This window comes from Ornithorhynchus anatinus, chromosome 7 (genome assembly GCF_004115215.2).
Source record: "Ornithorhynchus anatinus isolate Pmale09 chromosome 7, mOrnAna1.pri.v4, whole genome shotgun sequence".
NCBI classification, from domain to species: Eukaryota; Metazoa; Chordata; class Mammalia; order Monotremata; family Ornithorhynchidae; genus Ornithorhynchus; species Ornithorhynchus anatinus.
The window spans coordinates 54,849,882-54,994,060 of record NC_041734.1 but is presented as its reverse complement, the minus strand read 5'-3'; the positions used below and the strand labels follow the sequence as shown (position 1 = coordinate 54,994,060).

Below are 144,179 nucleotides of genomic sequence, written 5' to 3'. Positions count from 1 at the left end.
AAGTCTCATGTTTACTGGGACTATAGCAGGGAGAAAGTGTGAGTTGAGTGTTTTCCTAGTGACCTTCTTCCTATTCACAAAACAATCATCAGACACTGCTGGTCTTAAGCACATCACTGTCATGGTTTAGGATGACACAGGAAGTTGGGGAAAACTCTAAAATGCCCATTTCAATTCATTCCCTTTTCAGACAAACTGCAGCTTAAGTGTCTGTGTGCCTCCTCGATATTGTACAACTTGTTTAGAAGATTCATAATTTTTTTCTTGTCTCTGTTCTGTTTCATATGACAATTAATTTGTGTAATTATCTCTGTTCTTAATCATTCTATTAAGTATTTACTGTATTCAGAGCACTATAGTAAAGACTTGAGAGAGTACAATACAAGAGAGTTGGTAGACATGTCCCTGCCCGCAATTAACTAGTCTAATATGGGATTTGAAGTCCTTTGGTTGACACTTAATTTTAACTCTAAAACTTTTCAAAAATTGGCATCCTTCTCCAGAATTTCTCATCTTTTTTCTTTTCCTTAGCCATTATTCTACAAAGAAATCAACTGCAAATAGCTGTAAAGAAAATGTGTTCTCTCTCTCTCTCTCTCTCTCTTTCTCCGCCCCATCACCCCCATTTCCACAGTGGTTGGGACCATTTTATTTAGTGTTGAATATGTGTTCAAAAATTCTAACACTCATCCCTACAAAACCTACACCTATCAGCATGGGTGTAGAGTGGTATTTGCCAGTAGTAGCTTTAAACAAGCTGTGGGAATACGGGACTGGAGTCCTGCATAGAAAGTGCTGTGTTTTTTCTCTCTCTCTCTCATTATTCAAGGGTCAAGCTGGGCTAAAGCAAAGGGGTAGTATAGCCACAGGACCCAACGGTTGGCAACCCAAAATGCCCTGAAACAAAACACCACAAAAAGAAAGAAAATACACTGGGATGTCTGCTCCGGTCTGACCAATATCAACATCTGGGGTGTTCCAAAATGCAACTAAGAGCTAAATAAACATTCAAATTGCATATAGCAAGTCACCATAAGCTACAATATCAGATGTGCTTATGGATCTTTAGCTTGAAGAAATGAAAAGGACAAAGAAGCACTTACATGTGAACCAAAAAGGCAGAGAACAAGAGCATCAAACCCAGTGGTCTTAGATTTATTACGAAAAAGGGCCTAATGCCTTGAGCAGAAAGGTTTGCTATATCACTCTGAGAGCACCAGCCCCAATCCTAGGCATTAGATGTCAGACACTGAAAATAGTACAAACATATATAGCTGTCCTTGGCGTTTGAAGATGGCACTACTGCTGGTGAGATTTTTTATCTGCGTGTGGGAGTGTGACTTCCACGTTGTGTGCATATAAAGACAGCTCACTCCTTCATTGTTATATTTAGGTTGTGAGCCCCCAGTGGACAAGGACCATGCCTAATTCCCACCTGTGTGTTCTCTCTCAGTGTTTAGTACAGTGCTCTGGTTAAAGTAACCGCTTAATAAATACTATTACCACTACTAATGTGTTCGCTGCTCTCTGTCCTTGGAGTCATTTTCATTCTTCCCTCTGGTTGGTGATCCTCCCGAGCCTTCTCTTTTATGTGCAGAGCACTATTGTAAGTGCTTGAGAGAGTACGATCTAACAGTTAGCAGATGCATTTCCTGTCCACAATGAGCTCGATAGATCATTGTCTTTAAATAATTTTTCCGTTCACCCTGTTGGCCAAATTTCAACTCATCAGAGCACAGCTGTTTGGCGAGCCATCAATTTTACATCTCCCTCCAACAAAGGTGTAATGGGATAAGTTTTGATGCAAATGGGTTGACTAAAATATAACCCAAGTCAGTAAGCAGTGGAATGATAAATTGAAGTCCTCTAGGAGAAAGTTTCATCGAGAGATATGGAAAAGGACAGCAAAGTGAGGAACCTATGGAAAAATGATAATTATGGCTGTTAAGTGTTGGGACAGAGTGTTGAAAGGGCAGAGTTCCTGTCTGACACCAGGCACACTTTTTTTTTAAGATGGTATTTAAGTGCTTATGTGCCAGTCTCTAAGTGCTGGGGTAGATCCAAGCTAATCAGGTTGGACACAGTCCCTGTCCCAAATGGGGCTCACAGTCTTAATCCCCATTTTATAGATGAGGTAACAGGCACAGAGACGTTAAATGACTTGCCCACAGTCACCCAGAAAATAAGTGGTGGAGCCAGGTTTCAAGCCCAGGTCCACAACAAAATCCACAATTGATCTTATCCTCACTTTCCAGATGGAAACAAAGCCCAGAGAGATTAAATGACTTTCCCAAGGTTACATAGTAGGGTAATGGTAGAGGTAGGATTAGAACCTCGGCCTCCTGATTCCCAGCTCCGTGCTCTTTCTCCCAGGCCACACTGCTTTCCAATTAGCTCCAAATTTAATGGATGCATTAGAACAATGTCAGAGGAACAGGGAAAGTCCCTTAGGGTCACTCAGAACCAGGTTAATTACAGAGGTTTTCCCTTTGTCTAGACCCTATATGAAGGTATTGCTTATACTAGTTCAAACAACCAGATGCACTGATCAGAGTAAAAAATCATCACTACCTGAGAAGATTAAATTTTTCAAGTTTAGCTATTAGAGCAAAAGTACCAGTTTTACAAAGAAGTATTTTCACAAAGTTTGAATAAAGGGCCTCAAATTTTATTCTTCCAATTATTTTGTGTATTATACTACATACTTTATATCATACTTTAATATATGTATCATACTCTATCAGCGAGTTAGTGAAAATGTCAAGAAAGAAATGGAAATTCAAAGTAGAAACCCTGAAAATTATGGTAAAGGAATTCATGGGAGCAAAGGAGATGACTAAATTCAAGATGCCTTTCCCTTTGCCAAAACATACAGAGGATGATTTTAAAGGCTTTATGAAACCAGAAAGGAGGTGATAGTCATAACCAAAATGAGATTTTGAAGGGAGTCAAGAGATAAAAAACTGAAGCAGAATATCCTAGTGACACTGAAAGATGAAAATGGAACGAGGCAACAAATAGAATCAAGATGAATGAAATATGTACAGAAACTGTATAATAACTCCTACTCCTCTGGAGTCACAGTAAGTCACATTCTGCCATTAGCAAACCTGTAACTCATTCCAGAAGTAATTGGGGAAGAAGTTAAAATAGGACATTCACTATGAACTTCTGACAATGCCCAGGCAGGGATAACATATGGTCAGAATATCTCAAAGCAGGAGGTATACATACCTCCATTTAAGAGACTGGACCAACAGATGAAATTTTACATCATGTACAACTGCAGTCTATGTGTAAGAGAACAAAGTACTACTGATGAAGAAATTAAATTCTGAAAATAACTCTTTCCTCACAAATACATAAAATCTTCCCCAGAGTTACACCACATAGAACTGTTTGTAGCAGAAAAACTGCCATATTCCATTCAAGATACACATATATCGACCTCATTTGTATCGCCTAGCAGATAACAAAAACATCAAGACTATCAAATTTTCATTGCTCCTCTAAACTACAAGAAAGTGTTCAGAAATGAAATTCAGTACTGTTTTCCAAGTACCCAATGAAACTAGAATCAGATCCACATATAGAGATTCTTCTGGAGGAGATGAGTAGCAACTGCATAATGGAAACCAAGGATTTTCACAGTGCATGCGCTATAAACCCAAGCAGAGGTTCATAAATCATCTTGCTGAAGGGGGACTAGCTGGGCTAGAGGGGAGAAAGGGGTGAATTAAGGGTTGGGGTAAGCCTTGGACATGGTGTGAAATAACATTACTGTATATATGAGTGCCAGCCATCTATGAGAAACTATGTCAATCAATTATATTTATTGAGAGTTTACTGTGTGCTAATGACTGAGGATCACTGTACTCATCACCTGAGAAAGTACAATGCAACAGAGTTGGCAGACACATTTGCTGCCTACCAGGAGCTTACAGTCTAGAGAGGGGAGAACGGACATCAAAATAAATTATGGATATGTACACCAACTCTTTGTGGGCAGGGATTGCTTCAACGATTCTATTGTATTGTACTTTCTTGAGTACTTACTACAGTGATCTGCAAGCAGTAGGCACTCAATAATACTGTTGGTTGCAAATAAAGATGCCAGCATGTTGAAAGCCTGGAGCAACATATGTGTGAGAAGCAACATAGATTTAGCAGGTTACATTGCTCAGAGCAGGTCGATAGCTGGGCCCCTAAGCCACTGGAAACAAGCAGAAAACATTTGTGCCAAACACTAAGTGCATATGGGGCAGACCAGTGATCAATCTATTGAGAAGATATGAGTGTAGAGTGCTGGAGAGAGAATAGAATGGACTTTGGTTGAATTACTCATCCTCAGCTGTCATGAATGTAAGAACAAGGCACTGAGAAGATCTACTGAAAACCAAGAAATGTTCCCTCTGAATATCATTTTCTCCTCGGCGGGTGAAAGGAACATAGACATGAATGTTCCTATCAGAGAAGGAGTTGTTCTCTCTCTCTCTCTCTCTCTCTCTCTCTCTCTCTCTCTCTCTCTCCCTCCCAAGCAAGTTGGCAAGGAACAGTAAGCATGGTACAAAGCAAGGGAAGTGATTTAAGAGTGGAAGTAAGTGCTTCTGGGAAGTATAGTTTCCCTCCAAGATTCACAGGTGGATGGCCTAGTATTTCTGGGACAGAGCACAGGCAGGATGAGTGCATGGCCACACAATTAGGCAATTTATAACCATGGGACAGAGTGCCTAGACTGGAAGGTACTCCCTCGGTGAACTCATTCGCTCTCACGGCTTTGACTACCATCTCTACGCAGATGACACACAGATCTACATCTCCGCCCCGTCCTCTCCCCCTCCCTTCAGGCTCGCATCTCCTCCTGCCTCCGGGACGTCTCCACCTGGATGTCAGCCCGCCACCTAAAACTCAACATGAGCGAGACTGAGCTCCTCATCTTCCCTCCCAAACCCGGTCCTCTCCCAGACTTCTCTATCACCGCGGATGGCACGACAATCCTTCCCGTCTCTCGGGCCCGCCATCTCGGTGTCATCCTTGACTCGTCTCTCTCGTTCACCCCACACATCCTATCCGTTACCGAGACCTGCCGGTTTCACCTCTACAATATCGCCAAGATCCACCCTTTCCTCTCCACCCAAACGGCTACCTTACTGTTACGGGCTCTCGTTATATCCCGGCTAGACTACTGTGTCAGCCTTCTCTCTGACCTCCCTTCCTCCTCTCTCGCCCCGCTCCAGTCTATTCTTCACTCCGCTGCCCGGCTCATCTTCCTGCAGAAACGATCTGGGCGTGTCACTCCCCTTCTTAAACAACTCCAGTGGTTGCCTATCGACCTCCGCTCCAAACAAAAACTCCTCACTCTAGGCTTCAAGGCTCTCCATCACCTTGCCCCTTCCTACCTCTCCTCCCTTCTCTCTTTCTACCGCCCACCCCGCACGCTCCGCTCCTCTGCCGCCCACCTCCTCACCATCCCTCGGTCTCACCCATCCCGCCGTCGACCCCCGGGTCACGTCCTCCCGCGGTCCTGGAACGCCCTCCCTCCTCACCTCCACCAAACTGATTCTCTTTCCCTCTTCAAAACCCTACTTAAAACTCACCTCCTCCAAGAGGCGTTCCCAGACTGAGCTCCTCTTCTCCCTCTACTCCCTCTGCCATCCCCCCTTTACCTCTCCGCAGCTTAACCCTCTTTTTCCCCTTTTCCCTCTGCTCCTCCACCTCTCCCTTCCCATCCCCACAGCACTGTACTCGTCCGCTCAAATGTATATATTTTCGTTACCCTATTTATTTTGTTAATGAATTGTACATCGCCTTGATTCTATTTAGTTGCCATTGTTTTTCGAGATGTTCTTCCCCTTGACTCTATTTATTGCCATTGTTCTTGTCTGTCCGTCTCCCCCGATTAGACCGTAAGCCCGTCAAACGGCAGGGACTGTCTCTATCTGTTGCTGACTTGTTCATCCCAAGCGCTTAGTACAGTGCTCTGCACATAGTAAGCGCTCAATAAATACTATTGAATGAATGAATGAAGGTAGGTCTCTGGATCCTTGGACACTGCTGCTGATCAACCTGGAGTTGTGACTGATGGGCTGAGCGTCAGATTATCTTTTGTTGCAACTCCTGAGGATTCCTCTGTTGTCATCATCCCTCCAAGAGGGATTAACTCTAGACATGGCAGCCCAGGCAGGCACCAGATTGACATAGATAGCCCAAATTCTGTTTGCTTTTGCATTTGTTATTGAGTCACGTGCTGATGGCTTGCCTTTACTTGTTCTAGAAACCACCCCAGTTTAGAACTATGTTGACATGTACCAATTTCCGGTCCAATTATTTTATGTACATATAGGGTTGGGTGTGGAAAATATGCCCTCAAATGTGGAGGGAGATTGGGTTGATCACCACATTGCTGATTCATATTCATCTTATGGCTCTATATAATCCCTTCTGATTTCTTTCCCCTCTTATACTTGGACAGTCATTCCCCATCTTTGTCTCTCACTGTATCTCTTTGCACTTACAATAATAATAATAATGACAATAGTATTTATAAAACTCTTATTATACCCCAAGCACTGAACTGGGGTGGGTATAAATTAAGATCAGATCATCGCTTTTTCACTCTGAGAGATGAAGAAGATATCTTTAATTTCCATTTTACAGGTAAGTAGAGTCAAAGAGAAGTTTAGTGATTTACCCAAAGTTACAGAACCAGCAAATGGCAGAGCTGGGTTTAGAACCCAGGACAATGGAAATCAATGTGGCCTAGTGGATAGAGCATGGGCCTGGGAGTCAGAAAGACCTGGTGTAATCCTGGCCTCACCACTTTGCTGTGTATTGTTGAGAAGTCACTTCACTTCTCTGTGCCTCAGTTCCCTCATCTGTAAAATAGGGATTAAGACTGTAAACCCCATGTGGGATATGGACTGTGTCCAACCGGATTAGCCTGTATCTACCCAGCGCTTAGTACAGGACCTGACACACAGTAAGCACTTAACAAATACCATAAAAAAGGGAGATAAAATCTTCAGATCCTAGAAATAGGTAAAATATTAGTATTAGTTTAATTGGTCTTTGGTATGTGTAGTAATTCAGCTAATTCTGTTATATTGTACTCTCCCAAGGGTTTAGTACAGTCATCTATACATAGTGTACATTCAATAAATATCATTGATTGATTGGTGGGTTCTTTTGTTTTTCTTCTCTTCATAAACTGTTACTTCTCCTTCCTAACTCCCTCTTACCTCCCCACTCCTTTTTCCCTCTCCCCTCCTCTTTCCCTCTCCCCTCCTCTTTCCCTCCACTCCTTTCCCTCCCCTTTCCTGTTTTCCTCCCCCCTTTCGCCCCCAATCCTGATCAGAGCAGCACCCTTTTAGGTGCCTCTTGGACTCCGCCAAATGACTGAAGCTGGACTTGGAGCTTCTAACCAAGAGTTGAAAACAGATGGAAACAAAATGCCAGAAGTAATACGAAAAGCATGTTGTAGAAAGATCAAATGGGTGAGAAGGATGAACATGTTTTAAGTTGAGTAGACTGTTCTTTCAGGATCAGATTTACAAGAAATAGCCTACCCTGGTCTGTGCCTTGGTTTTGCCTACTGGGATCACAGGTGAAAGCCAGTGTGGAGAATTTTCCTCCAAGCACTCTAGCTTGGTAAACTGGGGCCTGGTCATTCCATTCCAAAATATAGTAATAATAATGTTGGTATTTGTTAAGCACTTACTATGTGCAGAGCACTGTTCTAAGCGCTGGGGTAGATACAGGGTAATCAGGTTGTCCCACGTGAGGCTCACAGTTAATCCCCATTTTACAGATGTGACAACTGAGGCACAGAGAAGTGAAGTGACTTGCCCACAGTCACACAGCTGACAAGTGGCAGAGCCGGGAGTCGAACCCATGACCTCTGACTCCGAAGCCCAGGCTCTTTCCACTGAGCCATGCTGGTTTTTTCTCAAATGAAAGTGAGCTTTTTTTTTCAATGATGTTTAAATGCTTCCTATGTGGCAAGCATTGTACTAGTACAATGGATGAGATTGAGAAAAACACAGGGATTTTAGGTGATTTTAAAAACAAAGTGATCATAGTTATTACAGGGGGTTTTTGCCTCGATTTACGCTTCATGGGTGTTTGTTTTTATGGCATCCATTAAGTGCTTACTATGTGCCTGGTACCCCAGCGTACTAAGTGCTGGGGTAGATACAAGCTAATCAGGTTGGACATAGTCCATGTCCTACATGGGGCTCACTGTCTTAATCCCCATTTTACAGTTGAGGGAATTGAGGCACAGAGAAGTTAAGTGACTTGATCAGGGTCACACAGCAGACAAGTAGCAGAGCAGACATTGAAACCCAGATCCTTCTGACTCCCAGGTCCATGCTCTATTTACTAAACCATGTTGCTTCTCTGAGTTTAGAGATTAAGATAGCACCAGAATTTGCTATTTTAGGGTATCCTGAAAGATTTGAGTTGTTTTACAAGCCAAATGGGTTTTTGTATTTTTTTTTTGATATAGCTACTAGGTGATTTTAAAAACAAAGTGATCAGATCACTCATCCTGGCAGAAGTAAGGAGAATATTGTGGAAGCTGAAGCATTTACTAGTAATCCTTTGTTCCCCACCCCCTCACCCCGCCCCTTGACATTTTCTGGGCTTGGGAGTCAGAGGTCATGGGTTCGACTCCCGGCTCTGCCACTTGTCAGCTGTGTGACTGTGGGCAAGTCATTTCACTTCTCTGTGCCTCAGTTACCTCATCTGTAAAATGGGGATTAACTGTGAGCCACACGTGGGACAACCTGATTACCCTGTATCTACCCCAGCGCTTAGAACAGTACTTGGCACATAGTAAGCGCTTAAATGCCAACATTATTATTATTATTATTTTCCCTTGCTCTTAACCCCTAAATGATCTGAGCATCCATGGGCTCTTTGCCCAATTGTATACATTCTGAGGAAGTGATGGGTGTGAAGATAGAGCAGGAAAGAAAAGGCAAAGATGTGAAGACACGCAAACTTTCTCTGCTAGTCAAATAAGGGTTCTCAAATCGAAGCCAAGAAAACAATGAAAATAACCACTTTCTATTTTCTTGGGAAATTTATGAGTGAATTATTCTACAGACTAAAACTCAACAGGGTGTAGTCAGAGTATTTAAGGAAAACTGGAGGCTTATGCCCGTGCCAAAGGAAATTGTTGGGCTCTTTGTCAAGAACTTTTTAAGGCCATCTTCCTAATTATATTAATATGACACAGAGTTACCCTTCAGCTCTGCTGCTGTTCATTGTGGGATCCTCTGAGTAAAAGCCACATGGATTATCAGATATTTTTGGAGTTAAATATCAAGAAAGTCTTTTGAAATAGAATTTTTGAAAAATCACTTAGCTCTCAGAGTAAAGAACAATAAATACTCCTTATTCTTGGCATTTTGCCATTTGCATCTGAGGATCTCCCAGCTCTGTGCAGGTAGTAAAGGAAGGCTTACAATCAAGATCATGTTCTTCTTAGCTTGCAGATGGCTAAATCAGGCTCTCCCCTTGCAATCTGGGTATTTGCAACACACGCCACTCTGTTCCCTGGGAAACAGTCTTCTGACTGCTTTGAGGGGCGGTTTCAACAATCGGTCATGGAAAGGGGAATTTTATAGTCACATTTGTTTATGGAGTTATTTCTTAGATTTTTTTTTTAAAGTGTATCCTCAGATCCCAGGAGTGAAATATGGTAATAGCATTTAATTACAACTGAGAGACCAGATTAACTTCCCAGGTTAATACTGTTGCAACAGAGCCTTTGACAGTATTTAAAGCATCGTGGAGATTGGAAACGGAACTCCTGCTTGCGGTGTCACAGATGCCACATCTCTGTTGGGCTGCTACCAGCAGCGGTCTCAGAAAAGCCAGCTTATCTTCAAATAAGCTTCTCCATTTATCATGGTGAGAATCATGACTGGTTTTGAACCATTTCCCTGGTGCACCAGTATCGCCAAAGAGCTTCTTTGCAAACTCTCTTCTTTTCAGCCTTCATTCTGTGATTCTCCCCTTGCAGCTTCATTACAGAATCTGGCCATTGTAGCTCTTTTGGCTGTAATAAGAAGCAGCATGGAGAAGCAGCATGGCCAACTGGAAAAAGCATGGGTCTAGGAGTCAGAGGACCTGAGTCTGAATTCCAGCTCTGCCAATTGGTGACTATGTGACCTTGGATAAGTCACTTAACTTGTGCCTCAGTTTCCTCAACTGAAATGAGGATACAATACACATTTTCCCTCCTGCTTAGACTGTGAGCCCATGTGGGACTGGGACTGTGTCCAACCTGATTTACTTGAATCTTTCCAAGTACTTAGAACAAGGCTTCACATTTAGCAAATATAATCATGATAGTAATGATAAAGTAAAATTCATAGCATTCATCTATTAAAAAGGATATTTCTTCATTTTAAACAGCATATTAGTTGGCAGTTTCCTAGAGGGCTTACCTTTCTTTCCATGAACCTTAGAAGGTACCCGATTTTTTTTTTAAATGGAATCTGTTAAGTACTTACTATATGTCAAGCAGTCTTCTAAACCCTGGGGTAGTTGTAAATTAATCAGGCTGGACACGGTCCCTGTCCCACATGAGGCTCACAGTCAAGTATAACAGGTATTGAACCCCCACTGAAGCACAGAGAAGTTAAGTGACTTTGGAAAGAACACTGACCTAAGAGTCAGAGGACATGGATTTTAATCCTGGCTCTGCTATTTGCCTGATGTGTGCCCTTTGGCAAGTCACTTAACTTCTCTGTACCCCAGTTTTTTCACCAGTAAAAGGGGATTCAGTCCCTCTTTGCCCACCTACTAAGACTATGAGCCCCAAGTAGGACAGGCACTGTATCCAACCTGATTAACCTGTATCTTCCCCAGCATTTAGAACAGTGTTTGACACATAGTGAGTGCTAAACAAATCCCACAGTTATTATTTTTATTATTTTTACTTGTCCAAGGTCACATAGTGGGCAAGTGGCAGAGCCAGGATTAAAATTCAGGTCCTCTGGCTCCCAGGCCCAGGCTTAGATGGATAGAAGTTGTGGTTTTTGCCATTCTCATTCTACTTAGAAAATGTGACTGCACTGAGGTTAGAAAAATGTTTTGTTATTGTGATTCTTCTAAAGGGGCTGATGTCTCGTGGCTCGTGGTGGTGTCTGTTTATTTAATGTGGGGTCATGCACTGAACTGCCCAGAAAACCTGGAATGGAAGGAAGCACAAGCAACTCCAAGATCTCAGAGAGGCTGTTCACACTGCACAAAACATAAACCGGGCAAACTTGATGAATTGAGAAAATGTTACAGCGAGAAGACAGAAAAATAAATGACTTCTCCAGATGCTGTGGTTCATGACCACTTACCTCTGACCCCTCTGACTGACACAGGCATTGGAGTCAACAAATAGCTTGGACTGAACAAGTGGCTGGATCTAGCTGAGGGAGAGGGGAGGAGGAAGGCAGAAGTAGGGGAGACAGTGGGTTTTTTATTTTTTATTTTTTTGTTTAGCCGAAAAGAATCCGGAATGGGCCGATCACTCAGATTGCAGTCAGAATCAGTAGCCGGTTAGAATGACCGCCAAGACTTGGCATCATCCATGGGCTTGGTCTTTCAAAGCTGATGCCCAAAGCGAATGCAGTTCTGTGGGGTTCCCGGTTTCGTTTGTGGTTTCCTGTGCACTGAGGACAGAAACTGCTGGAGTTCTTCCCACTGTTTCCCCAAGGAAAGATTCTGAAAATGCATGTGCAGTTTCCCAGACCAACCATTCAGAAACCAGAGGAGATTGTCTGACACTAACAGACTAGAGTAGCTGCGACCTCTTGCCAGAATAGGGCTAATAGATGGGGGTTTCTTTTAGCAATCTAAAGTTGTTTGTAATGTAAGTTAATGCAAAAAGTCTGAAAGATGTTGATTACACCATAGCACCACGGAAATAAATAATAAAATGTAAAATGATCCGTTACCTAAAAATAAGAGCGTAGACCCAGAAAGTCATACATTTTAAGTAACAAAGATATTTCCTTACTCTTTTTCTGTTTATGTAGATGAAATAGATCTGACTTAAGAATGTTTAGGCAGGACTTTTTGAAGCATGTGACGAGGATAAAGATTGATGTAATTATTGTTCACTGATGCCAGTGGCATAGCACTGACTGATGTAGTTTAATTTTACATTCTTAGTGATCTGATATGGAACAATTAAGAGAATCCTTTTAAAGCTGCTTCCTTTTTTCACAGAGAGGGAGAATTGCTAACAGGGAGGGGAGAAGTGTTCATGGGGCACCCACAACACACCTTTTCAGGGAGGGGAAGATGGGTGGGGGAAAAGGGAGGAGACACTAATAAATGGAGATGTAATTTGATAATTGACTTACCCCTACCTTTCGGGTGAAAAGCTGAGATCCAATGAAGCTAAATTCTTGCTCAAGGGCGCCTTGGGAAGGAAGGAAGAGAAGAATGCTGTGGAATTCTGGTTCCTAGTCAATCACTCAGTGGTATTACCTGAGTACTTATTATGTGCAGAACATTGCACTAAGTGCTTAGTACTGTACTAACTCTGGGGATAAATTAAGGATTAATTTAGCTAGCCTAAGAATATGATACTGATCTATCTCTTGACTATTTCTTGAAGTACAATTTTTAGCTTTTTCTTTTAGTCATTTCGCATTGGTGTTGCCAAGTGGAAGAATTCTGATTTAAGAGTCAAGAAAGCTGGGTACCAGTCTTGGTTCTAGTGCTTATTAGGGAAGCAGCATGGCATAGTGGATAGAGCATGGGCCTGGGAGTCAGAAGGTCATGGATTCTAATGCTGGCTCCACCACTTGTCTACTGTGTGACCTTAGGCAAGTCACTTCACTTCTCTGGGCCTCAGTTACCTCATCTGTAAAATGGGGAATAAGACTGTGAGCCCTATGTGGGACAGGGACTGTGTCCAACGTGATTTGCTTGTATCCACCCCAGCACTTAGTACAGTGTCTGGCGCATAGTAAGTGCTTAGCAAATACTATAATTATTATTATAATTAGCTGAGAGACACTGCGACTTCAGTCCTGGTTCTGCTCCTGCTTGAATGAGAGACCCATGAGGTTTTGGTTCTGTTCTCCTACTATTTGACTGAGAGACACCGGAAACTTTATTCCTGGTTCTACAACTGATTGACTGAGAGACCCTGGAGACTTTAGTCCTGCTTCTACTATTGAGTGATGAAGAGGCACTGGAGACTTCACTTCACACTTCTGGAGTTGTATATTCTATATCCCCTGCCTTCCTCACTGGGATGTGGAGGGAGAAATGAAAAACATGCAAACTGTTTTCAGTTCTTTGGAATAAAGGGCAGCTTTGTTTCTGATCCTTATCACTAAGGTGGTTGTGGATCGAAAGCCCTTTATTGCTTTCAAGATTCATTTTTCTTATCCTCAAGGTTCTTTTTTGAAAATCATAATAATAAATGGGTTAATAAGCACTCTGTGCCAAGAACTATACTAAGCACTGGAGTAGATACAAGAAAATTATGCTGGACCTAGTCCCTGACATTCATGGGGTTCACCATCTAAGTAGGAGGGAGAACAGGTATGGATCCCTATTTCCCAGATGAAGAAACTGAGGCCCAGGTAAGTTAAGTGACTTGCCCAAGGTCATATAGTTGGCAAGTGTCATTTCCACAGTCATTTTCTTACAGAGTGGGAAAAGCCTAAGGCCTAAGCGACCCTCTGCCACTCAATTCCCCACTGAGTTCCTGGGACACCCAAGAGAATATTTGGCCGAAACCCAAACCCTGAATCCGCATTAGTAGGGGAGATGGGGAGGTTCAGTCCCCCTGGAAGAGGCTCAATAACATTTAACATTCTGCAACCATTTGCACTTCAGACTCTTCTGTCCACAGAATGTTTGTATCAGGCCCCTCACCCCCAGGAGGTTCATGATGAAATGAATGAAATCGCCATCTCTTAGTGGTTTCAGACCCTGGGAATAGCGATGGGGAGATATTTGCAATACTGACAGTGTGAGAACTGGAGAACAGTCAGTCTGTGCCCCAACAAAGCTACAAATAAGAGTGTGATTCCTTTGTTTTTTTGTGGGGGTGGTGGCCATGGAGATTTCTACATCCTCATTGTCTCCTAACGTAGCATTGACCAAGCTTCTCTTTCTATCCTAATTTCCTAGGCCGGGTAGAAATTGACACATTTTTGGCAATTACTATCACTCCAGGAGCAATCTGAGTTTTCTGAATCTGACTCTCAGGCAATGCAGCCCCAGAGAGTTCGCTGCCTTAGGAGAGATTCTGGAGGGCACAGGACCATTCTCCTAAGAATATGGAGTTTATCTGTACTTCTCTGGGAGAAGCTACAACTCTCTTTGCTTGGCCAGAATTCCTATTGTTCACCCAGGGAAATGTCCTCTAGCTTCTTTGGTTTGGTGGAGCAGCCACATGTACCAAGGCAACACACTAGTGGGAAAAACTCTCCCCTGAAGTCTTCAGGGGAGAGAGTGCTTTATTGCAATTCAGAGAAGGGTTTGTTTTTATGGTATTAAGTACTTACTATGTGTGCCAGACACTGTTCTAAGGACTAGGATAGATACAAGCTAATCAGGTTGATAGGAGCTAATCAGGTTGGACTCTATCCAGGTCCCACATGGGGCTCACAGTTTTAATCCCCATTTTACAGATGAGGTAACTGAGGCACAGGGAAGTCAAGTGACCTGCCCAAGGTCACAGAGCGGGCAAGTGGTGGAGCTGGGACTGGAACCAAGGTCTTTCTGACTGCCATGCCCGTGGTCTATCCACTAGGCCATGTTGGCTTCAAAAAATGGCCTCCTCTATCCACTAAGCCATGGTGGCTTTGAAAAATGGCCTCCTTTTAAGACATTTTTGATAGTAAATAGAATTCCAATGTTGCCAAGAATAGAAAAGAGTAAGGTAATTTTAATCATTCAGTGGTATTTATTGTCAGCAGTGTGACTGTGGGCAAGTCACTTAACTTCTCTGTGCCTCAGTTCCCTCATCTGTAAAATGGGGATGAAGACTGTGAGCCTCACGTGGGACAACCTGATTACTCTGTATCTACCCCAGCACTTAGAACAGTGCTTTGCACATAGTAAGCACTTAACAAATACCAACATTATTATTTATTAAGCTCTTGCTGTGTACACAGCATAAGGTTATAAGTTTTAATGAGGATGGGTCTGCCTTGTTTACGGGCTGGGTCAGAGAAAGCGTTTGCTCCCAAAAATCTAGAGTCTGAGGAGATGAGCCTGTAACTGAAGCCTAGAGGCAGGCCAGTTTGATGCGTAACTGAAATTCTGCCCTGGAGAAATTCTCAGCGAAGAATTGTTTTTCCTTCCTGTGTGGGACTGGGTCAGGGCCCCTGTCATTCCCAGGACCAGCTAGGCAGTAAGTCTCCGTCTCTTGACAGGACACTAGTAAAAGCAGAGAGAACAGGAAAGGAACTTACTTTATCAGGATGAAGCTCATATGACTTTTGGCTTTGCTGTGCAGCTCCTGGACTCTTGCCTGTCCCACAGATTCCTCTTAGTACATCCATGAGACTTTGTAACTCCTGGCCTAACCTGACCTATACATACTTACCCTCAAATCTCTAGAGGAAAACTTTCCCCACTCAGATGGAAGGTCTGTCATCCAGGGTTTCGGGCCATCAAACCCTCAGAAGTGGGGATAACGGGACTTTGGGTGGGCAAAGTCATAGTATCTTACAAGGGGAGAGTGATAAAGGCTTCATCCACTTCTACTGAATTAAGAGCATGCTTCAAGATGACAAATCAGTGCAGTGAAGGCTTGAGTAGAGAATGGCCATTGACTGCTCTTTTTTCAACCCTTTCAAAAGCTCAGTCCTCAGTGTCAGGCTAAACACCTCCCTAGTTTTCTGAGAGAAGAGCTTGGCTTTTCTACCTTGGGAGTGTTCACAACAGGCTGTGCCCTCTCTGTGACATGACATATTGGGTTTGTGTCTTCCCTGGAAGTTTGTTGTAGCGTAAATAGCCCTTTTATTACAGAAACACCACAAGAACATTCCCCAAGAGTGCTGTTTGCTGCGGTAGTTTGTCTACAGATTTTCCCACCATGATCCTGGAGCAGCTCCAATTGGGAATTGCCACTGTCATGAGAATAGAACAAACCACTCTGAAGTTAAATAATATTATCTCCTTCTCCCTGAACTTGAGGAATCTGTGCACAACCCGAGTGGTCAGAAATATTGCACCCCTTTTTGGGAACAAACAAAACAAGAGAATGAGAGGGCTACTTTGGGTTTATATAGAGCAACACAAAACCTCAAAACCACTATCTGTAACTTGAGCAACCCCTAGTATGAACCTCTCTGGAGGATAGCCAGAAAATCAACTGGAGCCAGCCCCCAAAATAGGCATTTTTGATTCTCTTAGGCCCTTTCTTTTGGAAAAAAAGCAAGCAAAAAAACCCAACAAAACTTTCACCCAGAAGCATCAATCTATTTTTTTGGGAAATGTACTATGACTGTTACTTTATTTTATATCATGAACGGCATCCTCTGCAAGGAAATAGCTATCCAGTGCCCTATTATTAAGTGCCGTCAAGTCGTTTCGATTGATAGCGACTCCATGGATATGCTTTCTCCATACTGTCCTGTCCTCTGCCATGATCCGCAACCTTTCTAACGGTTCTTCCGTTATCGTTATCGTCTCTATCCATGTAGCTGCTTGTCTGCCTCTTCCTTGTTTTCCCTGGACTTTTCCTAGCATTCGTGTCTTCTCCAGAGAATTAGTCCTCCTGATAATGTGTCCAAAATGTGCTAATCTAAGTCGAGTCATTTGGCCATCGAAGGACCACTTTGGTTTAATTTGCTCCCAAAATCCATTTGTTAGTTTTTTGGGCAGTCTGTGGTATTCGCAAAAACCTTCTCCAACACCACATTTTAAAAGAATTGATGTTCTTTCTATCCCGTTTTTTCACTGTCCAGCTTTCAGACCCATACATTGTCACTGGAAACATCATAGAGTTGACAATTTGTATTTTTGTGGCGATTGCTACATCAGCACATTTTAAGACTTTTGCCAGCCTCTGCACAGCAAGTCTTCCAAACATTAATCCAGTGCCTAATCAATGTTATTTTTTGGACACCTACTGAATGCTAAGCACTATTCTAAGGGTTTAGTAGAGTAGATTAGAAGAAGGATGCACATTTTCTTCCTTCAAAGTGTTTATTATCTAATGGGGAAAACAAACAATTTAAATACTAATAGTGGGAGCAGGAGGAAGAACAATGAGATAGTAGGAAGTAGTACAAATGTAACTGACAGTAGTAGTAATTGTATTTATTAAATGCTTATTGGGTGTAGAGCACCATATTAAGTGTTGGAAAAGACTACAGAGTTGGGAATTAGACACAGTTCTTGTCCCCTGGTGGGCTCATAATGTAAAAATAAAACGGGGAAGGGAACTAGTGATGGATATATACATCTGTTGAAATGGATTCTCACAGTCCCGTGGCCTGCCTCCTCAGTCCCCAATGCAGTTGTGTTCATTTTGTCACACTCTATTGCTTCGTCTTACCTGTAACTTATTTTAGTCCTACCTCTCTTGCTAGATTGTAAGCTTCCTGAGGGCAGGGATTGTATCTATTACCTTTATTGAATTATACTCTCCCAGGCATTTAGTACTGTGCTCTGAAAAGAGTAAGCACTCAGTAAATATTATTGATCGATAAATGAAAGGCCTGTCACAAAATTCAACAGCAGATTCAACAAGTGATTTCATGCTCAGAGGAGGACTAAGAACAGTATTTGTCTTCTGTCCCATTTTGGTTCCATCAGTAATGACCTATATCCACCCTTCCCTCAGCCCCACAGCACTTATGTAAATAACTAATTTATTTATTCATATTAATGTCTGTCTTCCCTTTTAAGCTCGCTGTGGGCAGGGAATGGGTCTACCATGGGTCTGTTATATTGTTACACTGAACTCTCTCAAGTGCTTAGTACAGCGCTCTGCACACAGTAAGGGATCAGTAAATATGACTGATTAATCAACAAGCATTGATTGATGCCCAGAGGGGCATAGGCAGTTCGGTTTCAAATTGACAAGGGTGACAGTTTTTCTAAGTGATCGATTGACATCCGCACTATCAACAAGCGTTAGTCATGTGCCTGCTGTATGATTGGCACAGCCTAGCAGCCAGATGAATAACTGAGCTATTTTTGGCATGCTGTTAGGAGAATGAGGCTAATTCTGGGTTTGTAGCTTTAGCCCCGTAAGCATCAAGCTGCAACAATTTGGGTATTTCTGTACTCATGGTACTCTTTTTAAGGACTCCTGGCTCTTCCAGCTCAGGTGGATCAGCTACTTGATTCTATTCAGGAGTTTTTGAATGGGTGATTAAGGGCAGTTGTGGAGAGCCTTAATCAATCAATCAAGTAATCATATTTATTCATTCATTCAATTGTATTTATTGAATGCTTACTGTATGCAGAGTACTGTATTAAGCACTTGGGAGAGTACAATACAACAAACCAAACTGACACATTCCCTGCCCCCAGTGATCTTATAGTCTAGAGTGGGGAAGAGAGACATTAATATAAAAGAAATTACAGATATGTGCATAAGAGCTGTGACGGAGAGGGGGAAAAGAAGAGAGGGAGCGAGTCAGGGCAACACAGAAGGGAGCAAGAGAAGAGGAAAGGGGGAGTTGAGTCAGGGAAGGCCTCCACAGAGCAGAGCAGAGACTGGTAGCCATGACCTCCCCTCACATACATACGCAAATAGACCAGTTCCATGTCACAGCTGGCTTGGTTGATTTATCTCTCCCCATTAGACTAGAATTTCTGAGATAGGTAGGGACCACGTTTAGCCCACAAGTGTCTGATCTGATTCTCTCGTATCTACCCCAACGCTTAAGTACAGTGCTTGGCTCAGAATAGGGGTTGAACAAATTTCCCAATTATTACCCAAACCTCACTAGCCCCATATGGCAAATACAGCATTGTGGCCCTCAATGGAAGCAGCTTGGCTTCATAGAAAGAGCAGGGATGAGTGCTTACTGAGTGCAGAACACTCTACTAAGTGCTTGGGAGAATACAATAAAATGGAGTTGGTGGAGCTGTTTCATGCCCCAAATAAGCTTACATCCTAGGTGCAATACAGATACTAATTTAAATAAATACATTACAGATATGTACATAAGTGCTGAGAAGTGAATAAAGGGTACAAATCCAAGTGCAGAGGGGAAACAGAAGAGAGTGGAAGAAGAGGAAATGAGGGCTCAGTGGGGGAAGGCCTCTTGGAGGAGTTATGTTTTTAATAAGGCTTTGAAGGTGAAGAGAGTGATTGTCTGTTAGATATGAAGAGGGAAGGAGTTCCAGGCCAGAGGACAGGAAAGGCACCCACCTACCTGGAGGGGATAGAACTGGCTTGCTTGGCTGGGAGGTAAGAGGCCAGATGACTGTTATTGAGCTCCTACTGTAGGCAGAGCACTACACTAATCACTTGGGAGAGCACAGTAAAATAGATTTAGTAGAGACATGATTCCTGCCCTCAAACATCTCACAGTCTAGAAATTGGAGGATTCTAAAAGACCTGTGCCGGACAGTCTTCAAAGCATGAGCAGTTGCTTCTTGAGGATCCAAGGAGCCAGAGAAGAGCAAAACTGATAAGGGGGATAAATGGGATCTACTACTAAACTGTCACATGGAACACGTAAATTATTTTAGTCATTGGCATTGCTATGAAGCTCAGTTCATAATCTAGACAGAAAATTCTTTAAGAGGATTATTGCAGAAAAGTAAAATGAAGCAAGAAGAATGTTTGAGGAACCATCTAAATAAAAAACTCCATAGAGACAGCTTGACTATGTTAAAATAAAACTCTTAAACCTAAGTGCATGGTGGCATCTGCAAACTCAGGAAACACATCTTAGGGATGGAATTTAGGCAAACAAAGGGGGTATCTCCCATTTGGGGTATTTTGGCCTATTAATTAAAGGGCTATAGAGAAGTGGATCTGTCTTCCATAGGAAGTACTGGTTAGGACCAGGCCATTTGAGGATATTTTCTAGAGAAGCAGCTGAAAGAAGCCCAATTCAGTGGGCTTCCTTTCTACCCTCCACTTCAGCCTCATTTTAATGTCTTTCTTTCCCAACTTGAACCTGGATATTTAGGGGTCAGAGGAAGAAAAATAGACACAAAGCTATAACCCAATGTGCAGGTTGATGCTACTGGTAAGAGGAGGGGTAGAAACATCAATCTGAATTTATCAATTTTTAATAATGATTATAGTTGCTTTTCAAATGCAATAATGTGCTTGGGGTGGGCTCTGTTTCCTTTTTGGTCTGAGGGGCTAATGAGCTTTCTGAATGAGGAACCCAGAAGTGAAAGAAAATGGTTTTAAACTTCACTTTTCAGGCAGATATTATCCAGGAAGGAGATGATATGAAACCAGGAGCCCTCCACAAAATAGACTTTAACTTGATATGTAAAATATAAACAATTTGTTCAAAGTCCAAGAAGGCTCATCTCCTTCCATATAGTCTAAGCTCACTCTTCCAGGGTAAGAGCTGTTCCAGGTAGCTACACGTTCTCCAAACCAGTTAAAGACACAAATTTTTTGGAAGTCAGAGAACGTGGCTGTTGTGGGGCAAATTCCAAGATTGGCAAGGCCGACGATCGTGTTTCCATGGTTGTGTAGATTTTTCAACCTGGAAACAGTGAATTCTTAAACACTATAACTGCATCATCTCTGGTAATAAGGGAAAAAAGAGAACAGGAAACAATGTGTAAACAAGCAGAAGTCCACATTTTACAGGGCCAGGAAGAAAACTTCTCCAAAGAAGAAAAACATGAATACCTTCCACTTTGCTTCATTTTGTGATGGACTCTGAAACACTCCACACGTATTAATAACTTTCTAAACAAATGACGTACCACATTTTGGAATGTCATCATGGGTCACTGAGTAGTACCCACCCCTTGAAAGAGAAACAGAAAACGTTGACATATCATAGAATTGGTAGAGCAGGAAAATTTCCTGTTGGGTGGGATTGAAACTTCATTAGTAACTTAGAAAAATAGAAATGCAATGAACCAATATGGAATATACTGGCCTGGGGACTAGAGCAACTCAGCTGTTTTGAATATACTTAAGAATCATTAATAGTTCCAGGAAGGCAGGTCCTGGTGGTGGTGGAGGTGAAGGTGAAGATGAAGGTGGTTTTGCACTTTATGGATCTTGGAAGAGCAGCTCACAATGAAGTCCATAAAACGTTTGCACTTCAAGAAAGGCAAGTGTGATATAAATATGAAATGCCTTATTTATAGCACCAACTAATGGTTCCCAGATTTATACTTCAGAACCAGGGAGGTGACAGGGTGTTTTCTGTGAGAAGCCTAAAAGGGCAGGATAATAATCATAATTATGGTATTTTTAAGCACTTACTATGTGCCCAGCACTGTACTAAGCGCTGGAGTGGATACAAGCAAATCGGGTTAGACACAGTCCCTGTTCCACACAGGGCTTGTAGCCTTAATCTCCATTTTACAGACAAGGTTTTACTGAGGGTCAGATAAGTGAAGTGACTTGCCCAAGGTCACACAGCAGGCAAGTAGCAGAGCTGGGATTAGAACCCATGACCTTCTGACTTCCAAGTCCATGCTCCTCCCCCTTCTTAATAGGATGTCAATCCTGTCCTTTTTCAACCGACATAAATAGCAGTGCTTTTTTTTGTGGGTGTGTGTGTGTTTCTTTTAAATCACTTCTTTTTCACAGCAACATTAGGAGTTGGTTGGAATGGCTTTTCTTTCTTTCTCCTGGGTGAGGAAATGGAGGTATGTGGTAAAATAACGACTTGCCCAAAATGATATATCCGCTCAGTGGAAGAGGAAGAGTTAGAACAAGAAACCCTGAAAGCTACTTACTCCATGACAAAGGAAAGAGACAATTAAAAAAACCCCTCTAAATCAGCATTCTTAATCAATGCTATCTTCAGTGCCGGTCTGGGGAGGGAATTCAACCTTGCTGTAGAGAAAAGAGCACTGACTATTATTTTCTTACAGGGAGCATGGCGTCTAACAGTTGACTTGTGTGATATAGCTCAAATGACATCCAGGGCAGGTAAAGAAGCAGACAGCTGTGAACCTACTCCCCAGTCCCAACTAGCATGCCTTAGCCACAGCAAGCTCATTTTCCCTGTATTGTCCTGGAGACAGTTAATAAATCACGTATTTGCCTAAAGGAGCATTTAAGGCTCAAATTTGGGGTCATTAAGAAGATAAATTGCTGGATACAAGTGTGGATGGAGTGTAGTTCTTAGTTCTAGAGAGAATGGATAATGCGTGGGAAGGTTTTAGTTGCCTTTTTGATCCTCACAAGATGGTATTAATAATTCTTGGATTTAAACTTTTTCTTGGGAGGAATTCCAATCATTTCTAATCTTTTATCTGATTTATCATCACTGTTTTCATATTAATCAATCAATTTTCAATCAATCAATTAACTGCATTTATTGAGTACTTACTGGGTCCCAGGCACTGTATTAAGTGCTTGGGAGAGTACAACAGTCGATACCGAGACAGAGTTTTCCTGCCCTAAGGAATCCTACCATCTAAAGGAGGAGACAGACAAAAGTCGTTGACAGATAGGAAAGCCAAAGAGTTGGATAACGTAACTCCCATTTTATGGCTTACAAAACTGAGGCCTAGGAGGGTTGTAGCTCTTTGATGACAGAGCAAAAGCCGTAATCCAGGTCTTCTGAGCTGTCTTGGAGTCACAGAACAATTGTTAGTCATAAAAAAGACTGGCAGGGATCATTTTGGCAGGAATGTTTCCTTTCCTGCCATTCCCAGTCTTCAGGAGTGGACTTTCTCTTGTGATTTAGTGATCACATAATCTAACTCTAGTAAGCCTTTGCAAAATGGCTCTCCCATCATGGGACGTTTACACTAAATGGAGCTGCATGCAATCACTTGTGATTGGCCTTGGTCTCAGGTACCACTGAACAATAACTTTTAATTCTTCTCTAAAAATAAAGTTCCTCTCAGGAGATGTTTAGCCTGTGGCTAATGTGTTTGGAAACAAGTTTTCTGTAAAACTCAAGCTCATTAATCCACTTGCAAATCCAGATAGACGGCTTTAAGCGAACAGATCGAGGCTTGTGCAGAACTTTCCTAGTTCCTAGTGAGAGATCCAGAGGAATTAACCACAGACCAGAAATGACACCTGCCTGGTTTTTACCTGAAAAGTCCAGAGATTAAGGGTCTCCGACCTAGGTCAGTCACTTGTACACTGACCCAAAGCTGGTGGTGGGGGGGGACTTGGAACGCTTTCATCTCTTACATCTGACAAAACCTGGGGTCCAAGATGGTAGCCTCACCCCAGACCTGAGGGACCCAGTTCTTTGCAGAAGGGGACTCCTGCTTAGCTTTGGACATTGTTTTACTTTCCCTCTATCAGTTGTTGGGGGCTAGCAGCATGCCTTGCTTATCAAACACTATCCCAAAACATGCAGATCTAGGACCCACAGTAAAATTCATGTACAACTTCTTGCTCAACACCCAAGAGTGGCATTTGCAGTGCTTTACTGCAATTGAAGTTTTTTCACAAAACTGGTGTAAAATATTTTTTCCGGGTAAAATTTTTGCAACAAGTTACTAATAATATGTACTCTAAAATCTGCTCTTGCAGACCTGCATATTTGACCTGAATGCCAGGCAGCTTGTTTTGGGAACAGGAGATTTATGTTGGAAAATTCAGACCTTTCATTTTTATATGGTGCTATGTGTCACATTTTAATTTGTCTCTATTTTATTTTAATATGACAGGATGCATTGGATTTAGATACCTTTGTGCTCTGGTTCTGTCATGTTTTTAAGGCAGATGTTTTGCTGTGAATCCTTTGCAGAAGATTATAGGAGAGTAGAACATTTTTCAAGGACAAGCCTAATTAAACTGAGCATGCTAAAGAAAAAATAAGCTAAACATTTTCTCTAGGGCTTGTCTCTGTTTAGCCAGGTAAATAATTCATCTCTCAGAACAACCCTATTCCTTGTCCTTAAAGCACTATCTTCCATTTGTTCTCCTAATGGTTTATTCTTTTCATTTCATTCTTATCATTACCTCTGCCTCTCATCTTTAGATGTTATTATATGCTCCTTTCCAAGCCCCCTGTCATTTCCCCCTAAACTTTAGTGATCAATCATGCAATCAATTGTATATGAGTGCTTACCGAATGCCGAGTACTAATGCTATGTACGAAGTACTATGCTTACTATTGTATTAAGCGCTTGGGAGAGTACAGTATAACTGAGTTGGTAGACACATTCTCTGCCCACAAGGAGTTTACAGTTCAAAGGATATTGATGCAGCTTCTCTTCTATTGTTCAGGTCCTTTCCTTTAAATTTCTTCCCAGGACCCTTTCCTGAAAGCTCATAATTCCCTGAAAAGGAGCTGATGTTGGCCTGGCAACCCTCCACCCTCTGATCTCAAGGAGATCATTTCTGGAAGTCCTCTGCATTCCCTCTTTTAGGCTGCCTGTGCTCGAGCTGTGTGGAAGCATTGTGGCCTTGTGGAGGATGGGCCTGGGAGTCAGAGGACTTGGGTTCTAACTTCTGTTCCATCACTTATCTGCTGGACCATAGGTAAGTCCCATCACTTCTCTGTACCTCAGTTACCTCATCTGTAAAATGGTGATGAAATCCTACTCTCTCTTATTTTGACTGTGAACCCCAGGTGGGACAGAGACGGTGTCCAACCTTTTTATCTTATTTCTACCCAAAGCTTAGTACCGTGCAGGGGCACCATTAAAAATAAAGGTCCATTTTGTGTGGCTTCTAATTCATCTTGGGAACTCTTTGGAGAGGGGCATTTTGGAGAAGCAGCATGACTTAGTGGATAGAGTATGGGCCTGGGAGTCAGCAGGTCATGGGTTCCAACCCCAACTGTGCCACTTGTCTGCTGTGTAACCTTGGGCAAATCACTTCATTTCAGTTCTCTGAGGCTCATTTACCTCATCTGTGAGCCCCTTGTATCCACTCGAGTGCATGGCATAAAGTAGGCACTTAACAAATACCCCAGTTGTATTATTAGTCCTTGGATGTGTCCATGCTGGCCCAGTTGGTGTTTCTCAAGAAAGAATTAGGAGAAATTCCAAGTTGAGGAATTTGGTTGTGTCAAAACCACGGGAAGAAAGGGCTGACTGAGGTTTGGACATTGCATTTTCAGGGGTTAGGATGGGAGCTGTCCCTATCCTTCAACAGGGAACTTATATATACCCCGCTTAGCTCTCTTGTATAAATGTCTGCTCAGTTTGTTTTTAGCACTCTGGTTACAAATATTCTTCTGCTTGTCTCTCCCATTAGACTTTAGGCTCCTTGAAGGCAGGGACCGTGTCACTGTACTTCTCAAGCACCGACTATAGAACACCACACCCGGTGAGCCCTCAACAAGTGCTGCTGCTCCAATATTACCACTAACAATGGTTCTGCTCATCTGTAATCCAAATTCTGGCATTGGGGGTGGCAGTTGGAGAGTGCAATGGGAAGAGTGTTGAGACCTGAGGGGCAAAAGGAGGGAGGAGGCCTCGGGAATGGGCAAAGAGGCGTTGGCCTGTGTTAGGAAATGGCTTATATGCAAGTATGACACTAGTGAGTAGCTGGTTGCACCACTGGGATCCCTGGAGTAAAAGGTTGTGGTTTTTGAGATCGCGACCTCTAATGGGTTTGGAAATTGCTGCTCCTTTTAATAGCGAAAATGAGGGTGTATTCAAGGCCGATGCTCCCAAGGGGACACGGACACGAGTGCACTCAGGGCACAATGGCCACATTGAGAGCCGACAGGACTAAAAAGATTATGACTGCTCACATTACGCAAAACACCAGAGAAACAAGAGCTGAGCATTTGCCACGAAGGTGCAGAGAGCTGTGGTCTCAGCCCTTGGAAACATCATCAAAAGACACTGTTCAGAGCAAAATGCATTCCATGTGTTTGGCCCTGCCCATATGTTTCTTGTCAGCTAAGCTCTTCTTCCTGGGTTCGGAAGGTTTTCTGTTTGAAATTTTATGAGCCTTGGATGGGAAGCCGTATTTACCCCTGGGTCTGTGGGAGTTAATGGCCTTTTCTGGTGGGGTTGATCTGGAGTCCCGGGGAGTTCCAAGATGCCAGGCAGACCTAGAGCAAATAACCTTGAATAATTCAACCTATAATTGTGTGCTATTTAGGGGCAGAAGAGAAAAGTAACCTCTCTTGGACCTTTTCTTGGATTTATGTTTGGGTCCCAGTTGACCTGAAGCCCTCAGAACAGTTTCGGCAAGTGACACTGCTGCTTTTAGCTTGCCAGGCCCATGGTGAGCCAGGTGTTGGCACTGGGCAAAAAGGACAAAGATTTGATCCTGCCCTCAGGAGGGTGTGAGATCAGGCAGCCAGGAACCTCAGTCATATCAGTATTCTCAGTTTTAACTCCTAGAGAAGTCTTCATTTTCTCTTCTCCCACCCGCTCTGCATCACCCTGATTACTCCCTTTATTCATCCCCCCTCCCAGCCCCAAAGCACTTATGCATATATCTGTAATTCATTTATTCATGTTACTGTCTATTGCCACCTCTAGACTGTAAGCTGCGTGGCTCAGTGGAAAAGAGCCTGGGCTTCGGAGTCAGAGGTCATGAGTTCGACTCCCGGCTCTGCCACTTGTCAGCTGTGTGACTGTGGGCAAGTCACTTCACTTCTCTGTGCCTCAGTTACCTCATCTGTAAAATGGGGATTAACTGTGAGCCCCACGTGGGACAACCTGATTCCCCTATGTCTACCCCAGCGCTTAGAACAGTGCTCTGCACATAGTAAGCGCTTAACAAATACCAACATTATTATTATTATCGTTATTAAGCTTGTTGGGGGCAGGCAATGTATCTGTTTATTGTTATATTATACTCTCCAAAGCATTTAGTACAGTATTCTTGACACAGTAAGTTCTCAATAAATACAACTGAATGAATCTTAGATTGTTATTGTTATTTTAATTATTATTATCATCTTTATTATCTCTCACCCTTGACATCCAGACTCAGGAGGCTCAGGAACTTTCACCATTTCTGGAAATGAAGCAAATATTCTTGAGAAGCAGTGTGGTCTACTGGAACGAGCACAGGCCTGGGAGTCAGAGGATGTGGGTTCTAATCCCAGCCCTGTCACTCATCTGCTGTGCCACCTTGGGCAAGTCACTTAACTTCTCTGTGCTTCAGTTACCTCATTTGTAAAATGGTGATTAAGACTGTGAGCTCTATGTGGGACATGGACTCTGTCCAACTTGATTAGTTTGTATCCGCCTCAGCAATTAGAGAGAGCCTGGCACATAGTAAGTGCTTAACAGATACCATGAAAAATGTATCTGAAATATATAAATTCTCAGGGCTATCTAGAAATGAGAAATCTGAACTATCCTGAGGTGAAGGATTCTTGCATGGAGATTGCAAGCCTCTTAATTTGCTTCTTGCTGGGCTACCATCTTGGATTTCATCAAAATAGCGTGTCACTGATACTTTATTATTACTGAACTGCTCTGAATAAGGTCAGAGGGACAGGCCTCTCTGCCTGGGAGATGTGTCTTCCACCAGGTAGAGTATGAAAATTCTAGCATGAGAATATCAAAAGTTTGGAGTTGGTATGTGGCCAACCATGACTATTATTTTATTTAAAACTTGCCTCTGGTGGGGTGAAATTAGCTCATGTTATTTGAGTGAGCCAATTACATGGAACAAAACACATTTCTGTATTTGTTGGACACTCAGCGGAGCAAGGAGTGACTGTTGGGGTCTGTTACAGGGTCCAGATGGTTCAATTGGGTCTTTCATTTTGAGGCTTTAATAGTGGACTTTTAGTTGTTCAAGACAAAACACTACCTGCTTTTAGCCTTCCTCTAAGAGGATCAAATGGTAATCCAGTTTTTTCTCCCAAGAAACATAGCACATCATGGGCCTCTTATGCTGGTTCTTCTGAAAAGCTGGCTGGAACTACTAATTTATTTATTTTTTTAGGGTTATTTGCTGCAGCCAATATTTTTAGCCTCTGGGAGTAATTGAAAATAACTTAGGAAGGAAGATAACCCCTGTCAGTTTGGTTTCCATTAAGTAAAATCAAGTCCTATAAGAGCTCGGAGTAAAGAAAGCTAAAATGTTGTGGATCGTTAGTACACACAGTGGGTGAAATGAAAAAATCAAATCATTCAATCAGTCATATTTATTGAGTGCTTGCAGTGTGCAAGCACTCTGTATTAGGCTCTTGGGAGATTCACTATAACAGAGTTGATAGACATGTTTCCTGTCCACAATGAACTTACAGTCTAGAGTTGGAGTCAGACATTAACATAATTAAATTGCAGACATGTATAAAAGTGCGGTGGTGTTGAGGGAGAGGTGAATAAAGGGAACAAATACAAGACGAAAGAGAAAGAAGCTGGTCTGGAAGGCAAGAGGTCCAAGAAGCAAACAAGACCTAATTAGGCATTGAAATATGGCTCAGAAAAGAATGGAAGGGAGGAAAGGGGATGTTCTGTAATGCCAAAAATAATGCAGTAGAAGCAGGTAATAGCAGTTTTCACTGGGCAGCCCCTTGAAGCAAAACACAATACTACGCACTTAGAAAGTCCACTTAGAGAGTCCACAATGAAAAGTAACGTTTCCCGCCCACAAGACACTATGGATAGAAAGAAGTAGAAAAGATGAATCAAGACAACCCCAAGGCACAGAGGAAATACAGAAAGGAGATCTGATAAACACCATAGTGAGTCAAGAGAGTAATCAGTTACTGAAAACAGTGGGTCAGATTTCTGTTTCTTCAATCATCAAACTCTCCCTGTTAGCAAAGTTGTTAATGTGGTAACCCTATGACTTGTGTAGTGTGCAATGGGTGAATTTCTGGGATTTTGCTAGTATTTCCCCATATTCAGATATAATTTGCATATAATTTGTTTATTGTTTGAGTGTACCCTCATTAACAGGGTGGTCTATTTTCTGGTTATTTTCCATTGAAATGTTGCTGTCCTCTAAAGTTCTCTCTTCCCTAATTTCCCCTTCTCTCACCCAATAATTGACCTATATCTCTTGCCTTAGAAGTACATAGCGGGAAGTGGGGAAGATAGAAGCAGGAGAGGGTTGAAAGGGCACGGAGAAAGCTACTAGAAGCCTTGACGGAACCGCTCTTGAGAAGGAATGGTGTTAGAGTCCTTGTCCCAAAATAGAGATGTCCCCCATCATTTCTTCGTCTTCCCGCTGGCAAAGAGGACTCAAGAGTGAAGAGCAATGGGGCAATGGGGAGAAGGCAGAGGAGATAGGAGGCAGGGAGGAATGTTCTTGGGCCCTGAGATCCTCAGACTGGGATAGTGTTGGCTAGGCAGTGGACACTTCAGGCCACTTTCCCAGCAGATGTTTCTCCCTTTCCTGGCAAGAGTTGGGGAGTACTTTGATTTAAATCTGGGCCTGGAATGACTTGGCTGCTGACCCTGTTTGAAACCTAGTTTTTAAAGTCCCAGATTTGTCCTGAACTGCTTTGAGCAAAGGCCTGGTTGAGGGGCTGAGGAAAGTGACAGAAGGGGCTCACAAAGATCTTCAAGTGGGGTGCGTGGTCTTTTTCTAAGCTCTAGAGAAATGGTGGCTCAGATAGGGCAGGGCTCAGAGATCGAAGCAGGGTAAGAGAAGCAGTCTGAAATGCCAGCCTGGGTCTGGGCACAGGGAGTGCCACACTGAAATGCTTTTCTATAGGTGGAACTGGTACCCAAGTACCCCAGGTCCTTGTGGAGAGCATCCCTCCCACCTCCATCAATCAATCAATCAAGTAGTAATAGTATTTATTAACTGCCTATTGTGCCTATTGTTTGCAGAGTTTTAATGAAGTGCTGCCTAGTGGATAGAGCCCAGGCCTGGGAGTCAGAGGTCCTAGGTTCTAATCCCAGCTCTGCCACATGTCTGCTGTGTGACTTGGGGCAAATCACTTCACTTTTCTCTAACTCTGGTATCTCATCAGTGAAAACTTTTCTTCCTCCTACTTAGACTGTGAGCCCTATGTGAAACATGGACCGTGTTCAACCTGATTAACTCGTATCTACCCTAGTGCTTAAAGCCATGCTTGGCACATAGTAACAGGTACCATAATTGTTATTGCAATAAGAATAAGTAGACTTAATCCTTGACTACAAGGAGTTTATAATCTAGCAGAGAGACAGGCATTAAAATATATTACATGTAGGTGGAAGTGATAGAGCATGTAGTAATAGACTATATAAGATTGTGAGTAAGGAGGTTGTGAGTCAAATGCTTAGGTGGCATAGAAAGGCTGATCTGGGAGATAGTGGAAATATAAAATGTGGATATTAAATATTAATTGGAGAAGGTCTCTGGAAGGAGATTTGACCTCTCTGTATCATCTGTGAACTTGGGTGTGTACCCTTTAAACCCTTTGATACTCACCCCACCCCTCACCCTTCAGCATGTATATGTGTGTATATATACTTATACCCTGCCATTTTACCTACCTGTATCTTATTTTACTGTCTGTTTCTTCCTGTAGGCTCTAAACTCCTTATACACAGGGATTGTGTCTACTGACTAAATTGACTTGTTTTTCCCAAGCCCTCAGTATAGTCCTCTGTGCAAAGTAAGTGTTCAGTAAATGCTATTGATTGAGAAAAATAAAGAGTGTGAACTGGAGTGTAGTAGAAGAAGAGATTGGATAAATAGGAGGGAAAGAGTTGATTGAGTGCTTTAAAACCACTTGGCAGGAGATTCTGCTTGATGCAGAACAGAATGGGTAGCTATTTGGAGGTTTTGGAAAACTTGAGAAGTGAGTATAGAATGATATTTTAAAAAATGATTTGAGCAGCAGAGTGTAGTGTGGCCTGGAGAAAGAATAATTGGAGAAAGGGAAATTAATGAGGTGGATGATGCAATAAGCAGCTCAGGATACGACATGTGCCTGGACCAGTGTGGTGGCCGTGAGGGTGGAGAGGAAGGGGTGAATCTTGGAAATGTGGTGAAAGAGTGATTAGACTCTGGCATGAGACTGAAGTTGAAGGAGCAGGAAGCATCAAGGGTAATGCCAAAATTGTGGGTTTGAGAGAGAGGGGTAGAGGAATGGTGGTGTTAACAGTGATGGGAAAATTAAGTAGAGGAGAGGATTTGGGAGGGAAGATGACCTCAGCTTTGGGCATAATGAGCATGCAGTGCTGGTAGGATGTCCACGCGGAGCTTCAAGGCAGAATAATGATGGCATTTGTTAAGTGCTTACTATGTGCCAAGCACTGTTCTAAGCACTGAGGTTGCCGTAGCAAGGACCAAGAAGGAGAGAAGAGGACGCAGGGACTATGCCCTTGGGGTTATGCAGTATCCAAGTATGGAAAGTAGCATGACCTAGTGGAGAGAGCTTAGGCCTGGCAGTCATAAGGACCTGGGCCTTAAGACTGTGAGCCTGATGTGGGATATGGGCTGTGCCAACCTGATTATCTTGTATCTACCCCAGCTCTTAGTGCAGTGCCTGGCATAGAACACGTGCTTAAAAAATACCATAAAAATGTCCCATGGGTATCACATCTTTGCTCTTCTTTCAGTGTTTTAAAGTGAAAGGACCCAAAAGTTGCTCTTTCTGCCCCAGGCCAGAGACATCTTTGGGATTGGGTACAATTTAAACCATTTTTTCATTAAGATAAATTTTATTTTCTCTCACCAAAAATTTTCTGAGGTACATTTTCCACCCTCCATCCATTTCCTTATTTCTGCTCACCAGCTCCATTCTTTCCCTTCCTGTTTCCACAGATTGGGGTGAAGTTAGAAAATGAAATGGAAGGAAGGATTTGATTGGGGGTCAGAAGAAGGTTTATGTGGTTGGGGGAGTAGGATAAAGGATCAGATTGCCAAAGTCAGCCTTTCAGAGTTTCTCTCTTTAGGTCTTTGCCAAAATGACTATCTCTCAGTATGGTATTTGGTCCCTTTAGATTCTCCCTTTGATACTGTTGTCACAGGCTTGGGTGTCAGTTGAAATTATTGCTGTGGATAGTCATCTCTAGACGTCATAGCACTCTCACCACCTTAGTCATCTCCCAAATAGAACTCACTCAAAGACTCATTGCAATAGAGAGCCAGAGACTCTACTCACCCTGTGAGTCACTGTGTGCAAAGCAGGCCTGGAGCCATTAACCCAAGAAAGGTTCAACTCTTCGGAGGCCCAGCATGACCCTGGTTTAGATACGGTATACCAAGTCCGCTTCATGTTCAGAAAAGATCCAGCACAATAATTAATTGGATCCATGGTCTAATTCATCAAGGGAAGGTTCTGACCCTCCAGAGTGAAGGGACTGAGAAATGTAAGACTAGTTGTGCTGAGGATACCAGGAAGCTAATCTGACTATATGGGCAGAGATGCTCCTATTTGGCAAATTCCCCAGGACTGATTATTGTTGAGTTGGCTTTACAAGGCAATTATTCCCTTTATCAACTCTATTAAGGCTCAGTTTCAGCATTCCTAGAAAAAAAATCCTGCTCCCTAGGCCACAGCTCCCCTGCCCCAGCCCCCCGACCGCCCATTTACCCCTACTTTTCATGGGAACAGGATTATTCCCACTTTGTCACAGGGCCGCCCCTCCTCGCTTCCCTGGAAACCACCCTTTTACTTCCTGGGTCCTGAGCTCTGTTGCCACTAAAGCAAGATACAGTGGGTACTGAGTTGGATAGAGGGCAGACTGAGAATAAGGTCCTGGAATGTGTGTTTGACGGAAGGAACTTTGGTGGCAATTTGGGAGAACACACTGTGAGTGGACATGAGAGAAGCTGTTGAGGGACCCTGAATAAGCAGCCCCATCTGCTCCTCCCCGCCGGCAACCCTCCTAACCCCTCCACCTCTCAACCTGAAGAGGTTGCATTAATGGCCAGGATAAGCAACGGGAGATGTTCCCACCAATTATCCAGCCTGGGTCTGGTGACCGCTCGGCAAGCAGAGTTGGCCACTAATCAGGTCCTGTCTGGAGTGACCCATCAGGAGAGGGGCAGTTCTTAGACTAATGTTTTAATTGGAGGAATCCAAAATACAACATGTACCCATGCTGAGCACCTCAAGTCAACATGCACTAATGGCTGGGGCATTGGGTGCTTTCAAAGTAGTACTGACCCAGTACAGTAAATATCGTGCCCGTTGAGAGCTGAGTGCAAAGTTTCTTTACCCTGCACAAGAACACAATCATGGACACAGAGGACTTGAGCATCAAGGAGTTGATTGCACTGAATTCCTCCAGGATTGGTTCATCAAATCCTTGGCCCTCAAGGACATGGGGAAATTAATATTGAAACCTATATAGTATTGAGGCATTGGGTGAGGAACAAAGAGCTAATAAACCTGATGCTCTTATAATAATTGTAATAGTGGTGTTTGTTAAGCGCTTACTATGTGCCGAGTACTGTTCTAAAGCGCTGGGGTAGATTCAAGGTTATCACGTTGTTCCAGGTGGGGCTCACAGTCTTAATCCCCCTTTACAGATGAGGTAACTGAAGCACAGAGAAGTTAAGTGACTTGGCCAAAGTCACAGAGCTGTCAAGTGATGGAGCCGGTATTAGAACCCATGACCTCTGACTCCCAAGCCTATGCTCTTTCCACCAAGCCACGTTGCTTCTCTAGGTCAGTGTTGTCCAACTGGTTTAGGGTGATGACTATGTTCACGAAAGTCAGCATGCTTATGTGCAGACCTTCCTCTGAAGGGAGATTCAATCAATGAATGGTATTTATTGAGTGTTTATTATGGGCAGAACACTGTACTAAGCGATTGGGAGTACAATTCAACAGATTCACTGCAGTTTCTTAAAACCAAACAAAACATTAGCCTCAGAATATGTCATTTAATGAGAAAGTGATGATTAAAATGAAGGTATTCGTAAAAGATAAGAATGGCTCAGGCATTTGTGTCACAAAACTGTTTTATTAATGGCATTTGTTAAATGCTTACTATGTTTCAAAAATTGTTCTAACTACAGGCCTAGTCCCTGTCTCACATGGGGCTCACAGTTTAAGACTGTAAGCTCATTGTAGGCAGTGAATGTATCTACTGTTGTGTTGTACTCTCCCAAGTGCTTAGTACGGTACTCTGCACACAGTAAGTGCTCAATAAAAACTAAAGGGGGGAAAACAGGAAACTAAGGGTAGGGGAGGTTAAATGACTTGTCCAAGATCACACAGAAAGCATTTAGCCGAGTTGGGATTGTAGTGTAGTGGATAGAGGAAGGGTCTGGGAGTTAGAAGATCATGGATTCTAACTTTGGCTCCACCACTTGTCTGTGTGACCTTGGGCTAGTCACTTCACTTCTTTGGGCCTCAGTTACCTCATCTGTGAAATGGAGATTGAAACTGTGAGCCCCACCTGGGACAAGGGACCGTGTCCAACCCGATTTACTTGTATCTACCCCAGCACTTAGTACAGTACCTTGCACATAGTAAGCCCTTAACAAATACCACAGTTATTAGTATTATTATTAGAACCAGATCTTGTGATCATCAGGCCCATGCTCTTTCCAATAGGCCACTTCAGACTATAAACTGTGACTAGGCAGTAAGCGCCTTGTGGGCTCTTTGTACTATACTCCCCCAACAGCTCAGTACAGTGCTCTGCACAAGATAAGTACTAATTAATTACCACTGATTGATTAACATTTTCATTTAATGAGAATCCTGAGGATGTTGTTGCTGTGGCTTAAATGTGCATTGAAACTCCTTCCTGGATAGGATAAAGGCTCGGGTGCCTTCAGCTGGGTAGCTCTGGGTTTAAAGAGGAAAAAACATATACAATAGCAGAACAATCCTAAAAACTGACTTGTTATGATTTGCTTTTCTTTTAACTTGGTATTTTGTAAGATCCTTGAGGAGAATGATAATGTCTACCAATTAGATTGTATACTCCCAAGTGCTTAGTGCATGTGATGCACAGAGTATGCTCTCCCAAAACAGTTCTGATGGACTGAAGTCTCGTTTAAAGGAGCTTTATTTCTTTATCTACATCTCTGCCTTTTTGCTAACCTCTCTCCTCAAATATTCTGAAATAATGAGGAAATCCTACTTTATGTTAAAGACCAATAAAAAAGAACATAGGTCCTTCTGATTTCCAGGCCTTTGCTCTATCCGCTAGGCAATGCTGCTTCTCTGAGAGAACTTGGGTTCAGGCTGGGCCTTCCTGGTGTGCTCAGAACTGGAGTAGATCTTTAAGTCAGGGATAATAGCCCCAAACCTGGACCAGAACCAGGCAAGTAGGGGAATTTAGTGAGGATCTTGTTTTGCCAAATTCCCTTCCTTGTCCTACCCCACAACTTAAGCTGCTATAGTGAATGAGGGTTGTAGTGACTGATCTTCCTTTCCCCAGATCGTTCAGTGATAAAGCAGTTATGGACACACCCTAGATTCTTGCCCAGGGTGGTACCAGTTTCACTTGAATTAGAGTATAAGACCTGATGCTAACATTCCTGACCAGTGGGGCACATTTCCCCAGGTTTGTGCCAGTGGGTCCATCGGATAGTATCTGAATTAGTTTAAAGGCTCATCCCTGCACTCCTGAGAGAGTTAGGAGGAGTCATGGACTTGGTAGCTAGGCAGCTGGGCCCCCTATAAAGACAGTCTGGCATTCATCATTACTTCTGGAGAAATGTGGGTTCTTAGCTGTAAACCAAGTCCTTTGAGGATGGGGATTGATTATCTGTACCCTATGATCACTAGCCACTATTTCCCTGGCAAGGGGACACAGGTCACACACTCAACTCTGCTGTCATTTCACCACATACTCTGGATCGAATACTTTTAGGAAGTTAGGATACTTTCTTCTGACTATACGAGCTTGTTTGGACCTGATATGCCACATTATCTATCCTTCAATCATGTTATTTATTGAACACCTGCTGCATAGACAGCACTGTACTAAGCACTTGGAAGACTACAGTACAACAAACTTGGTAGACCTGTTCCCTGGAAGTCATTGCTTGTGGACATGCACTGGTGTGGGAACAGGTAAGTACTACAGAGCAAGTTTTCCTTAACACTAAGTTTTGACAAAAAAACCCAACAACGCTTATGCTACAGAACTGTGTGTTCTGAAGTGAATTGATCATTTTGATCTTAGAGAAGGAGTATTTCCTGTTTCTGTCTTGTTTCATTCTCAGTGCAATTTTCACGCATCGTAAGCCAAACTTGAAAACATTTTGCAGAGAGACCAATAAGGGGCAGTCTGGTTTATATTTATTTTTATGTGAATCCGAATAATGTTAATGTGCAGATCCCTAGGACAGGTGCAGTGTAAGTCAGGAATGTTTTATTGATTTACAGCCTGTCTCTAGGACAAGGCTTTCATTGAAAAAAGCCTCAACACATAAAATAATTCATGAATTCATGGGACCATCTCTCTTCTGTTCCTCCTACTCTGACCTGATTCTCATGTTTTCCTTCCTGGGCATCACAGTGCCTGCCAGACAGCTGAGTTTCCCTAACATTTTAAAGTTCAGGTGAAGATCCTACATCCCCCTGTACATTAAGCTCTGGCTTGGCCTACCAATAACACTGTTATTTAGCTGTTTGTTGAGACTGCTGAGCTGGCTCTGGAGTCTACAGGAAGTAAGAGGACTTGGGTTCTGATTCTGACTCTGCCACTTGCCTGCTGTGTGATTTTGGATGTTACTTAACTTCTATGTTCCTCATTTTTCTCATTTGTAAAATGGAGATTAAATACATTTCTCTCCTTTAACCTGGGAGCCCTATATGGGACAAAGACAAAGTAATAATAATAATGTTGGTATTTGTTAAGTGCTTACTATGTGCCGAGCACTGTTCTAAGTGCTGGGGTAGACATAGGGGAATCAGGTTGTCCCACGTGGGGCTCACAGTCTTAACCCCCATTTTACAGATGAGGGAACTGAGGCACAGAGAAGTTAAGTGACTTGCCCACAGTCACACAGCTGACAAGTGGCAGAGCTGGGATTCAAACTCATGAGCCCTGACTCCAAAGCCCGTGCTCTTTCCACTGAGCCACGCTGCTTCTCCAATCCAACCTGATTATCTTGTGTCTACTCCATGCTTAGTACAATACTGGAAACAAGCTCTTTGTGAGCAGGAAACGTGTCTACCAACTCCATTATACTGTACCCTCCCAAGTGCCTAGTACAGTGTTCTGTTCATAAGTAGTGCTCAGTAAATATGATTGATTAAAAAATGCCATAGTTATTAAGGAGTGACCTATGAGTCAGGAAGGTTTCCCTTCCTCTCCCCCGTCCCCCCCAACACATGCAACTCCCCCGTCTTTCTTCTGACACCACAGGCCAAAGATGCCCTATGCCCTTCTGGAGTTAGGGTCAGACAGAAGCCCTTTCTTTTGTCCCATATGTTGTGGCGACTGGAGCTGAGCTGGTCCTGGCTGGAGAGGTGATGTTCCTGATTTCTGAGGCCTATCCCCACCCCCTCCAGGTAATCTTGTCTTGTCTTATGCTGTCAAGTTGTCTCCAACCCATGATGACTCCATGGATACATCTCTCCCAGAACGCCACACTTCCATCTGCAATTGTTTTGGTAGTGTAGCCATATCATTTTCTCGGTGAAAATATGAAAGAGGTTTACCATTGTCTCCTTCCATGCAGTAAAGTTGAGTCTCTACCCTCGACTCTCTCCCATGCCACTGCTGCCTAGCACAGGGGGGTTTTGACTTGTAGCAGATTGCCTTCCACTTGCAAGCTACTGGTCAAGCTAGGAATGGAATGGGTATGCCTCTGCTTGACTCTACCTCCCTTAATCGAGACTGGTAGAGTACTGGAAACTCGCCAGGTGTGACCCTGAGGGATGCTCCAAGTAATTGTAAATTGCTATTGTTTGGGAATTTAGCCTGTTACTAACTAAATCTGGTAGTCTTTTGCCTATAATGTTTCCCTTTCCCTTTTAGATAATGTGCCCTTTGTGGATCAGGTGGTACATCTTAGTCCATGTCCAGGCATTCTCCCCTGGTTTTAGTTCAGGACTTTGCACATTGCAAGTGTCTAATAGAAAAGGGAGTAATTGATTGACTGATTGGTTGCTAGTTCACTCAGCTGTGAGGTCTTTAAAGATTAATAATAATAATGTTGATATTTGTTAAGTGCTTATTATGTGCAGAGCACTGTTCTAAGCGCTGGGGTAGATCCAGGGTAATCAGATTGTCCCACAAGAGGATCACAGTCTTAATCCTCATTTTACAGAGGAGGGAACTGAGGCACAGAGAAGTGAAGTGACTTGCCCACAGTCACACAGCTGACAAGGGGCAGAGCCGGGATTCGAACCCATGACGTATAACTTCCAAGCCCGTGCTCTTTCCACTGAGCCACTCTGCTTACAACTCCCTCACGATACAACCACCCTGGGAAGACGATGTGTGTTTTTTGGTGCCTTCTTTGCCCTGGGTTACAGACACCTTAATGATGCGACTTGTATAAATTGCTCCCGCCACTTTGGGCTGAGATTAAGTAATTGATAATGAATGGATTTGGGGTGTAAACTCAACTCTCAATTTGTGCCAGATTCTAGTTTTTGAAGAGATCTTTGAACACTTAACTGAATAAACTGTTGAACTAATGGGGCAACAATTTAAGAATAATGATAATAATAATAACCGTGATATTTGTAAAGTGCTTTCTTTGTGCCAAGCATTATACTAAGCACTGGGGCAGATAAAGTATAAGGGGCCAGACACAGTCCCTGTTCCAAATGGGTCTTACAGTCCAAGTAGGAGGAAGAACAGGAACTGTATCCCTATTTTACAGATGAGGAAACTGAGGCCCAGAGAAATTAAGTGACTTGTCCAAGGTCACACAGAAGGCAAGCGTCAGAGTCAGAATTAGAACCCAGGTCCTCTGACTCCCAAGCCCATGCTCTTTCTGCTAGGCCATGTTGTAATTCTAGAAATAATGATGCAGATATAGATGAGTTCACTTTATCTCCATGTCGAACCGGGGCCTCATTAAACTTTGACAATGAAAGGCATCACTGTAAGACCCCGAAGTAAGAGAGAAAGAAGTGTGTGCAGTGATGGTAATCACCTTAGGCAGGTCTCCTCCAGTCCTGTGCAGTGTAGCTGCCACTGGAAACCGTTGCAGCTTGGAACAATTGTTCCCAAGAGGAAGCAGCCTTCCCTGAGGCTGGTGGGGACCCTATAGTGAGCCCCCTCCGGATAGACCACTTTGGCTCAAGCCGGGGTTTCCAAACGTCTTCTCTGTTCCACTTCCTTCGGCTCCTGCACTGCTTCTTGCTGGAAGCCGGATCCTTGCTGATCCAGATAGTTTCCTGATGGCTGGACTCATTCCAGTTAAGCGTGTATGTGACACTGGGATGCTTCCCCACCACCTCACTCCCGGCAGCTTCTCACATGATCGCTATTACGTCCTGATTCTCCCTAAAGAATCTTAAGAAACAAGGGTTGTGGGAGAGAGGTGGAAAGAATGGGGAAAAAGGGATACTGAACATAACCCTTTTGGCCTTGTTATTTCCAAGGGCCCGCAAACTTCTCGGTGCACGTCCTCCTGGGTGATTTGGGACTAAAATGAAAAACGCTCGTGGGCCATGCTGTATACCTGGGGAGAACCCAGCTCCAGTTGAGGAATTTAATCTCTCAGGAGCTCTGTCACCCCTTTGCCTAGCCACCTTGGACTTTACATGGAGGGAATATTGCCAAATTGCTACCACCTCCCTATTTAAAATAATTGTGGTATTTGCTAAGCATTCATTATGTGCCAAGCACAGTACTAAGTGCTGGGGAAGAGTCAAGATAATGGGTAAGAGTTTTCTAAGCCTAGGTTCTTCTGGAGTTCGAATCCTAAGATGAGGTTCAGTGCTCGGCCCAAGAAGATGCTCCCTTTATTCCCCAAGAATGTAGAATGCCAGGCTTCAGAGGGTCAGATGGCAAGAAAAACCTTTCAAATTGCCTCCACCACTCCAAATTATTGCCTCAACCCTTTTAGCCTCAGTATTGAAGTCATAAAAAGGAAGGCTGCAATTTCCTTTCTTTTCTTGTGTTATAAGAGCATAAGGAATTGATGGAGGGCAGAAGATGCTTGAGTTTCTTGTGCTGGATTTGAATTCCTCCCCATCAGAGAGAACTGCACTGAAACTTTTCACTGGCAGGGTTAAAGTCATTTCAGCCTGTGTTTACAGGATCATAAACTTCTCCTAAGCCTAATGTGCTGAAATTCCACATACTTTGTCCAGATCCACAAAGGTGATAATGAATATAAATGATGAAGAGGATCCAAAGATCTCTCCTCAGATTTCTTTGGTCAAGGAAGGAAAATAAATTTTCTTACATTTTAAGATGATTCTTAATTGGTTTCAAGGTCTTGGAGAATGCAAAAAACAACTCACTTCAAGAATTGAATTTTTAGGAGTGGGGGGATAGGATGAGTGACTTCCTACTACAACCCAGCTCATTCACTTCACTCTAACATCAACCTAGTCACTGTACTTCCATCTCATCTATCTCACTGCTGACCCCTCGCCCACATCCTCTGTCAGATCTGGAACTTCCTCCTCCTTCATATCTGACAGACCACCACTCTCTCGACTTTCAAAGCCTCATTAAAATCACATCTCCTCGAAGAGGCCTTCCCCTACTAATTCCTCATTTCCCCTACTCCCTCTTCTTTCTGTGTTGCCTTTGCAAGTGAATTTGCACCCTTTATTCACCCCATCCTCAGCACCACAACACTTATGTACATATCTGCAATTTATTTTAATTCTTGTCTCCCTCTCTAGACTGTAAGCTCGTCATGGGCAAGAAATATTTCTATCAATTCTGTTATATTGTATTCAACCAAATGCTTAGTACAGTGTTCTGCACACAGTAAATGTTCAGTAAATACCCTTTATTGAATGAGCTTTGGTCAGGATGGCAAAAGTTGAGTCATGCAACTCCTTCAGTGACCAATCCAGCTCACATCTCTACTTGTCTTTACCACTAGACACCAGGGTAGTGGTTTCAGGAGGTAGTTCCCACCTTGTTGATCAGAGAATTTGTCCAGCTAGTTCTTTCCTCCTTTCCCTGTTGGTTAATCTCCTTGGGGGTTCATTCATTCATTTAATTGTATTTATTGAGCCCCTACTGTGTGCAGATCACTCTTCTAAGCACTTGGAAAGTACAATTTGGCAACAAATAGAGTCGATCCCTACCCAACAACGGGCTCACAGTCTAGAAAGGGGGAGACAGAAACAAAACAAAACAGACAGACATTTAGAACTAGATCTCTAGTTGCCTTGATTGAGGGACACACTGTGATGCTCTCTAAGTCCACACAACCCACTGCGTTTGGACCGCAAGGGAGTGAGGGAAATTGGAAAAAGATGGGGTGTTAATTTTCATAATTGTTGTTTCTCTTTCTTCACTCTGAGTGAACTAACCCGACTGTGTGAGGGTTGCCTCAGTACTGATTCAGCAGGTAGGCAGATGGCCACAGACATGGTGGTGGGTCCCATTTCTGGGGGAGACAGGGCTGGTTCTTGAGCAACTTGTGGGAGGGCATGGTGGAGAGAAGGCACTGAGCATCTACAGGCTTTACTTGTGAGTTAGTTCTATGTTGCTCTTTTTCTGCCATGACATTGTGATACATCCTGATTGCCAAAAGGAAACTTCAATGTCTTCCACACTCCAACAGAGAGAGTGCTGGGAATTAAATGGAATCCAGATGAGGGAAAAGGAATCAACTGTACTGATTGAAATCTTATTCTCTACAGAGCACTAAATGCTTGTGAGAGTATAATAGAGTTAGAGAAGCAGCATGGCAGAGTGGATAGAGCACCAGCTTGGGGGACAGAGGGTCTTGGGTTCTAATCCCAGCTCCACCATTGTCTGTGTGACCTTGGCAAGTCACTTCACTTCTCTGTGTCTCAGTTACCTCATCTGTAAAATGGAGATTGAATCTGAGAGCCCCATGTAGCATAGGGACAGTGTCTAACCTAATTTGCTTCTATCCACTCCAGCATTTAGTTCAGTCCCTGACACGTAGTAATCACTTAACAAATACCTCAATTATTATTATTATGATTATCATTAATAATGTACATGATCCTGCCCTCAGTGAATTTACAATCTAGTTGGGGAGATAGAATTTCATTTAAGCTATGGATAAGGGAGAGCAACATAGTTAAATGATATTTACATACATGCAACAGTGGGTGGGTGGAGAGCACCCCAAATATTTAGGTGATAAGCAGGGAAAATAGGGTGGAGAGTTGAGGGATTAATTAGGGAAAGCTTCCCGAAGGAGATGTGATTTCAGAATGGCTTTGAAAATGGGGAGAGCAGCAGTTTACTGGATGTGAAGAGGGGAGGGAGTTATGGCCAGGGATTGTGTCTACCAACTCTGTTGTACTGTACTCTTCCAAGCATTTAGTAAAAAGCTCTGAATACAGTAAGCGCTCAGTAAATACCATTGATGATGATGATGATGAGGGAGTTCCAGGCAGGAGGGAGGGTGTGAGCAAAAGGTCACGTGAGGAAGCGGAAGAGACAGGAATGAGGCAGAGAGAGTAGGTTTGGCTTGATGCGAGCAAAGCCTGCAAGCTGGGATGTAGTGGGAGAGGGGCGAGGAGAAGAAGGGGCAAGAGAGAACTGATGGAATGTCAGGAGTTTCTGCTTGATACAGAGGCAAATGGGCAACCAAAGGAGGTTTTTGAAGAGTGGGGAGATGTGCACAAAACTATGTTTAGAAAAATGATCATGTCAGGAGAATGAAGTATGGAATGCAGAGGGGACAGACTAGAGGGAGGGAGGGAGGTCAGTGAGGCGACTGATGCAGGGGAATGAGTCCAATCCTCCCTTTTAAGAGCCTTCTTTGAAGCACCCTTGGGTAATGGGGGATACACAGATCGAGGAAGAAAAGGGTAAGTCTTTCTTCACTCAATCAGTCTTATTTATTGAGTGCCTACTGGGTTGTCCACAAGGAGCTTACAGACTAGAGGTCTTCAAGTTCTTTCCCTCTGTTAGTAACTTTGTTATGTCTGATACTGGTGGTAGGAACAGATAACTGGCAGAAACATACACAGCAAAAATCTGGCTCTTAAGAGGGCAGTCTCTCAATCTGGGGGCAGGAGGTGGTGGTCTTGCTTCGGGATTTTTCCTCTGATAGTTCTTTGGGGATTGATACCTATGGAACTGTAGCTCCATGCATGGTCTGGTAGGAGGTAAAGGGGAAATTTCTGGCCACACAGCCCTATCCTGCTCTTACCACAGTGATAGGTAGGCAGGCTGGCAGAGCCCACTCTCTAATCCTATTATTATGTGGCACCCTAATGCTTGTGGGAGATGAAAAAATGGAACTCGGGAAGTTAAAGGCAGAGATGGAATTTTTTATGATAGGGACTGGGAAAATAGTTTATATTCAACTTTCTGGATCTGGTTTTGGGAATAATTTTTTTTTCTCTGAAGTTACAGAGGGCAAAAGGTATGGCTATTCAGTCAGAGACCTCTCAGAGTCCCATCTGGAGAGTTTCCAGTGCTCTACCAGTCTCGACTGTGGGAGGGAGAGTCAAGCAGAGGCATATCCATCCAATTCCTAGCTTGGCCAGTGGCTAGCGAGTGGAAGGCAATCTGCTACAAGTCAAAACTCACGTGTGCTGGGCAGCAGCGGCATGAGAGAGAGTAGAGCTCAGGGACTCAGGTTTACTGCGCAGAAGGAGGGAGTGGTAAACTGCTTCCATATTTTCACCAAAAGAACTCTATGGATCCACTTCCAGAATAATTGCAGATGGAAGTGGGCCTTCTGGGAGAGATGTATCCATGGGGTCGTTATGGGTCGGAGATGACTCGACAGGATAAGACAGCAACAATTCAGTCAGAAGATGCTCCCTGCATTGGCTACTCCAGAAAATCTTCACCTATTCTAACTTATTTTCAAAAGCAGCAAGAATACAGAATGAGATGGAGGGGAAAAAGAAACAAGTGGATATAATTCCATGAAAATGCAACACTTGTTTTATGAGGATTTTTTTATTTTGTTTTATTTTATTTTATTTTTTTTCCAGTTTGCCACTTGGCAGTTTTTCGACAGCCTAACCTAAGGTTGCTTCTAGCTCTGGAGTAAAAGTTTTCCAAGTATTACAGGCACAGCTGTCTTGGAAATCAAAACAGGCTGTCTATAGCTGATTTTTGGAAGGGAAGAACTGTTTTCAACTGACGTGGTAATCTCATTTAATTCGGTTAAAAAAATTCTAAATTTGCATGAGGAGCCAATTTAATTTAACTCTTTGGACCAACTTTGCTGATCCTTTTTGAATACTGTTTCAGGGGCTGGAGGGAGACTGGGGTTAGAAGCTGGATTCAAAAACTGCAGTTATAAGTCTCCAAGAGAGACAAAACACAGAACTCCCTCTCTCCGGTAGTGGCTCCAACTCTGTGAAAAGAGAAGATAAAATATTCAAAATTAAGTATCAGCCTCAAAAAATTGAGTTAAGTAAAGGCAAGGAAATTCTCAGTGGAGTTAGCCAATAGGAACATAATCCTTATAGTAGCTGGAGTCCACAGTTGAGAGAAATATGAATTGAGACGAAGCTGGGATTGGGAGTTGAGGGAAAGGATGCTGGGGTTATGCCTCTCGGGACAGAATAAAGGCACTACGTAGTGCATATCCAATAACGCAGTTTGACTGTATTTGCCATTCACTTTCCAGATCTGTCCAACCTCTGCCATGAAAACTAACTAAAATTAAAAATACAATACCGAATAAATACTATTTAAATGGTAGGACCCTGTGCTTGGTCCTTAGGAAGCAGCTTGCAGAGGGTATTCCCGCCAAAACAATTTGCATTAACTCATTACTGACTGAGGGCTGTGCCTCTTGACAGTAATGGAAAGCAAATGCCGGGAGGGCAGGTTAGAATAGGAACAGGTAGGTATGTTCCTCTCAGGCTAGTAACCTGACCCTAATTGTGACTTTATTGAACTTCCTGCACACTGTGATAAAAGAGCAAAATCTACTGGGTCTGGACTGGTAAAATTATATTTAATTCAGGGCTGGAAATATTAGAGAGATTTTTCTTGTGGTCTTGCTCTGGTAGTAATTACCTATCCAGGAGGATTTCATCTGTTATTTTCCAAGAGATTCCAGAAATCCACTAACAAGAGCACTATTCACAAGGTGAGGTTTGTATAAGAAAGAAAGAATTGATTATAATGCTCCCCCTTTTAGCTTGTCTGAAGAATGAGCCCTAGACATCCTGGTGAAGTCCATGGTGTACCTGGTTCTTAAGGAAGTGTGGCTCTGGGGTTAAAACATGACTGGCACGCCAGCCTATCTCAATCTGGCCAGTGGTTGCCATAATGATGGTACTCCTTAGATAAAATCATTTCCATTCTTCCCCTAGAGTGGATTTGTCTTGACTTTATCTTTGTTTCATTGAGATTCATCGGTGTTTTGAAAAGTGAAAGTTGTCACTCTAAGACTTTCCCTGAGGCTTCCCTGTCAGTCATATCCTGCTCCTCTGCCTCAATCCTAAAGGAAATGTTCCATGGTCTCTTGGGCAGAGCTCCTCAATCTGGCTAGGGATGGGTCAATGATCTGGTGAGTGAAATGCGACCAACCAAGCCTTGAAATGATGATGAGAATAGTAATAATGCCATTTGTTAATTAGTCAATCTGTGGTATTTACTGAGCCACTTTCTATGTGCAGAGCACTTTGGAAAGTACCATGGCCTAGTGGCAAGAACATGGGTTTGGGAGTCAGAGGACATGGGTTTTAATCCCGGCTCCCCAACTTGTCTGCTGTGTGACCTTGGATGAATCACTTAACTTCTCTGTGCTTCATTTCCCTCATCTGTAAAATAGGGATTAAGACTGTGAGCTCCACGTGGGACAGCCTGATTACTTTGTATCTACCCAGTGCTTAGAACAGTGCTTGGCACATAGTAAGCGCTTAATAAATACCATTATTATTATTATCACAAAGCAACAGAATTAGCAGACATGTTCCCTGCCCATAATTAGTTTAAGCACTTCCTATGTGTCAGACACTGTACTAAGCACTGGGATAGATAGATACAAGCTAATCAGGTTAGACACAAGCGATGTCCCACAGGGACTCACAGTCTTAATCCCTGTTTTCAAACGAGATAACTGAGGCCCAGAGAAGTTAAATGACATGCCCAAGCTCACCCAACAGACAAATGTCAGAACTGGGATCAGAGCCCAGTTCCTCTGACTCCCAGGCTCACACTCTTTCTACTGTGTGCCAAGCACTGGGATAGATACAGTACAGTCAGGTACGGCCATGTCTTGCACGGGGCCGCAGTCTAAGGGAAAATCCCCATTTTTATTTCGTTCATTCATTCAATCATATTTATTGAGCACTTACTGTGTTCAGAGCACTGTACTTTGAGTGCTTTGAAGCAAATGGTGAGGAGTTTTTGTTTGATGCAGAGGTAGATGGGCAACCACTGGAATTTCTTGAGAAGAGAGGGAACATGTCCTGAACATTTCTGTAGAAAAATGATCTGGGCAGCAGAGTGAAGTATTGCCTGGAGTTGGGAGCGACAGGCGGAAGGGAGGTCAGCAAGGCGGCTGATACAATAATCAAACAAGGATTGGATAAGTGATTGTATTAACATGGTAGCAGTTTGGATGTAGAGGAAAGGGAGGATTTTAGCGATGTTGTGAAGGTGGAATTGACAAGATTTTTGATGGATTGACTATATGGGTTGAATGAGAGAGAGGATCAAGGATAATGCCAAGGTTAAAGTCTTGTGAGGTAAGGAGCCTGAAGGACCAAGAAGTTAAGTGACTTGCCCAAGGTCAGCAGGTAAGTGGCAGAACTGGGATTAGAACCCAGTTTCCTTGATTCCTAGTATTGGGCTCTTTCCACTAGGCCACACAGCTTCTCTTTTCATTTCCTGTGTCGGAGAGTGACTGGGCCAAAATTCAGGTGGGAAGATTATTCCTGGAAGCATAAAGAGCCTGGAAAGTTCCTACCCAGAGTTGTCAGAGGAAGAAACCAGCACTACTTCTCCCTTATCCCCCACCCCAGGTCCTGGCCCCTCAAGTTCCAGAGAGTAAAGGACCCTTACCTCACTGAGCACATCCAGATCCTATGCCGGAAGAAGGTTGGAAGGGGAGGGGCTTGAAGAAAGGATGCCTCCTGTCCTTCTAGGAAGGGGGAGGGACAGGAGACATCTCACTCCTCCCCATTCCCTCCACCTCTAGTACCCTAGAGTTCAGATCCCAGGATGATTGATGAGGAACTCCTTTGACCTCCTCAGAACAGAGGGAAGGGTCAGCCCGTCTGTCCCCACATTTCAGTAAAGGCTTAATCCCCATGTTAAAGGAGAATGGCAAAGGTGAGCGGGTCGTCTGAAATTGCCTCTGGTACCAATTAATCTTTGACCTGCAGACCCCAGCAAAATCTCCGCAGCTGGCCGGTCAGCCCTCACTGACCCATCTGAGTCATTAACAAACCAGAACCAGCAGAGATGAAATTCTGGGCGACAGTGAACTTGAAATGTTATGGCTGAGGAATTGGTAGGCTCTTCTTTGGCTGTGGTCTTTCTCTTTGGCTGGGACTTGAGGCCTGGCCCTTTCAAAAGAACATTTCATGGAGCAATTCTGGCTGTAAAAGGGGGAGCCATTCGGAGACAGTCAATGATTCTCTTGTTCTTGGAAATGCCAAAGGGTTTCTGGATCCTGGCTATCTCAGGTCAGACTGGGTTGGGAAGGGTGGGCCCAGGCCTGTTGGATTTACAGTCATGCTTCTCATTCGGGTCTGTTTTTCTTGCTGACCATGTGACCCAGTGGGAAAGAGCTTGAGCCCGGGCATGAGGAGGTCCAGATTCTAGTCTCCATTCTTTTACTAGCCTGCTGTGTGATCTTGGGCAAGTTGCTCAAACTTTGTGGACCAGAGTTTCCTCATGTGTAAAATGGGAATAAAATAGATTGTGAGCCCCGTGCAGGAGAGGGACAGTGTCAGATCCGTTAGCCTCGTATTTACCCCAGCACATAGTAAGTATTTAATAATGCCATCACAATTATTATTATTTCAGGGGGCTACCTTCTGCCCTTTGGGTAGAAACAGTTATTTCCCTCACAGAAGCTCCATCAGGCTGCTTCGAAATTGTAGTTCAAAAGCAGTGTCATGGGAAAGGTGGTTAAAATCAAGCCGAATTCAGCAGGGATAAGAGAAGACATGGCCACGTTATCTCAGCCTTAGACTAAATGCGAGGGACTTGACTTGGAAACTACTTTTTGCTTAGGAGCAAGAGTTAGGATTTTCTCAAGGAAATAGACACTGGCAAGCCTCTCCTCAATCCCAAGCAGGTCTCCCTACAAATCCTCTGGTGTTTCCCTCCCACTGTGGGCCCTACTGCCTCCAGATACAGTGAACTGAATGGAAAATTCAGGTAAGTGACAGCAATCAATGAACAGTATTTATTGAGCGTGTATTATGTACAGAGCACTGAACTGAGTGTTTGGGGGACTACAATACATTAGAATTAGCTGAAACATCCCCTGCCCAAAGCAAGCTCACAGTCTGGAGAGCAGAGAAAGAGCTACGCTTTATTCTGATTTAGAGAGCATTAGAAATGAGGAGTTTCCCAGAGCTTCAAATTGTCAGTCCCTGAGTTTCTTTTCATTTTCCTTCAGACACGATTAAGCAATATTAAATATCTGAATTGGTAAACAATATAGACGTCTCAGCCTCACCATTCCTAACCTCAAAGATGCATTGGTAAGCACCGTCTTTGTACTCTCACCAAAGGAAAAGGTAGTGGTGATTAATGAAGCCCAGGCATGTGTTTACTTGCATACACAATGCTGACATTGATCTGAACGTGAGCCCACAAGGAACAATGTTTTATTTATCTAGAGTGCATTTCAGGGATACCCAGAAATGGCGGATTTCGCAAAAGAAGGACTTGTTAAACATTATAGAGCATTTTATGCCTCTAAGCTATTACAGTCACAATGGAGTTTAAAAAGTTGAAAGCACAGCAGAGGAAATAATATCACAAATTAAATGGTTTTGAGCCATAACAAAATGAGTTTTCCTTGGAAACTGTTTTTGTTGCTCTTAATCAAAAACAAACATTTCAAGCTGCAGAAAACCATAGCCTAGAGACTCAGGCAGTATGGGGAGGCAGCTTGCTCAGCCATGTCTCCTTCCTCCTCTCCATCGCCTATGTGTGTGTGTGTGAGAGAGATCAGACAGGATCAAAAGAGATTAGCAGTTATAGAAATAACGTTTCTTCTCTGTAGCAGCTCTCAGCTGGCCAGCCACTTACAGAATCAGAAAGTGACTTTGTGAGGCAAATATTCACCTCTAGGGGAGAAGAGAACAAAAATTCAGTTACTGGAGCAACTTAGGCATGATGAATATATTGATTTACCTGCACAAACCAAGCCACCCGTAAACATTATAGGAAATCTCGGTTTCTGCACAAAAGAGAATCTGCCGTCATAAGGGAGTGAGAGAAAAAGGCCCAACGTACTTCTGTGGCCTTAAAATTCCCATAGTTTGACTCTTCACTCCTCGTTTGGGATGTTGTCGTGAAACTTGTTCTTTCCCTAGGAGAAGCTAATGTGATACTTGGTGTTGAATCAGTCCTACTACTGGACTCTTTAGAACCTTGACCTCACACAGGTTTTTCCTCTCTAAATTAATAAAAACATATTCTGAATGAATTCTAATTTCCTTTTCTTTTTGTAGTTTCAATGGGTGTGACAGTTTCTGGATTTGAATTGTTAGGAAAATTACCTGACTGCTCCTTTCAGACGGCACTATGTAAAAAAATCACATCCAACAGCATCATTCTAGTGTTCTAGCGAGAAGCAGTGTGGCCTTGTGGAAAAAGTACGGGCCTGGGAGTCAGAAGGATTCTGGCTCCGCCACTTATCTGCTGTGTGAACTTGGGCAAATCACTTCACTTCTCTGAGCCTCAGTTCCCTCATCTGTAAAAAGGGGATTAAGACTAGGAACTTTATGTGGGACAGTGACTGTGTCTAACCCAATTATCTTGTATCTACCCCAGAGCTTAGAACAGTGCCTAACGCATAGTAAGTGCTTAACAAATACCATAATAATTACTATTTATTATTATTACTCGGAGAAAATAGTCCCCCTAAGGTGACAAGGGCGAGGCTGGGCTCCCCTGGAACCATCTATGGCTGGTCCCTGGTCCCAGAAATGGAGACAAGTGCTCTTGCCCAGCTGCCAAACTTGTTGGGTCCTTCTAGGGCTGGGGAGGAGCAGAGCTGGGCCGAGATAATGTTATCTGAGGCAACTTTCCCCTGTTTTTGAGAGCCAAGAACTTTTAGCCCAGGATATTGATCAAGGAGGCAGTTCACCATCACGTATGAAACTTGTGGACCAACGGCACGGCTCTTAATGATCCTTGGACTGGGACCCCAGCTCCCCTGGACTGAGCAGAGGAGATGAGAGCTGAGTTACTGTCCATGAACAGAATGAGCAGATCTCATGAGCTGATAAAGGGCAAATCTAATGATGCTAAAAAGAGGCAAAGGAGATAATAAAACTTCATTTGCATTTAGGGTTGCAGCTCTTTTGGTCCCTACAATGGAGGTAGCAAGATTGGGTACTGAATGGTGCTGCCATATGAAGCCACAGAACTTTGGCAAGTCCAGTCTTGTGAATTTCTCAACTGAATCTCCATGGTTGTCAGTGTTTCATGTTTCCTAACATCACCTGTCACTTGTTTGTCTAAACGAATTACTGTTCTTCATCCAAAAGCTCAGAATATACCCATAAATGCAAGAGTGAGACAGCTCACACTAAGGCTAGGCCAAGGAGAGCTGAACTGGAAAATTTTTGATGGTGAAGCTACATGGAGCTTCAACATCCAACATCTTGAGAGCCCTGGGTTGGGTTTGCTGTCCTCGGGATACCTAACACTTAGGAGAAGTAGCGTGGCCTAGTGGATAGAGCACAGTTCCTGGAGTCAGAAGGACCTGCGTTCTAACCCTGGCCCCGCAACTTGTCTGCTGTCTTACCTTGGGGAAGTCACTTCACTCAACTGTGCCTCAGTTCCCTCTTCTGTTAAACAGGGATTAATACTGCGAGCCCTATGTGGGACAGAGGCTGTGTCCAAACTGACTAGCTTGTATCCACCCCAACTCTTAGTACTGTGCTTGGCCCAGTGCTTAAATTCCATAAGAAAAAAAAATGTGCCACAATTGCAACTGTTCCAGGGTTTAGTCACCATTCCCAGTGGGTAGTATATGCTAATAGATTTTCTAGGTACTGGCACCACCAGCTATTTTTCTAGAAGGATTACAAACCTCCTATGCCATGGCCTTGGTACTCCTGGGCAAAGATACAGAAAGTGAAGAGGAGGTATTGATCATTAACTCTCCTTATAAGCTTTGGGAAGAACCATCTTTGACTTCGGTTGTCTTCTGGAAGCAACACAAGCGTGGGCAGTCATGCCTGGCCCTGATATTTGAGATACAGGACTAATTTGTGCTACTTTTCAGCTTTGGGTCTAGATATGGAGCTTAAGTAGCAAAACGTAATAGGAAATGTTCTCAGGTGTATGTTTATTGTTGTATTGAACTCTCCCAAGCGCATAGTAGAATGGTCCACACACAATAAGCACTAAGTATATACCACTGAATGATCGACAAAGGGCCTCTCCACAGCTCCATACAGAGCTTCTAAGATGCTGCTCAAAATGTCATTTTTATGGAAAATAATTTAGTTTGAAGATATAATAGCCTTTTCCAGAAAATTTTGCTTTTTGCCATCTTTTTGAAGTTGTGTAATGAAGGAAGGCTAGAGAAAGCCTGGAATCAAATTCTCAAAATAATAGATGTTTTCAGCAGGCCAACCAATAGGAAGCTAGAAGATGAGTTAAAAATTTTCAACCCTTTTGATGACAAGAGATTGTCCATAAGACCAAAAAAAGTTCCTAATAATAATAATGATGATGATGGCATTTGTTAAGTGCTTACTGTGTGCAAAGCATGCTGTAAGATCTGGGGAGGATACAAGGTGATCAGGTTGTCCCACGTGGGGCTCACAGTCTTAATCCCTATTTTACAGTTGAGGTAACTGAGGACCAGAGAAGTTAAGTGAGTTGCCCAAAGTCACACAGCTGATAAATGGCAGAGCTGGGATTTGAACCCATGCCTCTGACTCCCAAACCCATGCCCTTTCCACTGAGCCAAACTGCTTCCTACTTTAGTGTAAGCAGTATTCAGTGGACCAATCACTGAGAAGCAGCATGGCTTAGTGGCTAGAGCACAGACTTGGGATTCAGAGGTCGTGGGTTCTAATCCCGGCTCCCCCACTTAGCTGTGTGACTTTGGGCCAGTCACTTAACTTCTGTGGGCCTCAGTTACCTCATCTGTAAGATGGGGATTAAGACTGTGAGTCCCACGTGGGACAACCTGATTACCTTGTATCTACCCCAGCACTTAGAACAGTGCTCAGCACATAGTAAGGGCTTAACAAATACCACCATTATCATTATTATTACCAATCACCAGAGGAAACAGGTTATGCCCCAATAACTAGGTCTGCACAGCCCAAGCAAAGAGGACGATTGAGCAATTATCTAATTGTTTTGCTTCATGTAGATAACCCAAATGCAGTTACTGGGCTGTCTACATGAAGCCCGGAAGCTGATTAAATTGCTCTCCGGGTTCCCTTGAGATCCAGCCATTTTTGGAAGCCTGCAGTTTTTCACCTGCTCAGGACTTCTTATAGTGTTTAGTGGGAGGCAAGTCCTGAGCAGGTGAAAAAGCTGATGGACTGATCTCTGTGAAACATCAATCAATCATACTTACTGAACACTTACTGTGTGCAGAGCACTATACTAAGCACTTGGGAGAGTGCAATACAACAAAATAATAGACATATTCCCTGCCCACAATGAACTTACAGTCTAGAGGGGGAGACAGACATTTGTATAAATAAATGTATTACGGATATATACATAAATGCTGTGGGGCTGGGTCGGGGGGATGAATAAAGGGAGCAAGTCAGGACAGTTCAGAAGGGAGTGGGCAAAAAAGGAAAAGAGGGCTTAGTCAGGGAAGACCTGTTGGAGGAGATGTGCTTTCAGTAAGTCTTTAAATTGGAAGAGAGTAGTTGCCAGATTTGAAGAGTGCGGGCACTCCAGGCGAGAGGCAGGGTGTGAGTGAAAGGTAGGCAGCAAGATAGATGAGACTGAGGTACGCTGAGAAAGTTGGCATTAGAAGAGCAAAGTGTGTGGGCTGGGTTGTAGTAGGAGAGTAGCTAGGCGAAATAGGAGGGGGCAAGGTGATTGAGTGCTTTAAAGCCATTGTACTGTATTTTCCCAAGCACTTAGTTCAGTGTTCCGCACACAGTAAGTGCTCAATAAATACGATTGAATGGTAAAGAGTTTCTGTTTGAATGGTGGATGGGCAACCACTGGAGGTTCTTGAGGAGTGGGAAACATAGCCTGAACGTTTTTGTAGAAAAGTGATCTGGGCAGCAGAGTGAAGTATGAACTGGAGTGGGGAGAGACAGTGGAGAGGCAGGGAGGTCAGCAAGAATACAATAATCAAGGCAGGATAGAGTAAGTACTTGGATTAATGTGTTTGTAGCTTGGATAGAGAGGAAAGGATGGATTTTAGTGATGTTATGGAGATTGAACTGACAGGATTTAGTGATAGATTGAATATGGAACATAGAACATTATTTAATAAACCACTCCATTTATCAATTAATGGTATTTATTGAGCACTGACCATGTACAGAGCATTGTACTAAGTGCTTGGGAGAGTACAAAAAAAACAGAGCTGGTAGACATTTACCCTCCCCACAAGGAGCTTACAGTCTGGAGGGGGAGAGAGACAGTAATATAAATAAATAAATTATGGATATGAACATATGTGCTATGGGGCTGAGGGTGGGGTGAATATCAAGTGTTCAAAGGGTATAAATCCAAATTCCTAGGTGATGCAGAAGGGAGAGGGAGTCCAGGGAAAGGAGGGCTTAATTTATGGTGGTTTTATCTGACTCTGTGATAGTAATTGCAACTTCAAGTCAGAGAACACAATTTTCAGGGGAAGAAGGACTGGGGTAATCTTTGGCTTTTTTACATCTAAACTGCATAAATAGTGCTTTACTCTCAGATGTGGAGGATACAATATCTGGGGTCGTATCACTAAAAATTGGGGTTTACTGTGTTTAATCTGACCATCCTGGTACCCTATTTTCTGTAGACACCTCCTCTTCCCTTCATTCTCCTTTATTTTTTTATGGTATTTGTTAAGTGCTTACTATGTGCTAGTAGATACAAGCTATTCAGGTTGGACACAGTCCCTGTCCGACATGGGGCTCACAGTCAATCCTCATTTTACAGATGCGCCTCTTCTCTGTGCCTTAGTTAAGCGACTTGTCCAAGGGCATACAGAAGACAAGTGGCGGAGCTGGAATTAGAACTCAGGTCTTTCTGACTCCCAGTCTCGTGCACTGTCTACTAGGCCAAGGTGCTTCCCCCAGTCCTCTCAACCTCCCTGATCCTTTTCTGTTTCCACTCAGAATCCCAGTGAGAGGAATGTCATGGGAGGGGAAACCACCAGAAAGTACAGTCTCCTCCTCAAACCCTCTCTAGTGCCACCGTGGATGCAGGAGGAGAGGAAGAGCAGGGGAGGAAAAAGGAAGCAGTCCTTGCCCACTCCTTAGGCCAGGGCTCAAGGGAAGGTATCCATAGATTTGATTCCGTTACTCGTTCTCAAATGCTCTGCATACAACGGGAGCTCAATAAAAACTGTTTAAAATGATGATTAATTATTAGGTGGCATGAGCCATCAGTCTTGAACAGAGTCTTCTGGTTGCGTTGAAATAACAGCAGTTGCTGTAGGATAACTCGAGTCGGTTCATAATGGTAATGGCTAAGGTCTCAGCGTAGTGTAGGCCTGGATCTTTTCCCTGAGCCTCAGCAGGCAGGAGGTGGGCCTAGAATCAATCAATCAGTGGTATTTATTGAGCGCTTACTATGTCCACAGCGCTGTACTAAGCACTTAGGAGAGTACAAACCAGCTTCTTTTTCCTCCTATTCTATATCAGATTGGGGGCTGGAGTTTAGTGGGAACTCCAAGGGGGCTCCAGGAGTAGAAGTTAAAGTGGATATGGAGTTAAAAGAAGAGGTGCACTAGGGCTTTTTTGGGGTCTCTTCCTGTCCTGTGCCTAGAGCTCACCTGAGCATCCCCAAGCATTTGCTAGGAGTAGAGAAGGGAGGCTGTCTGCTGGGTCAAATCTGGGGATTCCTTCAGTCTGATGGGTGGGATTTGTTACTGGTTAATCTTGGCACCCAGAACAGGGGATGACAGATCCCTCTATCAATCTGCCTTGTGATCTCTGAGTTCTTGGGCAAAACACCCAAAGGGTGCATTTGAGTTCTGAGGGTTAAAGAGGAAACAGGAACAGTGTTATTTACCAGGCGGTTTCTGCTGGGTTCCAGCCTATTGTCCCAGATGGTCTCCACTTGCTAAATGGCTAATCCCTTTCTGTTCAGTGGTATATATGTACATTTTCAGATGCAGGTTTTCATTGTCCTATGCTTCCTTGATGTTTATCACTTACTTCATCCGGGACACATATGTTGTATATTAATTATATTTTTATTGCTTGACGTTTGATGCAATCTTTTAAATGAAACATTGAAACGCATTTTCTTTTAAAAAAGTGTGTGACTCACCAAATACAAACCACAACCCAATAAAACTGTGATTAATGATCTATACAGAGTAAATCTCAGCCATGAGTAGAGCTTCGCTTTGTGTTTCCACAAAGTCATTAGAATGCTTTGATGTGTGTAAAAGCATCTTGCTCATAGAACTCTGTAGCATCATCACTTTCTCTGGCTATGACTCTTCATCCTCATTTGTATACTCTGGAAATAGGTGTGTCAAAAATGAGATACAGAAAAGTATGTTCATGGGTCCATGGAGAAAAATAGGAAACATGACAAGTGAAAGTAGCCAAACCAGAAGAAAGTAAGAAAAACCAGCAGTGAAAGTGAAATCTTTCCCATCTGGAGTCCCTGCTCAGTTCTGAGTTCCCAAGGAAGTATCTTTAGGCGAGATCATTACCACTGTTAAGCCTGAAAGTCAGAAAAATTGAATACAACTGACATAATGGGAGTTTTGTCCACACTTTCATCTTTTGGTTCTTCAGCCCTAACCCCACCTGTGGAAAAAGTTCCCCATCAGTAGCATCACTTTTAAATCCACAGGACGGCTATGAGTGTATGAAGGGATATTGTACAAAGTCAAAAAAAAATCCAAACCAGCAAATGAAACGGCATGTTTTTCAGAAGCAAAATGGCATCCAGAGGGCAAAATTTATTTTGATTTGGTGGCACACAGTGATATAAATCAAAGGGAAACTTACTCCCCAGCTGTTCTGAAGTATTTTACTGTGCTATGGCGGTTTGCATTCACTGTGTTGTGGGCAAATGTTATCGAGTGAAGTTTCTCCCATGGTAACTGTCTAATTTTTCATGGTTTTCATATGTTCTGGCCAAAATTGGTTAATTTTTTAACAGATGAAAGAGATTATAATGATAGCAGAAACACTAACAGCTCTAGAACAGAACCAACTAAAAAGCAAAGAATTAAAAATGGTTTTACTTTCTAGGAGCAAGTCTGTTAAAGTATAATTAGACTGACTTGGGCCTCCAGAGAGGGTGTTAAATGCTTGAAGTGCTGCTTATGGATATTGAAGAAATCCAGTTTTAGTTATGTCAGTGCTTTGTAGCATTCTAAACATGATTATTCCTAAAGAAGTGAGGAATTCTAAGTGGTTCAGCCCTAAACCCTGAGAAGCAGCGTGACTCAGTGGAAAGAGCATGGGCTTGGGACTCAGAGGTCATGAGTTTGAATCCCGGCTCTGCCGCTTGTCAGCTGTGTGACTGTGGGCAAGTAACTTAACTCTCTGTGCCTCAGTTACCTCATCTGTAAAATGGGGATTAACTGTGAGCCTCACGGGGGACAACCTGATTACCCTGTATCTATCCCAGTGCTTAGAACAGTGCTTTGCACTTAGTAAGCACTTAACAAATACCAACATTATTTAAACATTAGTTTGGATATGAACGTGGCCTAGTGGATAGAGCATGGGCCTAGAGTCAGACCTGGGTTCTAGTCCTGGCTCTGCGACTTGTCTGCTGTGTGACCTTGGGCAAGTCATGTAACTTCTCTATGCCTCAGTTCCCTCAACTGTAAAATGGGGATTCAGACTGTGAGCCCCATGAAGGACTTGGACTATGGTCCAAACTGATTGCCTTGTATCTACTTCAGCACTTCAAACAGTACCTGGCACATAGTAAGTGCTTAACAAATACTATAAAAAAGAGGTAGGCAGGCATCACATTACTTCTCAAGCATCAGTGGCCACTCTCAGAGATAGAATTTGAGGCTGGAATGGACCACTGGACTTACCCGTTCATAGCATTTCTTGTGTCTCGCTGGTCCAGAAGCCATCTGCTTAACAATGAAGAAAGACAAAGGGTGATTCATTCAGTAGTATTTATTGAGCTCTTACTATGTGCAGAACACTGCACTAAGCACTTGGAATGTACAATTCAGCAACAGATAGAGACAATCCCTGCCCAATGATGGGCTTACAGTCTAATGATCGGGTACCATGAGAACACTGCCAATCTAGAGCCCCATTATGTGTCTTGCGGTATTGCTACTGGTTACAACAGCCCTCAACACTTCCCATTACGCTAACCGGGAGCACTATCCAGGTGGCCATTTGTATAAATATATATTTATTAATAAATATAGTAAAAATAAATATTTGTCTATTCATTTATTTATATTAATGTCTCTCTCCCCTTCTAGACTGTGAGCTCGTTATGGGAAGGAATGGGTCTGTTGTTATAGTGTACACTCCCAAGTGCTTAGTTTAGTGCTTTGCACGCAGTAAGCGCTCAACAAATACCACTGAATGAATGAATTCTGACATTTCTTAGAACTCATAAGAAGCAGACACTGCAGTCAACTCTCAGCCTCGGTTCTGCAGGTAGTGGCAAGGAAATGGAAGCTAAGAAGAGCTCAGCAGAGCTGAAGCCAGAGATATTTCCACGGCTTGGAATGGGTTTTGGAACTCAGGCAACTCTGTTAGGTTACAGTGGGAGAAATCTATCTATTTGACACGACCTCTATCTCCCTTCAGAAGTTTCCTGTTGAGGAGGATGAAATCTGGCATTGTCTTCAGAGGAGGGTTATGCTGCTATGCAGAGAAGGATAAAACTACATCCTGTCTGCATTCTGGAAAAAGAGCCAAACTACCAGACTGATAACTGGTTGTCAATACAACAAAACACTTTTTTGTAAATAAAACAAAGAAAGCCACTGGATTTTTTTTTAAAGAAAGATTATGGCAAAAATACAGTTAGAACTTTTCAAATTAAATTCACTAGCCCATTCTTCTAGGTCCTTTAACATGAGCTGGGCTTGCAGTGAACATCTCCTGGCAATAGTTGAGTTTAAGGTGTAACTGAAATAATTTAAAATTGGTTGGATCAGACAGGAATACCAGCTCAGTGAATTGCTGTTGCAATCAGAAGACAGCCCAAGCCAGAGTTCCAAAGCTCTTTGAAGGACTGCCAGATCTTACACGTGTTTCAGATTATCAGAAACAATCTTGAGACTTGCAGTTTCATTATATCATCAACCTTAAAGTAATAGCAAGGACTAGAGAATGAAGAAAGAGAATGGTCAATCCGGAGAGTTTATTTTTTACCAACCCCAGAATACTTAGGTCCGGAGCAGGATGTCAGTCAAGGGTCAGATGGTCTGCAGCATCACACACTACCCTGAAGCTCCAAGCCTTAGTGGCGGAACCTGAGAAGTGCTTTTTCTAAGAGCCTTGTATTTTTTTCCTAGCCATTTAGGACTTTAACCTAGGGATGTGTCAGGCTTGAGGATCCCTTTCCCGGGCAGAAATTTGGGTTTAGAATTTCACCTCAATGAAATCAGTTGAGTGAAAATTTTGTAGACTTTCCAATCGCCAAGAGACTTTAAAATCTGTGTTCAGAGTGTTTCATGGTGTTGACTCACAGATTTCTGTACAGAGGAGGTGTTTTCCCTTCCCAGGCACTGAATCTTCAGAGGAAACGCTGCCTCCACAGCCTGCCTAGCCCAGTCTGACCCAGATCGGTATTATTACTGAGACCTGAGCCAAAAGATACCACTGCCTCTCACCCTCCCCTTGGCCCCAGCTTCTCCCTCCTGCTTGACAGCTAGTCTGACATATGCTGTCACCCTTTTCATGGTCCCTGTAAAGGCCCACATCTCCTTTTAGTGAGAAATTGAAAACCTCCTCCAGATCCAGTAGTGCAAAACCCAGGGTCCCTGCTGCCTGGTGGATCATCAATTCCAAAACTAGGAAAGCTGCTCTCTCAGAGCTATAGAAGCCTCGGTCAGGGTTGGTCCAAACTGGGGCCTGGTAGTATGGGGATCTTGACTCAATCAATCAGTGGTATTTATTGAGCACTTAATGTGTGCAGAGCACTTTACTCTTGGGAAAATACACTATAACAGCGTTGGTAGACACATTCCCCGCCCACAATGAGCTTATAGTCTAGAGGGGGAGACACACATTAATATAAATAAATTAATTAACTTACAGATATGTACATAAATGTTACGGGGCTGAAGGAGGGGTAAATAAAAGGTACAAATCCTAGTGCAAGGGTGATGCAGAAGGGGATGGGAGAAGACAAAATGAGAAGATGTGTTTTTAATAAGGCCTTGAAGGTGGGGAGAATGAAGGTCGGTCAGATATGAACAGGGAGGGAGTTCCAGGCCAGAGGCAGAGCGTGGGTGAGGGGTCAGCGGCAAGAATCTGGAGTCGGGTTGACTCACAGTCCCAAGGAAGTAGGACTCCAGTCACATCGTAATAACTGTGGTATTTGTTAAGTGCTTACTATGGGTCAAACACTGTGCTAAGCACTGGGGTAGATACAAGATCATCAGGTCCCAAAAGGGAATCACAGTCTAAATCTGAGGGATAGTGGGTATGGAATCCACATTTTTCAGATGAGGGAATTGAGTTAAGAAGTTAAGTGACTTGCCCAAGATCACCTAGCAGATAAGTGGTGGAGCCAGAATTAGAACCCAGGTCCACTTATTCCAGCAGGCAACAATGCTTATCTCATATCAGCTGTCTTTGTCTGAGAAGACTAAGGGTCAGGAATGACTCGGGCCTAACCTGTAGTGCTCAATGTGACACGAAAGTAGAGGCAGCCATGCTGACCTCGCTTGTTGCTCCCAATTCACTTTCCCCTTAGGCTGGGACACTGTCTGCTGATGAGGATTCTCTCAAGTTTGTTTCTTCTTCCTCTCATTATTTGAGATGGGCCATTTAATCTGCACCTGCCCTGGGGAGGAGATACTTCTTTGGATCCATCTCCTTGAGCTTGACTGAAGTTTGAGAAGTTAAGAGTTTGTCAAGTGTAACTGTAGTATTTTGGAGCAAAGCCCATTCCACGGGCTTGTCGTGTGGTGACTCTATGAGCCGGTGATTTATAAGTTTGCCAAGTGGCCAGGAAAGGGGAGTGAATGCTTCTAAAAGATGTTCCTTGGTGGTTCCCTGGCAGCAATACAATGAACAGAAAACAAACTTTTACAACCACTTGACCTATGTTAATGCTTTTAAAGAAGCAAACACACTTGCTACTCCTAAATAGTGTGGGATTGGGGTTTAAAGGGGAATCTTTCTGAGACACTCTAATACAAAAGCCCCTTGATCCTAGTGTTGTCTGCTGTTCTGTCTATGGACTTGTTCAGCTATAGACTTATTCAGTGATAACAGTGCCCACCAGCATCTGACTTCCACTCCCACAGCCCTTCTCTGGTTGTAGAAACCCAGTGTCATAAAGCAGAATCCGTGAACTAGAAATTGTTTTCAAAGGTGATACTCCTGGGACAGAGTTTGCAAGCCCTGTCCATTCTGGTAAGTGGCTCTTTGCTCTTTTCCTTCCTGCTATGTTATGCTGTTTCCTTTGTACTCTCTTTATGAACTTGGCTATTCTAGATGCCAAAAGACTTGATGCACTTATGACACTCCAACTCCTTCACCCTCCAACTCCTAAAGAAGGTTGTGGTAGGTGAGGAACCTGAGCTACACGCAACACATTTTCACAGTCATCGATAGAGACAGGAAGTGAAACTTCCTGGTGGCCTTCCTTCCTCTTCAGAAAGGACTTAATGCTTCATGGCTGGATCACCCATGGCGATCAGGCACTCTCCAACCACAGATATGCAGGGACACACATTTTGGCAGACAGACCAGCAGGAGGCTATAGGCAAGACTTTAAGAGATGAAATTTCAAGTCCTAATGCTGGGAAAACTGCACACAGGAAGCACTCGCTAAATACCAGTGATGGAGATAATGTGAACAGTCTCTCAATGGAAGTTTCAGAAACAATCGGGTTTTGACCAACCTTATATTTTTGTTAACTGTGTGGTGCATTCTGCCCTCTCTCCACCCAAAATGACTTCTGAGTTTACAGAGAGTACACTGTGGTTGAGATCGGACATCTTGCAGTGAAAGTCAGATCGGTTTCACAGGAAGAGTCGTTCCCCGGAGTCTGACCTCACACTCCCCTCCCGGAACAGTGCTTAAAGGTGAAGAATTGAAGATGTGGGTTGGGCTGTTTAATTCAAGGGGACTTGGAAGGGTCTGCACATGTTTATTTTGGCATCATGGGGGATGCCTCCAGGGGAGGAATAGGAGTGGAGGGGATTGGGATGGGCCCCTAGCCCTCCCCGGAGTTTGAGGAGAAACTGGACTGAAAAACGCTTATGGCATTTGCGATGGAAAGGTTCCCTGGCTATGCAGCTGCTGCTCCTCTTCTGCAGGAAATAATGTGAGGTTTTGGGGTGTTTTCCCATCGTGTGCGATGGTGAGCCCACACGGTGCTGGCCCCTGGCCGGAGGCAGGGCTTCATAGGTCTGCAAACCTCAGCTCCCTCCAGTGTGTGGGAGCAGAGAACTAGCAGCTGAAACCACCGAGCTGAGGGTTGTTTTTGGAACGCAGTGGCTTAAATGCAGCCAAACTGATAACTTTTCATATTGTGCGAAAACATTCGCTCCCATGCCGGTACCCTGTCGCCAAGTTTCAGCCTGAGGCAAATTTGGGGCCTGAGTTTAAATCCCTGAAAAAGGGTATTTTGGTACCAGAGGCCAAGACCTCTTACTCTCATCGGTGCTGGCAGAACTGGAGGGAGGCTTTCACTGGATACCCATTAGTGAACATCTGTGAATAGACCAGCCTGGGGTTTAAGGCACGGTTACATTCTTTTCCTATCCTTCCCTCCGGCCACTCCAAGGAACGGGCTATTTTCATAGGGAAACTGCATTGGAAACTTTTCTCCGGGGCCCTAACTGACTCTCGGACCAAGAGGTCTCTTTCCCTAAACAATATGTAATCAGAATCACAACTACCATGAGCTGAGAGCTTTTAGAGAGGCACATTTCTGCCAACCCCACTAACCTTCTAGAGAGCCCATTGCTGTGCTGTTTCCAGAAAAGTACACGAGGCTCTTTCTGGGAGGGCGGCAAGGGTTTTGGAAGTTTTGATCTCCGATGCCGAATGTCCTAATGGGAAGAGGAGAAGCTACGTGTCTACCAATCTTTTATGCTGTACTTTCCTGATCGCTTAGTATATTGCTCTGCACACAGTAAGTGCTCAATAGATACGATTGATTGATTGATTGATTGAAGAAAACCATCCCACCAGTGGGAAATCCCCGATTAATCCCCGTACATTTGCCTCAGCCACCTGTAGCACCGTTGCTCAATCGATCAATGGTATTTATTTGTTTAAAGGTATTTGTTGAGCGTTTACTAAGTGCCTAGCACCGTATTAAGATACTCGGGATGAACTCAGTCCCCATCCCACTGGGTGCTCACAGTCTAAGTCGGAGAGAGTAAGACTTGGAGAAGCAGCTTGGTATAGTTATGGGTGGAGTCTGGGCCTGGGGAGTCAGAAGGTCATGGGTTCTAAATCTGGCTCCACCACTTGCCTGCTGTGGGCCCTGGGCAAGTCATTTCACTTCTCTGTGCCTCAGTTACCTTATCTGTAAAATGGGGATTGAGACCGTGAGCCCCACATGGGACAGGGACTGTGTCTAACTTGATTTGCTAGTATTCACCCCAGTGCTTAATACAGTGCCCGGCACATAGTAAGCACTTAACAAATGCCATCATTAATCCTCATTTTGCAGATGAGGAAACTGAAGCCCAGAGAAGTCAAGTGACTTGCCGAAGCTCACGAGACGTGGAAGAGCCAGGATTAGAACTCAGGTCTTCTGACTCCCAGATTCATGCTCTTGGATGAGCCAGGATTAGAACTCAGGTCTTCTGACTCCCAGGTTCATGCTCTTTCTAGTAATCCATGCTGCTTCTCATTATGGAGCACTTATTGGGTGCAGTGCGCTATTTTAGCACTTGGGAGAGTATAATACAACAGAAGTGGTAGACACATTCCCTGCCCTCAGTGGGTTTAAAGAATAGAGGATTTCTCCATTTACCTATTAATTTTTCCTATACTTTTGTTGAGGTAGCAGTCTAGTTAAAACAGAATGGGAATAGAAGTCAGAAGAGCCTTGGGCAAGTCACATTTAACCTCTTTGGACCTCAGATCCCTCATCTGCCTTACACTGTGAGCCTCATTTTGGACAGGAGCTGTGTCTGATTTGATTATCTCAGTGCTTAGCCCTAGTGAAAGCTTAATGAGTACTATTATCAATCAATATTATAAGTTTTTTTAAGGTATACGTTAAGCACTTACTATGTGCCAGGCAAATTAAGCCCTGAGGTAGATACAAGCTAATCAGTTCGGACACGGTCAATGTCCCACATGGGGCTCACATTAGTAACCCCCATTTTACAGATGAGGTAACAGGCACAGAGAAGTTAGGGGACTTGCCCAAGGTCAAACAGCAGGCCAGTGGAGGAGCTGGGCTTAGAATCCTAGGGCAACTCCTAGGCCTGTGCCCTATCCACTAGGTCATGCTGCTCTTCATAACTGCTTCTCCATTGTGGTTGTTTTCCTCTTGTTCACACTGAATGATTACAACCCCATTAAACTCTCCTATTAGAACGCAAGTTCCTTGTGGACAGGGGCCTTGCAGTCTACTTTTACCATACTCTTCCGAGAGCCAGAATAGTATACCTTACACAAAAAAATGCTAAGTTGGTGATCATGAGCGGGGGGATGGAAGAATGGGTGGAGATTGAAAGAGGAAGAGTAATAGCTCCTACATGTGCATTCTCGCTCTTTGTCTCTTTCCTCACAAATTCAATCGACAAATAGCTCAGCACAGAATGTTCTTGTTGATGTTTCTTGATTTGAACATAAATCTTTATTCCAGTTTCAGTAGCTTTGATAGAAAAAGCAGGGTACATTTTCGTTATATTTTTATCTGTGAACAAATGTCTCTTTCATCTCATAGCTCCAAATGTTGAATCCAACCTCTTTCAAGGGGAAAATGGTGCAGCAAAGGTGAAAAAAAGGGAAAAAAATGCTTGTGAAAAAAATTGATTTTTTTTTTCTTTTGGCAAGTTTGCATGAGCATCGGGAAAGAAATTTCACTTTGGAAAAAATGACAAGATTTGAAAGTAAAATGCCAGTTCTTTGCCTGTGAAAATGATTTATGTTCTTATGGAAAATACACAAGAAAGCTGCGTAGGCAGGCAGCACAGTCTGGTTAGGTAGAGAGAGCCTTGGGCCCCTTGTAGATGCTGCATCCAGCTCTACCACAGATTAGCTCTGTGTCCATAGGCATGGATTTAATGTGTCTGTACATTTACTTCACAGAGAAAAGGGGTAAATGCTCCTGCACCCTGCCCAAGATTCCTTCCCTGAGATGTTGTGGGGATTAGTTTGATCCAGAACATGACATCTGCCAAGTTATTTGGATTTTCATGAGAAAGAATTATATCAGTAACGATGTAAAGGTGGTTTTCATATCAGAGATTGAATCAGGGGTCTGTGAGAGTGGTTCAAGGCCATTATTCTCATGTCTGCCGTCTAACCTCTTCCTCAGTTTCTCCTTTTGATTTGCTTCATTCCTCAATTTCTCCTCTCCTTAACTCCCAGACTTTCTCAACAGGACAGAAGACACCAGCCACCGTGGTCACCTTTGGCATTTACACCGATGGAAACAAAATCAAATTTTCATTTTTGTTGTTTAATTTTTATACTCAGTGGCTTGCTGAGTATACCAACCTACTGGATGGTTGTGAGGACTGATGGCTCTTCTGCAGCATAGAGCCCCGGGAGGAAACCTTTAGATACGCTGAAGATGAACAATGCCAACAAACCACTAGATGATATCAGGTATGTAAATGACAGTGTTTCACTGGATCTCTTTTGAACAACCTTTCAGGGGAGAATCAATCAATCAGTGGCTTTTCTTGAGCACTTACTGGGTGCAGAAGCAAATCGCCCCCCAGGGAGAGTTGGGTTAGTTCATCGGTCGTGTCTCAACCAGACTGTAAACTCCTCAGAGTCAAGAACTGTACCAGCTCCATGTGCTCTAACCGGTTGCTCCCCAACCCTTTACCTCACTGAGATTGTCTTACCTGCAGAGACTCCTTAACCATCAACGATTAAATAATTGATGTACCAAACACCCAGAGTTTCCAAAAGAGTTTAATAAATAATCAAGGTTTTTTTTAACTGTATAAACTATAAATATGCCATACAGTTCTTATAATTTAAAATAATTTATAGGCTGAGGTAGGGAGGGGCCTAGTCAGGTATGGGAAATAAGGACTTCTGGCCAGGTCATGGTTTCCCAGATTTCCTACTGAGTACACACACGCAGGCCGTGTCAATGCGGATGAAGCGCCAAGACGCCTGCTTCTCTTCCATGGTCAGAGCTTTCACAAAGGTGTGCGTCGTGGTGCAGTAGGAGTTCCAGTGCTTGGAGTCAATCCCCCTACACCCGCTGGCCACGGGCTTCGGGTCTCTGCACTTGGTCTCGAAAAAGTACTGCTTGAACACACTGTTGTTGATGTTGACCTCCTTCAGCACGGTCACCTCTTTCCCTTTGATGTCAGTGGCCGTGTTTTTGTCCCCCACCCAGATGCTGACACTGTCGCACACTGAGAACTCCCCCTGGTGGAACACGGGGTGGGTCGACCTCTTCGCCCGGTTAGTCCGGTTGAGGGAGACGTCGTCGTCCAGGTACTCCGGGGTCTGGGCGTCCGCGGTGACCGGGGGGGGGCTGTGTGCTGAACAGAACCCGAGGAGACCGTAGCCGCCTCTTTCTAAAAAGCTTGGGGTCCACAGTGATGTTGAACATTTGCCCCGATGCCCGCCCATTTATCTTCCTAGCTGGGGGGCTGGGGGCCGGGTAGGGAGCTGCGTCAGGCGTGTGGCGAGGGTTAGCCTGGTGGGTATTGGAAATAGTGGATCCTGCTGGGAGCCCCAGTGTAGCATTGTCCTCTGTCTGTGGTGCTGCCTGTGTGCCGATCATAAAAGCTATAATCAGAGTGTAGTACAACATGGACATTACGCTACGCACCTAGAATGAAACAGAAATTGGGATTATTACAGAGATCCTGAGTGGTAAAGTCACATTTTCAGTGTTCATTATGGACTTCAGGGTCTGGGGTCCGATCGAGCCCCCAGAGTAAGATGGGAGTGCACTGGTCACCATGGACAATGGTGAGGGGGCCTATGGGCATTTAAGCAGGCTTAGGCAGAACCCCACCCCCAATGAATTGATGGGTTTAGTGGGCAGTGGGGACACCTAGAAAGGGAACTGCAGGCTCACTGATCCTGGAGAGGCAGGGGCAAATGTGGAAAGGAAGCTTTTAGAGTGAGTGATTTCCAAGGTATTTTCCTCAGCTTCTTGTAAAATGCTAGAGGCCACTCTCTCTCCACACCATGGTCACAATCTGCCCCCCATTTGCAACCCTGAAGGGATTCTGTCACCTCTGCATCCCGATGAGGGGAGCAGTTCACATATATGATTTTAACCCGAAGTAGAAGAGGCCTCAGTCTCCTTCCCACCACTCTCATAGAACCAGAATCTCTAGACACATTTGCAGCAAGAAAACCCTGAAACTAAATTCCCCTAAGCTCCAGTGGCAAGGTTCTCTCTCTAGTTTGTAGAGAGAACTAGACACCCAGCATTTGAAGGCCTTAGCAATTTCCTGACTCCAGACCTGGAGTTAAAAGTCAGAATTTCAGTGTTCTCTGTGCAGTGTTAGTTTGTGGCGAATAGTGCACAAACAGGAAGGAAAGTTATCAAACCTGGCATGATCCCCTCTAATTCCTGGCTCGGCCTGACACACTTCAGCTGTCTGCCAGCTGCACTAGAGCCTAAGACAGAGCCAGGCATCCTGTGAGTATTCAATAAATACTTGACGATAATGATCAGGACAATGATAAGGATTAGGTTGTCCAGCCTGACCACTGTCTGCTCATGATTTTAAGGTCTAACCTGGGAAAATTCAGGGTCTTTCCTCTAGCTCTGATCTTACACCTGGTTCTAATACTGTTCGTCTCTTCTCAAATTACCCCCACCAATCAGTCCTTTCTCCCTTTCTGTTCAGGGGCTCACATTCCCGTGGGTGTTTTTGAACTGTTTAATATGATGCTTCATATATCTGAAATATGGGGAGTGGTAATTTTTTTATGACCATCACAATCTCAGGGATTTTTCTCCTTAAAAGATGAGACTTGGGCAGAGGCAGAACTTTCCTTGTAGATGGCAATGTTGACAACAAGAGAGTGAGAGCATAGCTGGGAATTTACTCAATTGCCCATGCAACTGATTACCTCTATTGTTACTTGAGTAGACATCAGAATCATGTTAAATCAACCTGGTAGATAGGTTCAGGCCTGCAAAAATTGTCACTAGTCCTCACTGTACTGGCCTTGCCCACAATTAGCAATTCTGCTTGCTACTTGTTTCTCCCAGACCCATAAAGCTCTGCCTGCAGCTGGTCCTTTGGCTCATTAAACTGAGAAGACCCAAGCATCTGCTACCGGCAAATACTCTAAAGGATCTCCCATGGACCTAGAGTCTCAAGAGAACCCGACAAATGGTTTGGAATGGAGAAGCTGGAATTATTGACTTGGGCTCAATTCTAGGAAGCTGCTTGAGCTAGTTCCATTTCCTTGATATCCCAGTCACAAGAATACATATTCATTTACATGGCTGCAATACGGTTATGAATTCTCTCTTCCCTTTATAAACTCATCCGGGCTGGACCCGAGTAGTTACTGTTTGTTATTCTAAGAAGGAAGCTACTTCCCATCATATCCACTTGCTCTTTCATAACTTTGATAGGAGTTTGTGAGCAGATGTTTTCCCTTTTCCCTGCTGGCCGCGGGTATTCTTGTGGTTCTCTGACTCATCTACATGGAACAGATAGGAGTGCACCATCTCGCCAGTCTGTTTTCCCTCCCTACACACACTGGTGTCAAGAGAAGCAGTGTGGCTCAGTGGAAAGCTCACGGGCTTGGGAGTCACAGGTCATGGGTTCTAATCCTGGCTCCTCCACCTGTCAGCTGTGTAACTTTGGGCAAGTCACTTCACTTCTCTGTGCCTGTTACCTCGTCTGGAAAATGGGGATTAAGACTATGAGCCCCACGTGAGACAACCTGATTACCTAGTATCTCCTCCTGTGCTTAGAACAATGCTTGGCACATAGTAAGTGCTTAACAAACACCATCATCAAGCTGTCAATGCTTTAGATTCTTATTATCAGGCAGTGGATAAAACCTTGCTACAGCTCCTTCCCCGTCCACACTAAGATTCTGCAGAGTGCTAACCCAGGAGTATTTCTACCATTCCCATGAGAGAAATTTTCTGATTTGTCTTTGGGTGCAATCCACAACCCTCCTACCTCCAGTATGGCATCTCCTAAACCAATTCCAGACTAATGTAACAACAGACAACAGTGAACAGATGAATAGAAACCCAGCTTACATATTAAACACTAGTAAAAATAGATATGTTCTTGATCAACATAATGAGGGTAAATTAAATTGACAAATGTTCTGACCATTCAAGACAAGTCAGTGTTTTGTTGAAGACTCTGACTCATTTTGGCAACACAAGTATTTTATCTATTTGATAAAAGTAAATTTTTACATCAATATGACAGAAAACTTGGGAGAACAGACTCTAGGACAAAATTTAAGCTTCTGGGGCCAGCCAGTCTGAAAGAAATGGAGAGCATCCCATTAGACCTTTCCAATGCGATTCCTGGAACCCTAAAGAGGTCTTCCTCTTTTCCACTCCAATAAACAAGTCTTCGACATTGAGTTTCTGTCCAGGAAGCCGTGAAAGGCCTAGGAAGATCACTCTCATTTTGGATCTTGGAGGGGGGAAAAGGTATCATTCCCCATTAGAGATACAGTAATGATATTGTCTTTTTATGGTATCTGTTAAGCATTTACTATATGCCAGGCATGTAGTAAAAGCTAATCGGGTTAGACACAGTCCATGTCCCTCATGGGGTTCACAGCATTAATCCCCATTTTACAGATGAGGTGACAGGCACAGAGAAGTTAAAGAACTTGCCCAAGGTCCCAGAGCAGACAAGTGGCAGAGCTGGGATTAGAACCCATGTCCTTCTGACTCCCAAGCCTGTGCTCTATCCACTAAACCACACCACTTGCCATCCAATGACATCTCTCTTCCCCTGAACCCACCACCCCTTGTAAATGAAAGACTTTGGGACACCTTTGGCTCTCTGGTTTTTTGTTATTCACTTTGTAAAGCTACTTGTGAAATGATCAAGTGCCAGTCAATTCGGCCCACATCAACATCACTTTTGAGAAAGTCGGCTCACCTGTCACGATACCTCCCCATGTTCTGTTATTATTATTAAGTTCCGTCGAGTCGTTTCTGATTCACGGCGACACCATGGATATAGTGTCTCTAGAATGTCCTATCCTCTGCCATAATACACAACCTTTGTAATGGGTCTTCCAAGTGTTCTAAGAACTATAAAATTGTGCCTTGAAAGAGCCCGAAAGTGAAACTCTAAGATGGCACTGGCAGTTGCCCGACAGTTATTCATCCCAGGGTGGGCATCTGCATTGGTACCACCCTTTAAAAGCAGTGCTGGCTCAGGTAGGGAACCCACCTTACTAGTCAGGAAGGTAGCTGGGAATGGTCAATGGTTAGCAGGGAATAAAGAAGTCTGGCAAGATGCTGATACAATTACACCAACACCAAGCCCTTCCCGAGTCACAGAAAATGCCGAACCTCTGCCATGGGACAGTCCTGCAAAGAGCCTCAATCTCATGGTGACAATAAAGCACAAGTTAACGACCACCATTCCAGAGAGGAGGTAAGTAGCAGAAAGTACTTCTCATGCAACCATTCTCCTCCAGATGCTGTTTCTCTCCTAAGGCTGTGACTCCACTGATGACTAGTAAAACTCACCTGGTCACTTTATCTGAGAGGGTAATTTGTGCTTTTCCATTGGATTTGTATTGGATTTACCTTTGGATTACCATTGCACAACTTAATGGTAAGCTCCCCAACTAGATGGCGAGCTCCTTGACTAGATGGCAAACCCCCTGACTAGATATATGCTTCCCCTCTAGATGTATGTTCTCCTACTAGTATGCTCCCCGACTAGATTATAAGTTCCCCCACTGGAGTGTGAGATCTTGGAAGGCAGAGATGATTTCTACCAACTCTATTGCAGTCTCCCAAGTGATCGGTACAGTGCTCTGCGCATAGTCAGTGCTCAAATACCATTGATTGATTTGGACCTGGATGTGCCACTGACGAAGCAAGACAGTTGGGAGAGTGCTCTACTAGGCATCCCTTTGCTACAGAGATAAGACAACCAAGCCTGGCTTCACTGCTTCCCAGCCAGGAGAGCCTCTGACCGCAAACCCGCTGGAACCTCTTTGAGTCCATTTGCAATTGGAAAATGCTTTTTGAGGTTAACCTCCAAACCCCTTGTTAAGCAGGAGCAAACAGTGTGGATATTTGCCAATACTAATGAATGCATGTTAGAGGAGATCTAGCCTGAATGGACTAGAGACGCTCTCTCTAGATTGAAAAGCAAATAGAACCCTTTGAGGAGGCCCCGGTTTTCAGCCTGCCATCATGCTCATTGCTAATTAAGAACTATGGATAGTAATGTGTGAATGACCTGATACTTTTCATTGCCCGGCACAATGAATAAGCTTGGGGCCTTTCAGCCTGAAGCCAGTGCCAGCTGGCACCGCTATACTGTTGGGGCAGCCTCATCTATTCTTGTGGGCTGAGTCAACTTTAAAGCTTGGGGAAGGGGGCGTCCTCTCTGGAAATGGCACATTCTTGACTCATCCTGGGGGGATGTTGGGCTACCCCATCTGTCCAAGGTCTTCTGGAATTTATCTGGGCTTGGCATTGATCTGTGAAGTAGCAAGTTCCCTTCCCTCTCTCTTGCACCCTCCCGTTTCTTCCCCACCCAAATCTACATCTAGACCTTTGGGAGTTCAGACTTGCCCCACCCTCCCTCCCCCACCACCAACGACCAACAGTGCAAACTGAAGTGAATGAATGCCTTTCAGCTCACTGAGATCTCAGTATTCTGGTGCCCCCTAAAGGTGTTCCTGAATTAAAGCACTAATGCCGGCTTCCATTCTTCCTTCCGTTCCACCCACCTCAATCAATCGTTGGTATTTATTGAGTACTTACTATGGGCAGACCACTGTGCTAAGTGATTGGGAAATTAGAATAGAATAAGTAGTCATAATCCCGGACCTCAGAGATCTTACAGATTACTGGGGGAAACTGATGGATGCACAGCGAACTGAACTGAAGAAGAACTTGACGTGAACCAGTCACTGATATTTATATATCAATCACTGATATAAACAACCGCTTACTGTTGTGCAGAGCCCTGCAGAAAGTACTTGGGAGAGTACATACACTAAATAGACACGATCTCTATTCTCAAAGATCAGACAACCTGGCAATGTTAATGGTATTTCCTCTCTCTTCCCAACTAAATTTGGGGGCCTTAAAATCAAATTTAAATGCCATGAACTTCCAATGTAAGATTACCTTGGTCTCAGCTAAGCATCTGATTCTATAAAAGTGAGACGGTTGATGCAGACACTTTAAAAAACAGTAAGGGATCAGATAAGTTAGTAAGGTCCTTGAGGACAGCTGTCAGGTCTACCCACTCTAATGTACTCTCCCAAGTCCTTAGTATAGTACTCTGCCCACAGTAAGCAGTCAGTGAACACCATTGATTGACTGAGTGCAGTAACTTGGAGGACTTGCACCTTGCCAAGTTCTCGGAAACAGACTTCAGGCTAACATTTGGCTGGATCAGCAGTCTTCACACCTGCCCCTCGGTAACAAAACTCCTCATATGACCTTCAGTCCGAGCCTTGGCTCAATTTTTTCCCCGAAAGGAGAAGTCCCTTTGCCCTGGCTGGGACTGTGCATCTCAGCAATCTATAGAGCCAACTGCATATGTTAAACACAATGGCTACACCTAGCCCTCTTCTCCCTGAAGATGAGATCAGGCCTGCCTGGGTGTTGGGCTGAGTAGTGACGCCATTCCCCAGGGGCTTGGCTTAGTTCAGGCCAGACAAGGCCCGGGCCTGGGCTGGGCCCTAGTTTTTCTTTCCTGGTTTGCTTCCCTCAGGTTGAAGATGACGTATATTCATCACACTTTCCAACAGCCGCTCAACCTAAGGGTGAGCCATTTGGCCTAGGGGAGGTCTCCATCTGCAGACCGTGAGGCGTTCAGCTCACTTTGTCCTAATGAATTCCATTGAGGACAAAACGTTTCACTCTTGAGACTTCTTGCTGTTTGTTTGTAAAGTCCAGCCAGTAGAACAAGCCAGCAAAACAAAATGCAAAGCCCAACGGTCATAAGTTTCCATCCCCACCAAGATGGATGTGATGGGAAATAAAGGGGAATCTGTGTCATCGTCCTTCTGTTGGCTGCTTGGAAACTAAGGTAGAGAGCTGAAGCTGATCTCCTGGACCCTCACCCGTTAGTTACAGCACCTTTTAGGGCCTTGTCTTGGAAGCATCTATCAAAGCCAATCACTATACAAACCTGACAGAGATGGGTTGTGTCTGTTTTCCGTGCTCAGGAAATGCTTGTTTTACTCAGGGAAAAGCCAGAGAGATTTCTGCCCCCAGATGACACCGCTGACTTCTTTAGCTCTGAATATTTTCTTGGCTTCTCCCTGTAATCAAATTTATCACCTCCTCCTCTAGTTTTTTTTTTCTCTTTGGAATTGTTGTTTATGAGAACTTTGACGATGTGGGGATCCACTTTGGAATACTGCACAGGATTTCCGAGACAGAAAGATTTCCCTCTTCTTAAATTTTTAAAGAGGAACACTTAGAAGTTGCAGACAGCTCAAGTACTGGCTTTTATTATGACAAAGCTGTAAGAACATCTGTTAATCTCTAAATTGGCACCATTGTAAGTCATTGATCATCAAACAACCGAGTTCTGTAAAGTTGTGAATCTGGCATTTTACTGGCCAGCTAGAGACCTGCAATTCTGATATTCCTCAATTCTATCCAGGAAGAGGATTATCTAATGACTACGAGTTGATTGACCTGCTTCCTGGGAAATCCAAGGTAAAAATCCTAGGTATATGATCTCCCCGGGATGTTTGATTTTAGCTTTCCCACAGAGACCTAATAGGGTGATCTTGCACAGCAGAGAAGAGACAGATAGCAATGTGCTCTGCTAATTTGTCACTTTGGAGTTTAAAAAAAAATATTTGTTAAGTGTTTATTATGTGCCAGACACTATACTAAGTGCTGGGGTAGATACAAAGTGATCTGGTTGGAAACGGTCCATGTCCCACATGAGGCTCACAGTCTTAATCCCCATTTTATAGATGAGGTATCTGAGGCACAGATAAGTGACTTGCCCAAGGTCCCCTAGCAGATACGGTGGTGGTGCTGGGATTAGAACGCAGGTCCTGCGGACTCCCAGTTCTGTTCTCTATCTACTAGACCACGCTACTTCTCCTTGTTAGTCTGTACTTCCCAAGGACCTAACACAATACAGCGCAGCAAGTGAGTGCTCAACCCTCTTAGTGGAAAGAGACGGGCTTGGGAGTTAGAGGTCGTGGGTTCTAATCCTGGCTCCACCACTTGTGTCAGCTGTGTGACTTCGGCCAAGTCACTTCTCTGTGACTCAGTTTCCTCATCTGTAAAATGGGGATTAAGACTGTGAGCCCCACGTGGGACAACCTGATTACCTTGTATCTACCCCAGCGCTTAGCACAGTGCTTGGCACATAGCGCTTAACAAAAACCATCCTCATTTTAAATAAGTGAGGGGAACACCTAATTCCCCGATACTCCTACTTAGCCTGTCTATTCATTGAATGTTAGCTAGCCATGGTGTTTATTAAGCACTTATTTACTATGTGATAAACACTGTGCTGGAGTAGCTAAAAGAAAATTAGATTCAAATACAGTCCCTGTCCCATGTGGAACCTCTTGCCCTAGTCTCAAAGACATGGAGAGCAGGTATCTTATCCCCATTTTACAGATGAGGAAACTGAGACACAGAGAGGGATCTGTCCAAGATCACAGGGCAGACCACCGAGCTGGGATTTGAATTCAGCACTTGAGTTCTGCTGAGTTCTGCTGAGAGCTGACCAAACCAGTCATCGGAATCATAACATTCTAGTGTGTGTGCCGAATGAACTTTAGTTTTTAATACAGCCAATGAAAGGCACATGTGCCTTACCCAGGAGTTTGATTTTTTTGATACTTTGTCATCTGATATCAAGAAGAATTGTCCGTTGAAGTTTTAACAACAGCACTTTCCCGTTGCTCATTGTTTAACTTATTTTTGCAAAAAGTATTTTGTTTCTCTTTTACTCCCATCCTTCCTCCAACAGTCCCCATTCTGAGCCCATATTAGGGGAATGAAGCTTGAGTTGTTGTTCTTGGGAGGGCTGATGTCTCTTCCAGTACAGACCGCTGTTTTCAGAGTTTCTAGACTAATCAGGAGTTCTCTATGATGAAATGTGTGCTGAAGGTATGAAATGTGTGCTGGAGGTTTGTAGACCTGGAACAATTCAGTATTGAGGAATTAGGAAAATTCACTCTGGCTAGTTTTGAGCTATATTATTGGAATTTAGAGAAATCTGGCCCATTTAACTATCTAGTGGTTTTGGCAGGTCCAGAAGGAAAATAGCCCAGCTGGCACTACTAGATTCCAGAAAATCACTCTGTTTTTCAGCTGAAATTTGCACAAGTGATAACTCCTGGGGTCCTCCATCTAGTCGAGCCTAATGGCTCCTCGGGAAATTCCACTGGCACTTCCAAGTCACCTTGATGTACCCCCAGAGGGGCCCAAACGACTTGAGGAAGAAGCCACTGTGGTAACTTGACCTTGATCTGTGAACTTAAAGGGCTTTTAGGGCAGCTTTGATGTAAGTGGCCTGCCTTGTTAGGCTCTGTCCACAGCCGGCATACTATTTACCTGACCTGGTTCATGGCATGTGTAGTGGACAACCCTACAGAGGAGTTTTCATGGTAGAGGGTAATTATGATGACATTAATGTGGTAAAAACTAAGACAGACAGACTAAGACTAAACGGACAGAAGCCTGACATTACGGTATATTTTGGTAAGAATTATACTGCTGAAATAATAGCTCTCGTAGTCCAGCTCATCAACCTTAGTAATACTAATGATATATCTATAATCTACAGTTGAGTGCCAAAAACAATCCAACAGCTTTTCAGACTTTTCTGCGACCCTAAGAAAACATTTCCTTGGTTCCAACTGGCTGTTCCTTCAACCACAAGAAAAAGATCTATTTCAGCAAATTTTTAGCATTTCCCTGATCTGTACTTCCCGGATTCATGACTGAGGGTAAGTCCAGTAAATGGGATGGGGCACCAGAAAAGGGCGTTCATGTAAGGAGGCATAAAGGGTTTCCATCAGAAGTTCCATTTTTAGAGTTGAAGGTGGAAGCGAAATTTCATCTGTAGGAACCGTCAGCCCACGTGCAAGTTCTTTATTCTATTACTTTTGGACTTGAAAGCTTTCAGCTCTTCCTGAGCTGGGCTTTCAAAGCTTGCCTTTTCCTCTTAGGTATGTTTCCAAGCCATAGATCAAGAATTATGAATATTAATAAATATTTATTTCATGGCATTTGTTAAATGCTTACTATGTGCCAGGTACTGTACTAAGCAATGGAGTAGATTCAAGATAACTGGTAGGACACAGTCCTGGTCCCACACAGAGCTCGCAGTCTTAATCCCTATTTTACGGATGAGGTAACTCAGACACAGAGAAGTTAAGTGACTTGCCCAAGGTCAAACAGCAGAAAAGTACCAGAGCTAGGATTAGAACCCAGGTCCTCTGACTCTCAGGACTGTGCCCCTTCTCCTAGGCCACATTACTTCTCACATCATAATGTTTTTCAGATGTGCAAAAGAACGTTAAGTCAAACTAAATTGAAAAGGCAAATGTATTGAAAAGATTCAGAAGATTAAAACTCAAAGACCCAGAGAGTATAGAAATCTTTAAAAGGAAAAGCCAAAAGATTTTCAATTGAAGAGCCCAAAAGGAAGAGGCTGAAAACTTTAATGTGAATGGCCCAGCAAAGAGCAGTTTTGCCTGGAGAACAAAGCAAGACATGTGGACTTCGCGCTAGAACTGTAAGTCCTGTTTTCCCACTGCAAAATCACAGCATCTTCTGCCTATATAAACTGCTTTATGTCCAAGTGAAACATCTTGAGCCCATGCAAAGAGTCTTGTGGGCCTCATATAGAAGAGTTGCTCCAAAAAACAGGCAAGAGGATTTGGCTGAGCCAATCTCCTCAAACTGCAAGAGACAGTTGGGCATCAAAATTGACACCCAGTCTCTTCTGGGATACAGTTGGATCTTTAAACCTCCAAAATTTTTCCCAGAAATACATGGTGGCATATTCCAACTGCAAAGGATTTTTTATGGTATTTGTTAAACACTTACTGTGTAGCAAACACTCTTCTAAACGGTGGGGTAGACACAAGTTAGTTTGAACACAGCCCTTGTCCCACATGGCTTCGCTGTGTAAGTGGGTGGGAGGACAGGAGAACTGAGGCACAGAGAAGTGATGTGACTTGCCCAAGGTCACCAATAAGTAATTGGCAAAACTGGGATTAGAACCCAGCTTCTCTGACTCTCAGTTCCAGGCCTATGCTTTTTCTACTAGGCCCAGTTGCTTCTTTTCCCCCTCTTCACCTGCTGGAGCAGCACTATCTACCTGCTCCCTTTGGACATTTGAGGGAGTAATAACATTGGGACACCTGAGCCAGCATCAGAGTGGTCCTTCCAGGTTGGTGACAGTAAGTGGAGTGCCAGGCCGGGGCCCCAAATCAATCAATAAATCAATGATTGTGTTCAGAGCACTATATTAAGTTCTTGGGTGAGTACAATACAACGGAGTTGGTAGACACATTCCCTGCCCACAGTGAGTTTACGATCTAGAGTGGGAGACAGACATTAATATAAATAAATAATTTACAGATACGTACATAAGTTTTGTGGGGCAGATGATGGGGTGAATAGCAAATGCCCAAAGGGTAAAGATCCAATGCATTGACGACGCAGAAGAGAGAGGGAGTCAGAGAAAGGACAGCTTATTTGGGGAAGGTGTCTTGGAGGGGATGTGCCCTCCAAGATATGCTTTGTAGCTGGGGAGAGTAGTGGTGAGCAACGGCATTTGGAGGAAGTGAAAGTCTGCAGTTAGAGTCGAAAGGTACAGGAGAGGATAATGCCACTGAGGGTTCCGTGGTACTTTAGACCTTGGAAGTGAGAGTAGTTGAAGGAGGTGGAGAAGGTGGCATGGAGGTGACAGAAGGCATGGAGAGGCAATGAGCACCAAAAGTTTGTTCTACTAAAGTTCAATTTTTGAATGGAAAAGTTGAAATCTGCTTATTCATCGGGTCAACTTCTACAGGTAACATATGGTAACATCCTTAATGTCTTAACTCTTCCCTGTTGGCATTTCCTGGCTTGTCCACTGCCTTCACACCCAAAAATCTGACTCAAGGCATGAAAGAGATAACTCAGCTCTGTTGTGCTCAGACATGTAGCATGCACATGTTTCTGGGTAACCTGGGGCTAAGATAAGGACTAGGGGAGCCTGTCATTTAGAAATTAGAATTTACTTCCACGTGTGTCTTTGTAACAGCCTTGTGCCGTGTATCAACTTAACTAGCATAAGTCATAAATTGGCTCTTGACTGCCCAGGAACATATAGGCTTTATGGTAGCTAAAGAAATGTCAGCAAAGCGGTTAACTGTAATGAAGGACTATTTGAAGTGCATTTTAAGTTCCTATAAAGGAATTTCATACGTCTCTTTTATTATCTCAAAAGGAAAGGTAAGGGGAGACAAAAACCTGGTGTCCCTTGAAACTTAGTTGATTCCCATATAATTACATTTCAGAAAGGTCTCAATCCTCTAGTGTTTCTTCTTTTAAATTTCATTTGACCATAACATCACAAACAAAAAGGGTTTCAGGGGGAATTCACTCTGGGGTTAACAAGAGACCCACAGTGTTCATCTCCCTCTAGGGATCTGGAACATTTTGAATTCCAAAGGTTCAGAGCAAGTTGCCTTTTTCCCACACCTATAGAATGTAGGAGACCAGTCACTCATCCTTTTCCTTCCTATTTGGTGTCTTTCTGATTTTTTTCCGTTTCAGGCACATTCATGCCTGAATTTTAATTCTCAGTAACTTTACTCCATTTTTCCTTCTTTCAGTTCAAGCCAGACCCGACTACTTAGTCATCTGTTATCTAGGAGCGGGTGTAGCTATTTTGGTGTACAATGTCACCTCAAAACTATCCACAATCTCAGGCCAGGAGAAATTATTGATATGTATACCAAGATTTTGTTGGAATGCATGCTGTTCAAATGTGCAGTGCCTGCTCCTTGGGTAAGTGCTCAATAGTCAGAGATCTTGCAGCTGTGGAACACATTATCTGCAATCACTGCAAACAAAGACATTGAGTAATAGACAAAAAAAATTTTAATGACCCAGTTTCTTGGCCTTAAGCAGCTTCATCCCAGATAAAGGCAGAAGTTTCATCTATCGTTAAGCCTCTGCTGGGCTCAGCTTCAGCAGTCGTACATCCTAAATAGTAAATTGTATCTATTAAGCATTTACTGGGTGCAGAGCACTGTACTAACCACTGGGTGACCTTGGTCAAGTCACTTCACTGTGCCTCAGTTCCCTCATCTGTAAAATGGGGATTGAGACTGTGAGCCCCAGGTGCGATATTGATTGTGTCCAATCTGATTAACACATATCTGCCCCAGTGCTTAGTATGCGTGGCTCAGTGGAAAGAGCACGGGTTTGCGAGTCAGAGGTCATGGGTTCCAATACCGGCTCTGCCACTTGGCAGCTGTGTGACTGTGGGCAAGTCACTTAACTTCTCTGTGCCTCAGTTCCCTCATCTGTAAAATGGGGATTAAGACTGTGAGCCTCATGTGGGACAACCTGATTACCGTGTATATACCCCAGTGCTTAGAACAGTGCTCTGCACATAGTGAGCGCTTAACAAATACCAACATTATTATTACAGTGCCTGGCACCGAGTAAGCGCTTGACAAGTACCATTAACAAACAAACAAAGACTGGTAAAGCATACACAGGAGAGAATTAAATGCAGTCCCTGTCCCATAATCTATCTATAATTCTATTCATGTATTTTGATGGTATTGATGCCAGTCTACTTGCTTTGTTTTGTTTTGTTGTCTGTCTCCCCCTTCTAGACTGTGAGCCCATTGTTGGGAATGGATAGTCTCTATCTGTTGCTGAATTGTCCTTTTCAAGTGCTTAGTACAGTGTTCTGCACACAGTAAGCGCTCAATAGATAGGATTGAATGAATGAATGAATAAACTAAGAAGGACTATTGCCTGGTAAATACACAGGTGTTTAAAAAGATTTTTAGATTATGCTGATCGTTAAATAGTTTATGTTTTCAGCCTCCCCACCAGGTCAGCAGAAACATCATCTCCTGGGGAGACAAGTCATCAGGTGACTAAAATAAAGCCTTGTCTCCACAAGCAGAAGGTTGCACAATGTCTTTGCAAAACTGGGATTGCCCAAAGAGTCAGACTGGGTAATCCTGCCAAAATGTATTTCTTTATTACCAAAATGACCAAAACTGGCTGTGCAGTTGCTCCCCAAATTCCATGTTGATTCTGTGATTCTCCTTTCCATCCTGACTAGTAGAGGCAGAAGCAGCTTTCCAGATGGTATCACAGTAAGGGTTTCAGAGAGAAAGAGAAAGACAGCAAGGTAGACAGAGAAGAGCCTTTGTTCAGTTAACTTCTGATGAAGTATAGTTGTTAAAAACAAACACACACCCTAATTTCTACTAAAACATGAACTCTTGAAAACTTCTAGCCTACCGGTGTGATAAAATCTAGCTGCTCCCAATTTCTCACAAGCCTATTAGGAATGATCAGAAATGTCTGGATTTTTCCTTTGAGGCTGGAATGCTCTGTTCCTGCCTCCGGTTATGTCGCACAGCTCTTTAAAGAAGGGGGTTTCAATGCTCAGTCACGGCCATAGTGTGAGATGGAAAAGATGAAAAAAATACATATCAAAACTGGTAGACGTTGTGCAAGCGGTAATGAAAATCATTCATCAGTGTCTCACTTGTCTCTCTGTGAATCAATCAAGATTTAACTGTCAGGACTCAAGGCTTGGATCTGTGTTGAAGCTACATTTTGGAGATCTACATGACTCAGAACATATAGTCAGGCTATGCTGCATCCCTATCTGATGATCCGCAACCCCAAACATTTCCATCCCACATCCCTCTGAACTTAACTACAACTTTCACTTTCTGCTTGCTTCACAATCCTGGTTTACAATGGGTTCCAACACAATTCTGTAACTGCTAATGCTGACACATATTTGGGGGGCTTGATTTGAACCTCTTCTGTTATTTTAATTTAGCTTGAGCTAGTTAGACATTTGAAGTTTGCCTTCAATATGTATTCCTCCAACGTGCTCCCTAAATATTTTTGTAGTTACTTCTGCTTAGACCTTCAAAACTTGAGTATTTGTGTAAGTGTCCCTGACTAGTCAAAAAGAAACATCATACTTTGTACTAGGATTGTTAAAACCAAGCCAAAGTGGCTTTCTCAAGACAGAACCTAGGGACATACTGTCTTTATTTCCTCTTCCTTGTTTTGGAGAGGAGAGCAGAAACTGAAGGCAGTAGCTAGATTAGGACTGAACAGCTGGATGTATATGGAACTAGGCATCCTGCCATTTGGATATTATCTTACTTTTTGTTTTCGGAGATTCTTCTCAATCTCCTCTTGATTCCTCCTTCTGTCTCAGATCCCTTGTCCCTTAAGCCTTCACCATTTGACTCCAACTCAGTTTCTCTTCCTGCAAATGAACTTCCTTTCTTCCCTAACTCCTTGAAAAATGAAAATAAAAATTTTAAAACAACAAAAACAAATCCACTCCCTATCATTTGGAAAGTGCCTGGCTAGTCTAAAGTGCCCGTCAAAATGGAAACTCCTAGGAGGCAGGTCTGGTCTGTTAGTACAGCCTCTAGAAGGCAGGGATTGGGTTTACCAACTCTGCTGTACTCTCCCAAGTGCTTATTTTAGTACTCTGCTCACAATAAGAACTCAATGAATACCACTGATGGACTACAGCCAGCCCAACATCTTGTGCTCTTATATTTTCAAGAAGGACACTAACTGGATAGTGAGGGCTCCAACTGTCTGAGGATTGTCTCATCTTGTCTTACGCTGTGGAGTCATGTCCGACCCCTACCGACTCCATGGACACATCTGTCCCAGAACGCCCCACCTCCCTATGCAATGGTTCGGTGGTTGATCCATAGAGTTTTCTTGGTAAAAATACAGAAGTGGTTTACTGTTGCCTCCTTTCACACAGTAAACTTGAGTCTCCACCTCGACTCTCTCCCATGCCACTGCTGCCCAGCACAGGTGTGTTTTGACTTGTAGCAGATTGCCTTCCACTTGGTAACCACTGCCCAAGCTAGGAATGGAGTGGGTATGCCTCTGCTTGACTGCCTCTCCTGTAGCTGAAACTGATAGAGTACTGGTAACTCTCCTGAGAGGGGGAGGATTGTCTACATCCAGGTAAATCAGAAATAGAGCCTTGCCAATCAGAGACCCCCATTTTCCCACCAGATCCATACATAGAGGAGATGACTAAGTAATGTAAGGCGTGATCAAGGGTTAAGAAAAATGGCTATAAGATAATGGGCCCCGAACTAATGGTTACAACTAAGGGGAAGCCATGTGGCCTAGTGGAAAGAGTATGGACCTGGGAGTCTGAGGACCTGGGTTCTAATCCTTACTCCATTACATACCTGCTGTGTAACCTTAGGCAAATCACTCAAATTCTCTGTGCCTCATTTCCTTCAACTGCAAAATGGGGATTTAGTCTCAGTTCTGCCTCCTATTTAGAATGTGTGCCCCATGTGGGACTTGATTATCTTGTATCTACCGTAGCATTTAGTACAGTTCTTGGCATATAGTAAACACTTAAATACCACAATGCATCATTCATCCTATCCATTACCAAGATCTGCCGGTTTCACCTTTACAATATCGCCAAGATCCGCCCTTTCCTCTCCACCCAAACGGCTACCTTACTGCTACGGGCTCTCGTTATATCCTGGCTAGACTACTGTGTCAGCCTTCTCTCTGACCTCCCTTCCTCCTCACTCGCCCTGCTCCAGTCTATTCTTCACTCCGCTGCCCGGCTCATCTTCCTGCAGAAACGATCTGGGCGTGTCACTCCCCTTCTTAAACAACTCCAGTGGTTGCCTATCAACCTCCGCTCCAAACAAAAACTCCTCACTCTAGGCTTCAAGGCTCTCCATCACCTTGTCCCTTCCTACCTCTCCTCCCTTCTCTCTTTCTACCGCCCACACCGCACGCTCCGCTCCTCTGCCGCCCACCTCCTCACCGTCCCTCAGTCTCGCCTATCCCGCCGTCGACCCCCGGGCCACATCCTCCCGCGGTCCTGGAACGCCCTCCCTCCTCACCTCTGCCAAACTGATTCTCTTCCCCTCTTCAAAACCCTACTTAAAACTCACCTCCTCCAAGAGGCGTTCCCAGACTGAGCTCCTCTTCTCCCTCTACTCCCTCTACCACCCCCCCTTCACCTCTCCGCAGCTAAACCCTCTTTTCCCCCTTTCCCTCTGCTCCTCCCCCTCCCTTCCCATCCCCTCAGCACTGTACTCGTCCGCTCAACTGTATATATTTCCATTACCCTATTTATTTTGTTAATGAATTGTACATCGCCTTGATTCTATTTAGTTGCCATTGTTTTTACGAGATGTTCTTCCCCTTGACTCTATTTATTGCCATTGTTCTCGTCTGTCCGTCTCCCCCGATTAGACCGTAAGCCTGTCAAACGGCAGGGACTGTCTCTATCTGTTGCCGACTTGTTCATTCCAAGCGCTTAGTACAGTGCTCTGCACATAGTAAGCGCTCAATAAATACTATTGAATGAATGAATGAATGAAAGTGCTTAACAATACCATAAAAACAAGAAATCATCGACCACTGTTCTCTAAAACATGCCACTAAAAAAGTGAATTAAATGCTTAGAGCATCATCAGGAAAGGTGTTGAAAAACAAAATAGAAAGCATTATATCACCACTCTGTAAAACTGTGGCACACCTGAACCTAAAATAATACATGGAATTCTGGTGATTATGTTTTAGGAAGACTGTAACAAAATTTGAAGAAGGTTCAGAGAAGGGCAACCAAGATGACAGGAGAAGAGAGTAACTTCTGAATAAGTAGCTTGTGAGTAGGGATATACTCTTCCAGCCTCGAAAATTTAAATCTGAAAAGTGACAGGACATAATTTCAGAGAATCAAAAATGTAGCAGACAGGGAAAAATGTAATTATTGTCATTATTATTATTATTGTATTTGTTAAATACAACAAGTGCTCTAAATGGTAGAGTAGATATTTAATCAGGTTGGACAGAGTCCCTGTCCCACATGGGGTTCCCAGTTCACCAAATCCCACAGTGTCAAGACCAGAAATAATAAGTGAAGCTTGAAGGTGGTAGCAAAGGAGATATTTGCATTTTATCAAAGGACATCAAAGACTGGAAGAGGCAAATTTCAGGAATATATTACCACAGAAAGTTAGAATTAGTTCATTCATGAAAAACCAGGAGAAGAGACCAGAACTTGGTGTGTTATGAGATCCTAAGACTGCATGAGGCTGTGTTAGTCTCTGGCTGCTCTCTGTACTAAGAGTTTCATTTCTGCCCTGTAGAAGCTTACAATCTAAAAGGCAAAATAAACAAAGCAGGCTGTTCGTTTTTTCCCAAAACCCAGATGAGTGGAGGGAGGATGTTAAATACAAACTCACAAAAAGGGAAGAGGGAGGAGATGTCCAGCAGTATAACAATGATATTTTTCCTTGAACCACTCCTTTGGAAACTATGCAAGCACTCTAGGAGATGCTGGGCCAGGTGGACTATTGGTTTCACGTAATCTGGCATTTCTTACAGGGCATCTTCTCTCCAGATGGCAGAAGACAGTCTGCACTTCTGGGCAGCAGCTGTCCACTTAGAAGACTCCTGGACCCATCAGAAACTTGAGGGACCATTCAATCTGACTGCCCCAAATTCTATTGCTCAGGCAGACTAGTTGTGTTCAGCTAACATAGAAAATTGGATTTGGGATTTTTTTTTTAATCGAGACTGGGTTTTTCCCCAAGCAGAGATGGCCAATAAATGCTGCTTACTTTCCCATCTCCCAAGCCCTCCACAGGACTTGAAAGAAGGGAATAAAATCCAAGAAATGAGGGTTACAAAAGGACATCATTCAAAGTCACAAAAAGCCATTACTCTTAGATCCCTGTTTTCTCTGTTAGAAATCAATTAACAGCCAATCAATTGGATTGATTGAGTGCTTACTGTGTGCAGACCACTGTGCTTAAGTGCTTGTGAGAGAAAAATATAAAAGTTGGTAGGCCCGTTCCCTGACCACAATGGTTATGGAATAAATCCTTAATCATGGAGGTGAAATTTTAATTTCCGATAGTTTGAGGGAAGGATTGTCTCATTGAGGCCTGACAGAAAATCACCTGTGTATCGAGAATAGGTAATGTAGCATATATCTTTTCATACATGGAGGGTGGAAAAACTTTCTTTTCAGGTATAAGTGAAGTAGAATAGTACCATTCACCCCTTTGAGTTCATGGATATTAGTAGGTGGAGAAATTAGTGTGTTAGAATAGTATTTTCACAGAGGGCTTCTGTATTTTCAGTGCACATACTCTCCTGATTTTCCAGAATTCTCTTGCCCTTCTCTTCTGGTTTGCTTAGAAGTCCAAGGACTTCTGATTATAAAATTTTAATGGACCCAGCCAGAGTCCACAGAAACCCTCATTGACCATAACTTTGGATTTATGCATCAGGACTTGAGGAAAAATTGATGACTTTAGATAAAAATAAAATGGAACAGAGACTTTTGGAATCTAAGAGAAGATCAGTTAACATGTCGGAAGGTGCAGTTATGAGAATTTTATAGTAGTATTTAAATTGAAAGTACATTTCATATAGGCAGTATAGTTTCTTTTTAGGTTAAGATGTTTTCTTAAGTGTTATAAAATGGTTCTTCTTCACAGAACCCAGTATCGTATCAAGGGTAAAGTGGTAGAATGAAAAGGAACGGGAAAAATAATAGAGACTATGAATGGTCTGTATATCTTGCTCCTAACTCAGATGGCATGAAATAAGCCCCCTAAGCTCTCATTTAACTTTTGCTAATAATAATTGATGGATTAATTATAATTACAGTGCTTAGTACAGTTCCAGGCACATAATAGTTACTTAACGAATACCATAAAAAAGGGCAATGTCCTCATACCCTGAACTGCTTTGAAATATGGACACGCCTTCCAGGAGAAACTTTTTAAAAGTTCTCCAGAGGAGCTTCAGATCAGAGAAACTCCTCTAGCCTAAAAAGAAAATCTGAAGTGGGAATGGAGGCAGGGGAATGGAGGAGAAGGGGCAAGGGCAGAAGCAGATTTTTCACTTTGCCAGCCAGAGGTACTGGCCTATTTTCATCCCTTAGTTTTGTAAATAAAATTAGAACAACAAAACACAATTATGCCACTCCTGAGGCCTGCCTGATCAGTTCTGGACAATATTACAACATGCAGAATATTTGTAAGGCAAAAGTTGCACTATAAAAAATATGTATAGGTGCTTTGCATTATCAGTATTAAATTTTTCATTTGAATTTTTTTCCCACAATACTTGTTTATTCCATCCAGATTTGCCACTCAAAGCTGGGGGCTGGAGGAAGCCATGGCCTAGAGGGAAGAGTTTGAGATTGTGAATCAGGAAGGCTGCTTTTTTTGTCTTTTGCTTTTTAAAAAAAATGGTATTTGTTAGGGGCTTTCTAATAATAACTATGGTATTTGTTAAGTGCTCACTATGTGCTAAGCACATACAGTGCACTAAGTGAGGTTGATACAAGCCAATCAGGTTGGACCCAGTCCATGTCCCACTTGGAGCTCACAGGCTTAATCCGCATTTTACAGATGCAGTAACTGAGGCACAGAGAAGTTAAGTGACTTGTCCAAGGTCACACAGCAGACAAGTGGCCAATCCTGGATTAGAACCCAGGTCCTCTGGCTCCCAGGCCCACACTCTTTCCACTAGGCCATGCTGATTCCAGTTCCTCCACTTGACTATTATGTGACCTTGAGCAAATCACTTCGCTTCTCCATGCCTCAGCTTCCTCATCTGTAAAATGGAGAAAAAAAGGGTAGTCCTCTGTCTCTCTCTCTGTATCCCAGTTGATTATCTTGAGTACCTACCACAATACTTGGTACACAGTAAGCATTTAATAAATGCAATCACCATCATTTGCAAATCTGCTTCTGGTCTCAGGTGTCGTCCGTGGTAGGGCAAACCTGAAGGCTTTTTAAAGGAGTTCTGCATCCTGGTGGAATCCTACCGAATTGATGAGCTGACAAGATCTCTACCCACCTATGAGAGAACCCCCTCTGGCCAGGGTGTAAATACCTTTAAAAGTTTGGTCTTCCCCACTAATTCCAGGAAGAACCTTCCATCAGAGAAACACGTCCAAGCTCTGATTCCCCATCCTGGGTCCTGCTTATTAGAGTACATACTCTCCTTGCCATGAGAGGCAAGCAACTCTGAGCAAAGGGGAATAATTAGGAAAGAGAGGCTTGAAAATAGTTTTGATGTGCCTCTTTAAGTGGAGTGATGTTTATAGTTTAGGAATGTGGCCTGTTGCAAGTTGAAATTAGTTTCATACAGTCGTGGGATAAGATTCCAAATTAAACTCAGAATATTATGGATGACTGAAAAGTTTGGACTTCTCTCTCCAAAGAAAAGGCACCAATTGATGAGGGGTGTGTTTTTTAGTATTTGGCTGAATTCTGGGGGTGCAAATATGTTGCAAAAGACAAAACCAGAACTGTTGTATTTGCTCAAATTTCCATTCATGGACATTCAGTCAAAAAACATCCCCTGTATTTGCAAGAAGACATAGAATAGGATATCGTTGTTGAGCTTAATCAGAACCAGAGTAAAATTCCATCGACAAGAATAGAAACATATCCCAATGATTTCATTTTTAGTCTATAACCCAATGTTTGTTTTGCCTGCTCTGTTTGTCACTTTCTAAAACAAGAAATTACAGACAAATGGTGGGAGGAGGGACAACTAGAATTCAATAAACATTCCACAAATACAAAAGGATCAAATGTCAAGTGCTCTGTGTTGATAAAATTCACAAGTAGATCTAAAGTGTGAGGTGGTAATGTTTTTTCCCCAGTAGTTTGGCTAAGTTACTGAATCAAGGTTGAATCATCTCTTCCTCACCCTCTGAACACCCAATATTATCTGTCTTTAAAATAATCTGACAAGGCCAAGAGAATGCTGCAACTGCAGTAATAGTTTTTTTAAAGATCTTTATGGTTAATACAATAATAATGTATGTTAAATACTTACCATGCATTACACTCTTCTTAGAGCTGGGGTAGATACAAATTAATCAGGTTGGACACAGTCCCTGTCCCACAAGGGACTCACAGTCTTAGTAGGAGGGAGAACAGATATTGAATCCCCATTTTACAGATAAGGATATTGAGGCATAGAGAAGCAAAGTGACTTCCCAAGATCACACAGTGAGAAAGTGTCTGAGCCAGGATTAATATCCAGGCTCTCTGACTCCCAGACCCAGGGCTTTTTCCTCTAGGTCATGCTGTTCCACTAATATTAAACTACCCATAGAAAGAATAAAAACTTTTCATAGAAGAATAAGAGTCCTACCTCTTAAAAACTAATGGACAATCTGGTCATGTTAGCAAGAGCCTGCATTGCCTGAAAATGGGTGGCTTTTTCCTGATTATGGAACCTAAAACCCCCTAAAATCCAACTGTTCCTCCCCTGCAGGACATCTACCTCAAATTTATATCATATCTTTGTTCTTCCTCCTGTTCCCAGATACAACTCTTTTGCATTATACTCTTCCAAGATTTACTACAGAGCTCTACACGCAGTAAGTACTCAGTAAATATCATTGATTGATCAGTGATCTTTTAGGTGGTGAGCACGTTGAGGGCAGGGCACATGTGTTGATTGAATGAATGAATGAGTGTGTTTTGCTTCTATTGTTCTCTCCCTAATGCTTAGTGGGGCACTTTGCTCGCAGTAAATTTCAATAAATACCATTTATCTGCCAGTGGATGGATCCTGGAATGGATAATCAAGTTCTCTTGGATTTTATTCCAGCTTTCTTCTACTTGACTGCAGGTATGTCTTTGCCTCGTCATTCCACAATACAGAAAGAACCATTCCTTTCCCATCCAAGTCTTTCTGAGCCATTGTGAAAATGAAGTGAGAGTTTGAGAAGCATTTTAGCCTTCCAGAAGTGCAATGTTACTGCTGTTATTTAGAAGAGCACTAACAAATGTTCTCAAATTAAACATCTAAATGTCAATCATTCATACATCCAATGACTCATATTTCTAAAACTCAAAATCGATTTGTTGATAAATTCAATATTTGAAAAATGAAAGCTGATAAATCACTGGCTCAGCTATCACCTGTGATAGCCTCCTTTGTTTGAGCAGAGGAATCCTGGATGACTAGAGATTTTTCAGCTCAGAGGGGTCTTTTTATGGTATTTGGTAAATATTTACTATGCAAAAAGCACTGTTCTAAGCCCTGGGGTAGATAGAGTTAATCAGGATAGATACAGTCCCTGTCCCACATGAGACTCACAGTCTAAGTAAGAGGGAGAACAGGTATTGAATCTCCATTCTGCAGTTGAGGAAACTGAGACAAAGAGATAAGTGACTTGCTCAAGCTCACACAGCAGGGAGATGGCAGTCAGGATTAGAATCCATGTCTTCTGGCTCCCAGGTCTATGCCCTTTCTGTTAGGTCATACTGCTTCCCAACATTTATATATCCCATCAAATATAAATGTTAAGAACAGGCTCTGACTGATGAGGGCCTTTGACATCCTTTGGAAAAATTTAGGGATGGCAAAGACGGATCCCAATCAGATGAGACTGGTTCTTTTCCTAGCTGTAGAAAGTTGAGAATAAACAAACACAGGGACCTCCATCCTACCTTTCTGTTAATGCCATTTTTCCTTTCTTGCCTTCTCCCAGGTAACTGAGTTTTTAATCTTAAATCACCTCCACAGATTGTTGCCGTGTTCCCCTCCTCTGTACACTTTCTCCTATGCCTCATTTCGCTCTCCCCTTTTCCCCTCCCTAAAAATGCACCGAGTCAGCTCAGACCTATCATTTTGTTGCTGATGGTCTTGCTAAGTCTGCCCTGTCAAGTATGTTTGTTTCTGTTGAGATGTCTTTAACTGGTGGCATTTGCTTATAGCATAAGTTAAGGAATTGAGTGATTCAAGTTACTGGATACCTTGGTTTGTTAATCATGGGCTATCTGTTTTACATAGAACTCATTAGGTCCAAACTGGGAACAATCTAATGCACTCTCTCTCTGCTCTGTCCTATTCCTCCTCTGCCCCTCTGTTGCCCCTCTATTGAGACGGGACTTCACCCTTCTCCTTGAAAAATGACCTAGTCTTGCTTTTATGATCCAATTGTTTCATGATTTTCCTCTTACCTCTCTAGCTGACGCTTCTACTGACTTTTCCTCTGCCTCCCACTCTCTAACTATGGATATCACTCAAGGGTCCATTCTTGGCCCCCTCCTCTTCTCAATTTACAATGACTCCCTTGGGGAACACATCCACAGTCATAGCTTCAACTACCACCTCTGAATAGAATATCGACTACAAGATCTATTTCTTTATCCCCAACCTCCTTCTCTGCAGTCTCACATTTCATAATGATAATAATAATACCTGTGGCATTTAAGTACATACTTTGTGCCAGGTACTGTACTAAGCACTGGGCTGGATACAAGCAAATTTGGTTGGGCACAATCCCTGTCCCACATGGGGCTCACAGCTTCAATCCCCATTTTACAGATGAGTAACTGAGGCACAGAGAAGTGAAGTGACTTGCCCAAGGTCACCCAGCAGACAAGAGGTGGCGCCGGAATTAGAACCCTTGACCTTCTGACTCCCAGGCCCGTGCTCTATTACACCATGCTGCTTCCCAATGCCATGCTGCAATGTCCCACTGACACAGCAAGGTCAATGTTTCTAAGACTGATTTCCTCACTTTCCCATTCAAACCTTTATCTCCAACAAACTTTCCCAGCATCACTGTCAACACCGCCCTCCACCCCATCTGTGAAACTCACAGTCTTAACATTATCCTTAGCTCTTCCCTCTCTTTCCCTCCCCATATCCAGTCTGTTGCCAAATCTTGTTGGTTCTCCCTCTACCACATTCCCAAAATCTGCTCCTTCTCCAACCAAATAGCTGGTCCAGGCTTTGTCATATCCTTGTTTAACGACTGCATCAACCTCTTTGCTGATCTCGCTACCTCCAGTTTCTCCCCTCCAATCTGGATCATTTTCCTTAAACATTGTTCTGCGTGTCTCTCAACTCCTCAAAAACCTCAAATATTTTCCCATTTCTCTCCACATCAAGGAGAGATTCCTTTACCATTTGTTTTAAGGCACTCAATCAGTTTCCTTCCTTTTATTCATTCACTCACTACTCCTATTACATCCCAGCTCACATTCTTTGTCCTTTCAGGCTAACCTACTCAACGGTGCTTCGTTCTCATCTCATCAGTCAGTCGTATTTATTGAGCATTTACTTATGCAGAGCACTGTACTAAGCGCTTGGAAGTGTACATTTCAACAATGAACGAACAAACATTCCCTGTCCACAGCAGGCTTGCAGTCTAGCGGATCTCATCACCTTCAACCTTTGGCTTACAACTGCTTCCCTGCCAAGAAATCCCTTCCTTTTTATATCTGACAGAGCACCGTCCTCTCCACTTTTAAAGCACTTTTGAAATCACATCTCCTCCAGAAAGCCTTCCTGGATGAATTTCTAATCACCTCAAATCATAGGATCTCAACTGCAACTTCAGCATTTCTGTTTCACTTAAGCACTTTAGTAACAACCTCTCTTAGGACCTGTGTGCATATCTCATATTCTCTATGACTTCCTCCTCTCCATGACTTATTTTAGCATCTGCCTCCAATGCTAGACTGTAAACTCCTTAAAGGCAGGGATCATGTTTACTAATTATATGGTAGTCTTCCAATTGTTTAGTAATAATTGTGACATTTGTCAAGGGCTTACTATGTGCCAAGCACTGTACTAAGTGCCAGGGTGGTTACAAGCAAATTGGGCTGGACACAATCCCTGTCTTATATAGGGCTCACATTTTGAATCTCCATTTTACAGATGAGGTTAACTGCGGCCTCGAGAAGTGAAGTTACTTGTCCAAGGTCACACAGCAAACAAGTGACCAAGCCGGGATTAGAACCCATGACCTTCTAACTCCCAGGCTTGTGCTCTATCCACTACACCATGCTGCTTCATGCTAGTTAGTCAACTAACCATGTAAGCAATGATGTCATAGTTGGGTGACACCATCTATTACAATCTCCTAGAGGACAAGTGACCACAAAATCTTCCCCTCCAACTTACCAGAATGACTGACATGATTGGCCTCTAGACTGTAAGCTCCCCACTAGACTGTAAATTCCTCATGGGCGGGGAACATGGCTACCAATTATTTTTTACTGTAATTTCCCAGGTGCTTAGTACAGTTCTCTGCACATAGTAAGCACTCAATAAATACTACTGATTGACTGTTGGAGACTTTCAGAGAACTGAGTGGTGCTTTGTTCAGTGGTAACATCAGAGAACTGAGTGGTGCTTTGTTGAGTGGTAACATCCCCCTTCCAAAGTGGTAATCAGACTTGTGCAGTGTACATGGAAAGTGTTTCTAGAAATGGTCCGTCCTTTTTCCTTCTACCCTCCCTTCTCCACTTCTTTCCTTTACCTAATAAAATCAAGTCATTCATTTGTACAATGTTTCCTTTACTGGATTGTCCACAATAATCCTAGCATTCTATCCCCATTTTAGTTTTCATCTTAGGCCATGCAAGAGTGTGACTCCAACATCAATAAGGGTACATCTTTCTTGAACAGAGAAGAGAAGGCCCATCAAGCTGGACCTGTTCCTGGCATCTGTGTACATAGCCATCGGTCCAGTCAGATGGAAACCAGGCCAAAGCAGGTAGGAGATTGCACAGGTCCCCTTATCCCAGCTCTCACTTCACCTCAGCTGTAGCCTCTCACTGTTGGTCATGATTTGATCAACCTCTGGGCCATTGACAATTCTCCACTAGTTAAGTGATCACTATTCAGCGTTTAATTTTAAAATCAGGTAATCGGTGGCATTTATTGAGCTCTTACTGCATACAAAGCACTGTATGGAATGCTTGCGAAAGTACAATAGAATAAGTAGACACGATTCCTGCCCTCAGGGAATCTTATAATACAGTGGGATTATTATACTGTGCTGTTTTATTCAGGCAATTATTTTCTACATAAAACTCTTGTGGACAAGTCACAAAAGCACCAACTTATTCAAGCTGAATAAGGGGCTCAACCTTAGTGAGCACTAGCTGGGAGTTGAGCTACTCTTGGACTACTAGGAGTTCAACTAGAGAATCACATGAAACGGAATTCAGGATATTAAAATTTCAAAGCTGCTACTGTCAGCCTGAAGCATGTGCCTTCTGCCTGCATTCCTCTCACTTCCTTCCCCCCTGCCATAGTCAGAGGAAAACAGAGATCAACATCTGCTGAACAGAGATGAATGAGTCAGGCCTCCCCAGCCAGGTGGAGCATCTTTGGGAAACATGAGACACCCCAGCATCAGAGACATAGAGAGAGAATGAAGGAGAGATAGAAGAGGAAGGAAGGTGGGAGGGAGAGAGAAAGCACACTTTGAAGATGACCTCAACCTAGGATTTAACAAGCAATAAGGAAACCCTGCACAAATCACAAACAGATTCACCAACCCCCAGCCCTGAATTTACTGGTATTCCTGAGGTAATGAATCTGCTTGCTTTCCTTAAAGTAAAGAGGATGGGGGAAGGATAATCAGAACCACTTGTAATTAGGAGTGACTCCCTCAAAGAACCTGGATCTTATTCTGCCTATTTCCATTAACATTACATAATCTTCCTGATATTATTTTAATTAACAGCTCACTGTACTGCAAAGGTAACTTCCTTCTAAAAATCTCAAATTTTAGCCTGGGAGTCAAGACAAGTCTCTGTCTTGACAGAAGTTGCAATTATTGCATTCAGTTGCCCAAAAGCACAGTAACATCCCCAAGTATTACTAAAGTTATGGCTTTCAACCTGAACTTGCCAAGTGGCCCTTAAAATAAATGATACAGAATGATTTAATTATCTTCAGACATGGAGAAAATTTCCTAGAAAAAGAAATCGAGGGAAAATGGGACAAAGGACAATTTTAGAGGAATTTGGATTTCTCCATAATGTTCAGATTCAGCTGGAATCAGTTATTGGTTAACTTGGTTTAATCAAATGTGCTATCATCAATAAAACCCAATCTGAAGGCTTGATAGATGATGATGAACTTGGAATGTTGTGCTGTGGACTTCAAACGTGGCTTATTTTACTGAACTTCCAGGTTGCATAATCTAGGTCAGAGGTAGTGATCAACTTGACAAATTTTGCTACTGAAGATACAAAGGAATTAGGTCCGTCGATAATCTAGTCTCTCTCCTCAAGTTTCACTGTTTTCATAATCAACACCTGCTCCTTTTCCTGCCAAACTGAGAGCAATAAAGCTCAGTCCTCTTCTGCAATCTCCTGAGCCCCTTCTCTGGCCTAGATCTAGAGGATGATCAGTGGCTACCTCTGGGCCTTTCAGATTGCCATTAAGTGGGTAATTTGGCTCGTATCATTGGTGGGGGGGGAGTGATTGGCAGAGCAATTTTACATCATTTATCCAACTTTCTAAGTCTGCTGGAATTACAAATTGAAACAGACTCAACTAACACTGCCTCCTCTTGTTTATTCCCAGGAGGTACCTTCCCCTCCAAGTTAAAAGAAACATTTCAAGTACTTGAATGTCACCATAGAGGTCAGCTCCATAGTATCTCACATGGTTTCAGCACACGAGCTAACCCTTTGTTAACTCATGTTACCGTCCTGCCAAGATGAAAAAAGAACAAGAAAACCTACTGAAAGCTTCTGATGGCTAAGGCCTCACCCTGCCTTCAGTATCTCTGCTTTATGAACACCAGGGATAAGGTTTCCATTTTTAGAATGTTCATTATATCTTCTCTCTGATCTCTGCTTAAGCCATTTAGTTTTCCTTCTTGTATCACATCATTTGGAATATTTGGTATTTAATTTTAGAAATTCCATTGTCAGTCAAAAGGTCTCATTTGGCTCCACAAGAGCCCCAAGATCATGGGGGAATAGGTGGGGCAGCCACGAAATGAATCTCACCATCTTTCTCTGCTTTCGGTGACACTGAAAGTGATGTAGCCTATGTTCCCTGAAAGATGATCAATCAATCAGTCAATTTTATTGTGTGCTTGCTGTGTACAGAGTACTGTAGTAAGAGCTTGGAAGAGTACAATATAACAGAATTGGTTGACATGTTCCCTGCTAGCAAGCAGTTTACAGTCTAGAGGGAGAGACAGACATTAACATAATTAAAGGTATGTACATAAGTGGTGGTGAGGGTAGGGTGAATAAGGGTACAAATCCAAGAACAAGGGTGATGTCCCAGTCATACTCCCAAGGGAGAGGGAGTATGTGAAATGAAGGCTTAGTATGGGGAGACCTCTTGCAAGATATGTGATTTTAATAAGGATTTGAAGGTGGGAAGAGTGGTGATGTGGCATAGATGGAGGGGCAGGGAGTTCCAGGTAAGAGGGAGGATATGGGCCAGTAATTACCAGTGAGATAGATGAGATGGAGGTACAGTGAGTAGGTTGACATTAGGGGAGTAAATTAAGCACGCAGGGCTGCAGTGGGAAATCAGTGAGGTAAGATAGGAGGAGTTTCTGTTTGAATCGGAGGTGGATGGGCAACCACTGGAGGTTCTTGAGGAATGGGGAAACTGACTGAATTTTTTTTAGAAAAATGATCCGGGCGGCAGAGTGAAGTATGGACTGGAGTCTGGGGAGACAGGAGGCAGGGAGATCAGCAAGGAGGCTGTTGCAATAATCAAGGTGGGCTAGGATAAATGCTTGGATTAGCAGAGTGGCAGTTTGGATGGAGACAAAAGGGCTGATTTTAGTGATGTTGTGAAGGTTAAACCTTTCACTGAAATAAGCACTCTTGTTTCCACAATGATCACATGCTTAGTGTCATTCTGATCCTGGCTCTGCCACTCCTCTGCTGTGTAATCTTGGGTAAGTCACAACATCTCTGAGCTTCAATATTCTCATCTGTAAAATGGGGATTAAATACCCATTTTCCCTCCTTCATCTGTAAGCCATGTGTGGGAAAGGGACTTTTTACCCTTGGCATGAAGTACACAGTAAGTGCTTTGCAAATGTTTTTATTGCTATTATTAATGTTAACGATAAAAATAGCTGGTCTAATAGGCTCAAAAAGTATCATGCTGCTCAAAGAGGGTCATAGAGTATTTATCATCATCAGTATTTATTGAGTGTCTTCTGTGTGCAGAACACTGTACTAGGTACTTGGGAATATATAATAGAAGTAAAAGGCACACAGTTGCTGCTATCAAGGGGCTAACAATTAATTGGAGTGACAAGTGAACACAACTTGCCAAATTGCAGTGGGTACAAGGGTAATAGAATAGCTATAAAGATAAAAACAAAAGACCTGAAATAAATGTGAAATAAATATGCAATTATATGCATGAGTGCTAAGGCCACATATGGTGTGGCATGGACAGGAAAGTGGAGGAGTAATCATCATTAGCACAACCAGTGGTTATTACTGAAAAGCTTCTTATGGGCAAACACAGTCAATGTATTTATTAAACAGGGGGGCCTAGTGGGACGACCATAGGCCTGGGCTCCATAGAAACTGGGTTCTGATTCCCACTCCATCACTTGCCTGCTGTGTGACTTTGGGCAAGTCGGTTAACATTTCTGGGCCTCAGTTTCCTCATTCATCAAAAAGGAATTTAACACCTGTTCTCTCTCTGACTTAGACTGTTGAGTCCCATGTAGGGCAGAGGCTGTCTGATCTGATGATCTTTTATCTCTAGACTGTAAGTTCACTGTGGTCAGGGAATGTGTCAACTAACTCCGTTAATAATAATAGTGATACCTTAACAATCACAAATTATTATTATTGAGTGCTTCCTTTGTGCAGAGCATTATACTAAGTGCTTGGTAGACACGATCCCTGCCCGCACAGAGCTTACAGTCTAAGAGAGGAGCTCAGAGGCTAATGGAACATGTATCAAGTGCTTGGAGTCATAGAGAAGAAGATTATGATGAAATCCCTGCCCTGAAAAGTTTACAGTGTAATGAGGAAGATAAAGATTGTTAGCTCTTCAAGGGCGGGGAGTGTGTCTACCAACCCTACTGAACTCTTCCAAAGTGCTTAATCCAGTGATATGCATATAATAAGTACTCAGTAAAGTTCATCCATTGATAAGGAGAAAGAAATAGATGAAAATACAAGAGTTCAAAGAGCAGGAACATAGCATGAAAAACAACAAATGGGTAAATAAATCATTAACAAATAAGTAAACACATAAATTCCTAGATTACTGAAAGTGAGCCCCATGAGGGAGAGGGATTGTGTCCAACCTCATTAACTTGTATCTACCCTAGAGCTTAGAACTGTGTTTAACACACAGTAAACACTTAGCAGTTATAATAATAAAATAATATATATATAACGATAATAATAATAAAAAGATGTGTCCAGAAAGTTCAGGAATTGCTCAGGGGATCATCATCATCAATGGCATTTATTGAGTGCTTACCTTGTACAGAACACTGTACTGAGCTCTTGGGAGAGTACGATACAACAGAGTTTATAGACATGTTCAGTGCCTACAACAAGCTTACAGTCTAGAGAGGGACACAGACATTAGTATGAATAAATAATTTATAATATATAATTTATAGATATGCACGGAAGTGCTATGAGGCTGGAATGTCTCTTAGAGGAGGGGGCCTTTTTAAAAGATTTTGAAGGAGGGGCATTTGCCAAATCTGAGGAAGAAAGAATGGAAGCCAGGAGCTCTGGTTTCCAGCTCAGTGCTCATTCCACTAAGACTGACAAGAGTACCCATGAGCCTCCTTAATACCCACTTGTAAAATGTGGAGCAATGGCATAAACTCTACTTTATGCTCCATCTTTTCCAATTTCAGATTCTTCACATTTTTAAATGCCTAGAAAGTTGCTTTCATATAAGGAAAGGAATCAAGCAAAAAAAAAAATCCACTGCTATTTCCTTGATGATTTACCAAATCCTAAACCATCTGATGGTTGAACACAAACTAAGTCCAAACCCGCAGCCTTATGTAAACTGTACTGTGGATCACAGCTGGGTTATGCTATATGTACACCCCTGAGGTGGATGATATGTTGAAATGGAAACTCTTCTAAGACCAAAAAATAGTATATTCAGTGTATTAATGTTCAATAACCCCCTCTCACTAGAGCGTCTGTTCTCATTTGCAGATATCCTTTGCATTGGTAGTCACCCCACCTTCAACCCCACAGCACATATGTACACATCTGTAATTTATTCATCTGTATTAATGTCCCCTCTGAATTATAAGCCCCTTATGAGCAGGGAACCTCTTTACCAACCCTGTTGAATTGTACTCTTCCAAATGCTTAGTATGGTGCTCTGCCCACAATAAACATTCAATAAAAACTATTGATCGATTTGGTTCTTTGTCAGTTGGGAAAGATTCTGTTATTTTTGATGAAAGTGAAGCATGTAACACAGGACCTGGATCAGAGTGTGGATGGGTCAGAGCTGCCATCACCCCTCCTGAAAAATAAAGCAAGCAGGCATCCTTCTGGAAATAGGGCTTATCTGCCCCCTTCCCTCAGGTTATGCTGCAATAAGCCCCACCCTGGTCTCCTGTTTCTGGAGAGGCAGCAGTTCTACTCTTCTACTCAACATTGTTCTAGTTAGAAGCATGATGCTGAGTGATTGGCAGTGGATAAGGAAAGGCACTCCACTGGATTTTTCCAGGAATGGTGGGGAAGACATTGTTTCTTACCGACACTCCCACACCTGGATACAATCTCTATCAGCAACATCGCCTTTAAACGTGAAAGACAGCTGAGTATATGTAAAATGCATGGAACATCTGAAGTTGGGTTTCTTGGTCACAAAAATCAAAACGACTGAACAGATGTAACTCATATATGAACCAAATCTGGGTGATTTTGCCAAGTTTAAATCGGAGGCATGTTGAAATTTGTGAACTGGGTTTATAGTGGAATTGCCAACAAGAAACTTTAGAAGTGCTACTGGGTTGTGGCTAACCAAAATATGAACTACAATGTATAGGGAAATTCTTTCAATTAATAGCTAAACATTTTCCTCTTGGCTCAGCTAGCCAGGCAAGATAATCAACGAGTCTGCTTCTAAACCCACAGAATGCCCAGAATGCACAAAGAGCTTGGGGACCGTGTCATTGGCGAGACACATTCCCTGACCTCAGGAAGCTCTGCTGAATAGGGGTAATAAGGCAGACAAATGGACAGTCACTATCGACAAGGATATATAGGGAAGGAGGCGATGGAGGAAGTGGGGAAAGATTATGGATTGTGCAGGAAGATTAGAGAATGGGTAGAGATAATGGAGGAAGGCGTCTTAGAGGAGCCTTCCTTAACTGCAATGCAAAATAGTAGGAGCAGTTCTATGTTCATGAATTCTATACCTCTCTTCCCCATCCCCTTGGACTCTTAGAAAGGGGGTTAGGGTGACGATTTGAGGCAAATGGCAATTTGTGTGCCCTTTACCTCTCACTCTGCTTTCCTCCTCTAAGCGGGCAACTTCTTTCCCTTGGCAGTGGTGCTTCCTTGTCATTACTGGCAAGGCCAGTCTATATCCGTGATGCCACAGGAGTATCCATCAATGAGTGGTATTTATTCAGTACTTACTGTGTGCAGATCACTGTTCCAAACATTTGGGAGAATTCAATAAAATAAGTACAACTGATCCCAGGCATCATGGAGCTTACGATATAGTGGGGAGACAGCACTAAAATGAATTTCAGATAGGGAAAGCAACAGAGTCTAAAGATGTGTACAAAAGACTGTGAGCTCACTCTAGACAGTGAGCTCATTTTGGGCAGAAATTGTGTCTGTTTTCATCTATAATAATAATAATAGTATGTGTTAAGCACTTACTATGTGCCAAGCACTGTTCTAAGTGCCGGGATTGATACAAGGTAACCAGGTTGGACACAGGTTGGACACAGTCTCTGTCCCACATGGGGCTCACAGTCTTAATTCCCATTTTACAGATGAGGTAACTGAAGCACAGAGAAGTTAAGTGACTTGCCTAAAGTCACACAGCAGAGAAGTGGCAGAGCCAGGAATTGTTGAATTGTACTCTACCAAGTACTTAGTTCAGCACTTTGCACACAGTAAGCACTAAATAAATATGACTGAAAAAATGAAGTGCTGTGGGGGTGGAGATGGGGTGAGGACCCAAGTGCTTAGCTTAGCACTTAGTTTACCTTGTATCTACCCCAGCGCTTAGAACAGTGCTTGGCACATAGTAAGCACTTAACAAATACCACCATTATTATTATGATTATTATTAGCTGGTGATGACCCAAGTGCATAACCAATGCAGAAGGGAGGAAAATACTCTGGGGGAATGAAAGATTAGTCAGTGATGTCTCTCTGAAAGAGATATGATTTGACCAGGTCTTTGAAGATGGGGAGGCCTGCTGAATATGAAGCGGAAGGTAATTCCAGGTGAGAGAGAGGACATGAACTAGGGGTCAACAGTGAGAGAGACAAGACTGAGGCACAGTGAGTAGGTTGGTCTTAGAGGAGGGAAATGTGTGGGCTGGGTTGAAGTGGGAGAGGAGTGAGAATAAGTAGTGGAAAGAGCTGTTTCTCTCTTCCCCCTCCCCCACCCACCCCAGCTGTAGAAGGGGGGCAGACTTTTTTGTTCCTAAGGGCAGAGTGCCCATTGCAAAAATAGCAGTGCCAAAATCTAAGGCTTCTTCGGGAAGGGGGTACGGTATGGCAGGGATTCACAGAGATCCACATACAGATCCAGGGATTTGGCTATTCTCCTACTATTATGTAAATCACTAAGTACTTAGCGCTCCCTCTGAAACCAGTTGTGCAAATATTTTTGATTTTGTGGGTTTTATTGGAGAGAGAAAAGAGGCAGTCTTCAACACTGCACCAATTATACAAGCTATGAAAAGACCGGCTAATGTTTTAGAGAAAGACAAGCTTCACAAAAAGCTTCCCTAATATGACTTTAATGTAATTATGATTCTTTCGGGTTAAATGGCATGAAGCTTAGAAAAACACTTTTAGGTGGTGTCAATATTTGTTATATTCTACACCGCGTTTTTGTTTTATAGACATCTGTTAGCTGAACTGTCAATTGCCTTTGATGATCTGTGGAGTAACATATAAGGAGTGCAGATACATTAGTGGTGTTATTTTTCCCTCAAATAGACATTTTTTCTTTGGCTTTTGCTTCTAAAGTTTTCATGCAAAACTTCAAACGGCAGGAACTATTGGTGGTGATAGAAGAGTCACCTATCAAGAAAAAGCCTTTGTCCCGCCATCTCGAGAATAGGTGTAGTGGAGTTGGTTTTCAGTGCTGGTGTTTCGAATATTGCCACTCACACTGTTTGTCCCAACCAGTCGGGTTCCAGTTGAGGTTCAGAATGCAATGAGCAAATAGGTGTCTCCCCCACATGTGCAGTCTTTACCCACATTATCCAGCTATATGTGGAATTGGGACTAGAATCTATGTCTCTGGATTTCCTCTCTCCACTAGTCCGACGGGGCTGCAGGCGATCCTAGTAGGCATTTGTCAGCAAAAAGTGAATTGTAGCAGTTTCTCTATTTTATGAAGATGTGAGGTTTGATTGCAATTTTTGTTTATTTATTTTAATGGTACTTGTTAACGCTTACATCGTGCACTGAGCTAAGCACTGGCATAGATACAAAATAAGAAGGTTGGATGGAGTCCCTGTCCCACATGGAGCTCACAGTCTAAGTAAGAAGGAGTAAGCTTTAATCCCCATTTTACAATGTAGAATCAAAACATTATAGCCTTTCAAATAAGGGCACAGTTTATAGCCCATTTGGAAAATCAAATTCCCAATCTTAAGGGACTTTTTATTCCATAAAATTAAAGTTTAAAATTAAACAAGTATTTTGATATTTCCATTAAAATTTTACATATAGACATTCAAAATGGAGCACTTAGAATTATTTGTAATTATATGTTGTTGTTTTCTTTTCCAATCCAGGGGAACCAAGGAAAAAAGTGGAAGTGAAATTAGATTTAAAACAGATAATCATGGCTTTCAGGTAAATTTATAACTAAACAAATAAACATGATTGTTTCCCATTCCCCACTTCAGAGGGAATATGATTTTCTTCCCAGGTTTATGGTGGCGGTAGACCATTGCATTGGCTGCATGTACAATCACCTTTGTCTGAATCAGAGCTATTCTGTGCACAACCCGTATGCCAGGACATGCTCTTCACTTATATCCGAGTCTGAGGAACTTTTAGAGAATCAGATATGCCACTGCTCTGACATATAATAAGTTCTTAACAATATTATTATTATTGTTATCATTGCTGTTATTAGTATTATTTTAAAGGTAGGTCAGAGCTGAATAGAACGAGAGTCCCTTTTACAGCCATCTTTGTGGGCACTGGATGTCTATAAGTCTTTTTCCACTGGGTCCCTCCCTTTCCTGTTTTCCTGGGTCTGAGGGAAGGGAGCTGAAGTAGACTAGTGAGTCAGAGAAGACAATTGGCATCTAGTATCTTAAAACGTCCAAAGAGTCAGAAAAAAAACCAGTTCAGAGTCAGGGTCGCAATAGCCAAGGAGTCACTGATGGGCTAAGGAGCTACCCTGAGAAGCTGCTGTTCTTCACTCCTGGGATCTTATTCCATCACCCTCAGTCCTTTCTCCCTCATCCATCCTGATTGCATATTTTGGGAACCTCAAGGAACTCCAGGTTTTGTGAGTAGGGGCAGGGAGGAGAAGATTGACTCTGGAAATAATATCTTGATTAGAATGTAGAGATTCTCTTATTCTGAAATGATCCTGCCAACAGTTTGGAAACACTTCATTAAACAGGAAATCTTGCTAACTTCAGACTACAGAATCCCAGAGCTCCATTCACCCTCTAGAAAGTCATTCAGGCCCCTGCTTCCAGACCCCTGCTTTGAAGCAGGTATACAGCTGCACCAACACAAATCTTTTTTTTTTAATTTCGCTGGCTGTCAGAACAATGTAGATAATAGTAATAATAATTTTTATAATATACTTCCTATGTGCCAAGCACTGTACTAGATACAAGATAATTAGTTCAGACACAGACTCTGACCCACATGGGACTCACAGTCCAAGAAGTAGGGATTGACTCCCCATTTTACTGATGAGGCACAGAGAAGTTAAGTGACTTGGCCAAAATTGCACAGCAGGTAAGTGGCTCAGGCCAGATTAGAAGTCAAGTCCATGGACTCCCAGGCCCAGGCACTTCTCATTTCTCAATGAACGAAGGAAATGTGATGCATGAGAGCAATGTTTTTTGGAGAAAGAAGAACTAGTCTTGAAAGCCCCAGGAGAGTTTCCCTTTTAGCCTGAAATTCTTGCGTTGGGCCTTTATCCTTCCTATGCTGAGTCAGCTCTTCTGCAGCCGGGCCCAGAGAGAAAAGCCCATCGCTTAGGCAGGACGGAAGCCATGCTATGTTCAGCTTCCCTCTAGGCAGGGCCATGGTAGCATGCCAAGTCCCAAGTGTCCTAAGTGGGGAATAAACCATTGGGGGACAGGGAGGGACTCCTGCTTCTTCATGCCCTCGTCTGTGTCCTGAGCCTCTCTATAAATACCAGAGAGGATGTTTGTGGAGCTTCTCCTCTTCTATCTTCTGCCTTTTTTGCCAATTCCTCACCCATCTCCCAGCCCTGAGGGAGAGAATCAGTGGCAGCAAAATGGCTCCCTGAGGGGGAGGGACCCCTGGCACCTGCCCCATCTTTTGAAATGGATACATCATCCCTGCCTGCAAGCTAGACAGATGGACAGGCAGTTATCCTGAAGTAGCTTCCTCCTTTGGGCAGTACAGACTCACATTTAGCACTGGAAACACTTCCTGAAATTCAATTTTCTGGAAATTTTTAAGGAAAAGTCAGATAACTCTCTAGTCAGGATTTATATGACTGGCATGTCCAGCGGCAGAGTTGAACTAGATAATATCCAAGTCAATCAATAGAATTGCTTGAGAGCTTATCATGATAATAATAATAATAATTAAGGTATTTGTTAAGCACTTACTTCATGCCAAGCACTGTTCTATGGGCTGGGCTAGATACAAGGTAATCAGTTTGTCCCACATGGGGCTCACAATCTTAATCCCCATTTGACAGGCAAGGTAACTGAGGCACAGAGAAGTTAAACGGCTTGCCTAAAGTCACACAGCAGACAAGTGGCAGAGCTGGGATTAGAACCCACATCCTCTGGCTCCCAAGCCTGTGCTCTTGCCACTAAACACTTGGGAGAGTGCAATAGAATTACTTATTATTATCCCTGTCTTCAAGAAGTTAAAATTACTACTAGTTTAGACAGCACACCCTGAAATAAATATAGAAAGAAGTAATGGGGAATAAAGATATGTACATAAGTGCTAAGGAGAGCTCAATCAATCAGTGGTATTTATTGAGTACTTACTGTGTAGAGAGCACCATACTAAGCACTTGGGAGAGTATAAGACAACAGAAGTGATAGACGTGTTCCCTGCCCACAAGAAACGTACAGTCTAAAAGTGGAAACAGACATCAAAATAAATTATGGCTATGTGCCATAAGTGTTGGGGAGCTAAGGATGGGGTGAATATCAAGTACCTAAAAAGGTACAGATCCAAATGCATGTGACACAGAAGAGAGAGAAAGAAGGGGAAATGAAGGCCTAGGTGGGGAAGGCCTCTGGAAGAGATGTGATTTTAATAAGGCTATGAAGGGGAGAGAGTGGTGGTCTGTCCTATATGAAAGGGAAGGGAGTTCCAGACCAGAGAGAGAGGACATGGTAAGGGTTGGTAGTGAGATAGTTGAGATCAAGATACAGTGAATAAACTGGCTGGGATGCACTAGGAAATCAGTGAGGCAAACTAGGAGGAGGTGAACTGATTGAGTGCTTTGAATGCCATGATTAGGAGTTTCTGTTTGAGGCAGAGTTGGATGGGCAACCACTGTAGGTTCGTGAGGAGTGGGAAAAGATGGACTGAACTTTTTTTAGAAAAATGATCCAAGCAACAGAACAGAAAAAGCAGCATGGCTTAGTGGAAAAAGTACATCTTTGGGGATTACAGAACCTGACTTTTAATCCTGGCTCTGCAATGTGCTTGCTGTGTGTGACCTTGGGCACTTAACTTCTCCTTGCTTCGGTTGCCTCACCTGTGAAACGGGGATTCAATACCTATTCTCTCTCCTATTTAGACTGTGAACCCCATGTGGGACAGGGACTCTGAGATGATCATCCTGTATCTTCCCCAATGCTTAGAACAGTGCTTGATACATAGAAAGCACTTAACTAATACCACAACTATTACTATTATTTAATGCCTGGCTTAATGTGGTAGCGATTTGGATGAAGAGGAAAGGGTGGATTCTATAGAGATGTTGTGATGTTAGACCCAACAGGGTTTCATGAAAGACTGACTGTGTCAGTTGAATGAGAGAGATCAGTTAAAGATAACGCCAAGGTTACAGGTTTGTGAAGCAGGTAGGATGCTGGTATTGTCTACAGTGATGGGAAAAATCAGGGAGAGGTCAAGGTTTGGGTGGGAAGATGAGGAGTTTTGGTTTGGGCATGTTAAGCTTGAGTTGTCAGTGGGACGTTAGCCCCACGAAGACGTGCTCGACAAATATGCGCTCAGTGAATAACATCATGATTATACCATCATTATTACCCAAGATGAGATGCTGAAGACAGCAGGGAATGTGAGACTGTAGAGAGGGAGAGAGATCAGGCCTGGAAAGATCCATTTGAGAACCGTCAAGAAGAGATGGTAGTTGAAGCTGTGGGAGTGAATGAGTTCTCCAAGGCAGTGGATGTAGATGGAGAATAGAAGGGGACCTAGAACTGAGCCTTTGACTCCAGCTAGAAGGAGGGAGTCAAAGGAGGAGCCCATGAAAGAGACTGAGAAGGAGATATGAGTATTTGTTATCTCCTGGTTTACTCTATCCTGTGATTCTTTTCATGTGCACAGACTAATCCAGCGTTGATCTGTCTGGCATCTGAATATCATCCTTGAATCTGAAATATTTTGGATGTGATTTTAATAAACTACAGTAGCTACTCTGTACTGCCATCTATTAACATGCACAAGAATCTGCTCTGTCTGATGATGCTACAGAAGAAAATGGCTTTCAGGGGAAAGTTAACCTCAGTGGTTTTAGTGGCCCAACTTGACAGGGCAGTAATGAGTATTACTGTACATCCAAAAGATTTTGGTCCCATCCAAGTGTGATTAGGAGTGGAAGAAAGTCTTAGCCTTAGCCCAGACTTGGGAAGAGTGAAGAAACTCAGCTGGGATGGAGGTTCTTTATTATTAGCGGTGCTGCTTAGATTTTTAAAAATATCTATGTGGTCTGCAAACAAAATTATGAAGTCTGGAATTCCTCCCACATATGGAAAACAAGACATGCAGAAGAAAACAATGCCACTGTGTTTGGCACCCACGGAGTTTCATAGCTGACTACAGAGTATAATTTCCTCTTTTTCTCAGTGCTGTTCACCTGGGATTGATAAGAAGTAATAAGCGAGCTGATGTTTGGAAACTAGCATTCAAGTAATTATGTGGCCGGAAAATCAATACTCCGAATTTTGTATAACCGGGATATATTTCTAGCACTGGCAGAAGTCCCATGTTTATTGTGATGTTTGGATAATTATCAGTATTAAGATGTTCATTTTACAATATTTAGACAATGAGCATAATAACATAAACATGCTATTTTTTCAGTGCTAATAAGAAAAATATTTCTTCATCTTCAGACAAAAGGTATTGAGTTAAATAAATTGGCAACCATGTACTGCAGGCTGCCTCAAGATTGTTTAAGATTAAAAGACCAATATAAAAGCCCACACTATATTTTGCCAGGTATGTGTGTGTGGGTGTGTGTGTATTTTGGGTGGGGGAGAGGGGAAGTGTAACTGAAGACAAAAAAACTATGGTGGGGTGTTGATCCTACAACCATTCACACACTCCCATGCAAATCAAGCACTCTGCCATCTGAGAAAATTTTCCTAACAGTCTGAAGACACAAACTGTCATGATGTTGGAGCACATTACCTACCCCTCTAGACTGTAAGCTCATTGTGGGCAGGGTATATGTGTGCCAACTCGTATTATACTTTCCCAAGCACTTAGTACAGTGTTGCACCCCAATGAGTACCCCAGTAAGCACCCTAATAAGTACCACTGATTGAGTGATTGAACGACCAGTGCTTCTGGGGAACAAATTTGTCATACATGATGAAAATAAACTCGCATCTGCACTTGGCCATTTAAGAATTTCTATTTATGAGGTCAGGGAGATTTTAGAAGGGCTTTGAAGGTGGGGAGAGTGGTGGTCAATTGCATATGGAGAGGGAGGGAGTTCCAGACAAGAGGGAAGCTGTAAGCAACAGGTCGATGGCTGGAAAGACAAAACTGAGGTTCAGTGAGTAGGTTGGCTAGAGAGGAAAGAAGTGTGTGAGGTGGCTGCAGTAGGAGAGGAAAGAAAATACGTAATGGAAAAGAGAGCTTATTTTTTGCCTTAAAGCCAGGATGAGGAATTTCTAATTGAAACTCCATTAACGGGAAATTGTCGGAGGCTTTTGAGGAGTGGGGAGATGTGCACAGAATGATGTTTTAGAAAACGAATCCAGGCAGCAGAGTGAAGAATGGTCTGGAGAGGAGAGAGACTAGAGACAGGGAAGTATCAAAGAAGCTGATCTAGGAATCAAATTGGAGTATTAGAGTGCCTGGACCAGCACTGTGGTGGTTTGAATGGAGAAGAAGGGGCAGATTCTGAAAATGTTTTGGACAGGAAATTGACGAGATTTGGCAGTTGACTCAAAGTAGGGGTTTAAGGAGAGGGAGGAGTCAAGGATAATGCCAAAGTTTCAAGCTTGAGGGACATGAGAGATTGGTGGGCTTGATGACTGTAATGGGAAAGTTAAGAAGAGGAGAGGAATTGGGAGGGAAGATGAATTCACATTTTGAACATGTTGAGCTTGGGGTGCCAGCCCGAGGCCGGAGAAATGCGTGAATGAAAAGAGGGAGAGAGGGTGGGACTAGTGAGGTAAACTGGGGAGTCATCTGGGTAGATAGATAGAGGTGGTAGTTGAAAACATGGGAGCAGTTGTGTCTCTGTCTCTAGTTTGGAGGGAAAGCCCAGAGGCAGTGTATGGTCTAATGGATGGAACCCAGGTCTGGGAGTCAGAAGGACCTGGTTTCTAATCCTGCCCCACCACTTGTCTGCTGTGTAACCTTGGACCACTTCACTTCTCCATGCCTCAGTTACCTCCAATGTGAAATGGGGATCGAGACTCTGAGCCCCATGAGGAACATGGACTCTGCCCACCCTGACTAGCTTGTACCTATCCCGGCTCTTAGTACAATGCCTGGCACATAGTAAGCACTTAACAAATTCCATAAAAAAAAATACAAAGTGGATTAGGTATTCTTCAGGAATTCATATTTCACATTGAATTCTAAATGCTTGTACCCTAATCTCTCTACATGTCTCCCCATCTTTTCCTTTCCCAAACCTCTTTCTAGACTGCTCCCTTTTCCTGCTTCTCCTCCATTCCCACCCTCCACTTTATATAATTTTCTTTACTCCATTTCTACTACATTTAGGATTCCTGGATGGCAATCTGGTCCTTAACCATGGTCTCCTCTGAATTCTCCCAAACACATTCACCCTTCATTAAATTGCCTAACCACTGGAGAACTGATGGAGTTGGAAGTTTTGGTTTGTTAACGTTAACAGAAACATATGTTCAAACCACCGATCCACCTGGGGCCCCCTTACACTCTGACTAGAGAGGTCAGCCATCCAGGATCCCACTCTCATCCTGTGGGAAGCAAGGGAACTCCCCTTATTTGTCCAACACCAGTCGCTCTCCTAGCCTCCAAGAGGCACATCTCTTCCAAGAGGCCTTCCCTGACTAAGCTCTCCTTTCTTCTCCTCCCACTCCCTTCTGCATCGCCTGACTTTCTGCCTTTATTCATCTCACCCTCCACTGCCAGTCCCACAGCACTTACATAAATATCTGCAATTTATTTATTTATATTCATGTCTGTCTCCCCCTCTAGACTATAAGCTCAACGTGGGGAGGGAATGTGTCTGTTATATTGTCATATTGTACTCTCCCAAGCACTTAGTACAGTGCTCTGCACTCAGTAAGCTCTCAATAAATACGATTCACTGACTCACCTTTGCTGCTGCGGGGCCCAAGAGAGCCATAACACTGTTTTGGCATGAGTGTTCTCCTAAGAGGACAGCCTTCCTCCTCCCTTGGTCCAATGGGGCTTTTCTCCAGCCCTGCCTGCTTAGAGGAGCAGCGTGGCACAGTGGAAAGAGCACGGGCTTTGGAGTCAGGGCTCATGAGTTCAAATCCCAGCTCTGCCACTTGTCAGCTGTGTGACTCTGGGCAAGTCACTTAACTTCTCTGTGCCTCAGTTCCCTCATCTGTAAAATGGGGATTAAGACTGTGAGCCCCACGTGGGACAACCTGATTCCCCTGTGTTTACCCCAGCGCTTAGAACAGTGCTCTGCACATAGTAAGCGCTTAACAAATACCAACATTATTATTATTATTATTATTTATCGAAACTCATAGTGCCCCGAATGGAACTTTTCATAAACAACATAAGCGCCTTATTGCAAAGTCTTTTAAGTCACGGCACAAATGTCATATAGATTTGAGCCTATAAGGCTTAGGCGTGGCATACGAGAGAGCAGTTCTGAGCTAAGAGTGATATGAACAATGTGCCTCTAGTAGCACTCACTAGATCCTGAATTCCTGAGGAGCCAGAGCTGAATGTAAAGTCCAGCCATGTCCTTTGAAGAGTCTATCACTGTTTCAGGCCCATGTGGGTGGTTGATAAATACCACTGGGTGAAAATGGTAACCACTACAACAAGAATAGACTCTTTCTCAGGCCACTTGCTATGTTTAGCGCCAGAATTTTCCCAGGTCAAGCTTCCACTGTACAGATAACCCATTGCACCCCAAAATTGGATTTGGAGTGATCACCAACCTACCCAAAACTCATTATCACCACTGAATCCTTACCAGATGCAGCCATGGCAGTGTCCTTTTTGTTCTCTCTTCAATTGTCTGGCTATACTTTTTTACACTGCCTCTGGGCTTTCCCTCCAAACTAGAGAGGCAGAGGACAAGATGATGGGTAATCACAGTGCAGCATCTTGTTGGATTAAAGAGGTAAATACAGTAAAGTCCATTTTCATTTCCCTTTTCCATGCAATGTCATGGCCAAGAGGGAAGGAAAAGCTGACCCTCTGAACAGGGTCAGTGTGTGTTCTCATTTCTTTCTAGTCAATCTTCTCTGGAAGATAAAAAGACAGATTTACCTCTGTGGTGCTATTAATTTAAAGGAATGAAATGGACTCTGTTTTACAGGTAGGGTGAGGGTTGTTCTTTATTACTGGCCTTGATTCTCTTTAGGGAACCTATATCCAGCCCTGCTCCCAGATTCTCCCCTTTTTCCAGGATTTTACCTAAATGAAAGGCAGAATCAACCGCCAGCCAGAGGCTCTGTGTTGACATTAGACTGCGAGCCCATCAATGGGCAGGGATTGTCTCTATCTGTTGCTGAATTGTACATTCCAAGCGCTTAGTACAGTGCTTTGCACATAGTAAGCGCTCAATTAATACTATTGAATGAATGAATGAATGAATGGCAGAATTGTATATGGATTGAGGAGGAGATCCAACCTGTGGGCACAAGGAGTGGAGAATATGTTCTGGAGACTCTCCAGTGAATATATTCTCCCATCCTGCTCAGGGTGCTCAGGGCCAGCAGGGGATGAAGAAGTTGCAGTATCTTCCCACTCTTTTCCCTAGGGATTGGGGATTATCCCCTAGGAAAAACTCAGCTGGTTCTTCCTACACAACAGCTTCTGGATCCACCTCTCCACCCATACAGCTTCTACTCTGGTCCCAGATCTGGTCATAACATCGCCAGTCTACTCTCTCCTCCCTGGTTTCCAGGCCTCCAGCCACTCCCCTTTCCACTCTACCCTAACTGCAGCTGCAGATCATCTTCTTGAAGTACTTTTAGACACATCTTTTTTCTCCTCAGAATCCTTCTGTGCTTCTCATGTCCTTTCTCATCCAACAAAAACTCCTCACAATCAGCTTCAAGGCTCTCCATCAACCCTGCCACCTTAGCCATTAGCTCTCTTCACCCATTATTCTCAACTCACTCTCTACATTTTCTTACACCAACCTTCTCTTTTTTACTCTTGACTCATCTAACAGTGTCCCTTCCCTCATAATGTTCCCCTCACTTGGAACTCCTTCTCCCTGTCAACATCGACAGGCCACAACTCTCCCAAACATTTGAAGCTTTCTGAAAAGCCTCCCCCCTCCAACAAGTCTTCCCTGATTTCCTGGGTTCTCAGCACCCTGTCATATAAACCTATCCTCCATCTCCAGTACTTATGAAGATAGTCATACCCATCCTCAACACTTCAATTGTGCATTCAACCATGTTTTGGATTCACCTATTGGTAAATATGTATATGTCTACCTCCCCCACTGGAGAGTAAGCTCTATGAGGGTAGGAAATATGTCATTTCTTTGTTTCATACTTCCCAAGTGCTTAGTCCTGTGCATTGCACCCAGTAAATGCCATTCCCCGCTAAATTCTAAGCTCCTAGAGGTCAGGGTTTGTATCTACCAACCCTTTTGTACTCCCAACCACTTAATACATTTCTCCGCACAAGGTAAGTCATCAATAAATATCATGGATTGATTGATTAATATTTCTCCTACTATTAGGACAGTGCTGAAGGCACGTGTGGACATCACTGCAGTGGCCTGCCTAAATGGAGGTAATCCCAAGACTACCTTCATCCTGCCATGGGAGACAGCATGAATGTATGAGTGGGAGAGGGATATGGCAAGAAAAAGCCACCAGAAGGGGGAAGACTGAGTTGTTACTTGGGCACAAGCAGCCCAACATGCTCCCACTATAGCTTCCCCACTCTTCCCACCCTTCCCCCCAATGTGTGCTTCCATCAACCTTAACACTGGTGGCAAAAGGAAGCTCCCCTTCTTCCTCTCTCACTAAGCAGAAATAGCTAAGGCCTCATGGAGCCAACCTCTGTTGGACAGCTTGCCCTATGTAGACTGGGTTTGCCTAGCTGAATTTCTGCAGCCTCTTGTGCTTTTGGATACGGTAGAATCTTTCCCTAGGCAACCCATCAGTGGTATTTATTGAGTGCTTACTGTGTGAAGGGCACTGAACTAAACACTTGTGAGAGTAGAGTATAACAGAATTGGTATACACGTTCTTAGCCCAAAATGAGCTTACAGTCTAGGCGTCCATAATGTTTCTGAAGAAAAGACACAGCACACATTTTGTAAATTGAAAACTAACTGTGAATTAAATTGCATTTCAGTCTCCCTTTTGATATAGAATGAACTATCTCCATCAGAGACAGTAAAGGGAAGTTTTGGATTTCCCTGACCTGTGGCTTCTTCAGGTAGATGTGTACAAACCTGACTGCCCAGACCCTGCACCGTTTACAGCTGCACAGCAGTTATTAGACCAGGTGGAATGAAGAATCTATATTTCCACTGACTGAGTCAGTGCCAATTAAACATATTGAAACACATGTAAAATTCACCGTCATTATATCACTCATTTTTCACCATAAATGTTCATAACGATTTCTCGGTATGCCTGGGTAGTGTGTGCACCTCAAGGAGTGTAACTTTAATTCCACATTAGCAGACCAATAAAATGAGGCGTTAACCATCTAATCTTGTGTAATGTGGTGGAGTCTCCTGGAATCCTGGCTACATAATGAAGCAGTTCTGTAAGTGTCCTAAGATATTTCTGTTGACAGACTGGGCTGGAGATTCTGCCTAAAGAAGATCTGTTTCCTTGAGGGGAGACCTTAGGATTTCTGTGGGAGGGAAGGAGAGAAATCTGTGTTCATCTCTGTCCAATCTTTAGGAGACTGTCAGCCAGATGTTTTTATTTTTTCTTTTTCTCCCACCACCCCCCCTTGGGGAGTGTCCAGAAACTTGAATCAAAACCACAGGGTTGGGAAAATTCTTGCAGTGTTCTTCCTGTTCTACCTTTCAAGGTTTCCCAATCAGTACTTGTAAAAAAAAAATTAACAAAGTTATAAACCAAATTCTGCTTACTGTCACTTATGCTCCTCTAGACTTTAAGTGCCAATCTAGACTGTAATCCCCTTGTGGACAAGGAACCTCTCCACAAACTCTTTTAGCTTGTATTTTCCCGAGTGCTTGGTATGGTGCTCTGTACAGAGTAGGTTCTCAAAAAACATGATTGATTATAGTTATAATAATCATCATGTAAAATATTGAAATGACTGTAGAAACAGCATGAAAAGCAGCATGGCTTAGTGGATAGAGCGTGGGCCTGGGAGTCAAAAGGATTTGGGTTCTAGTCCCAGCTCTGACACCTGTCTGCTGGGTGACCTTGGGTAAGTCACTTAACTTCTCTGGACCTCAGTTACCTCATCTGTAAAATGGGGATGAAGAGTCTAAGCCCCAACATGGGGCAGGAATTGTGTCCAACCTGATCAACTTGTATCTACTCCAGAGCTAAGAACAGAGCTTGGCACATAGTAAGTGCTTAACAAGTATTCATTCATTCATTCAATAGTATTTATTGAGCACTTACTATGTGCAGAGCACTGTACTAAGTGCTTGGAATGTATAATTCGGCAACAGATAGAGACAATCCCTGCCCAATAATGGGCTCAAAATCTAAATGGGGGAGACAGACCACAAAGCAAAACAGAACAAAATAAAACAAAACATCATCAAGATAAATAGAATCATGGAGATATACACCTCATTAACAAAATAAATAGGGTAATAAATAATATATACCAATATGCACAGTGCTGAGGGGAGGGGAAGGGGGAAGGAGAGGGGAGGAGGAGCATCTTATTATTATTGAATATATTTTCCAATTATAGAATGCTAAATTGTATGTTATTTTGAACTTACTCCAGGCCTCTTTAACATATAATCAACGTTTCAAAGGTCACAAGAGACTTTTAAAAATTGTGTTGCATAATATAAAAATCCATTTTCTGACCATTAAAATTGGTATCTTTTGCCCCAACCTGCTTCTCACTGCCATCAAAACCCCTTTTCATTTCCAAGTTATAGAGAATGATACCATTTGGAGGCAAAGTTTGGATCTCTATCTGTTGCCGAATTGTACATTCCAAGCACTTAGTACAGTGCTCTGCAGATAGAAAGTGCTCAATAAATACTACTGAATGAATGAATTTGACTATATCCTCTTTAGGAAAAAAAATATTCTAATTATTCTCACTTTCTTTGTGAAATGACAGACCACACTTTTGAACCCAGATCAAAGGAAAGGCACCTGACTAATATGTGGTAAGAAACTTCCCTGAACGATGTGTCATGTTCTGGGACAGTTGACTTTCATTGTTCAGTGCAGCATCATCAGCTTTGGAAAGCTGGAATACAGTTGTTCTGGCACTGGGGAACTCAATCAGCATCTGGCTTCCCTGTCAGGTAGGCAGGAGAAAAGGGAAATTGTCCTAGCCAACCTCATGGCAAACACTGAATTTTGAGAAGCAGCATGATGTAGTGGACAAAGCACGGGCCTGGGAGTCAGAAGGTCTTGGGTTTTAATCCCAGCTCTGCCACTTGTCTGCTGTGTGTCCTTGGGCAAGTCACTTCACTTCTCTGTGCCTCAGTCACCTTATCTGTAAAATGGGAATTGAGACTGTGAACCCCATGTGGGACAGAGACTCTATCCACCCTGATTTGCGGGTATCCACCCCAGCTAGTAAGCGCTTAGCAAATACCACAATTCTTATTATAATCACTTACTAACTCATTTTAGTCACATGCAGCCTTTTCTAGGTTCACTGAATATAGTTCACCTGCTTTAAAGTGGATTCTGAGGTGAAGTGGTGATTGTAATGACACATTTGTTTAATGCGACTGCTGCTCTTTATGGAAGTTTAGCACATAGTGTTTCTGAGTATCTGAATAGTGCTGTTAAATTTCCTTTTACTGGCTAGAGTTGTATGGATGTTGTTTTTGGTCAGATTCTTTTTTCTCCGGCATAAGCGCTACAACTGTAAGCTTGTCGAGGGGAGTGAACATGTCTACCAACGCTGTCAACAGATAGGCAGGCAGCAAGAGGAAACCACAAAGGAGCTGGGAAAGAAGTAAAAACCCAGAGACACTAGAGAGAGAGAAAGGCCATTTGGCATCATGTAACTATACTTGGGGATTTAAATCAGGTAAGAAGTTGTAGTATTTGGTGAACCAAGGATAAGACGCAGAATTGTATCTGCCTACTCTGTTGTACTCTCCCAAGAGTTTAGTACAGAGTTCTACACTCAGTAAGGTAAATACCCCTGATGGATTGACTCTCATCCAACCTGAGCAGGTCAGTGGGTGAAGGAAGGTCAGGTATCAACCATTCTTAGAGAAGCAGAGTGGCTCAATGGAAAGAGCACGGGTTTGAGAGTCAGAGGTCATGGGTTCTTATCCCAGCTCCACCACTAGTCAGTTGTGTATCTCTGGGCAACTCAGTTAACTTCTCTGTGCCTCAGTTCCCTCATCTGTAAAATGGGGATTAAGACTGTGAGCTCCACGTGGGACAACCTGATTACCTTGTATCCCCCCCCCCCAGAGCTTAGAACACTATTTGACACATAGTAAGCATGTAACAAATACCATCATTATTACTATTATTATTATTATTATATTCTCTTCCACCGAATCCCTTTCTGTTCCTGCTATACTGAGTAGATCAAGGCAATTGTTGAGTTTTCTATTACACTGAACTCTGGGTGTACTGGGACATTTTCTCTAGGAAAGAGATTTGATTGTAGAATCTGCACAACCTCCTTCATTCTGGGAAAATCCTAGAATTCTACTCTGAGAAGAAATGTCTTTAGGATCCTGACAAGGTCAACATTTAGATGGTATTTTAGCTCTGTCAGTCTGATAAAAATATATCACTGGGGAAGAGGGATATGATTTTGTGGGAAAAAAGATTTCTTCCACGGTCATTGCCACTGGGTAAGTTCGAAATATTTCAAGAAACCATTTTTGGATTTTTTTTTTCTGATGAGGAGAGACAGTACAGTGACATTTGAATGAGTCAGCGGCAAACTTCAAATACTAATAATAATTGTGGCATTTGTTAAGTGCTTGCTATGTCCCAAGCACTGTACTAAGCGTTGGACTAAATTCATTATCTGTGGATTGGTCATGGTCCCTGTACCACGTGGAGCTCACTGTCTAAGTAAGAAGGAGAAGAGGTAGTGAATCCCTATTTTACAGTTGAGGAAACTGAGGCACAGAGAAGTAAAGTGACATCCATACAGTCATCTAGTAGACAAGTGGTGGAACTGAGATTAGAACCCAGGTCCTCTGACTCCCAGACTTATCCTCTTTCCACTAGGCCACTCTGAATTGGTTCCTTGTGAAAAGCAAACAGCAAAATAACACCACCAAACCATTATATTATACTTGGAGTCATTCGGGAGGAAATGGAAGGGAAAAACAGTGGTCCCCAATCATGAAACACTGGTGATCCATATCAGAAAAGTGAAAGCAAATCAAAAAGCAGATTTTCTTTTCTTTCAGTTACCAACAGTTCAATAATGTAATCCCTATCCAGAATTTGCAAGACAAAGCCTGATTTTGAAAAGTATAAATGAATGATAAAACAGTTCAATGAAAAAAAATTCTAGGACACCATCCAGGAAAAAAAAAAACACCAGCCAGTGATCTTATACATCAACCAGTAATGCTTTCAAAACTGATACATGTTTGCATTTAATGTACATTTGCCTTTAACCAAATTTTGTCCATGACAGAAGGGATTTCCTCTGTCTTAGAAACCTATAATGCAATGTTCTGGTTTGGTTTGATAGCCACAGTTTAACAATAAAAAGTCAATGAAAATATAGTTGAGAAGGTCATGAAAGATCTACAGAAAGTGTTTAGCCTGCCCAGATGATTATTTGGAGATGGGCAGTGAGCAAGCAGATACTGAACTGTTGACTAATGCATATCTAATGTGACCCAAGAGCTGAAGAAGGGTGTTTTTCCTCAGCTGTTTCATGCCCTAACTGAAATGTGAAATTAAACTCTTTTAAATATGGTTAGAGACACAGGAGGGATGGTTGAGTCTTAGAGTTGGTGCCAATGAGTAGCAATAGAGCTAATGAGGGCTTTTAAAACTGATTTCAGTCCAAGGGAAGGTCATGGAAAATGAAGTCAGGGTCAGGGGGTTTCCTGAGATTAATTCTGATGAATGACTGGTGCAGAGATTTCACCTTTAGCAATGTAAAAGCAAACTGAGAAAGTGTGTTGATTGTGATGTCCTAGTTCAAAATTCCAAAAATTTTGGAATACCTTTGGAATGCCTTTAATACCTTTGGAATAGCTTTAATATTTGTCATACATGTCCAAAAAGTGACATTTATCACTATTTCCTACTGAGACCATTTGGGATTTCTCACGTCATTTTCTGCTATGTACCGAAGGTTACCCATTTACAAGAAGAATGGCCAGCAGGTCCCAAGCTACATTAGCCGTTTGTTCAGAAATCAATCAATCAAGCAATCAATTATATTCATTGAGCACTTGATGTGTGCAGAGTGGAGACTACTACTATTGTGGGAGACTACAATATAATAGAGTTGGAAGGCACGTTCCCTGCCCACAATGTTTACAGTCTAGACTGGGAGACAGACATAAATATAAATAAATAAATAAATTACAGATATGTACAAAAGTGCTGTAGGGCTGAAGAAGGGGTGAATAAAGTGTGCAAATCCAAGCGGAAGGGTGATGCAGAAGGGAATAGGAGAAGAGGAAATGAGGGATTAATCATTGGAGGAGATGTGGTTTTAATAAGGCTTTGAAGGTGGGGAGAGTGATTGTCTGTCAGATATGAGGGGGAAGAGGGTTCCAGGCCAGAGGCAGGATGTGTGCAAGAGGTCAGTAGTGACATAGGCAAGATCATGGTACAGTAGTAGGTTGGCATTAGATGAGCAAAGTGGGTGGGCTGCTTTGTGGTAGGAAAGCAGCAAGGTAAGGTAGGAGGGGGCGAGGTGATTGAGTGCTCTAAAGCTAATGGTAAGGAGTTTCTGTTTGATGTGGAGGTGGATAGGCAACCACTGAAGGTTCTTGAAGATTGGGGAAATATGGACTGAACGGTTTTGTAGAAAAATGATCTTGGCAGTAGAGTGAAGTATGGACCGGAATGGGGAGAGATGGAAGGCAGGGAGGACAGTAAGGAGACTGATGCAGTAATCTAGGTGGGAAAAGATAAATTATTGGATTAACGTGGTAGCAGTTTAGAGGGGGAGAAAAGGGCAATTGTGAGGGTTGAACCAACGGGATTTGGTGACAGACTGAACATGTGGGTTGAATGAGAGATGAGTTAAGCAGTGTGGAGCGTAGCGTAGAGAAGCCGCGTGGCTCAGGGGAGAGAGCATGGGCTTGGGAGTCAGAGGTCATGGGTTCGAATCCCAGCTCTGCCACCTGTCAGCTGTGTGACTGTGGGCAAGTCACTTCACTTCTCTGGGCCTCAGTTCCCTCATCTGTAAAATGGGGATTAAGACTGTGAGCCTCACATAGGACAACCAGATTACCCTGTATCTACCCCAGTGCTTAGAACAGTGCTCTGCACATAGTAAGCGCTTAACAAATACCAACATTATTATTAAGGATAATACCAAGATTACAGGTTTGTGAGACAGGGAGGATGATGATGCTGTCTACAGTGATAGGAAAGTTGTGGGGGTGGAGACAGTAAAAGCAGCTTGGCTTAGTGGAAAGAGCATGGGCTTGGGAGACAGAGGTGGTGGGTTCTAATTCCAACTCTGACACTGTGAGCTGTGTGACTCTGGGCATGTCACTTAACTTCTCTGTGGCTCAGTTACCTCATCTGTAAAATGAGGGTTAAGACTGTGAGCCCCACGTGGGACAACTTCATAATGTTGGTATTTGTTAAATGCTTACTCTGTGCAGAGCACTGTTCTAAGCTCTGGGGGAGATACAGGGTAATTAGGTTGTCCCACGTGAGGCTCACAGTTAATCCCCATTTTACAGATGAGGTCACTGAGGCTCAGAAAAGTGAAGTGACTTGCCCACAGTCACACAGCTGACAAGTGATAACCTTGTGTCTACCCCAACTCTTATGTGCTTGGCACATAGTAAGCATGTAACAAATACTATCATTATTATTATTATTATCATCATAAGGACTTCTGTATTGGACATATTAATTTGGAGGTGTCAGCCTGGACATCCAAGTAAAAATATCTTGAAGGCAAGAGAAAATGCAAGGCTGCAGAGATGGACAGAGATCAAGGCTGGAGATGTAGATTTGGAAATCATCCTCATAGACTGGAATTTGAAGCCATGGGAGTGAATGAGTTCTCCAAGGGAGTGAGTGTAGATGGAGAATAGAAGGGGACCCACAAGGGAGTGGAAACAGAGGAGGAGCCCACGAAAGAGATTGAGAATGAGCAGCCAGAGATATAGGAGGAGAACCAGGCGAGGACAGTGCCAGTGAAGTCAAGGCTGGATAATGGTTCCAGGAGAAGGGAGTGATCGTCAGTGTTGAAGGCAGCTGAGAAGTCAAGGAGGATTAGGCTGGAGTTGAGGTCATTAGATTTGGCAAGAAGGAGGTCATTGGTGAAAGGGCAGTTTCTGTGGAATGAAGGGGGCAGAAGCCAGATCAGAGGGATTCAAGGAGGGAATTGGAGAAGAAACAGCCTTATGAGAGCAGAAGAAATGTCTTACTCCTTCAGTTTACCTCCCGCATGACTTAGTTTACTCCTTGCCTTGGTTTCTAAAAAAAAAACCAGAGATTCACTACAGATGACTGTAAACAATCAGAATGAGAACAAAAATACAAATGGATAATGGTGCTTTCAATAAACATGATTATCTTAAAAAGGAAGACAAGCTCTAACATTTCAAAAATAAACTCTGTTGAAAGGGGGCTCATTAGCTTACAAGAGAAATTAAGCTTTTCAAAAATGTCTCTGGCATTTTGTTCCACCCAGATACCACGGATGAGGGAGTGAAAACCATTTACAGCAGATCTTTTGGCAGAAACTGCTATGGAAATGAAAATACTGGAAAGTGTTGGCTAAGTTTGCAGGGTTGAGCGCATTTTTTGAATGGATATTTTTCTGGAAAACTTAATTTTTGACCTGAACCTACATGATTAAGAACACACCTTCAAAACTGAATATCTGCAGGGATACAGCCATCACCATAGAGACTAGGAAAATGGTTCAAGAGCCATGTGTTTATAGGCCTGCCTTGAAGCCCATCCTCTGAACCCTCTCATCAACCTGTCTGCCTGACAGATGGAGAACATTCTGGACTTTTCCAACCTTCACCTTCAAGCCTCTACCCAACCCTGCTGCCACATGGAGAGAGAGCCTCATGGATGTCCCTAGAATCCAAGAAGGCTGAGGAGTGGGCTGAATGGGAAACACAGAGTCACCAGGACTCTTGGGAACTCCTAGACCTGTCAGAAGGCATCCCCTATAGTGTATTCTCCTGAGTACTTAGTACATTGCCCTGCACACAGTAGGAGCTCAAGAAATACCATAGATTGATAGATTGATGATAATATGACGTTCCTTTCAAAAGGCCCTTTTGCTAGACCACAACAAGACAGCTATTAACTGATTTGTACAAATTATGAAGAAACTGCCTCTTCAAACATCCCATTTGTTGAGGAAAATAAATCCCTCCCAAGTGAGATTGAAACTATGTCCACCATTAAGAAACATGACTTCGGGATATTTTTGCAAAAGAACATTTGTTCTTTCTCATACATATTTGGCCATTTTGTGTGCACAAAAAAAGATTACACGAGTATAAATTCACTTCCCTTTCCTATCCAAAGGCAGACCTTAGAAGGAGGGTTTGTGTGTAAGTGCATGAAAGGGAAAATTGACATGAGGGGGCTGCCTGGTGCTATGAAAAGGAGAAAGCAAACAGAGAGTTAGTGAGTGACTGAGTGACTGAGTATGTGACTAACAGTGTGAGTGAAGGTGCTTAGAGGGGATATTAGAAAGGGGGCTCAGGACCTGGACTCAGGAACCCTGCCCAAACAAAGAGCCAAAGTCTGCCCACTTGGGGGGTCTTAAGTCCTTGTCTTCTCTGGCCTAAAATAGTTCACAATTCACATGCTTTTCCAGTGGTCTGAAATCACGGTACCTCAACTCTGCTTTAAAGGGGGCTGAAAATAGCACCAGATTACTAATTTTATGGAATGACTGAATTGATGTTGCTCCAACCTGGCATTTTTCAATTGTTTTGAGCTTTTTTTTTGGACAATTTACACCCAGCCTGAGAAAGTTTGCATTTATTGTGAAAGATGAGACAGCACATACTTTGGTTACTAAAGTTACAACTGTCTGAAACATACCAAGGAAATTCAGCACATCTGTACCAGATAGCAAATATTTTGTGGTTACTTGGGAAACTATTACTATAGTAGTGGATTGCAAATTCTCTGAAAGTGAAATGCTACTGTGTAAAGCTCAGGCCATCAGAATTCTCTTTCTGGTCTTCCTGGTTTGGGAAAAGGGAACCCTTGGGGATAAACAATTTCTAACTTGTTCTTAGTTGAATAGAAACTTTTTCAGTTAAATTCTGACTGCGTCCAAAAGCTACTTTCCACACGCCAAAAAGCAGACCTGGTTTCTGGGGAACATTTAATTAAAGCATTTAATTGTAACATTTAAAACCTGATATAGAGTTCAGTGCCTGCTAAATAGCCTTAGTCATTTTAATTCGGGTTTTCCTCTCTACTGTCTTCTGCTGTCCGCTTTCGGGGTTTCACTGGAGTCTTCTGCATTTTGAAGTTCTAGAACAAATAAGTATGCCAGCTCTGACTTACTGTTGACCCCGCTGATCCTTCTCCACCATGCCAAAAAAACAGTGGCTTATTATTTGCTACTCATTTCTCCTGAGATAGGACAGGCCAGGACCCTCTTTATAATTGTTTTTCAATAAACCAAATCCAAGTGGTATCATTTCCCCCATCACAGAATCGGTAACCTGATTTGAATAGCAAATGGGATTTGTTGACTCTTATTTATAACTGGGAGCCGGAGGACGTTTGGATTACCATGGCAAGAGTGTTGCCTTTGCTCTCTAGAGAATAATAGTAATAATTTTGGTACTTGTTAAGCACTTACTATATGCTCAGCACTGTTCTATGTGCTAGGGTAGATACAAGTTAATCAGGTTGGACACAGTTCCTGTCCCACCCGGGCCTCATACTCTTAATCCCCATTTTACAGATAAAGAAACTGAGGCCCAGCAAAGTAAAGTGACTGGCCCAAAGTCACACAGCCAACATGTAGCAGAGCAGGAATTAGAACCCAGGACCTCTGACTCCCAGGACCTTGCTCTGTCCACTAAGCCATGCTGCTTCTTAATGACCCTCATCAGTCTTTTCATCAAAGAAATGAAAGATTTCCTTTCAAACAGCAAAAGTCTGTCTTTGCTTTTATTGAGTATGCTGAAGGGGTCCGTCTCCCAGTGGCTGGGACATTATTCCCCTCCTTCCACACTCTGTTGCCCAACATCTCAGACACCTATTATTGTCTTATCCCAGCAGCCTAGAACAAGACTGGGAAACAGGTCAGTTCCGGGACGCCAATGGCCGACCTTCACCCCTTAGACAGGGGTGCTGCTGAGACAGTTTGGGGCGTTAGGGGTAGACTTTAGAAGCCCTCTTGGGAATGTATTTCTTGAATCCCATTCAGATGCTAATGTCAGAGAAACTATCTTCAGTTCCAGACCATAGACTACCTCAGTCACCACATGCCAAAACAGCCAGCTTCTCTGTCTTTCCCTGGCTACCTTTTGGCTGCTGAAATACCTTTCAGTCTCGGTGAGAGAACATTTCTATTCCTGGATATTCCTAGACTTGTCCAGTTGAATGATTGAATCTTCTGATTTTTCAGTATTGGAAGACTCCCACCTATAGCTCTCGCTCTCTTTCTCTCTCTCATGTACTCTTTCTCTGATAGTCTTTTTCCCAGTCTCTCTTAATAGCTTATTTTATTCTTTTCATATTCTCTTTTTCTCTAACTCTCTCATGTTCTTTTTCATGTTTTCTGCTTTCTCTCATTCTTTCTGTCACATTTTTCCCTGTCTCTTATTCTTTTTGACTCTCAGTCACTAATTCTTTCTCTCTCTTTATCTTTTTTTTCTGTCTCTCTCAGGCTCCTCAGCCTCCCGCTCCCTTCCTCCATTGCTTCAACCTGGCCAACAGCCACTGGCTAAATTCCTATTAGCTTCATGTTTACAACATTTATTGCTCCGGTGAGGTACTGTGGGTGATAATGTCAGTATTTACCCCTTCCTCCTAGACAGGGTTTGGAAGTTGGCACGAAAAGGACTGTGAAGTGTTTTCAAGTTCCTTCATAAGCAGTTGAGAGGAGGTGAAGGGAGGGGAAGGGAAAGCTAGTGTGTTTGACTCAGGGGTGTGAATTGGGATCACAATGAGAACTAATTTTGCTCAATGTAAAATGCAATTTTGGCTGTAAGGGAACACACACCCACAAGCAATCATTGTTATAGGCATCCTTATACACTATTTAGAATCTGAATGTTAATAATGTAAAGGTATGAAAAATAGCTCCTTGACTATGCTATATTATTGAACATATAGTATAAAATTATTATTTGAATCCTTTCGTTAGAGACGATGGAAGAGATTCTGCCCTTTCCCCCATTCTCATTATATATTGTCAGACAGAGGGCCTCTTCATAGTGGGGAAGGTAGAGGTATAGATTTATTAATATCTATAGCATCAATATTAATATTGAAAACAGTAAAACTAATTGCAGTTTTATTAAGTGCTTGCTCTGCACTAGGCACTCGACTAAGCACTGGGACAGATTCAGTCAGATCAGACCCAGCCCATGTCCCACAAAGGGCTCACAGCTTGAGGGGGGAAGAGAACAGGCAATTCATTCACATTTTCCAGATGAGGAACCTGAGGCACAGAGAAGTTAAATGATTTGCCCAAGGTCACAGAGCAGGCAGGACTAAAATCCAGTTCCTCTGATTCCCTGATCTGTGAGTGGGAGGCATATAGGACTACCCAGATCCTACCCGGCCAGGCCTTCAGCTCATATGACCAGTGTCAATCAATTAATCAGTGGTATTTATTAAGCACTTACTGTTTTGCACTGTAATAAGCTCTTGAGAGTGAACAATTCAATAGAGTTGGTAGACATGATCCCAGCCCACAAGTATCTTAAAGTCTAGAGGGGGTGACAGGCTTTAAAATAAGTTACAGCTAGAGGAAATGGCATAGATTCATAAGTGCTGTGGGGTCGGGAGTTGGGTGAGTGTCTAGACCTGTGGGGTCGGGAGTTGGGTGAGTGTCTAGACCCAAGAGCATAGATGACACAGAAAAGAGAGAGAATGTAGGATGGGGAGATGAGAGCTTAGTCAGAGAAAGCTTCCTGGAGGAGATAAGATTTTGTAGGGCTTTGAAGATGGGGAGAGCAGTGGGCTGGTATGTATATGGATGAGGAGGGACTTCCAGGCTAGAGGGAGGATATGGAAAAGGGGTAAGACAGGTGACGGGGTGAGACAGGTGAAATAGAGGGACAGTGAGTAGGTTGGTATTAGAGGAGCAAAATGTGCCCACTGGGTTTTAGTAAGATATCAGTGAGGTAAGGTAGGAGGGAAAAAGCTGATTGAGTGCCTTAAAGCTGATAGTAAGAAGTTTTCCTTTGATATGGAGATGGTGAGCAGCCTTTGGAGGTTTTTGAGGAATAGGGAGATGTTGACTGAACATTTTTTAGATAAATGATGCAGGCAGCTGAGTGAAATATGGACTGGAGAGGGAAAAGACAGGAGGCAGGGAGGTCAGCAAGGAGGCTGATGCAGTAGACCAAGTGGGATATGATAAGCGCTTCAATCAATGTGGTAACAAATTTGGATGGAGTATTTTCCCGTGAGACAGCTTAAGTCCGCACATGTTAATTCCACTACATAGGAAACTGGGCAGCTTATTAACAGAGCTAGGCAGAGTCCCCATGCCTGGTTCTTTGAGGTCAACTCTGAGGGGTCTGGCCTGGTCTGCCTTTTCCAAGCGAATGACAGGAGACCCACGGGCAGCCACAGGGAAGCATACTGTCACCAAAGCCAACTTTCTGTGAACCCAACTTCCCAAACCAGTGGAGCTGGAGATGATTATGGAAGCCTTGAGGGGGGTATCTGAAAGTGAGTAGCAGTGAACTGCAGACTCTATGAATGAGGTGTAATGCCTTTTCTAGTCCCTTTGTATTCCAGAGCTAAAGGGGAATCTGGGGATCTAGAACCCCCAAGAGGCGTTGTAATGATCGTGCCTGAAAGACAAACAGTGGGCCTTTTCATGTGTGAGGAAATGGTCCTAAGCACTGGGGGAGGGGTGTGATCTGGGAGTTGAAGAGGGATGCAGCAGTTTAGAGAAGCAGCATGGTATAGTAGAGCATGGGCCTGGGAGTCAGAAGGTCATGGTCTCTAATTCTGCCTCTGCCACTTGTCTGCTCTATTACCTTGGGCAAGTCACTTCACTTATCTGTGCCTCAGTTACCTCATCTGTAAAATGGGGATTGAGACTGTGAGCCACACGTGGGACAGGGTCTGTGTCCAACTCAATTTGCCTGTCACATTGTAAGCGCTTAATAACTACCATCATCATCATCATCAGTTAAGGGGTTTGATGGGATGGGTGGTGCAGGTGGTTCATTCATTCAATTGTATTTATTCAGCACTTGCTGTGTGCAGACCACTGCACTAATCGCTTGGGCAGAACAATTCAGCAACAGATAGAGACAATTCCTGCCCACAGCAGGCTCACAGTCTTGGGAAAGTGACATGGGACAAGAGGAGGTTAAAGGGAGTGATGGGAATGAAAGTATATGTTCCCAACCCATTGTGCTTATACTCAGAAGATGGTTATTGGTCAAGGCATTTGAATCTATGGCCTTTGGACATTTAATAATCACCCCACCCCCAGCCCCACAGCACTTATGTACATGGTTTTAAATTACACATTATAAATTATTTATTCATTCTAATATCTGTCTCCCCCTCTAGACTGTAAGCTCAATACGGGTAGGAAAGTATCTGCTAATTCTGTGGTATTGTACTCTCCTGAGCACTCAGTACAGTGGCCTGCACATAAGTAAGTGCTCAATAAATACCATTGATTGATTGATTAATTGAAGGCCCCATTGCCCCAGCTGCCTCTGAAGCTATATACGTTTGCTCTGTGCAAGTGGGGGAAGAGCGCATTCTGCCCTCATGTGCTCTGTGTTTGGGAAAGAGTCTTTCCTTAGACATGGCTAGGGAGTCTCTCTCTTGAAGGTCTTCCTCCATCCCAACATTCAGGGCCCTTCCTCTCAGTATGCCCTGCACATGTGGGAACCTGGAGATCTAAGTTGCGGCATCACACTCTTTGACCTCTCTTTCCTCTGGACTGCCTAGCAAAACCATCGGGACCCCCTGCCACCTTCCCATCCTGACAAGCCATGTCCCGCACATATGCGGCCACTGGGGAATTAAACATGCTGCATGCAACCGCTACAAATTACAGAACTTTGGGAAGCCTTGGCCGTAACTGTACTTTTGACGACTGGAGAAGTAGCATCCTGAGACTTCTACAGGACTCCTTCGTCACCAGATTTTTGTTTGTTTGTTTTATGGTATTTGTTAAGGGCTTACTATGTGCCAGGCATTGCACTAAACACTGGGGTAGGTACAAGCTAATCAGGTTGGACACAGTCCATGTCCCACATGAGGCTCACAGTCTTAATCTCCATTTTTCAGATGAGGTAACTGAGGCACAGAAGAGGTTAAGTGACTTGCCGAAGGTCACACAGCAGACAAACAGTGGAGCTGGGATTAGAACCCAGGTAATAGTAATAATAACAATAACTTTGGTATTTGTTAAGGTCTTATTGTGTGCTAGGCATTGTCCTAAGCACTGGGGTGGATACAAGCAAATCAGGTTGACACAGGCTCTATCCTACATGAGTTTCACAGTCTCAATCCCCATTATACAGATGAGGGAACAGAGGCACAGAGAAATGAAGTGGCTTGTCCAAGGTCACACAGTAGACAAGTGGCAGAGCTGGGATTAGAACCCATGATCTTCCAACTCCCAGGCCCATGCTCTAACCACTTGATCACACTGCTTCTACTGATTTGTTGGACTTTTTTTTTAATGTTGTCATAATGTAGTTTCATACTTACATAATTTCATTTTTCTGACTGTGTCTGTGGTCAATTCCTTCCCCATCTTATTTTTCAACTGGGTATTTTATTTCCCAGAACTTAGTACAGTGGCCTGAGCACAAAAAGTGCCTAATAAGTACTTTTATTACAACTACTACTCTACTACCAGAGGAACAGCAACTCCTGTAGGTCCCATGTGTGTTCCTTCTGAGGGGGGCACGCTGGGGCTGCTTCCACATTTCTCCCTGGAACAGGGCACAGCAACAGGCCTGATCCATATAGATGGAACACAGCCTGCTAGCCCTGGGCTTTCCATGCCAGGGACACCTCAGGGATGATGAGAAAACGAGCAGTGGAATTACTGAGTACTTATTGTGTGCAGAACACTCTACTGAGTGCTAATATTGTCCTCTCCCAAGAGCTTTAGAATAGTGCTCTGCACATAGTAAGCGCTCAATAAATGAGATCTATTGATTGGTTGATCGATTATGTTATTTGTAGCCTGGGCCTGCCCTGGCCTCTGTTGTCTGAGCATCGACTCTCCTCCGCTCCTTTCCCCTCCCCTGAAACCCCTACCTCACATACCATCCCAGGATCTCTAGCAGCAGGAATGAGCTAGAGTGGAGGGAGAGGGGGAAGGAGCAGAGTTCTTAGACTTTGGGAACTCTTTAGACTCGTCCCTGAACACTGAGCACATTAGGGTAGAATGTCTGCACAGAGCAAACGTACACAGGTCTTCAGAGGCAGCTGGGGCAGTGGGACCTTTAATCAGGTTCAGGAGAAGGAGGGGAGGAAGATTCCTGATCTGACCCTGCTTTTCAGGAAGAGATGATTGGGGGAGATGTACTGTGATGAATTCAACTGAAGACCACTAGCTGATGGGCACATCCAGTCCCTAACTGATCCAGGAAGACAGTGAGCACAGAAGGGTCTATTTGGGGAGAGAGGATGGAACTTCCAAGGGCTCCAATATTCCCTCAACCTCTTGATCATTCAGGACGCTGCAGCCTGGGTTCATTGCCCTTGAAGGCAGACTGCTTCCACCTCCCCAATCCCTAGCCAGATCGCCAAATATTCAGCCCCCATCAATGGCTTAAATTATAGCTGCAAACTTTCACATCGAGCTTTGCCACTATTGGCGATGTTAATGATGCTGCTGAAGAAATTCAGACTCCTTCTCCTCCTTAACTTTCATTTGAAGTTCCAAGAATGCACCTGAAACTCTGGGGTTAAATCCCATCGGAAGACTCCAAAGAAACTCGTGAAAAAATGTAAAGGCTTTTTTCTTTCCCTCACCACTTGTGAAACTGGAACAACCCTCCAGGGCAAGTTGCTTGTCGGGCTCAGAATTCGCACCGTCAAGTAGCCCGGTGCCTTCTGAGGTCCTTGAAGAAGCCGAATTTCTCCCTGTTGCCTTGAGTCCCAGAGCTGGCCCGATCCGAGGCTTGCGGGGTCAGACCTAGGGGATTTAGCAACTGAGACCGGAACTATTTCCAAGAAAATTATCCCAGGCCGGAGACCGAGGCGGGGAAAACTAGAGCCAGCATCAAGGACACTCACTTGGTTTTCCTTAATACCTAAAGCACCCGAAAGGCCTCGTCTGTAATACGCTTTAATGCATGAAACACCCACAAATTAACTTCCAAACGGTTACAACTTCTAACTTGGAAAAACCAGCCCGGCAAGCAGGCTCTTTGTTTTGTTTTGTGATTTTTTTTCTTTTAATCTCTTAAATCTCAGGAGAATCGAAAGTTGGGGCGGAAAACTACTTTCATCAGGATGGTAGGAGCAGAAATCGGAGGAGTCGTCGAAAGGAGGGAACAGAACCGGTTGGCGGATGCCCGTTTTCCCGGCCGGCCGAGGCAGAGCGCTTCTCCAGCACCCGGCAGGTGGAGGGCGAGCGGGGGGCGAGGGGAGGGCGAGGGGGCCACCTGGGCTGGCAACAGGTCAGCCACCTCTGCCTGAGCAGCACTCGGGCCGCGCGTCAAGGAGCAAGTTCCCCGGTCCCGTCCGGTCCTGTCGGATCCACGGGGCTCAGAGCTCCCGGCTCCCCTTCCCACGGCCAGAGTCCGGCGCGGCGTAGATTAATCATAATCATAATCATAATCATAATCATAATAATGGTATTCGTTAAGCGCTTACTATGTGCAGTCACTGTACTAAGCGCTGCGGTGGATACAAGCCAATCAAGCTGGACCCAATCCCTGTCCCATGTGGGGCTCACAGTCTCGACCCGCATTTTGCAGAGGAGGGAACCGAGGCCCCGATTTGCCCGAGTTCACCCCCCAGCAGAACGTGTCGGGGCCTGGATTAGGACCCGTGACCTTTTTGACTCCCAGGCCCGAGTTGTAGCCACAAGGGCAGGCTGGCCCGGATGCTTCCCAGAGCGCACACTTGCTCCCTCTCGAATCCCACCCACATCCACACCCTCACCCTCACCCTCTCTGTCTGTCACACTTGCACACACTTTGCCCCTCGCTTCTTCTCTCGCTCACTCACTCTGCCTGTCACCTTTCCGCCTTCGCACCCCGACCTGGCCCGGCAGCTCCCCTGCCCCGGATGGGGGGGCCCGCTCGTGGGCCCGGGCCAGTACCTGACCCCGGGAGGAGCGCTGTCCACAAGGACGCCCAGGCCGTCCAGCCCTCCGGCCCCCAGGTTCCCCAGGCCCCCAGCCCCCCTATCCTCCAGCCCCCCAGGCCCCCCAGCCCTTGGACTCTCAGGCCCCTAGGTCCCCCAGGCCCCCAGCCCCCGACCTTCTGGCCCTCCAGTCCTCCAGCCCCCCAGCCCTCCAACTCTCAGGCCCCTAGGTCCCTCAGCCTCCAGCCCCCCAGCCCTCTGACCCTCAGGCCCCTAGGTCCCTCAGACCCCCAGCCCTCTGACCCTCAGGCCCCTAGGTCCCCCAGACCCCTAGCCCCCCAGCCCTCTGACCCTCAGGCCCCTAGGTCCCCCAGCCCCCCAGCCCTCTGACCCTCAGGCCCCTAGGTCCCCCAGCCCCCCAGCCCTCTGACCCTCAGGCCCCTAGGTCCCCCAGCCCCCCAGCCCTCTGCCCCTCAGGAACCTAGGTCCCTCAGATTCCCAGCCCTCTGACCCTCAGGCCCCTAGGTCCCCCAGTCCCCCAGCCCCCTGACCCTCCAGCCCCCCCCCCAGCCCCTCAGCCCTCCGACCCTCAGGCCCCCAGGTCCCTCGGGCCCCCAGGTCCCTCAGGCCCCCAGCCCCCTGACCCTCTGACCCCCAGGTCCCCCAGCCCCCCGACGCTCCGGCCCCGCAGGCTCCCCGCTCACTCACCGCGGGACTGAGCCTCTGTCCGAGAGGAGGTCAGCGGGTGTCCAGGGGGTCAGGGAGGTGGCCGAGCCCAGGACCGTGAACACTCCCCGAGGCGAGCCGAGCCATCCACCCTGCCGCCGCTGCCGCCGCTGCCGCCCCTGCCTCTGTGCTCCGGGGCCGGAGCGCTGCACTGACTCACCGGTCCGTCCCCCTCGGGCTCCCACAGCGCTCTGCCAGGGCTGGATGCGCAGCCCGCCTCTCAGTCCTAGCCCCTCCCCGTCCTGCCGGCCCGCTCCCTGACTCACTCAGCGCCAACACGCCCCGGACGCCCCCCACCACCTGCTCCCGGCCACGTCCGAAGGATCCCGGCCTCAGCCTTCACGCCCCTGCCCTCCTGCTCCCCTGCTCAACTCCTCTCCTGCTCCCCTGACCTCCTGCTCAACTCCTCTCCTGCTCCCCTGCTCCCCTGCTCTCCTGCCCTCCTGCTCCCCTGCTCAACTCCTCTCCTGCTCCCCGACCTCCTGATTCCCTACCTTCCTGCTGCTCCCAAGTCTTCCTGCTTCCCTGCTCCCCTGCCCTCCTGCTCAACTTCTCTCCTGTTCTCCTGCTCCCCTGCCCTCCTGCTCAACTCCTCTCCTGCTCCCCTGCCCCCCTGCCCTCCTGCTCAACTCCTCTCCTGCTCCCCTGCCCTCCTGCTTCCCTCCCCTCCTGCTGCTCCCAAGTCTTCCTGCCCCTCCTACTCCCCTGCTTCCCTGCCCTCCTGCTCCCCTACTTTCCTGCCCTCCTGCTCCCGTTGTCAACTCTTCTACTTCCCTGCCCTCTTGCTCCCCTGCTCAACTCCTCTCCTGTTCCCCTGCCCTTCTGCTCCCCTGCTTAACTCTTCTCCTGCTTCCCTGACCTCCTTGCTTCCCTCCCCTCCTGCTACTCCCAAGTTTTCCTGTTTCTCTGTTCCCCTGCCTTCCTGCCCTCCTGCTCCCCTGCACCCCTACCCTCCTGTTGCCCTGCCCTCTGCTCCGCTGCCTCCCGCTCCACTGCCCACCGCCGCTCATCCTCCTGTTCCCCTGTGCTCCCGCTTCTGCCAAATCTTCCTGTTTCCCTGCCCTCCTGCTCCCCTGCCCTCCTGCACCCCCTTCCCCCCCGTGCCCCTGCCCTGCTGCCCTGCTGCCCTGCTGCCCTGCTGCCCTGCTGCCCTGCTGCCCTGCTGCCCTGCGAAGCTTGGACATCTTCCTGCGGGCCCGGGCGGGCCGCCGGGTTGCGGGGGTCCCCGGGCAGGGAGTGCGGGTTTACGAGAGTCGGGAGGAAGAGGGGGCCCGAGTCTTGCCCTGGGTCCACTCCTTTAGGGTGCCGGAGCCGCACAGACAACGGGAAGGGGTATGAGGTGGCAGCTCTCCCGCTGCGGGCGGGACCTGCGGCTGGAGGACTGGGCTAGGACCTGGGCAGAGGCGGGAGGGTCTTCCGAAAGGGCTTCGAGCGCTCCTCCGTCTCTAAACTTTCCCCACCGGTCCGGTCCGGTCCGGTCCTGCCGGTCCTCCTCTCCCCACCTCCCGCTCTTGCTCGGTCCCCTCTCCTCCCGCCCCCTGCCCACTAGCCCCCCAATTCCTCTGTCCCTGCCCTGTCCCCTGCCCAACCCTCCGCCCGGGTCCTGCCCCACACTTTCCTCCACCCCCCGTGCATTCCCCTACCTCTGTCTCTCCAGTCCTTCTTCCCCGATCCCCTGGCCTGCGACCCTCCTCCTCCACCCCCTCCCCCTCCCCCGGTCATGCCCTCTGTGCCCTCGCCCCAGGCCGTTCGTCTCCCCCACCCCGGCCCTGCTCCTCGCCCCACTGCTTCCAATTAGGGGTTCTCGGGTTCCAGCCTGAGAGGCGGGCGAGAGAGAACCTGGATCCCAGGAGGTGGCCCTCTCCTCTGCTCTGCGGCCCTAGCGTTGGGTGGTCGCCCCCTTCCCCGTTTTCCAGTCCCACGACCCCTGCCATCCCGCGCCTCCCCGGGCAGCGTCGCTGGGGTGAGGGGCATCCGCGGCCACTTCTTGAGTTGCCAGATCACCTCTGCCCCCTCACCTTTCTCCTGCACGCAGTCCTCTCCAGCTCACCCTTCTCGGGCACACCCTCCCCACTCACCCCCTTCCTGCTCCCCCAGTCTTGCACGCCCCCAGCCCGCACTCTGTCCAGCACACTCCCCCAGCACCCCACTCCTGTACATCCTCCTACTTCACACCCCTCCTGCAAGTCCCTTCCCTGCATGCCCCCTCCTTGCCCCCCCAATCGCCTGGCCGGCCCGCTCCTCCCTCCCTGCACGGACGACCCCCTCCCCACGGGGTCCCTCAGGGGTCCTGCCTCTTGGAGCTTCACACTCCCGGGACCCACGCACGGAACGAGAAGCTGAGACAAGGGGAGGACAGGCAGGCCCCGGACTGGTGGGGTTCAGAGCAGGCCTCCTTACCCCTTGGCCGGCGCAGAAACCCTAGATTCTCGCCCTGGATGAACTGACCTTATGGAATTTGTTAAGCACTTACTATGTGTCGAACCCTATTGTAAGCGCGGGGTAGGTAAAAGTAAATTAGGTAAGACTCTATCCCGAATGGGACTCACAGTCTAAGTAGGAGGAAGAACAGGTATTTAATCCCCGTTTTACAGTTGAGGAAACTCGGGCACAGAGAAGTTGAGTGACTTGCTCAAGTTCATTCAGAGCAAGCAATTAATAGTAATGATAATAATAATGATGGTATTTGTTAAGCACTTACCATGTACCAAGCACTGTTCTAAGCGCTAGGGTAGATACAGGGTCAGCAGGTGGTCCCACGTGGGGCTCACAGTCTTAATCCTCATTTTACAGAAGAGGTAACTGAGGCACAGAGAAGTTAAGAGGCTTGCCCAAGATCACAGAGCAGACAGGTGGCGGACCAGAGAGAACCCACATCGTCTGACTCCCAAGCCCGTGCTCTTTCCGCTAAGCCACATAATTGGCAGAACCCAGATTAGAACCCAGGTCCTCTGAATCCGAGGCTGATGCTTTTAACACTTGCCTCCTGCACTGCGTGGTCAGAGCAACGTGGGAGCTTGTTTCACTGGGCACCATTAATTGGAGAGAGAAACAGAGACAAAGAAACGGAGAGAGGGAGACAGAGAGAGAGAACCTTTCCGCAGCAACACATTTTACCCAGACTTCCAGCCTGCATCTCGACGCTAAAGTGGGAGAAAGGGGAATATATGGGGAGAACTGGTGTTACAAAGAAGGAAGAGACTTCCAGCCTGATGGCCACCTAGAAGTTTATAAACTGAAGGAGGAACAGACGAAAGCAAATCACTCAGTCCTATTTATAGAACACTTACTGTGAGCACTGTACTAAGCTTTTGGGAGTGTACAGTATGACAAAGTAGGTAGATATGTTCCCTGCCCCAAGAAATTTACAGTCTAGAATTACATACAAGCACATCAGAAACAAATATATAAACATTACATAAACAACTAAAGCAACTCTAGTTGAAGGACATAAACACAACTGCTAGAGGGATTGCTGGAGTTATGGGAATGACTAGGGAGGTGTTGGACTGGGATCACTTCTTGGTGGAGGTGAGTCTTGAGTAATGTGTTTGGAAGGAAAGGATCTTGCTTGTTCTTGAAGGGGAGAATGTGGGAGAGACAAAGAGAGACAGAAAGAGAGAGAGGAAAGAAAGAAGGAGAGAAAAAAAGGATAGAAAGGAAGGAAATAAAGAAGGAAGGGAAGGAAGAGAAAGAAAGGAAGAAAGAAAGGAACAAAGGAAGAAAAGAGAGAAAGGAAGAAAAAAGAAAAAGGAAAAAAGAAACAAAGAAAGAAAGAAGAAATGAGGGAAATGATGGGATAAATTGTGTGCTCTGGGGAAGAGTGATATGAGCACAGTGGGAAATGAGGATATTCAGGAAAGGGCATGTTATTGGTGGAAGACCACAGAGCCCATCATTGAGAGTTTTCACTTATTGAAACAATTCAGTCTTCTGAGTAGGGGAGGGACAAATCTAAAATGACATTAGGAGAATTTCATTCTAGCCTGCTGTATGTAAGATGGATTGGAGTAGGGAGAGATGGGAGGTGGGGATTACCCAAAAAGTAGTTACAGTAGTAATGCAGCATGAAGTTAGTTAAGACTGTGAGCCCCATGTGTGATAAGGACTGTGTCCAACCCGATTTGCTTGTATCCACTCCAGTGCTTAGTGGAGTGCATGGCACAGAGTAAGCACTCAACAAATACCACAATTATTATTATTAATATAGAGTTGCAGCTTGAAGAATGGAGAGGTGGACAGATTTAGGAAGGGGCATGTCCTAATGGAAAGACCATGGGCCTGAGAGTCAAAGAACCTGGGTTCTTATCCTGGTTTTGCCACATATCTGCTGTATGATCTTTGACAAGTCACTTAACTTCTCTGTCCCTCTGTTTATTCATCTGTAAAATGGGGATTAAATCCTACCCTCTCCTACTTAAATTGAGAGTCTCATGAGGGACTTGGGCTGTGTTCAGCCTGATTATCTTGTATCTACCCCCGCATCTAGTACAGTGCTTGGCCCAGGTAAACACTAACAAATGCCATAAAAAAATTAATGAATATCAGAGAGGAAGAAATATTAGTTGGAGGGTGGATGGGAAGCAGGAACTGGGAATGCTTTGGAGACATGCAGTCACAGAATTTCTTCCTGCACAGCTCAGAATTTCTTTCTATCTGCTGTGTGAACTTGGGTAGGTCACTTAACTTCTCTGCCTCAGTTACCTCATCTGTAAATTGGGGATTAAGACTGCGAGTCCCATGTGGGTTGGTTCCAATCTGATTGTCTTGTATCTACCCCAGTGCTTAGTATAGTGCCTGGCACCTAGTAAGTGCTTAACAAATACCCATTTTTTAAAAAAAGATCAGAGTGTTCTGCAGATGTGGCATAATGAACCCTCATCAACCTCATGTGAGGGAGATTGATAAATGGGATCACTTCCATCATCCTGAATTGAAAAAAGAATGCAGAGTAGTTAAGTGCCCTCCTCAAAGTCACAGAGTAAGACAGGAAAAAGAGTTGGGAATAGAAGTTTCATTTCCCATCTCCAGGTTCTTGGATAATCATACACTTTTTTCCTCATTTTTCCCTGAATTCCTCTGAACTTGCCTTCCTCTTGAATTCCTCTGAACTTTGCTGTTATTGGAGGCGATGAGAATAGTTTAGGAGGCACAAGAGGAATTTAGGGGAGAAGAAAGAGGAAGAGCAGGAGAATGAAGGGAGAAAGAGAACAGAGAACAGGAAGAAAGGGAGACAGAGAAACAGGGAATGCAGAGAACTGGTCATGGAGAAAAGAGGACAAAGGAGTGGTGTCTAAGAGGGGAGAAAGGACAGAGGAACAGGGACGGGGGCATAATTAAAGAAAGAAAGGGACAGAATCACTTGGAAACAGGAACGAAGTGACATGGAGAGACAAGTAAAGAGGCTAGGATGGGAAGTTAAACAGGAGTAGAGACAGATGCAGCTAGAACCATATGGAGAAAGATCTCAATCCTGCTACAGGGTCGCTTTAACCGCTGGGTATAAGGGGTAGTTAACCCTGACCCTGTGGCCCCTAAGGGGCCCCTGTTGTCATCAGAAGGATTTACACTCAGCAGCCACTGGGGAGCCCCCTAAGGCTGGAGGGGAAAGGGCCCTAAAGTCATGCTGAAAGAACTTCTCTTCACTCCTTATCACCGTGGAGCTCAAGAAGCAGGCGGAATTGGGGAGAAGAGAGGACACTCAGAGGCCCTAACGCCCCAGGGAGGTTGGGGGTAGGGTAGGGACTGACCAAGGCCCCACTCTGACTGGGGGTTCTTTGAAGCTTTTAATAGCAATAATAATTAATAATGATGGTATGCATCAAGTGCTTACTGTGTGCCAAGCACCGTTCCAAGTGCTAGGGTAGATATAAGCTAATCAAGCCAGACAAAGTCCAATCCTGAGCTCCTTGTCCCAATATCCCCATTTAAAGCACAGGTATGTAGACACAGTTTTTAATAAAGCAACCTGGAGAAAGTCAAACCCGGAATCAAAGTAAGCTGCGTATTTCCTCCTGTACGCAATTTGCAAACTGGGAGTCTAAATGAACTAAGAAGGACTGGGGCAGGAGGTTGACAGCACTAATTGAATTGGGATATGATTTCTCTGCAGTGAGTTTTCGACTCTACTTCACCTTTCTTTCTCAACATAGGATTCTCCATTTCTGGATTGTGTTGCTTTTTCACAACCAACCAATTAAGACAGAGCAGTGTTAACTATGGAGGCTTGAAGGTGAAGGCAGAAGACTCGGGAAATACCATAAATGGTACGCTCTGCAAATGAACCATAGTCTATGTTATACATGAGGAGATTTATCATCTTCAGTTCAACAAAGGAATTTCCAGACAATAGAACATATTCAGTTCATCATTAATATCAAGTATAAACTTGTCTGAAGGTATTGGCGCTAAGACTACATAATAGCTGTTTAAGGATTTGGGCATGAAGTTTAAATTTTAGATTAATAGATGATTTAGTTGTGGAATACAGGGCCTAACTGAAAGTGTACTCGGATGTTCAAAATGATTTTGAAATAGATAACGTATTATGGTATTTTAGTCTTTTATTACCGGAGGTACCGGAAAGCAGCATGGCCTAGTGGCCGAGGAGCAAAAGGAACTGAGTTCTAATCCCAGCTCCATCGCTCATCCAACTGTTTGACCTTGGGCAAGTCACTTAACTCCTCTGTGCCTCAATTACCTCATCTGTAAAATGGGAATTAGGAGTATGAGCCCCGTGTGGGACATAGACTGTGTCCAACTTGATTAGCTTGTAACTACCCCAGAGCTTAGTACAATGCCTTGCACATAGTAAGCGCTCAAATACCATTAAAAAAGAAAATGGTAACTTGGAGTAGGACTGGAGTGGCAACCTATATTTTTTTGTACGCTAAATAGTATGGTTTGCTCTTTATCCAAGCAGGGTATTTATTAAGACTGGTACTTCAATTAGTTAGACACCAGGGATTCTGAGTGTCTGAATTAGTAGAAGTAAATATGCTCACCTCCTCCAAGAGACTTTCCCAGACTGAGCTTCCCCTTTTCCCTCTGCTCCCTCTGCTCCCTCTCTGCTCCCCCTCCACCCTCTGCTCCCTCCCCCTTCCCCCCTTCACCTCCCTTCAGCTAATCCCCCTTTCCCTCTGCTCCTCCCCCTCTCCCTCCCCCTCCCCTCAGCACTGTGCTCATTTGTGTAGATTTTTATTACCCTCTTATTTTGTTAATGATGAGTACATCCCCTTGATTCTATTTATCATGATTATGTTGTCTTGTTTTTGTCCATCTGTCTCCCCCCAATTAGACTGTAAACCCATCACTGGGCAGGGATTGTCTCTATCTGTTGCCGAATTGTACATTCCAAATGCTTAGTACAGTGCTCTGCACATAGTAAGTGCTCAGTAAATACTATTGAATGAATGCATGAATGAATGAAAATATGTCCTATTGGTTAGAGTATGGGCCTGAGTGTCAAAAGGTCATGGGTTCTAATCCCGGTTCTGTCATTTGTCTGCTGTGTGGCCTTGGGTAAATCACTTCACTTCCCTGTGCCTCAGTTACCTCATCTACAAAATGGGTATTAAGACTGGGAGCCCCATGTTGGACAGGGACTGAGTCGAACATGATTTGCTTGTATCCACTCCATCGCTTAGTACAGTGTCTGGCATATAGGAAGAGCTTAACAAATACCATGATTATTGTTATTATTATTATTATCATTATTAAAACAATTTTGTTTGATAATAGGGTATGGAAATGGGTCAAACAAGCTGACTCATCGGCTACTGGTTGTGGATTTAATACTTTGTAAATAACTTTTCAGCTGTCCTGCCCTGTGAGTTTTTGCTGAGATCAATAACCCACAGAATCTAGCAAGACAACCACCACACACTTGATTCACAGTGGATCTTTTCCAGTGAATTCTAGACTAATCACACTAATCTAAATCAGTTGTATTTATTGGGCACTTACTTTGTGCAGAACACTGTACTAAGCACTTGTGAGAGTGCAACAGAGTTGGTAGATACAATTTTCCTGACCTCTAGGAATTAAATAAGGAAACTTTGTGAATTGTGCATAGCCTCTTAGACATTGGTATTTATTGAGCACTCACTGTGTGCATAGCACTGTACTAAATGCTTAGGAGAGTACAGTACAAGGGAGTTGGTAGACACGTTCGCTGCCCACAGAGAGCTTAGTCTAGAGAGAGGGAAGGGGAGAACAGGTATTGAATCCTCATTTTACAGTTGAGGAAACTGAGGTCTAGGGAAGTGAAGTGACACATTCAAGGTAACACAGCAGGTAAGTGGCTGAACTGAGATTAGAACTCAGATCCTCTGACTCCCAAGCCCATGCTTTTTCTAGGAGTCCACGTTTCTTCCCTCTTCCCTTCTTCTTAGACTGTTTTCCCTTCCTCTCAGTCTGTCCATGACTTTAGTATTTGGTCTTAGTTTGTGGTGAAAGCCAAAAATAGGAAACACTATTCATTTAGCCTTGTGTTAGAAAAGCCTTTTGAAAGTCTAGATGAGCAGGAAATGGGTAGCCAACAGCCCAGGGCTAGATTAGCCCAGCAGAGATAGTCCCAACAGGCGGGTTGGTGTCAAGAATATTTTTCTGTGCAAAATTTTCTTGAAAGAGTTTTCTGCCAAGGGTAACAAAATAGCGAGCAGCTGAAGCATTCACTGACTAGAGGGCAAAATGTGGAACATACAGTAATTGTTGTTATTTTTGAGGGATTGAGAAGCCTGGAGCCATTTAGGTTCTTGTCAACAACAACACTTTTGCACAAAAGCTACTGCCTATTAGTTCATTCCAGAAGGCCAGAACAAAGTGCACAAGCTATTTAAAACACCGAGGCTTACTGGAAATACACCATCAAAGATGGAATGACTGATCTTCTTTCACTCCTTGGGAAACACAGAGATATCTTTCTGATGGTATATATTGTTCAGATGGACCAACTGAGGCACAAAGCTCTTCACTGAGGCTTTGAAAAGACTCTGTGTCAGAAGCCAACAAGAGACATAGCCTGGAAGCTTGCTCTGCACTAGGGAAATCGGTCAGCCAGTGGAATTTATTGAGCTCTTACTGCATGGAGAGCACTACACTAAATGCTTGGGAGAGTACACTGTACCAGAATTGGTAGACACGATCTCTGACCTCAAGAAACTTACAGTCTAGAGGAAACAGGATAGAAAGTACATGCATGTCCTTCTCAGGATCCCTCGGGGGCCCCAACCTCTGCCTTAACTCTCTAGGAACAGACAAACCAGCAGAGCTTTTTACTGATGGAGATTCAGTTATGAAGTTCTAATTTTACAAGTTTTTTATGTGCAGCAATGACTTTGATATTCAGCAGGGGTTTAATTCTTCCCATTAGCGTGACATTATGCACAACTCTGACAGATTAATCACAGCGATTGTTCTGCTGTTTACTTTACCTACAGTGTAATTTTACTTTCAAAACGTTATTTTAATTAAGAGAGAAGAGCAGGCAGGGAAAGCATTCTTCCTGACAGACGCTGCTTTTCTAGCACAGGTGTATCACATGTCGAGCCCACAGGAGGGGTCCCGGGAAAGCGCAGTCTACAAATCTTGACAGCGCTCTGCAGCAGTGAAACCAGTCCTGGGGTTTTATGATGTGACAGAAGGCCTGGGAATAGTTTGTGGAGCTCCAGTAATGTGTTTATCTAACAGCTTTTTCTCTTTCTCTTTTTCAAATTAGCATTGCTGTTCCCCATTAAATAAAACTCTTTGCTGCATCTTGACTCAAGACCATTTCTGACTGGGGCCCAAATCCCAGGATGTATTCTCACTGACTTTCTAAAGTCAGACAGGAGGAGCCACTTGAAGTACCAAAAGCCAGAATCACATTTAATTTTACCACCAGCTCCAGACTCTGGGAGAGAGAGCCAGCATCCAAGTCAGTTGGAGCAACAAGTTTACATTGGGAAAAACAGTCTGTGGTAAGGAAAAAAAAAAAGATTGTACCAGAGTCTCAGGAAGAGGAGCATGGCTAAGTGACGTAGAAACGCTGGAAGAAGATGAAACAAAACCGGGCATCTTTGGTCATGAAGCATCATAATAGTGGACAGAGTCTTGTTTATTTAAGCAATGTATGCCCTACTTGGTTTTGTGATGGCAAATTCTAGTTCTCTTATGTGGTTCCAAAGACATTGTGAAGTTTAATATAGATTGACCTGTCTTATGAGATCTTTGTGGGTCCCTCAAGCCTCTCTAACTGGTGTGACCTCACTCTGCTGACCCTAGAAATGAGGATAAGTTCTGTACTATATATTTCCAAGAGGACTGTGGGAACTGAAGCTGTTTCATCGGAGAACTGGAACCCCAGAAGCCACAGGGAGATAGAACTGGAACCCCAGAAGCCACAGGGAGATAGGGGACCTGATGGGAACCTTGAAGACAGAGAGGCTCACTTTGAGCTTGATGATGACTGTCAATCCCTCCAATACAACAAAGCTCTTGAAGTGGAAAAGATGTAGACTTGGATCCACCTTCCCCTATTTATATTATTCTAAAAGGAGCAGCTGGGATCAGTTAAGGTAGGGGAAAAAGGAGGCATAAGGAGGTGGGGAGGCATTGAAGAGAGCACATATGGCATTATCATTAATGGAATTTAGAATTCAAGGGGTATATGAGACAGTCTAGTGTATCCGCGAACAATACACAATGTCATATTGTTGGTAGTACAGCTTTAGCAATCTTCCAAGGACTCTCCATGTGTGCAAGAAAGTCCAAGTTGGTTTAACTAGAAAGAAAGTGAAGTTTTCTCAGGACGTCAAGTGCAGTATTTGCAGATCTCTATGCAGAGGAATGGAGCACAGATCATGCCTTTTTATGGGGACATTTCTATTCCAAAGAAAGCAAAATCTCTGGAAACACACTGTCTTAGTTAACATTTTTATATGCTTTGAGAGCCTTGGCAGCACTTTTTTTTTGCAACGCAGATATTAGTTTAAACCTTCTAAAGAATTGTTATATAACTGAAGTTTATTCTACACATTTTTCCAGATCCTGGTCAATGGTAAACATTTGAAGGCCACTGCTTCCCCGGGAATTGTGAATTAGAGAGTTGTTATTTGGTCACTAGGTCCCTTTTCCCACCAGGACTGTTGGCATTAACATCCTCACCACCATTGCCATCAACTGTCATCCCCTTCTCTACATTCCTGCACCAGACCTGGGGTTTGCATAGGATCTGGTGGTGGGCACTCAGCAGGCAGATTTTCCCACCAGTTGTATTGTGACCAGCACTCAGCTGGCAGATTTGCTCACCCATCAGATCCTTCCCGGCGGAACCAATCAGAGAAAAGTGGCTCATAAAGCAATGTTTTGACTGGTGGACTCCCACCAACAAAAGTCACCGAGAAGCTATCATTTGTTGTGGGGAATCATAGGTTAGCAAGTTGCTAACATCTCACGTGCCTCAGTATTTGCAAAAAAAAATTGGTCTGTTTCTCCCGAAAAATGGAGTTTCCGGTGTCTCTCTATCCCAGTTCTTCTTCCTCTACCTTAGTTGCATTTTTTACCTCATCTCTTTTTTCTCCCTTAGAAACTAGCAGATCTAATTTCCTCTGAAGTGGTTCCTAGAAAGAAGTTGAATAAGCCCTGTTACAAGTGGATAACATCAGAGATCTCATGTAAAGAAGGGCCAGGGAGCTCTTAATGTTAATTGCTTAAAATAATTATTTTGAAAGAGTCACTCATGGAAACGATGGTCAAGCACTTATAAAACCGTGACATGCAAGTGCTAAATTAAATGGAAATTAGTGTCTATAAAAGAGTACTAGACAACCTAGAGGCATGTCAGAATTCTCTGTTTTGAACCATGTCCAAACCATTGGAAGTTCCAACAGATTGGAAGTAACCTGAGGAATGTGCTGGGAAGTGAATGAGCAAATGTTTGGTGGAAAGAAAATGTCCAGTTCCGGACAGCTTTCCCTTGCACCCTTATTTCTCACCTGTGTTTGACTCTCCATCTCCAGGAAATTGCCAGCGATCACCTTCTCATGCCTTCATTCTTGAAGCTGAGTGTTCCTGGATCGAATCCAAAAGCCAAGCTGACAAATTTTCACTCTTGACCTACAGCTCTTCTCTAACTATTGGCAAGACAATGCTATTATTCCTCTTTCATTGACTCCTTTGCCCCTAATCTGCACTGCCTGTTTCAACCTTTCAACTCCCTCTTTAAGCATCCGGTTCCCCCAGCTCCTCCCTCCCTGAAAGCCTCGTGACCTATTTTCCGGAACAGGCCAGTGAGGGCTCTTTCAAGCTTCCTTCTTCACACTTAATTGTTCTCCTCCCCCCTCCCTTTTCATTCTGGACTTTTCCAACTGTGTCTCAGGAGTGTCTCTTCTCCTCAAGAGAAACAAAGTGGCTTAGTGGAAAGTACACTGGAGTAGGAGGCAGAAGACCTGGGTTCTAATCCCAGCTCCACCATTCTCCTGTTGTGTGACTTCAGACAATTCACTTAACTTTTCTGTGGCTCAGTTTCCTCATCTGTAAATGTGAGCCCCACATAGGGCAGGAACTGTATCTGATCTGATTGCACAGTACCTACCAAGTGCCTGGCACAGAGTAAGAGTTAACCTAAGGCCGCGATTATTATTATCCTCTACTCTCTTCTTCTAGCTGATTATCATCAATTTTCTTCCTCTCCTCTGACTCCTTCTTATTGACCTTTAATCGTACGAAATCTCCACCTCATTCGAAAAATAAAATCACTCAAAAAAACCCCTCTCTCAATCCCACTGCCCCCTCCAGGTACCACCTCATACCCTCTCCATTTTATTCCTAATTCTGCAATGTGCCCTCTTCACCCAGTGCCCCTTTAAGGCTCTGGAGGACAACCCTTGGCAGAGTGCAAAGTAATGGATTTCCCCACGTGCTGTAGGGGTTGGTGAGGACAGGGAGAAAGATGGTATTTTGTTGTTGGCCTGCTGTTCCCCGCTCCTACACTACCTTCCCTTCCCTAAATTACTCCCTGCTGTGGCCTTACCATACTCTTGTGGTCTGGGGCTATTCATTGCTCGGGCTCCCACCTTCCCCATTCTGAGCCCACTTCTCTCTTCCCTCACCCCCTACCTCATGCTGGGCCCCCTCTCAGATGCAACTCCAACTTTCTCCTCAGGGCCAGAACTTTCCAGCTGCCAATTTAGAAAGGTTAGTGGGGTGGAGGCAATTCTGTGAAGCTGCAAACCGAGTGGTTACCAGGAGCCCCCACCCTCCACCCCCCATCAGCAGAGATTACCCTAATGACGTTGGACTTGGGCAACTGCCCTTTTTTTCCCCAGCAGATAAAGGAGTCCCATCTGCTCTCATTTTTATATTTCATCACTCCACCTCTCTGCTCAATCCCATATAATCCAGAGTCCAGACCCTTCGCTCTCATGAAACTGCTGTCATTCAAACTCCAGTGATCTCCTATGCCAAATCCAGTGAGCTCTTTTCTATTCTAGTCCTTCTTGACTTCTCTTGACCTTTCTTCTGTCAACCACCCACCCGATTCTTCTCAAAATTTCTTTGGCCTTAGCTTCAAAGACCCAATTCTATCTTGGTTCTCATTCTGGCTTTTTGAAGCTCTTTTTCTATCTACTTTTATGACTCCTCTTCTTCTCATCATCCTCTAACTGCAGGTGTCCCTCAGGGCTTAATCCAGGGTGATTTGCTCTTCTTGCT

General features: G+C 43.9%; 1 protein-coding gene and 2 non-coding genes across 3 annotated transcripts; 1 reads left to right on the top strand and 2 right to left on the bottom strand.

Annotated features, from left to right (window-relative positions):
• Positions 1 to 37,670: 37,670 nt before the first annotated feature.
• LOC114813485 lies at positions 37,671 to 37,808 on the bottom strand. Its single transcript, XR_003761202.1, has one exon. It is a non-coding gene; the product is annotated as a small nucleolar RNA SNORA7 (small nucleolar RNA).
• A 5,637-nt stretch (positions 37,809 to 43,445) lies between these two features.
• Positions 43,446 to 43,583, top strand: LOC114813477. Its single transcript, XR_003761194.1, has one exon. It is a non-coding gene; the product is annotated as a small nucleolar RNA SNORA7 (small nucleolar RNA).
• Positions 43,584 to 65,613: 22,030 nt separating this feature from the next.
• NGF (nerve growth factor) lies at positions 65,614 to 130,660 on the bottom strand. Its single transcript, XM_039912781.1, is given in 3 exon segments — positions 65,614 to 66,207; positions 66,209 to 66,508; positions 130,470 to 130,660. Coding segments are annotated over 2 exon segments (729 nt in total). The 5' UTR covers positions 66,497 to 66,508; positions 130,470 to 130,660; the 3' UTR covers positions 65,614 to 65,766.
• Between the last annotated feature and the right edge of the window lie 13,519 nt (positions 130,661 to 144,179).